Source organism: Corvus hawaiiensis, chromosome 6, assembly GCF_020740725.1.
Source record: "Corvus hawaiiensis isolate bCorHaw1 chromosome 6, bCorHaw1.pri.cur, whole genome shotgun sequence".
Lineage (NCBI taxonomy): Eukaryota > Metazoa > Chordata > Aves > Passeriformes > Corvidae > Corvus > Corvus hawaiiensis.
The window spans coordinates 22,161,547-22,304,658 of record NC_063218.1 but is presented as its reverse complement, the minus strand read 5'-3'; the positions used below and the strand labels follow the sequence as shown (position 1 = coordinate 22,304,658).

The window sequence follows — 143,112 nt, the reverse complement described above, 5'->3', positions numbered from 1 at the left end:
ATTAGTGTATGGGATCAAGACTGTAGTGGTCTGGCACACAGACACTTTTGTATGTCATTGACTGGTCAGCTAGAGCCAGACAACTCTATCCTCCAGCGTCACTCCAACACAGAAACTGAGCAAAGCCATCTCACCGTTTTCCCAACATCTAGTGTGCCGTGGTGTTGACAGATAAGGAATAAAGGACAGGGAGTCAATGGCTGCCCAAAGCCATTGATTTGTTAACAGCTCTCATGTCAAAATCGTTAGAAACTTGCATCTGGTATGTTCCCCAAATAGGGGATTTTCTTACAGACTTGTATGTGCTTCAGCTGATACAACTACTCAGAGGGTGTACTACAGAGTGAACTCATGAGCAACAAGCAGGCTAGTGTTATCAGACACAATCAGTTCAAGCCTTTGATTAATTAATACAAATTCTTCAATATCCTTTTGACAACTAGTTTCTTATTTTGAGACTTTGAATGCTAGTAGAAAGTAAAAGTAAAATGAATTGGCAGGAGACTTCAGTGATGCAGTATTTTGATTGTGATAAAGTATTTTGCTTGACATGGTTCATATTACTGCATAAGTTATTGTTGGTTGTGGTACTTCAGTACCCATTCCCAAGAAGAACCAACCTGCAAGTTCCAACTGTGGTACAAAAATGGAAGCAGAAATTAAGACTCCTTAAACTGTGACTAGATAGGCAGTAGGCTGGTCCTTCATAAATTGTGCTGAACTAGGATGTTATCTGTATGCAATTACCAAATTAAGTACTAGAAATAGCATAGTATTTTGTGTAAGTTTCCTGGAAATTTTTGCTGCTTTTATTCTTGAAGCTTTAAGGATAGCCACATGCACTTAATTGCCTAGGCTTCAAAGACTATACTCTCACAAGAGGTGCAAGCTAAGAGACTTCTTTATAGTGAAATAAAAAGCAGATGGCAAGCAGTAGTTATTTTCATTTCTTAAAAAATGCAGGCTTCTCTAGAACACGAGCACTTCTCCCACTTGGTTCTAGGCTAGGTTTAGACAGTTGCTGGAACAACAAGCAATTGCTGTCCATATATATTCAACTTTCTTGTCAGGAAAGCCCTGGCTTGGGGCTCATGAAACTGAATTGGTTATAAATGTATCTTCTGCTTTCCATATCAATGGAAAATAATGAAATGAAAAATAAATCTTCTTGCCTAGCTAATTTCAATAATTTCCATTGTTTTCAGCTCACTCTCAGACAGCAGACCCGTAGAAGACGCAGTCAAAGAAAGAATCAAAGTGCATGAGTGGTGGAAGGAGGCTTTATTTCACTAAATGTAAAGAAACTAAAATAAAGATTACCGAGAAACTATGAATGAGTACTTGTTTTAAAACAGAATCCAGCTGTTTCCCCTCCCTTGTTCAAAAAAACTGTATAGCCGCACTAAAACACTGAATCATAAACACCCCAGCATCTGTTACAGCATAAGACGATCATTATATACAGCAGGAAAGCTTTTAACAGATCAAGTCAAAGCTTTAGCTACCTACAAAAACTAAAGCTGTAGGAAGGGGGCTACATTGTTACCCTGAGATGCTGGGCAATGGGGAAATCAGCAAAGTCAGAGAACTTGCTAAAGAATCATGAATTCCCTTATGAAATGTTTCAGAGTGGTCTCCTTTCTCCTTGGGTAGCAGTCCTATGTAGAAGAATTAGTGTGTGTATATATCCACACGGCCAGAGTTGTGAACTGCTGTGTTACAACGCCATCCTCCTGTACACCCACTATTAAAAATCCTTTTGCGTGAAGTCCAAGCTTGCAGTCCATTTCCCTACCTCTCAAGGAGAAGAGGCATTCAGTCCTTCCTCCTCTTCTTGCTCTCATGCTCATGTTCTTTAGGGCGGCTGCTGTCTGATGGCCGTTTAGAACCACCGTGTTGCTTAGCTTCTTCCAGAAACTTGTCCAAACCAAATGGATCCTCCTCAAATTGAACTGGTCCATCTCTGCCCCTGCCTCTTGTGTTACGATCCGAGTTAGAAAACTCTTTGTCAGGAACAAACCTGCAGGAGAAGATGATTCTCAGTTGACTAACTTCAGAGTACTAATTAAGAATATTTCTTAAATTTTTTTCCTTACCTGTTGGTCTTTATTCGAGCCTCTAGATCATCACCATACACGTCCTTATCCACATTTTTACTTGGTCTGTAGATGTTTTGGGCCATATCCTTGCCACTTCTCCAAGGCTGGTCATAAACATTATAAATTTCATCCTCTCCTCCAGCAAAGCCACTGTCCATACCCTGTGAAGAACAGCACAAGTGAATCTGTAAAACGTCAGCTAACTTAATTTAAGCTGACTGATCCAAATCACACTTATAGAGAGGCTTATATAAACTGTGAAAGTAGAAGTGTCTGCTTGTTAATTTTTGGTTCATCAGCTTTCCGTTCTTGCCTGCAAGTCTTTCACTGGAGACATGAAAAAGAATGATTGACAAACTGCAGGTCTATTGAGGGATTTGCTGAAGCCTAATATATTCTGTCATCTCTGAATAGTATAAAAATCAGAGAAAATAAATGTTGCTGTCAAGTGTTTATATCTTCAGAAGTATTATTAACACAAGCAGTAATGGGAATAGAAAGTATTTACTTCTCTCTGAAAGCAGATTTCCCTGTTCGGTCAGTACATTTGTACAAGAGAAGAAAATGAGGTCACTGCAGCTTGAAGGCAAAATAGTTTTTCTCCCCACTCCCCAGTGAGAAAAATCACAACAAAAACACTTTAATTCAGCTATACACTTAGAATATTCGATTTTTTTTTTTTTTTTTTTTGCACAGGCTCTGGATAAAGGAAATCAACAGTTCCCTAATCAGTTATGTAAAGACTTCTTTCTGAGTGCATCCACACCAACCATGAGAACAGGCTCCCTTTAGTATTCTAGCCATACCCACTAAGGAAGGATGAACATGTTCTCATAGAAAGCTACACAGCTGTGAAAAGGTATTTTACCTTGCTCTGGTTGAACAGCCTCTGGTCATACTGGATTTCATTGGATGGCCTGGGGTTGGGTACCCCCAGGGCAATAACTTCACTGATATCTCTGTTCTCATTTCTTTGCAGCTTTGACCTGAATTAAAAATTTAAAAGTTTTATGAGGTCAGTAAACCATAGTTGTTGACATGTTCAATTGCAACTGGATCCTGTATTAGATGCTAACAATTTGCCGCAGGAGCCAGATTTTGACTGTTGTTCTTCCTTACTAGGTAACATTTAAAATTTGTCTCCTGGCAAAGGAAACATTTGGAAAAGTTATGTTCAGCTGGGCATGACATTTAAATTTGCTTTCCACTATCTGCAATTCACATCAAGGTGACTTGGTCTAAAATGTCATATTTATTTTTGCAAGAATCAGTGTAGTTATATTCTGGGAAGGCCAAGCAATCCAATTTTAACATATTAGAGATTTTAAGCCTCCAGAAACCATTTGCACTCAGAAATCTCAGTGGCTTCAGCTAGTAAGATATTTCAGCCTACCTTCATAAATCTAAGCTTACTTTAAACGAGCAGCTTCAAGAAGCAAAGCCACTATTGATAACTCTGGTCTCACCAAAATTAGAGGATTCAGGTTTCAATCTTTGCTGTCAACATGTTAATTAAACCGGAATATACTGAAGTTCTGCTAAAGAAAAACCCACACAAAACCAACACAGCACACCCCTCTCTCCCATGCATGTGGAAAATTCTACATTTTGAAGAGAATATTGCAATGTTTTCACACAGTAATACCTTTTCATACAATGAACTGTGCTTCGTACCAGTGACTATCTCCACAAGATAAAATTCAGGCACTCACATCAAGAAAAGGAAAGCCCAGCAACAGGTTCCCTGGTGGGGAAGCCAGTGCCAGTACAAGAATAAACCAGGCTTTTTTTGTGACTCACCTTTTATCAGGGGCTGCCCGGGAAAGATTTCTGTCATGCTGTCTCTCTTTGCGCCGGTCATGTCTGATTTCGTCTCTTTCTCTAGCTTCTCCATCCTCTGAACAAATACAAGATTGCTCATTATAGACAAATATTTGAAGTTTGAATTAATTATGCCAGACATTGGCACAGTAATTCAATTCAGTATTCTTTTACAGAAGAGTAGTGACCCTTAGTGCTATTGAAAATGTTACACTTTATTTAAAGTGAACACACGGAACACCACAGCTTTCTTATGCCCCAAGCAACTGACTGTCCTTGATAAGAGTCAAAGCAGACATACCCTAACAACTATGTTCTTCCAACTTTCAAGAGCTTCGAATACTTGTCTGTCTAGGAATGCAATATCAGAAAATCACTCAGGTTGAAAGGGAGTCTAATTCACAACCTCCTGCTATCAATGCTGAATTCAAACCAGGTTGGTCAGGGCTTTCCCCACTCAGGTGAGGAAAACCTGCAAGGATAGAGACTGCCAGACTTCCTAGGCAACCTGTTCCACTGCTGTTTGTCCTCATGGTGAAAATTTTTCTCTTAACATATAGTTGAAACCTTCTGCTTCAACTCTCGACCACTGTCTCATTCTTCCACCATGCAACTTGGTGAAGAGCTCTGACAATCATTTAGGAATCATTATGGGATGATCTTGTGGGTAAGTTCCCATTATTTGGCCCCAATGGCACATCATCTCCTAGCAGAACAAGCTTTATTCTCTCAGCATCACCTGAACAGGCAGTTACTTGAGCCTGTGACCATTCTGATGGCCTTCCACTGAACTGACTCCTATTTATCAATGTCCGTCTTGTACCTGGAGGCCCATAACTGCACAAAGTATCCCAGATGCAGTCTAACAGGTCACCAATAAAAGGAAATTATTACTTCCCTTGACCTACTGGTTACAATCCTGCGGATCCAGCTTTGTATGCCCTTAGCATTACTGTTGCCAGGGCACACTGCTGGCTCATATTCAGCATATTGTCCACTACAACTCCTGGGTCCTTTCCAACAGAGTGGCTGTCCAGCTGGCCAGCCCCCAGCCTGTTGGTAAGAGGTTAGTACATCCCAGCTGCAGGATCTGGCTTTGTATGACCATATCCCTCCGCCTTCTAGATAGATCGTAACTGCTCTGTAAGTTCATCATCTTGATCTTTGAAATGTGATTTCAATCAGAACGTAAGACTTATCACAATGATGACAATTTAGTTAGGTTGGCAGCAGGGATTTTAGAGCCTGCTGGCCAACAAAACTACAGCTCTGCAAGACCAGTTACAACAGTGCAAGAGACAGAATATTGTGTTTTACCAGCTTTGAAAACTTAAAAGATGGTTTAGTTCTTCTAAACAAAGTTGCCCTTCGTCTGCAACATGCTGCTTCTAAAAACATTAGTTTAGAACTGTCCATGAAAGCCACCACTCGCACTGATGCATTATTAACTCCAAAATTCTCAGTGTCCTAAACCTGTATACACCAACATACCGATATGAGGTTCAAACCTGCATCCCATCAAACCAGCCAGTGACTTAACCAATAGAGTGAAGAGACGAACTGATGTAATGCTTAGAAATTTCAGCTGGTATTTGGATATTGTAAGTTCTCAGGTTATTGCTCCACATTTCAGTGTTAAAAAGAGCCATAGCATCTTAATAACAAAGAAATGTACCTTTTTCAACATGTGTTTTGATCCCTGCTCTTCTCTCCCTGGCTTTTTGAGCCATTTCTCGGAGCTTTTCCTCATGTTTCTCCTTTTCTTTCTGAGCCATCTTCCTCTCCACCTGGGCACGCATCTCTACTGCCTCACGAGCCTGCACAAATAAGACACAGGTAAAAATACAGAAAGCCTACCACCTGGGATACAAGCAGATCTGTCAAGGAGTTAGCTAGTAAACAGGAACAGAAATGAAGCCAAAATTAGGAAGCTTAAAGCCCATCAGCCACAGCAGTTAGCGCTGAGAGACAAGACCCATGACTTCCGATAACTTAACCCACGCTGAGCCAATGATTCCAAGATAGTGGGGATAAGACCTTAAGTCTTACATTAGCAAAGAAGCAGAACAAATCAAAAAGCTATAGCCTATTCACAGCTGATTTTCTGAAGGAAATTAGCATACAAAGATAGTAAAACTATATGGAACAAAACAGTTTAAAGAACTACCTGACCTTTCTGTCAGCAATATAGAGCGCCTCAGCAAGTTTGGCAAAGTTTTCATTAATATGAACAGTCTGCAATCCTCTGCCATCTGCAGCCAGACGCTTATCTAATGGAATGGTGTAACCCTACAGTGGAAACAGAGAGGCAGTTAATCACAGAAACAGTATTTGTAATAACAAGCATTATTATATTTATTGTGTAAGAAAAAAAAAAACCACATACAAAACTCATAGCCCATCATTATTATGCCTCAATGGATCTCCTTTTCATACGTACTTCAAATTCTTACCAGGTAATACTAAGCTTCACTCCAATTCCACCCTCCCACCAAATCTGAATCACAGCTTTCCTTCAAGTTTCATCTTAGGACAAAAGAAAGTTTTCAATTGATAAGGTCCACTTTTTGCTTTGTCTTAAAAAATCTACAGATAATAGCTTCTCCAGTATCTCAGCTGTTTTACCTAAATGGTTTCCCTACCTGTTAAGAGGTTAGCTGATTCAAAATAAGAAAGTAAGGGGCAAGGCAGCCAGCAAGACACACTAAATACCAGTTTTGTTTTCCAAAGCTGAAACTCAAAATTATTAATAGATGATATTTTAAGATTTTTTTAGTGAGCTCTACAAAATTTCTGCTTTGGTTTTAGCATCTGCAACCTAAAAATTGATCTCCTAATTAGCATCGGTCCCAGTCAGACAGCTGTGTTGGGGTACACAAGAAAAAAGTAACCTCCAAACATGCAGCTTTTCCTTCCTCCATTTGAAGGGGCTGTCTCAGGACAACAGCTTAGTATGTTTCAGAATGATTAAACCAGTTACTGCAGCGAATAAATTCTCCCCTGTCTTGGAACATAAACTTAACAGCTGATAAAAATCAATGGGACAGGACCTACTCAAACAAGGAACAAAAATAGCTAGCTGACCAGTGGTAAAAATTAATTAATGAAAGAATGCAACAAGGAAAACTTTCCAGAAATATGGACTGGAGTATTAAAAAGAAACATGCTTGGGTCTCTGATAGTCTGGTCTTTTTCAGTTTAGATGGCTTTACTTTGTGACCTCGAGAGGTTTTGAGTTTCGACTGCGCTATTATGGGGATGTTAATTAATATAATTTTTTCCTCTCAAAATCTATAATCTCTGCCATGAAGTAACATATTTTCCCTCAGTTCTATACTCTCAATTGGACAACCCTTATATGCCAAACTGAAGAAAAATGAGCTGTATGATCATATGCTCTTCATGCTAGAAGCAGCCAGTTTACCTAACTCTAGAGGTTGAAAATCAGTATTATTCAAGCTTAAATCATGCACAGAAGTTTCCCATCAGGGTGCAACATTAGAAAAATAAATTTATGACAACTTAATTACCTTTGCATTTTTCCAGTTTGAAATGCATGGAGGAATTTTCCACTCTTGCTGCTCTTTCACAGTCATCTGATTTAAGAGAAGAAGCAAAGTCATCTTCAGAATCATAGTAAAAGGAAATACTGTTTTCTTTCTCAAAAGCAACTATGAAACTATTGAAATAAGTCAGAGTAGAAAGTTCAGGACTCCACTACAAAACCCCAACTCTTCTTAGGAGCAATAAGATTACAGAATCAAGGAATGGTTTGATTGGAAGGGACCTTAAAGATCAGCTGGTTCCAAACTCTCTGCCATGGGATTTATTTTTGTACTGTATCTTTGCCAACACTGAATAAAGTCCCGACAGCTCTTCAGCCATCCTCTTAAGCTTTTGTCACACAGGCTGTAACTCTCAGCCAGCTTGTTAACATCTGCACACTTAGCAGCCGTTGAAGTTGAACCAAACTGATGAACCACCACTACACTCATTTCTCAGAAGGAGCTAATCCTTAATGACACAACTTAGTGTTATGGAAGATTATTTTAACAGTGTTGTCTAAAAGCAACATAAGGGTACCCAGGCTAAAGCCTTGGTCAACTCATTCATGCCATGAACTAATTTAGCAATGCAGCCCTGCATAAAATACATGAGACATCTACTCAACCTTTGACAAGATAGATAAAAAGACAGCAACTTACAGAACTGCCCAAATGAAAACAAACAAAAACACTGCACCAGGCACCAAGTTTATCACTTAACATCACATCAAAAGATCAGTAAGGAGAAAGTACACAGAAATGAACTAGATCAAAGAAGAATTTGTGACCCATCTAAGCATTCAAAACTGAGAACAGCTATGGTGTTTCATACCTTTCTACTAGGAGAGTGCATTACAGGTGCCGGAGGAGATGGTGGTCCTCGCGGAATCTTCTTGTTAATTCTGAGCAATTACGAAAACAATTACAATCATCATGTTGCACAGAAATACACTTCAGAATCTTCTACTTGCCTTGAACAAGCTGTGAACACTTACTTGAATCTTGGAGGCTCCATAGGGTCCTTCTGCATTTCCACCATCCGAATAACTCTCTGTTTTGCTCCAGAGTTGAATGCAACTCCTTGCTGAGATGGTGTGTACCTGAATAAAACAGAGTGCTCAGTTTTCTGCACACAGCTAGATATTCCTTTCCCACCTCCATTTTTACTCAGTTCACTGCTCTAGCTGTGGTTTCATGTTATCCACAACAGTTTAAGACTATTCCACTATGAATGACAGCAGCAGGTAACTGCCTAGATGATACTGCACTGAGTGCAGACTCAGTTACACCAGACAGAATGTAACTTCTCTTCAGGGCTATATTCTCCTGTTTCGACCTAGATTCTGAAATAGAAGAAAAACAAGTACAATACACACAGCTTGTCACAATACTCTCCTCCACCTATGTCTGTGAAGCCCTGGTGACTTCTTACTGTTCAATACCAATCTCTTCACGTACTTTTTTTTCAGAATTAACCTCAAGCCAAGTGTAACCCTGCCATGAAATTTTTCTGTGTTTGAAACAGAAAATCATCATAAATGAGTATCAGCCTCCTCATCATTCCAATTCTTTCCAATTGCTCATTTTCTATGGAGGAAGAACTTTGTTACATGTCTTGTTGTGGCTTGAAACTTGCAGTAAATACTTTCCTTTCAGGGCAGCATCATTAATAGTGATCCCTAGCAAATCTGTGTTTTGTTGCTAAAACAATAACCCCACCAAAATGCCACAACTCATGACATGTTAATGACGTATTTCTACACACTTCAAACTAGGTGATCATTAGTGGTTTAATTCAAAATACATAAGCCAGTTTCATATTCCTTACAGAAGAACAGAATTCAAGAGGAATTTCTGTTCTCAGAAATTAAACAAATATGCCAATTTTAATCCATTTTGTCTATCACAACATCTTGCACAAACACCAGCACTACATACCGAATGTACTGTGCAGGAGCTAGTTTGTCAGCAGCTCGAACTGGCATGGCTGCTGCAACTTTCTGAGAGACTGATTTCTCCAAGGCTGCTCTTGTCTTCTCTGTTATCTGAAGAAAAAATACCACAGTGTGCATCTCATCCCATATGCAAGACATAAAGCATACCACTGCTTACTAGGCACATTAGTGCATACAATACCTCTCTAATTGCCTCCTCATCTGGTCTTTGCAGTTCAGGATCATCTACATTCATGACCTCTTTTGGCACAAGATCTGTGTACTTGCTGTAAATAACCTGGAAGACATTAGATTTTACTTGTGCTGATGAACAGGAATAAATGTACATATGTCAAAGGAAATCTTTCAGGCTTAGACTATCCTTTGGGTACTAATTAAAATTAATATACAACTATAAATGCACTACAATTACATATCATTCAATTACTCCCATAGAAGACCTGGTTACATATATACTCTGGACCCCATTTTACAGATGGAGTGATCGAAGAAACAAAGCAATCTGATTAAATATAATTGTATAAACTGCTCTCAGAACTGGCATTAGACAGCAGTTTTCTGTTTCCCATTCCTAGTATTTTCCTTTTTAGGGACCTCAAGACAGACAAAACCCCACAAATTTTTACTTTGTTTTCAAGGATTACTCAAGAATTTCATGCAAGTATTTTCCAGCATCTGGATTTTTTCACATCATTAGGTTTACTATTTTCTTGAAAAAATAAATACTTGAGAAATCTGGTCTTGACACTTTCCCTTATATAGGTACTTGAGTTTTCACACAACATGCAGCTAGCTGCTGGCAGCTTCCAGTCCCGGTTTAAAATATTGGGAAAGAACACTATTAGATGGCTTCAGGGAAAAATGTATTGTATTACATTAATGCTTCACAAGTATCCAACAAAACAGCAAGTTTTAGTTCCAAGGGTTAAAAGTCAAGAACTATTATTTCAAGTTCATTACGCAGTACATGTCCAACTACAAAATTAACCTTTAGCCTCAGCATTAATTAATCACATGAGAGGATTTTCTGCTTCTCAGCCTTCACTCCTAAAATTTTAATCCTTTGAATTAGTATCAGTAATATTCTAGCGTCTCAGATGCTGAATGAAGGACATCTGAAGAGCAGAGTTCCTCTAAGGTAATTAACTCTTAAGTCCAAGTGTCTTGCTGCATGAAGAACAAAGTATGCTGAAGGAGCTTTAGAGCATCCCAAAAGACAAAAGAAGAAAATAAAAGAAGGTGCTCCTTGTGGTGGTCCAAGAGCACTCTAAAAACTACTTTACAGTGAGGTACAAATGATCTATATGAACTATTTAAACTTTGAAGTATTGCATGCAAATGGCAAGATGCTTTATTATGGAAGAAATACATAATATAGATTAAACTATCCTGAAAATACAAATACTTCTGCTGCCATCAAAAACTTGATATTCTTGTTTTCATTGTAGTCCTTTTTTGAAGTGATACAAAGAGGCAGATAAAGAAGTTACATTTCTTTTTGTTGTTTTTCGAGACATTTATCTTGTTTTAGGAGTAATGTTGAGACATTTCATTAATCTAAGATAAAGAGGAGACTGGGATTGATTGACATTGTACTGTGCCCATCCACTACCATTTTTCAGTCTGTAAAATTTGAAATGAAGCATCAGCCTGTGTTTTAGATATTTCATTCTGATTGCTACTGAAAAGCAGAATCTCCTTCTAGACACAAAGAAAAAGCTCAAGTTTTTGGTACAGCCATGCGATTCTCTGGCTGGGGCAGCCTTAACAGGCAGTGATTAGAAATCTGCATGCCACTGCAAGCAGAAAGAGAATAATATTACTTAACTAGCTAAGATACTGTACCATGGCAGGATTTAGACATCAATCACATTCAGAGTCTCACAAGGCACTTGACAGGTTCAAGTGTCTTGATAGAAATTTCTTAATTTGCTACAAGAAATCCTGTCCTCGACGTATTTTGTTCTATATATTCCAACCAGCCCTGTACAGTGCTCATCAATCCTATCTGTACATCAAGAAGTTACTATCAAGCAATGCAGAATGAATTCCTTCCTTGTCAAAGAATGGTTTCTCCATATGAAGCATATAACATTTTAGAAATCATTAAAATTACCTGGTTGTAAGCCTGGTACACACACCAGATAAAGAAATGGTAACAAACTCTCAAACCAAGCTCTGACACAAAGGCAAATAGGTTGCAAGTAAGTAACACTTTTGATTATTTGAGTTATATTCATGTTCTTTTGACCTGTTCCATAGCTGTGACAGGACTTCAACAATGGAACTACTCTCTTGTAAATGTTTCAATTGAATTGACAATCTTCGGGAAAAAAAAGATGTAAATAAGCTTTGTGATTTTTTTCTCCTTTAACAACTAAGCCACAGCCTTGGGCCATGAAGAAGAAATCCAACTCCAACATAAAAAGTTATTCTTGCTGGAAAAAAGTAAGGTACCTAACAGTTCCATTCCTTGATTTCACTCTTTCTTCTGTCTTCATAAAAACACAGGATGCAATTACATGTTTTTCTTTTCCTAATAAGGGGACAGCATCAGTCTCGCCAAAATATATCACTATTGATGCGTTATTTTAGCCTGGCTTTTAGTAACGTAAGTAGAGAAAGTGCTGAAAGAATTTACAGCAGCACAAGAGCTAACCACACAGCTAGGCTAGAAATCCATCTCAACAATCAGACGGAAGGAACCCCATCTTCAGATCCATAAGGTCATGCATCCAGGTCTGTTAATGTTAGCCAGCATTTCATGTCTAGCAGATTTTCTGCCAAACCCAAACAGGAGGCTTGTCAGACTATCACATTTGTGTCAGTATTTTTCAGGGAAAATTCTCTGAAGCAACTGTTTTTTAAATATGTAAGGGAACAGATGCAAGAGAGATGAACCACTGCAATAGTAGAAACTGCTGACAAGTCATCTAGATATAGGGGCTGGGTGATGGAACTGCTGCCTCTACAGGAAGGCAGAATACTAAATTCAACTTTGAAAAATCCATAAACTGTAGCGAAAGCAAAATTTTCTTCCTAACTCAGACCAAAGAAGTAGCTCCTAGAATAGGTTAATAAACTCCATCTAATTTCTGTCAGGCTGCTAAGTATCTGTTTCTTTTAGCTTTAAGTATTAAGATTGAAGAAATATTGAATTATGGCTGCAGCTCTCTGGAAAATGAAACTTCTGTATCTAATTCTACTGACACTGTACTATCAGAAGGTCTTAAGAGAAAATATTCCACATTATTCAATTCAACGCAGATCACTGAAGAACTGGTCCCTATGACATCTCTGCCAATATTTTCTCCTGCAAAGCAAATCAAATCAAGCAATAGTAGTTCTGCTGCTTCCAGTGAAATTGTTTCAAATATCTGTTGCAGCACAAAGAGCCAATTGTATCCTGAGCTACATCAAAAGCAGTGTGGCCAGCAGATCGAGGGAGGTGATTCCGCCCCTCTACTTTGCTCTGCCGACACCTGAGCTGGCATGCTGCATCCAGCTCTGAGGCCCCAAACACAATGTTGACCTGTTGAAATGAGTCCAAATGAGGCCACTAAATTGACCACAGGGCTATAGCACATCTTCTATGAAGACAGGCTGAGAGAGTTGGTGGTGTTCAGCCCAAAGAGAAGGCTCCAGGGACACCTTACTGCAGCTTTCCAGTTACCTAAAGGGAGCCTACAAGCTGGAGAGGGACTTTTTACAAGGGCATGTAGTGACAGGACAAGGGAGAAGGGCTTTAAGATGAAGGAAAGTAGGTTTAGATCAGGATTAGGAATAAATTCTTTACTGTGAGGGTGGTGAGGCACTGGAACAGGTTGCCCAGAGAAGTTGTGGATATCCCATCCCTGAAAAGTGTTCAAGGCCAGAATGGGTGAGGCTCTGAGCAAACTGATCCGGCAGAGGGTGTCCCAACCCAAACCATTCTATGAATCTGTGATCTAATTTTCCTCTCAGTTTGACTCCCCTTTGAATCACAATACTTAAATCTTTAATCTCAGCATTTACATCCAGCTGGATGCAACCAGGATCAAGCTGACACAGAAGGCAGAGCTCAGGGTTAGAAAACCCTAACTCTACAGTTCTATAGAGCCTGGTTTTGGAAAAGCCCCACATCTCTTCCATCTTGGTGAATGAGAACAAGAATATTACTGCCTTCATTATAGATGCTGTATGGAAAGTTAATGAAAGTACAGATCTTCATGAATCAAATATGACAAACATTAGTGGCTTAAATTAACTCTAATTTAACCTGTTAAGAAGTATTTTCCTAACTCTGAACCAAGTAAGAGTCAGTGAAAGATTACAGTCACTTTTGCCTCAAGCCTACTATCATATCTAGTTATTTTTCAAACGTACTAAGATTCCAATCTGAACAGTTCTATTACATGCAAATTACAAATAATCCTACAAGTAAGTAAAGATGTACTTGACAAGTTGTAAAAATGAGGGTTTAACTACACTAATTTTTTTCTTATTATTTGGCCTGCAGCTTCCCCAAAATTGGTATGATTATTACTTCTTGTCTAATTATCTGCTTGAAATTATTTTGTATGCTTTCGACAAAGCAACATTTCTATTTAGCATGAAGTATCAAATATTTAGTAAAAAATTTCTTCAAATAAAATTAATATTTTAACACCTTCCTCTTGAAAAATAATTCCAGACATTAGATAAAGTCTGGTGGAACTCCAAGGAAAGTCTCCTCAATAAAAATATTGCCACTGCTGTTTTTTTCTGTTTAGTCTAACTACTTTCTTCCACATGACAGCATGGAGACCAATTTGCACTCATCTTTTTCAAAGGTACTGCAGTAACATATGAGGCATAGGATGAGGATATGCAAGATGTGATGCTTTTTTGACACTCAGAGTATTAATTAAATATAAAATCCTACTGGCAGTAGAGTCTATTTAAAACAATAAATTTATCTGTTAAAAGTATTTTCCCTGATATTCTTAGAATGCCCATCCCAGCTTTTTGCTGGAGAGGTAAAGTTTATATTTTGGTTTCCTCCCTTCCTCAAATGCAGTAAAATATGGGGCGTATTACATAACCATAAGCTTTTCAAGGCACCCTAAATTAAAGCCCAAGAAGTCAAATTATTTTGAAAACAACTATTCATATCTACTAGTTAAAACACTCTGTGTAGTTAACACTTTGTTTACGCTCTCTTTGTGTTACCCTATTCTTTACAGAAGATGCTTGCTGGAAGAAACAGCTGGTCATACACTTGATCATGCCTGAGCAGTTTTCCAGCCCCCAACACCTGCTTAAGAGAATTAAAGTCCATGTAGCCCACTTGGTAACACTTGAAAAGGCAGATGTAAATACTCCTTAAAGTAGACTTAGCAGACCCAAGTATCTGACCTCAAAACTAGTTAGGATCTCAAGTGTCATCTCTTGGTATTAGAAAGGCTACTGGATACAGGAAGTTGAAGTTCCCCCCTAAAAAACTCCATGAGAATCTTGCCATCTCTGCACTCAGCACAAAACTTATGGAGTATAACCACTGGCAATACTTTCTGCTGCAATTAAACAACAACAGCAAACACAGAGCACACAACAACACTGAAAACAACCAGAAGTGCCAAATGTTACATCAGTAAGACACAAAGTGCGGTATTCTGAAGGCTGACCTGTGTTTTCTGTCCGGTTTTTTGTCCCCTCTCTCTACATACTGAAATGAGGCCACAGAACTGTTTCCAGTTTCTTGTCTTCATTGGAAAATGAAAACTGCTAAGCCATCAAGTAAGTTCTGTGTAGAGATTCTCGCCATTTTTGCCTTACCTCTTACATTACAGAGAGGACCACAATTTCTGTCTGACATTATTTTAGTTCTTACATAAGAAAAGAGGACGCAATCCATGTGGCTAATGCCAGACCAATGAGTTCAATTATATGCAATGTGTATGTACAACTCTTCCAAGTATATATGCCAGCTGACATACTGGAAGAAGTATTACCTTGTCTTTTGACTGTCCTTGTCGAGCAATTGCGTCGTATTTTATTTTTCCTTCTGCATCCACCTGAACAGCCAAAGCATTGGACATTTTCTTCTTGCGGCCCATATCCAATGGATATTGGGCCACATGAATTTCTGGGAAAGCACCCCCATCTCCAAAATCCTACAGAAAAGAAAATAGTAGTGAATGTCCAAAAGACAAAAAAATGCAAAATGGAATGAGAGAGCAGATTGATTTCAACAAAAACTAACTTGGCAAGAATGCTCCAGTAACTTTATTATTTTCACTGGAAAGAGAGCAGTTAATGAGAGAACTTGCAGTTATTAAAAGACACTGAAATGGAGAGCCATCTTGCAGTAATTATTCCCTGCACAAAGTAGGAACAGGTATTACTGACTAGAATGTGCAGGCAATACTATGCTACAGACAATAAAAAAATTAAGTATTTAATTCTCATGTGAGTTATTAATTAGAACTTCAAAAATTGACCTTCCGCTATAAAGCAACTGTGGATACTAAAATTACAAGAGCAGCATTTTTATGAAGACTTCTACTGGTTATTTGTTGCTTTTCACACCATAATGAAGTGAAAAAGATAAAAAAACATTCCATTCCTTTCAAAGCCTGTAGCTCATAGCTTTACAATGCTGTGTCAAGCATTTCCTTACTTTGACGTGTAAATACACTGAAAACTGGCCCAGCATGCAACAGCCCAATATTCTTACAGTTTATTTCCTCTCTCCTACAATGTGTTGGTGTAAAAAGATTTAATAAATATCTAACCAAAAGACTTCTTAAAGCAGATAATCCTGGCTCAGTAACACAGAGGACCCAGTGGTACCACTCACAAAACAACTTCAGGCTACGGTTTCAAATGCAATGCTTTGGAGGAAGCATTTGCTTAAAGCAGCATGAGCATCTATCCCGCTCTCTGTTGCAACGGCATGGCTTATATGGAGTCTGGTAGCGAAACACATCAAAAAATAAGAATGGGTGTCTTGAGCAGATCTGTCTCCCTTCATGCTCACCATGTGACCAAGTAGTTACCACTATGGGGATGGAGTGGACTGAGACAGGAAATGACCAAGCAGAACACTTCCAAACAGGGATGGTGTGCTCATGCCATCTGCAAATGCTCCTTGAAACATAGTTTCAGTTATTTGAAGGTTTCCACTGGATGTCCCACATTCAACAATTTGTTGTTAAGTATTAGCCTGCCAAATTCAGTCATTCTTCCTTTGTTTTTTTTTTTTTTTTTTTGCATAACTCATAATGTATTAAGAACAGGTTTTGCTTTTTCCAACAATGGCATTCCAGGATCACTGGACAAAGATTACGCTTTGGAAGCATTTGCTGCTTTTGAATTTGCACTTGTTTATGAATCAGAAAGGAGCCCTTAACAGGCCTTTTTGGGTATGTATTAATTTGTGGCCAAGTGGTGCAGGAAACTCTTTGCAAACCTTCAGCACCTGACTTCTTAAAAAATTTCTTTATTAACATTTAGAAAGAACAAGCACTGAAACATTAACTTAAGTACTCAACAGTGTAGGAAGGAAAGCCTACACTGGATATAATGAAAGTATAATTTTTAACATCACCCACATAAGAATGTTTTCTTTCAGTGAACCACTGGAACTACTATTTGAAGTACATGGATCACCACAGAACAGTGTTGGATTTACAAAAATGGCACTCAAACATAAATGAGGGTAACGTTGTTACAAGCTGATGAAATTATGGTATTTGGAAACAACGTAGGATCATACATTAAGTACTGTAATAAAACCTCAACAGCATGCTTGGTCCCAAGAGCACTGGCTTGTGACTCACCAGAAAAGGTCTCAAAAGTTATTGTCAAGGATCATTTCAAACTGCAAGGTTTTTCCAGCTCACAGTGAGACTGTTCCAAACCAGTTTTGTAATCAGAGCTACCCATCTGTATTTTCTTTCTACTTTTAGCAGTTCCAGTTCAAATTACATTAAACTGGCAAGGGTTACAACTAATGACACACAACATTGTCCAAAACCCTTTTGCTAGTAACATACTTAACAAATATCTGACTAATTTTTAAGTTTTCTTCCAACTGTAATTTTGTCCCCCAATAGCAGCTATCTTTTTGAACAGAACATCTGCGTGTTCTCTTCTCTGATACACACACGTTCACTTACTTCACCTATAATCTGGAACGTGTATTTAACAGTGACAGAGGAACAATATGGACGTCTTTCTCGGAGGACCCTTGCGTTCACAGACTGTAAAGCCAAAGGACCACAGATGTATTTCGGTAATACAGCACAACAATCTCTGAAGAGAGGTAGACTTAGACCATCCTGTTTACCATCAAATGTTTTAAGAAATCCAGTGGATTAGAACCTCTTCCAAAACAAGAATATATCAAGCAGTCTGGATGATGCAGCTTGTAAGGCTTTGCACAATTCTCAGCTACATTCACAGTGCTCAGAGTTTATTTCTACTCCAGATTTTTTTTTCCTCCTTTAGCAGACACACTACTACTTGTATGAATTTAAATATTTACCTCCAGCACCCGTGGTATCCATCCTTTCCGGTAACCGTATGGTGGAGGTTCCCTTCGTGATGAGACCAGAGCAGTCTGCCTGGATCTCTGAGCTCTTGCTCTTTCTTCTAGTTCTAGCTGATCTTGGGACAGCTGAGTTGGAGCTGGCAAAAAACTGGACATCCATGGACAGCCACCAAAAGAGAATGACATAAAAAGTTCATTGTGGTAACTTTACTCACTGATACTCAACTATGCTTGAGTCAACTTCATTCTAAGTTACTACTTTCTCTACAATCACTCTCTACAGATTAAGAAACAATTTATGAAACTTGAGCATTGCACTCATAAATGTGAGAACAACTTCTGAGATTCAGTAACTTCCGAGATTAGAATGGCAAAGGCAATGTGTGCTTTCTCAACATTGTATAAGATTCCTAAAAAAACCTAATACTAAACTCATCCACGTTCACATACTGTTTGAACAGAAGTGTGACAATGCCCTTTTTCCAACAGGAATGCCACATACTACTGGGTATTCTTTCCACTGCTATGGATAAGAAAAAAATATTATGTTCCTGTGTCTCTAGTCCCAATGACTCGCTCTTCCTTTCTCTCAAGGCAAACACCCACAAACAGATCTGTCAACAAGCTCCCCTCTTCAACACCTGACACCTCCCTGCCACGGGCAAGTTGAACCCAAATTTCTTCACTTCCTCTTTTTCAGCTCTTCTTATCTACAGAACCCTTTTGTGCGTTTACTAAGAAAATACCCAGAGAAACACGGGATTCCGGGGCGGCCACTAGACCTGCAGTCCCAAGTCCAGCGAGAGACACTCCAACACGCAACAAAGACCGCTCGCCCTCTCTGACGGTGAGGGAACCTCGACAGAACCCCACGGACCCAACCGAGGCAAAGGAGATCCTTCCTCCCGCAGGGAACACGCGAAGGAAGCAGGACCATGAACCACGGGCCAAACACCCGCTCCCGCCAGGGCTCCTCCAGGCCCGACCGACCCTCGCTGCGCTCCCTGAGGCCGCGGCCCCGTCGGCGGGCCCATTGCCCAGGAGAGGCCGCGGCCCCTCGGCAAGCTCCCCAAGCGCGGCCGCTCCCGTCGGCGTAGGCCCGCAGCGCGGCGGGGAAGCCGCGGGCCGGCCGAGAGCCGCAGCGCCATCACGGCCCGACCGGGCCCGCCAGACCCACCTGGTGAGCGCCATCTTGACCGCCTCCGCCGTCCGCTCGGCAGCCGGGCCGCCGAGGAGGGGGAAGGTGGCGGCACCTGCGCATGCGCCCGGCCCGCAGCGTGGCCTGGGAGTTGTAGTCTGGGTAACGCCACTCGCGGCGCGGTGGCGCACGCGGTAGGCCGCAAGGCGTCCTGGAAGGTGTAGTTTTACAGTCTCCCCGTTTATCTCTTCAGCCATCCTGTTCCGCTCCCCTGTGCTATTCACGCGGTCTCCAACAAGTTCAATAACTTCACAGTTCATCCAGCTGAAAATGTCCAAGTAAAAAGCAGAAAATATAGAGCAAATGCATTGGAATAAAATTTATTCTGATACCTGCTGCTAAGAAATCATTGAACTGGGACATGGGAGTGAAGGGAAGAAGAGAGACTGAAAGTGGTGTCAAAATAGTGATTTAAAATAAAAAAACTTCTGCATTAAAAACAAGGAGTTGTGCTGTCTATGTTAAATGGCCGTCCATATGTTACACAGGAGTTCTTTAAATCAAATCAAGAGATGCACTCTTTAGAGTATAATTAAAATTTGGAATATGGAAAAATACTTCTCAGGGAGTTGTAATACATGGGAACTAGGTGGAGCTTTACATAGGCAAGTCACTATTTGTGTTAAAGTGGCAACATATAGCACCATATAAAACCAGTTATTAATTAGCAGTTACTACTGTTACGTAGCATCTAGTGAATCAAAGGGAGAAGAGTCTCACTGGGCCAGGCATAGTTCATCTAGAAGAGAAACAGAAGCCAGACAGAGAAGAAAAGGGTAGAATGGCTAAAGAAACAAACATGGTCTGCCAGAAATTCAAAAAATCATACCATGAGAGGCAGGAATATGATATGACAGAGTAACTGTCTTGCAATCTTCTAGTCATTTTGTCTGTCTTATCATCTCGCGGTGATAAGGGCGAACTACTCCTGCAGGCTAAATTAATCTCCTGCAACTTCTAGGACAGGGAGATTTGGAGGAAGGTAAGGGCAATCCTGTGCAGTCTGTCTATGCCCAAACTCATCATCTCCAGGGGGAATCTGCTTTTGGTTTAGCATTGTGGTGACAACAGCTCTGTCACCATCTCTATGAATGACAGATACTTCCCCTTCTCTCTGAGATAGTTGGTGTCTTATGAGCACTGTAGACAAAGCTAAAGATACAAGACTTTGTCACATGCCATTTATCAATAATTTTCCTAAGCAAAACTTATCTGTCATCCCTTCTACCCATTTCTGTCACTAATTTAGTAACAGTATCATATCTGGCGATATTGCCACCTGACTCAGGAGCCTCCTTTCCCCCTTAGAAGTTGCCAAGGATTCTGTGCCCAGCTGTTTACTAGTCTCAGTGAAAAAATTATGTTTTATCCCTCCAACTTTGACATTTCTCCTTCTTCCTTTGCTGTGGAGTATTATTTAATGCTGTATGGAAAATATACACCTTTGTGAGCTATTTTGCAACACAGTTTATATGACAGCCACAATACAAGTTTGCTGTTTAGAAGGTAAAACTGTACATGAGCAATCTGCTTCAGCTCCTGCACTAAGATGCTCCTTTCATTTCCTCAGTCTCACAGCTTGCTCTGAGAACTGTGCAGGTCATTTCTCACTGCAAACAGTGAGCTCTCAGTGCTCGCAGATGTTTATAGTTGTCTGACTATAAGCAACACTGGTTCTTTTGAATATTTTCTTTCCCTTGAACCTCTGGTTTTTTTTGTGGTTTATTTTTGATGTCTGACTTGGCTAATTTTGAGTTTGCCAATATGGAAGGTCCTTAGTCCAGGGTAGAGAGGACCACATGATACAAAGGGGCTGTACAAGCTTATTCAAAACCATATGGCTCAGTAAACTCATCACAGTCTTTATTTTATGCAACTGCTGCAAATCAAGGTGTGAATAATTTCTTGTCCCTGCTCTGCATTACCTACCATGTTTCAAATATAAATGCTTGTATATATGGTTTAACTGGTGAAAAATGTTTACTAGGAAAAAAAATTCTGAGAAGTTATGCACTTTAAAACTGTGTGAAGTTTGGAAACTTCAGTTCCTGGGAGCAGACAGTGTTTCTGATAAGCTCAAAAGGAGCTGAGCCCAGGTGCTGCTGGTCAAGGCTGAAGCCTAATGAGCACTTCTCAGAGCCCAGTGTGGCCTGAAAAGGTGGGGGGGGGGAATACACCACCACACCATTACTTCTATCTTCTGCTTCTGATGATGTTTTGATTAAAAAATTAGCACTGTGAAACACCTGAAGAAGTGTGCCACTGGGGTTGGGAAGTGGCTAGCATTTTGAAATACAAAGGAATAATCAGCAGTGGATCAATGCTGCACAAGGTACTTCTGAGGAAGTTACAGAGGAAGGGAGACTCTGACTTATACTAGCCACCATTTTCATCAGCTTGCAATCAATATGAAATTGCTATTCATAAAGTCTGTATGTTTCAAAATGAGTGGTAAAATGTTCAGGGACACTGGGAGAGGAGTCATACAGTGTGAGCTAGATGACTTGGTAAGTAGAATCCATTTGAATGAGCTGTGTTTCAACATCACATTGTGCAAACATATATCTGTAAGTAAGAAATGTGGGATTAAGTACAGGCTGTGCTGGGAACCAGCGACTCTGAAGAGGATCCATGACGGTTCTGAGAGACAAGCAGCTTAGCACAAATTTTGTGTGCTATGAAGTAAAAAAAGTCTCATGCAGGCCATGGATGTAGAAGTAGGGACGTGGTGAACTCTAGAGGGACTCTTGTCCTGGACTTCAAGTTTCTAAAACAACACTGGAATGTAGAAGAGTGTTAAAAGTCTACAAAGGTATTATAAGGCTAGCATTAATTGGAAGTGTAGGGAAAATACAATAAGTAAATTTGTTTTGTGGTGAAGTTTAAGAGGTAAACGTTAATATTGCCAGATTAGAATGAGGTTAACTCAATTTATCTGTCCTTTGACAATAACATCACATGAAAAATTACCTGACTGAGCAAATTAAAACACTTAGTATATTTTGTTCATTACAAAAAATTGAGAGGAGATTTGACCATCTTGTATATGTACCCATACAAATTCGAAATGCAAGATATTAAGCCACTCCTTAATCACGCAGAGGAAGGCAAAACAAGAACCAGTGACTGGAAGTAGAAATTAGGGAAATTCAAAAGAGAAGTTAGGTTGAAATATTTAACAATGAGAGTGATTAACCTTTGAAAAACTGTGGGAGGTGCTCACTTTTCTATCCCTTGTTATCTTCGAATTAAAACTGAAATCTCCTGGGAAGAGACAGTTTCATTATTACCAGATCTGCTTTGGACAAGCCTAAGCAACCAGGGCCCATACAGGAACAGTCAGGTGAAACTTAATGTCCCACAATCACAACATTGGACAAGAAAAGTTAATATTCCCTTCTGAATTGACGATCTCTGTGGATTTTCATGTATCTCCTTGGTCTGGACTTCCTCTGAACCAGATCAAATTGTTCATTGTTCAAATGGCAGAGCTGTACTCTGCTTTGCTGTGAACTGGTGCGGCCTCACCTTGAGTCGTATGTGATATTTTTGTCACCTCAATATAAGAAGGACATAAAGCTATTAAAGAACATCCAAAGAAGGGCTAAAAGGATGGCGAAGGGCCTTGAGGGGAAGCCGTATGAGGAGTGACTGAGGTCCCTCAATCTGTTCAACCTGGAGAAGAGGAGACTGAGGGGAGACCACATTGCAGTTACAACTTCCTCAGGAGGGGAAGCAGAGGGGCAGGCACTGATCTCTTATCTCTTCAGTCTGGTGACCAGTGACAGGACCTGAGGGAACGACATGAAGTTGTGTCAGGGGAGGTTTAGGCTGGATATTAGAAAAAGGTTCTTCACCCAGAGGGTGGTTGGGCACTGGAACAGGCTCCCAGGGAAGTGCTCACAGCACCAAGCCTGACAGAGTTCAAGAGGCATCAGGACTATTTTCACAGGCACATGGTGTGATTCTCAGGGTGTCCTGTGCAGAGCCAGGCATTGGACTCGATGATCCTTGTGTGTCCCTTCCAACTTAGCTTATTTTGTGCTTCTCTGAAAAGAAGCATTAGGCAAGGAATGGTTCCGAGAATCTGAAACTTATTTTCCCCAAATATAAATCTCTCTGTAAGACAAAAAGGATTAATTCCTTTCTGGTTTTATCATGATATTTTTTTGACAGTATCTTTCTGGACAATAATGATATCAGGTTTCCACACGCATCTCTATTCCCAAAATGGTCCTGGGTATGGTGAGTAAGGAGTTCAGGCTTTGTGGAGGTCTTGGGATGGCTGGGAGCAGGGATGTTTTTAGTTTGATGAAAATATCACAGCTGGTTTTAAGAACATATTTCTGAGGCATTCTGAGGAGTCTTTTGGGGTACATTTATGCTGTTAAATCCTCTGCACCTTTTTTATCTACCTCAGCACTTTTCACATTTGCAAATCCAGAATTAAATGGTTCATGAAATATCTTGTAACAAATGAAGATGATGATACCAAGTAATGGAATAAGCTATTGTTAATATCAGATATCTGTATGCCTACCAGTTGCTGCACACAGTCGGATAAAAATGATCAAAATAAACGACTCTTCTTAACTCGGGGGATAAATTACGCCACAGGTAGGATGCTAAACAGTGAAAAAGAAGAGATTTACCTAAATTGAAAGGCTCAACCACATCTGCAACCCCTGTACTTCACACTTCCTAAGGGGTTACAGGGAGCACTCAGGAGGAATAATTATAGCTGGGGGGAAAAGATCACAAGGTTTACTAGTGCTTTTGTAAAAAAACCTTTAAATTCTTCAAGCCATGTCTGTGTTCTCTGGAATGACTGAAATGAAGGCTGTTTTAATTTCTGTTATTTGTTGCATATTGTAGAAAATTAAACTTTGTCAGACAAAAATGTTCTCATGTACTTCTGTAAAAACCACAGACTCTGAGGGTGTTTTGTGAAGGTGATACACACTTCCAGGTGATAAGATCATTTCACACAGGACATGTTGGCTCACTGACACTTCCCAACAACCTGCAAGAAGTGGAGTGCCCTTTAGGCACCAACAACTTTAGCAAATAGAGTAAGGGGGATATTTTTTGCCAACAGAAATTATGAGAGAAGTATGGAGGTGGCATGCAATTGTCTAAACTGATACCACAACATCAACAAGGTTGAGCAAAGGCCTTGAAGGAACAAAATACTGGTAGAAGGGGATTTTGCTGCTCATCTAGAGCCCCTCTCTCCAAAGAGCATATCACTTTCTATTGTCACATTCAGACTTTGGTTACTACGGAGTCACAGGGACTGAATGACCTTGGGCAATGAGCATGTTTGTGTTGAGAGATGTTTTATCCAAATATTGGCTCTGTGCAGTATGATTGGTAAGAAGATGCTATTCTAAAATTTTATGGCTTACAGAGTCAGCTCTGAACTTTCTGTTGCTGATATGAAGGCAAAACCTGCCAACCTCTATTTAAGCTGGACCAAGAATGGAGTGGGTTTGGCCTATCAGAAGACCTGTGTGAGTATGTTATCTTCTAGAATTACCTCCAGGTAGGAGGTTGCTGTATTTCCTATCCTCCATGTTTATTTTCACATCTGTCAACCATTATACAGAGATATTTGTAATATTTCATCTGGTGACCTGAACTAATCAGGCCTGAACTAATCAGAAAAGAACCAGAAAATATTTGAGAAGTACACAACTCTAGCAGCAGAGATCCCACTGGCCACATCTTTAACTTGTATGAACTGGCATTGCTACTGTGATTTCTAGAGTTGAACTTGTTTATAGCTGCAGAAGATAGATTTGCCTCAATATTTGTGTTGCTGACCATCCACAGGAAGGAGATCAGAAGAGTGAAGGGTCAAGGTGTTCTGGTAGCAATTTCTCACCACACCTTTCCATATCTCCTCTAAGCTACTCCTCTGGGTTCATAAAATCATAGGATCACCTGCTTTCTGGGATGGTTTAGTTCTCTTTTCCCATGCCTCCTCTCCGTATATAAGGAGAGCCTTTGCGGATATCTTGTCACGTTCTTCATCAAAGTGAATCTAAACAACGCATTGATTCTCAGTCGTGAGGGCTGATGCTGACCTTCTGTCCTCTCTTTAGGCTGTCTGGCTGCTCTTGCTGCTCCGGTGCTTGAGACAGAGAGGCCAAGTCTTTGGGTTTGCATCTGCATTTCATGAGATTCACACCTGGGATGCAAATGTCTTCAACAGGAATGAAAAGGAAACGCTTTTCACAGTTTATCTTTCACAGCAATTTGGGGTAATCTGAGATTTAATTTATTCACCAGTTGAAAAGGAAAGGGAAATCAAGCCAGCATCTTTCTTTCAAGCCAAGGTTTTTCTTGCATAGCCCCGTGCAGGCGCACACAAAAGAGCTCTGATCACTCTAACTAGGTGCTTGTTCTAATTATAGAAAGATTTAGCGTTTGTTACATAATTGCCCACTGCACATCAGCACACAGCATTGTTATGCTACAAAATCCTCTTTTTATTCCCCTCTCTGCAGCAGACCCAGTGTCAGCCTGTTTAACTGAAAGCTGCAAGGAACAAAATAATTCTGAAGAAACCTCCCATAGATTTTCCAGGAGAGGCCAGCAAAAATCAGATGCTGACCTGCTCCCTGTGCTGGGAGCATTGCCAGCATGTGGGATCTCGCCGTTAAAGCAGGGGATTGATAGCCCGGGCGGCAGCCTTTTAAGCATCCCGGGCAGAAGCAGTGGGCTGTGGTCAGGAACCAGTGGCTGTGCTGAGTTTAGAGTCGCTATTTTTGATTTTTATATGCAATAGCACAGTAGCTTTAAATGGACACCCCACTATCACGCCCGCTATCAGCCTGAGCCATGGAGGTTGTGAATTTGCAAACACAAAAATCTATCGCAAAACTTACACATGCTTTAGTAGACGCCAAGAACAGTAGACCTTTTCCCTGTATTTTTCAGCCTTTTTAATTATGTGATTCAGAGTTGTTACTTCACATTCAATCTGTACTAATTTTTCTCATTTCCTCAGCAGCACATCAGGCGTACATCTCCCTGACTTTTTATTTTCTTCCTCTTTTCCCTCCAAACCATGAAGCTTCCTTCCAATAAAGTCTTTCCTACACAATTTGTAATGGTCCAAGACTAAGCTGCGATGCTTCACTGCCCCCCATCAGTTCAAAAGCTCCCATCTGTCCTAGAAGGGAAAGAAACTTATGGGATTGCAGCCAGTTTAGCCATCATATGGCTGATGCAGCAACTGGCCATGTGGGCCCTGTATCCTCAGTGTGCTGGCAGGGTAATCACCTTAACTCTGCCCTTCATAATTTGTAGCTGCTTTGTTTCTTAGAGGCAATATTTAGCAGGAAGCCCACACTGTGCAGGCATTGACATTAAGGTCTGCCACAGCATACAAGTGGGGAAAACGAAAATGAAGTGAAGCCAGATGGAAACAAAAGGGGTACTGTGGCAGGTTGACCCTACCTGGATGGGAATTACCAACCAAAGCTGCTCTCTCACTCCCCTCCTCAGCTGGACAGGGAGAGAAAATAACAAAAGCTTTATGGGTTGAGATAAAGACAGGGAGAGATCACTCACTAATTACTGTCATGGGCAAAACATGGGGAGTGGGGGAGATGAAATGAATTTATTTTGAATTTATTAGCAATCAGATCAGAGTAGGATAGTGAGAAATAGCCTCAAATTAAAAAAAAAAACCTTCCCCAACTCTCCCTTCTTCCTGGGCTCAACTTCACTCCCAATTTTCTCTACTTACCCTCCACCAGAAGAGCACGGTGACAGGGAATGGGGATTATAGTCAGTTCATCACACATGAATGTATGTTGCTGCTCCTTCTTTCAAATGCTAGAACTCTTCACACTCTTCCCCTGCTCCATTATGGGGTCCCCTCCCATGGAGAGCTCTCCACAAACTTCTCCAATGTGAGTCCTTCTCATGACCTACAGTTCCTCATGAACTTCTCCAGCATGGCCCCTCCACAGGGTCACAAGTCCTGCTAACAAACGTGCTCCAGTGTGGGCTCCCCTTTACATAGGTCCACAGGTCCTGACAGGTCCTGTTCTAGGGGGTCACAGGGTCACAGCCTCCTTTGGGCATTCACTTGCTGCAGTGTGGGGTCCTCCACAAGCTGAAGGTGGATATCTGATACACCATGGTCCTCCATGGGCTGCAGGGGTCTTCACCACAGGTTGCAGGGGAATCTCAGCTCTGGCACCTGGAGTATTATGACCCTGAGATTAGCTCAGCTGGCTAGAGCATGGTGCTAATAACACCAAGGCTATGGGATTGATCCCCCTGTGGGCCATTCACTGAAGAGTTGGACTTGATGTTCCTTCTGGGTGCCTTAGGATATTCTGTGATCTGGAAATAGCCACCTCCTCCTCCCTCTCCTTGTTCATGGACCTTGGTGTCTGCAGAGCTGTTTCTCTCACATATTCCCACTCCTTTCTTCTCTGGCTGCAATTACGTCTGCACAATAACTTTTTTTCTCTTCTTAACTATGCTATCGCAGAGGTGCTACCACTGTCACTGACGGCCTTGGCCTTGGCCAGCAGCGGGCCTGTCTTGGAGCCATCTGGTGTTCGCCCTGTCAGACATGGGGGACGCTTTTATCAGCTTTTCACAAAAATCATCCCTGTAGCCCCCTCCACTACCAAAACCTTGCCACACAAATCCAATACAAGAACCCATCAAATGTTTCCAATATTATGTTGATCTTTTAGGAAAGTATTTAACGCACCATTGTCTCACAGCCAGGAAGAAGGTAGATAAATTACCTTTACAGCACTTTTCCACAGAGGTTTGGATGAAAAACCTATTTATCCAGGAAAAAAGACTTGTCATCAGGATGTTTTCTTGAGTACAATGTCCTGGTTTATTACTCTTAGAAGCTGAGATCTTTTGCTTCAAACATTTCCATCCTTTTGGGTGCAACTGCATTCCTGCAAGTATGAATGGAAATGCTGCACAGTGATGCTTTCCTTGCTTTGTTTCAGTGTTTCCAGAATCCTGATGGGAACAATAACTCCCAAAGAATTATTAGGAACCTTTTGGTCTCATTTGGTTATGGTCTCTGACATCCTTCTAAAGTATTAAGGATTAATTTTGGTAGCTGTAAAATACTGGTATTTGGTAGCTGTCCCAAATACTTCTACCGTGGGTTCCCAGGTATTATTGAATTGCAGGTTCTCTTTCTCAGAAAGATATTGACTGGAAACAACACTGAGTTTCCTTCTTTTCACAATGGGAGAAAAATTCAATCAGAAATGCCAAGTTTCAAGTGGGTGACTATCAAGATAGGTATTTGCTCCAGATAATATGAATATTTTACATTACTTTTGATGATTCAGCAGCATTTTTTCATTTACTGCTTTGTTCTTTCTCTCTTTTATTGTAATCTTTATTGCAAGAAGGCTTTAGTGGAGAGATTGGTTTTGCATTGAACCTTGAATATGATCATTTTATAAAATAATTTTCATTTCTTATAGTAAGGAGGTGAAGATTAGCTGTAGAGAAAGCTGGTTTTTTTTCCATTCTGCAATTATTTTCCTAGTCGCCAACAGTTCTTTTATTCTTGATGAACACAGTTGTTTTACTGGCTCATTCTTGTGAATGGAGAACAGCAGGTTTTGGGATATTTATGATGCACATCTCTTTGGAATATCCTTAAATACAAGCTAATATTAGACAGCCATGTGTGCATTTCACTGAATGATCAATGCTAAGTATAGCTGCACAGGTTAGGTTATCAATTTACACTGCTTGAGGATCTGACCACATGATAGACAACATTTGGTTCACCTCCAGCAGGAGCAGGACAAGTGTTGCAACTCTTGCCATTGCAATCCCACTGGTGAGAGCACAAGAGCACCCCTCAGCACCAGGGGCAGATGTGCTGCCAGCCCACATGCTACATGGCTGTGTAGGTGACTGCTCACACCCAACCCTGATGTGTTGCAATACCCAGACTCACAAAATAAAATATTCTTAGTGCCCAGGTCAAACCCATACCCTTCACTAAAGAACAGGTTTGATTTCTAGTTGATAAAAACATCAGTGCCCCTTCAGCGTCTCTCACAGACGTGGAAAAGGAGGGCTCTGAGTTTGTAATTTCTACCTTCTCTCATGATTTCTGATATATGTTTGTATATGCCCATACATGCATGCAAGCTTTCTCCCTGCTGCAGAGCTTTTGGTGAGAAAACACTGAAAACCAAATGAAAAGGATAATAAAGATATTTTTATAAATACATTAATAGCAAAATGAGGGGCAAGGAAAACCTCCATACTTTACTGGATGTGGGGGGGAATATAGTTACCAAAGGTGAGGAAAAGGCAGAGGTACTTAACACCTTCTTTGCCTCCATTTTCAAAAATAAGACATGTTGTCCTCAGGACAAATGGTCTTCTGAGCTAGTAGATGGGGACAGGGAGCAGAATAGCACCCCCTGTAATCCAGGGGGAAGCAGTTAGCGACCTGCTGAGCCACTTGGATGCTCACAAGTCTATGGGACCAGATGGGATCCATCCTAGGATGATGATGGAGCTGGCAGATGAGCTTGTGAAGCTGTTCTCCATCATTTACCATCAGTCCCAGCTCCCCGGGGAGGTCCCAGATGACCCAAGGTTAGCCAGCATGAACCCATCCATAAGAAGGACCAAAAGGAGGATCTGGGAAACTACAGGCCGGTCAGCCTGACCTCGGTGCCCAGCAAGTTTATGGAACACAACATCTTGAGCACAATCACACTACACCTACAGGATGCCAGCATGGATTTTGGAGGGGCAGGTCCTGCCTGACCAACCTTACTTGCTTTAAGGACCAGGGGACCTCCCTGGTATATGAGGGGAAGGCTGTGGATGTTGTCTGCCTGGACTAGTGAAGGCTCTGGAGCACAAGTCCTATGAGGAGTGGCTGAGGGAGCTGGGGTTGTTTAGCCTGGAGAGAAGAGGCTCAGGGGAGACCTTATCACTCTCTGCAGCTGCCTGAAAGGAGGTTGTAGCCAGGTGAGGGCTGGCACCTTCTCCCAGGCAACCAGCAATAGGACAAGAGGACACAGGCTGTGCAAGGTGAGGTTTAGGCTGGACATTAGGAAGAAGTTCTTCACTGAAAGGGTGATTAGACACTGGAACGGGCTGCCCAGAGAGGCAGTAGAGTCACTATCCCTCGAGGAGTTTAAGAAAAGACTGGATGTGGCACTTAGTGCCATGGCCTAATTGACAAGGTGGTGTTAGGTCATAGGTTGGACTCGATGATCTTAAAGGTCTTTTCCAACCTAGTTGATTCTCTGAAATATCCTTAAACGTGAAATTTTTTAAGAGTGCAGAAGATGGGTTTTCTGAGAGCCCCACTGATAAAGTGGGATTGCGTTACCTGCAGTTACCGAACTGGAGGAGGTAACAATCCTGCAATCCGGGGTTGTTACGGGGCTGTCAGCGCATCCCGGGCGCTGTGGAAGCGCAGAAGCTCCCTCCACTCCCCCCGCTGCTCCCCCGTGGGCTCGCCCAAGGGCCGCCCCTTGCAGTCCCGCCGCGCCCCCCGCCCCTCCGAGCGGCCGCGGCCGGAGACTACGTTTCCCGGCGTGCCGCGCGGGACCGGGCCGTACCGTGTGCGAGGTGGAGGGGGAGCGGCGTGGGGCGCGCGCGGGTTGAAGTGCTGGCGAGGCGGTCGGTAAGTGCCGCTCTGAGCGCCGGCGGAGCGCTCGGGCCCTCCCGCCCTCGCGGTGGCCTCGGCCCGTGCCGGGGACTCCGGGCCAAGGCGGCGAATGCTGCCCGCAGCTGCGGCCCCGGTGGCGGAGACCCGGTTGCCGCACGGCTTGGCGAGGCCAGGGTTGTTCGTGGAGGCGGGAGCGGCGCGGGGCGCGGGTGCTGCTCCGGGAGACCCGGCCCCGCCTGAAGGAGAACCGAGAGCAGGCAGCGCCGGCCCCTTGTGTCCTTCCCGGGCAGTTCTCGGGCGCGGCGGCGGACGCGGGCTCGGGGGCCGGAGCGGCCTGGCCGGGGCTTTGAGCGGCCCTGGGTCTCGAATGCCCTCGAGGCGGTCAGCGATCGCCGCCGCTCCCGGTCTGGACAAGTGGCGATGGGGTCACCTTCGGGGCTCCGACTGGGAACCGGCACCGTCCCGGCTGCCTCTGGTGGGAACAGAAGTCCAGCTGTAACGCGAGGGACCTTTACGTGAGCGAAGTTGTGTGAAAGTCAAAGAAACCATCTCACCTAGGTGAAAAAAGAGCTGGAGGTGATCCATCAACGCAGGGCTTAATAACGAGAGGCAGTGACATCCCAAGGCTTGTTTCACAGCTGACAGGGCCTTTAAGATATCCTTAGGGGTGTCGTAATGGCTCATTTACATGGAAAAGGCTCCCCTATACCTTATGCAAAACTTTGAAATACAATTTATTCCAGAAAATTCTATTTCTGTACCTTATATTGGCGGGGTTTTAATTATTTCCTTTTTATTGCTACAACATGTTAAGCATGAAAGCAGGAACTTTTTTGCTGAAGAATTCAGCTTCTCTGCCTGTTTATTTGCTACCTAAAGTTCCCATCTTCTGTTCGTGTAGAGCTGGCGGGTATGGCAATAGATGTGATGTAACAAACTGCAGATTATAGCTTCAGGTAGGAATACAATGCAAGAACAGATGGACCTGCATTCTGCTTTCAATAAAATGTTCTGTTAGCAATTGAGAAAGTGAAGGAAAAAGGAAAAAAATAATGAAAAAGAGAGGCATATTTTCTGTTAAGAAAATGTCACTGCACCTTTTACTTTTCAATAAATGAAATGTCCAAGGAGCACAAATGGTTTAATTAAAACACTTTGCAAAAAATGACTTTTGAAGGTGACAGAGGATACAAGAGATCTCTGTACAAAAAAAAGATCGGTCCTGCTGGAAGAACCCCCAAAATTTCTAGAATTCCAGTGAGGCAGGGGAAGGAGGGCAACTTTTTTTTTTGTAAAGTGCGTGTTCGTTTGGCTGCAGTCAAGAGCCCAGGTTTATTTTTTGTTGAGTTTTGATCATAGATTCAAAGGAACCCTGGTCAGCCAGCTACCCATTCTGACAGGAGAAAGAGCTGGGGTGCTGCAGGCAATTCTTACAGGCACTGACAGAGTATGTCTCAGCTTTTCTGCCTCACAATTACCTAGGGCATGTAAGGAAATAAAAGGAAATAATAAAGTTTAGCTAAGGTTCAGGTACAAAGGTCTCTTGTGTTATATTAGCTTATTTTGCTGATTGTGTTCTTGTGAACTGTTTTTGAAAGACGTGACCTGTGTCACTGCATGTGTTTTTTGGTTACAAGGCTTCCAAGAGAAAAGGCACAAGCCAGACTGACCCTGCTAAAGGTTCATAATGAGAAGTAGGAAAGTTTCTCAGTCAAGCCTAGGAGTGGGAGGATTAGTAGACTCCATCTTGGTGGGGTGAGAGCCTGCACTGTGTCGAGGGTGCTCCTGAGAGCTTGCAGAGTAGGTGACCATACCTTTTGATTTGTGATAGAAGCAGAAGGAATAGTGAATCATATTTTCTGCCCAATACCAGCCATAGGGAAAGGAACGAAAAATGTACCTAATTTGTTATTTTCTTTCAGGTCTGAGTCCTCTAAGATGACATAAGGAAATGGAAAATATGTATATTAATGTGTAAAGAGTTACATGTTTATGCTACTTTATATACTGCAAACAGTGAATGTAGTGATCCAAAGTGCTTAGTGTGGGAAATGTGTTCATTCCCCGCCCTTGTCTCACAGAAAACATGTGGTTGAGAAGTGTCTCACCCCAGGCCTGTATTGGGCCTGTGACAGAGCTAGGAATAGGCTGTAGATTCCTGCAGATGAGTGTTCTGCCAGTACAGTTCCTGTCTGGCACTAGAATGGGATGGTGATAATGAGAAAACAAATCTCACTTGGTCACTCTGATCAGGTCGCCCATCCCCTGCATTCTCTCTGGTTGTCTGGCACTGACTGCTGGAGTGGCATACAACATCCTGGGATGCATTGCCTCTTCCTAGACCACTCATCATCAGTGTGGAACTTTTAGAACTAGCCTGGTAGAGTTTCTAAAAAGCTTTGGGTGCTGTTGATATTGCAAGTCCTCTTTTGAAACCCTGTTTTTTTATATCTTCTGTTGTTCCCCTTATAATCTGCCTATGCTGTGATATCTTCAAAAATTTGTGTTGAAGAAATACCTGTTGCTAGGATCAGAATTGACTTCTGGTGATCTCATGTCCACCTGTTGTGCCTCCTTGAAAAGCCTTTAGGATCCTGAACAAATGTTTTGTTGCACATATGCAAGGTCTAGCAGTGAGTTACTTCTGGATTTGTGGCCCATAGACACTGTTGAGTTAGGAATAGCAATGAGCAACTTACCCGCAGTTGCTGGGTGATTGCATGAGCTCTTGGCTGGGGGCAGTGGTAGCAATGTGTCATTAGGAAAGGAGCAATTAAAACTTGGATTGTCAGGTCCTCTGGGGCTGTAGGCATCAGATCACTAAGTCCTTATCAGATGTTACAGTTGCTGTTTTGTGTCTTGGCAGGGTTCATCAGTCATGGCACTAAGGGCATTGAAATTTGCCTCATTGACAGCAGCTGCTTCTGGCATCTATCTGTATGGAAACAAGTTCCTGGATCCTAATGATTTTGGAGTTGTTCGTGTGGGCCGAGCCATTGCCACAGTAAGTTCTACCATAGTAATGTGCAGGAAGATTCCTAGATGGGTAAGGGAATTGAAGTTCACAAGAACTTGTGATTTTCTGCATTCCCTGTCTGCATTTTCATTTGGCAGCTGGCTCAGGAAATCAGAAGATCTGTGGGGAGCTCTTCAAGTTCTTGACACAATGGGGAGAAAGGGGGTGAAAGGATATAAGGAATACAGCTGTTGTTTGCACATTTTGGAAAGAGAAAAATGGAGATACCGAGCTGCAGAGAGCTGTCTCTGCTTTCCTAGATAGGGTGAAACCTTCAGAGCAAGGGCTCACTTTGGGCCCACATTTTCATCAGCCGCCCTTCAAGGTCAGTCACCCAGGTGTGGTGTCTGGGTGCCTTTTAAGAGTGACTTAGTTCAAACCCTCTTCTCTGCATATGCTATTTCTACATTTTGTTATAAGGATCCTGGTTGTATTGATAAACTAGGGTAGCCATTGCCCTATGACCCTTGGTATGAGGTTTGGGGAGAGAAGGACTGGTGTTTTGAGGATCATTCTCAAAGCAAGAGTAAAGTGAGTACGGGTGATTACATACTTCTGAGATTGGAGTGGTTTCCAGATTTGTAAAATAAATGCTGTATGTGCCTAGCATCATTGATATTTCTCAGAAAACTGGGAATGGAGACTGCTGCCTTCTCCTTGAGGACGCTCACTTATGAATCCATGAGCAGCCAGGAACATGGAAAGCAGAGACTCTAGAGGGGGTATCAGTCTCCTTGTACCTCACTTGTATTATACATCTGTCACTTCAGGCCACAATCTCCATCATTTATGGACCCCCAGTGGTAAGCAGCTGTCTGTCTGCATTTTCTGTGACTTTTAAGCGCTTCATTAATGAGTTTTACAGGGAGTCAGCTCCTGAGGGCAGATGCAATAAGAAACAAGCTCTGTGGGTTGGCTCAGGTGCCATGTGCGTGCAGCATCATAAACTGTTGAGAAAAATGAATGCTTATTTTGAAAGGGTGAAGGTAGAAATACAAACTGTAATCTTTCCTTCTTACTTAATAAGTGCTAAGCTTCATCCTCTGTCCCTGACCATAAGGTAGCAGCTCTTTCCATTTTAAAGCACAGGAAATTGAAGCATGGAGAGGGAATGCACCTTCTTGTGGCTGGAGGGGAATCTGTTATTCAGGGTGTTTGGGTTCTCCAATCTGCCCTTGAGTTCTGCCTGCTTGACCAGTGTTTCTCAGTCTTTCTTAAGCCACTGTTTTTCTGGTAATCTACTGTTTAAGACAGAAGTAAGTGAGAAGTTCCAGTGATGAGGCTGTGCAGTTGGTCTGTGTTTTGAGTGATGGTGAGAGATTACTTTCCTGAAGAACAGGATGTAGGAGAAAAGAAGTATTCTTTGCTTTAGATGCTGGCAAATCACAGACATGCTTGACTTTCATGTTCTTTGCCTTCAGGGAGGTCACAAGTCATTGGCTGTAAAGCGCTTCACTGGTCCTGCTCTTAAATGCATTAGAGGGTTCTGCACCCATAGCTGCAAGCAGTGACCCCCAAAACCAAGTTACCAGTGCTCAGTCTTCTGTAGGTGATGGCAGCATGTGTTTAAATCTGTGTATATACTTTTATAAAAGAATGTTCTGTCTCTTTCTGAATTCTGTTTCCTCTGGTATATATGACTGCATGTATTTGAGTTGTTTCTGAGAGATTCTTTAGTCTTGCTGCTCCAGTGACCTCTACCTTCCCTGCTCCTTGTTGGACAGTCAGAAGTCAGCTCTCGTCTGAGCACAGGCAGCCTGAACTGCTGTCATTCCTTAGCTGTGGACCAGGTGAAGCCAGTAGAGCAGACATTCACTTCTAAGAAGCTCAGCTTTGGGATTGTTCTTTTTGTAAATCAAAGATAAGTCTCTAGCAAACAAGTGATTTTGGATATTGGATATTGGTGACATCTACATGTACCTAAAGTATCTGTCCTTCAATCTAGCCGTGCCCAGGCTTCTTACCTGGATGCTTGATTCCATCATTGAGCCATAGCCAAGGAAAATTCTAATGAAGAGACTGCAATTCTTAAGAGCTAATAAGTTCAGCAACAGCAGACACAAAAATTTAAGACAAGTTATGGTGGGGCAAACAAAAGAGAAGCCTGGAGAAAGGAACACATGAGGATCAAGGAACCTGACGTACAACTATGAGACTCTGGACAGATTTAATCTGAGTTTGATTAGAGAGATTTGAATCTGGTTGTATTTTAAGTATGTTACTTCAATAGTTCTTTGCAGACTCTGTAAGAAGCCTGATGAAGCTCACTAGTAGAAAAATTTTTTTTAAGCCTCTGTTTAGGGAATTGGCTCTTGCTTGTATATCGGTAGACAGCTATTCAGGGGGAACATTGTCCCATGACTTGGTAAGATCTGAGGATAGGTTTAGGAGCAGTAGAAGAGTGTACAGTGTTGAGAATTCATTGATACCAAAGTGGGACATTTAACACTGGACAGGATGCAAACTCAGTGAAAGTAATCTGGCATTTGTAAAGGGAGAGACTTGTATATCTTTTTATAATTCCGAGCTTCAGTCTCACACTGTAACATGAATCACAGCACTAGTCTTGGATGAGAACAAAGTCAGTGGCGTGGGCAGCTTCACGCTGCAGAGAGTTTCTGTGTTCTGGTAAAATTAGAAACCTGGCAGAGCCATTGTGCATTTGCCATATTCTTTTGAGAGTATACCAGTTGTTTTGGTTATGTGGAAGGAACATTCTGTGCAGTAGCTAGACACGGGGAGGGATTTGGCAATGTCAGAGTTGCCTATCAGGATCATCATAATATTAATTTAGTGTTTAAGATTACAGTGTAATTAGCAACCGCTTAATTAATTCCCTCTTCCTCTGTAATACAGGCCAATCTGTTAGCTGCTTCTTTTTGAGTTGGAGGTGATAATTACCCTCATGGACCAAAGATAAAATAAGAACCAACTCAAGCCTTCATGCAAGACTGATTTGAACCTTTGAAGTTGTGAAGATGCTTTGAAAATTTTTTCTTCTGAGTGGTCTCTGTAGCTGTGCAGCTCCTGAGTTCATCAGGGGTAAGAAAGCCTGAAATGCCAGAAAAAAAAATTTGCTGTGCTCAGTTTACAATTTGAAAAACAGGAAACATGAGAAACCTAACCTCCACAAGGAGGGACTGTGTCTGTTACTGATTCCCAGCTTGGTCCACTCTTGGATGCATTTCTGAGCTTTTGAGTCTTTCCCTCTTGTCTGTTCCGCTGCCTTTGTCTCAAACCAGGTTTGATTCCCTTGCCTCCCTGGTTTTCATGATAAGTCGACCGTACTTTGTACCCTTCCTGGGCATGTTTATGGTGAAAGGTGGGGCTAGTATCCTGTGCCAGATACTCCCTTCAGTAGGGAGATTTTAGGAAAACTGACTTTGATGGAAGTTACACAAAAGGTTCTTCATGGCAATGATCTTGAAGTTCAAATTAGTTAGTGGACAGGCTCCCCTAGGTGTATATCCCCTTTTCTCCCTCCAAACATGACCTGTATGTTTCTCTTCCATTCACTGATGTTCTGACTGTGGAAAGAGAGGAACTTTAGTGATAGGAATTGTGAAATACCCTAGATCTGTTTTCAGAAATCATTAAGGCACTTAAGAATATAATTCCATTGTCCATGGCAATGTCTAACAGGCTTTGGCTGGATCCCATATCCTGGTTTTGTAATTGGGTTTTCGACCCTTTGGCCCCATAGTCCTTTGTGCAGTTGAATATCCCCAAAAGTACTGCTGCTTGTGCTAATCTATGAGTTTGTCTTCAGTCACTCTGTTCCCTCCTGAGCTTCTACCCAGAGCAAGCAAGTTAGGCAGTTTGGAGGTGTGAAGTGTGGGATAACTGATGGGGTGCAAACGGAGTCTGGATGGCCTCTGTTACTACCAGCAGACCCTACTGTGGAAGCTCCAGATGGCTGACCGAAGATGGGAGTCTGCTGTGCAAGGTGCTGTACAGAGATTAGGAAAATGCTTTGAGCGTCTCAAATAGAAGATGGTATAGGAATGCCAAGTGTTGCTTATTTTTAATAGCTACATATCAATCAGGCCCCTGCACTTCTTTTTGTAAGTGTTCATTGAAATGAAAATATTTTCATTTAATTTATTAATGAGTCTGTTGCTATAGGCTTCACTGTGAAGCCTAAACTTTGAAGCCTAAGGTACATACATTCTCTTTAACAGAAGTCTTTTTTTTTTTTATAACTGCAGAGCTTGCTCAGCATTTTTGGTTTCATTTGCAGACAGCAGTTATCACCTATGACTACCTCACCTCTCTTCGGAGTGTCCCATATGGATCAGAGGAGTATGAATTCCTCAAATCACAGGTAGGTAATAGCACTGAACTGCATTCCTTGGAAACTGCAAGGCACAGGTGTGTTGCCGAAACCATTTCTGTAATGCTGTCAGCTTAATAATTCAATATGCTTTCTACCTGATTGTTAACAGCAATATTAGATAACAGCCCCATATTAGATAAGCATCTTGCAGGACTTGCATTGCCCAGTGGAGGAGGTCCGGTCCTTTGTCAAAAGTAGCCATATGCATCCAGTGCTCACTTAAGTCCAGTAGAGACTCAAGTTCTTGGTGTATGTATTTGGGCTCTGTTACCACATCTCTGCTGCCCAGACTGGTTGTGTGGAGATCAGCTGCTGAGAGTGGCCTGGCAGTGCTTTCTTATTCTGCTTATTGTTTGGTAATGGCCATAACATGAAGGCTGAGGGATTTAAGTAAACAGAGTGTGGCGAAAAGGAAATAATAGAGGTGAATCAGACTTGCAGATCTCTGAGGAAATGACAATTGTGCAAAGAAGTGTATATCTCATTGTGAAACACTCTGTTGTGTTTTGATGTCAGTAATTAACAATAATAACAAAAGCATTTCTAGTGAGAAGGAAGACAAGCACCCCCACTGCTCCTCTCAAGTCTTGTGCTGCACTGTTCATTCCAGCCTATTGCCCTATAGTTCATTGAGCTGTGAATGACACCTGGTTTTAGTTGATCGCTTGTGATGTATGTTAGCCTGGGTTTCTCTGCTATTCTAGTTCAAGGCCTCTTTGGAGTGGGAAGTACAGCTTGTGCCAAATTAGGCCAGTCTGCATAGCATGTTTGAAGTAAGGTCTTTAACCTCTTTTCTCTTCCTGGTGCATGTAGGATTTAGGCCACTGATGGGGTTATAATGCATGGAGTGGTGCTCTCCAGGGATTCTGAGACTGGGGGGAATGTAAGGCTGGAAACAGCCTTGAGTAAGGTAGAAATCAGTTACGTTGGACTCCAGCATGCTTTGGTATTCCTCTGGCAGAAAATCCACATCTGGAATGGTTTGCAGAACGGCTTCCTTAGGCTTGTTGTCATCCTCTCCTGTTTAAAGATGCTAAGCTGTTCTGATGTAGCTCCCCATCCCAGGTGAGTGGCACTGATGCCCTGGCATAAACCGGAGATAGGTGTGTTGGGGTCTGGAGCTTCACTTCCATCTGCCCGTGTCTCTGCCCTGTACCTTTGAAGTCTGGTTTGCAGAAGGGCTGCCTGTAGCTTCCTTGAGCGACACCCAAGTTGTGGAGTTATCAGTGCTGTGGACAGCTTATTGCTTGGCAGAATTTGCAGCAGCTGTTGCAAATTCCTCACCTTTTGCCATGTATCTCCATGGTTTCATTAACCTCTGTCATGCAGGTTGTGATGATTTGTCAATCCATGCCCCAAGCAGCCAGAAAGGGCCCTGTTTACTAGCATTGCACAGAGCTGTGGCCTCCCTGCTTGGCAGCCAAGACTAGCTGAGTCAGCCCCTGCATGGGGCAGAGCCAGTGGCAAGTACAGCATGCCAGCATGGCCAGCACTAGCCTTTGGCTGCATAGAGGGGCATGAGCTAGGAGACAGAAGGAAGTTGGCACAGGCATAGCATGAGTTGGCGAAACTCCTGTCCTGCTGTTGACAGGTGTTATGGAGTGCCACCACTGAGTCTGGCAGGAACACCACTTACGGGTTCCTCCGCAACATCCCTGTAGAGTTTGTGCCAGTGAAGCATCAGTTTGGCATGGGAGATACTTTGGACCTGGGCAATTGCACACCAAACTGTTAATCTCAGTGCAGTTTTAAGTGGATGGCAACCAAGTCTTTACCACCTTGCAGCTCTTTTAACTCTCTGTGGCGGCTGATTCTGTTGGTGTTGTACTAGCTCAGAATGACTTGTAAGAAGTTGCCCCATTGGAGTTGGTACTTAAGATTAGTCAGTGGATGGGGCCAAGAGGATGTGAATGCCCCTCCCAAATTAGTGTTGTGTTTTAACAATACTTAGCCAGATGTTGCTTCTACTAGCTTCTGTCCTGGATAGATCTCTGGTACTCTCAGCCCTTCATCTTACTCTGTTTCTGTCCTTCTAGTGAGGCCAGCTTAACCTCCTCTTGATATACTGAGAGTTTGGAATTTCTTTTAAGTGTGTGTATAAATTGGCTGCTGATTTCCAGATGCAGTTTTGGTACTGTGCCTAGAAGAGAGATTCTGTGAGGGAGAGTGTATCTATATGTGTGTATGTGAGATCTGGGGACCATGCTGATAGTGCCAAAAGGTCTGAATGCAGTTGTTGTGCCTCTCTCCAGTGTGGGGTGCAGCTGCATATGTCTGTGAGGTGCTTGCAGCTCGGAGTGGAAAAACAGTTTTCTGTGTGGATCTCCTCCTGGATAGAGCATACTGGTGATGCTACTCCAGTGCAAATAATGCTTAACTTGTTCTCCGTGGATTTCCAGTGAAACATTAAACTGGAGTCTCTAAATTAAATGGCCTTGAATGAGAGATGGGAAGCTTCAGTGGCAGCACCAGTCCCGTGAGCCTATTGGGGCCAAACAGGGACAGAGTCATTAGGAAACAATTAAATGCAAAGCAGATTAAGAAGGAAATGGGTTCCCCTGGGACTTTTAGTCAGGTTCCTGCTTAGCTCCAAGGAATTATCGTCAATTTTACTGTATATTTCTGTCCCTTGTGGACCACTTTTGATGCTAATAATCTAAGCCCCTCAGTTTTCAGCACTTTTTTATCACCAGCAGATTGGGGGTATTCTACTACTTTCCATGAGGCAGCAAGCAGTAGATGGGAATTCACTGTGTGTCCTGAGGTTAGTCTGCCTCTCCATGGATCTCCTGTCAGCTAGGAGATACGAGAATCCACTTTCCAGATGGCGCCCATAGCTGTTCCTCAGCAACAACCACTTTTCATTCCTGCCCCTGCCTGTAGCAGAGATGAACCTGCTTATGTGCTCAGGCTTTATGTCCTTCCCAGTGGTTGCTTCATCTCACCACTGGTGGCTCGACCACATTGGCAGCTTGATCTTTCTCCTGAGTTAGGGGTCCTTTCCTGGTGTGTGGGCCCTTTTCCTGCGTATGATGCCAGTGTAATGCCAGTGTACTGATGTCAAGGCCAGTGGTAGCCATGGCTGGCTCCAAGACATCGTATGTCTGTAGGTCTACTGTCAGGAATATTAGGGGAGTTATGACCATTCTTTCACTTCATATCTGTTTCATTAAATGATTCTGGACATCTCTGCACATATAAGTTTGGGCATTTCTTTTCATTTCTGCTCCTGCTTGCACTGGGCCAGAGGAAGATGGAGGGCAGCCTGCTCGGTGCCATTCCTTACCTTTTGTTTTCAAAACAATTTTATTCTGTAGGAGGCTACATTTCTCTGACATTCTTCTGCCTCCTGGAGTGTTGGCCCTTCACAGTGTTTGTCTCCTCAGTATCAAGTCAGCCTACCATGTGACATTTCCAGTGGTTTGCTCTCAATGTAGCACCTGGATGTCTTGGCTGACACTTCCTACATTGCTGGCGTCAATTTCTGTTGATCCTGCTGTCAGTCAGGAGGTGTGTCACAACATGCAGTTTGTTTAAGGGCTGGTATCAATGGAATTCTGAGTTGTCAGTGTAGTAAGAGGATTGCAATGGGTCAGTTGTCTTGCAGATTTTGGCACAAGTGGCCACAGTTGAAAATCTTGAGCAGGACATCTTTTTGTTGTTTTCCTCTGTAAGACAAAAGGTTACTGCTGTGAATTTTGGTTTTTTTTTGTAATAAGGAGGAGACTGCAAGGAGAAAAAGGATCTGTGGTCAAGGTATCTCAGAAGACAGTGGGAATCCATTCTTGAATTAACTTTGTTGGCTATAAAATTGCTTTGTCAGGGAAAAGCCATTTGGGGAGGTTAATTAAATCTCCTCCTTTTGAGAGCAGAATGAGGATGTTCTCCTCATTCAAACTTATGGTTATTGGACTGTCAGTACCTGGGCAAATATTTGGAAACTGTAACCTTGTGCCATCATTATACAGAATACGATTTCTTGCTCCTTGGAGGCTCTTCCTGTCTTTGCTATGTTTGCTTTTCACAGTGAAGTGGGTGTTCTCAAAATGAATTTTGTCTCACAGTGAAGTTGTCCAACTGAAGGATCTTGGAAAGAGCAGGAATGAATGTGTGTGTGTGTGTGTTTTCAAAAATAATCTATAGTTTCTGGATAGTTCAAACCAATGAAATAGCCTGTGTCTTTGGACTTCCCTTGTGATTCAGTAACACCATGTGCCTTAAATATTAAGTGATGTCCTAAAACAGTTTCTTCCTGATGGAGGTGGACTGCATCTGTAGAGAGAAGTCCTCAGGAACTCTCCACGGCATTCCTTCAAAAAGGCAACTGTGAATGGAGACTGTGGGCTGTTCTACACTACAGACAGTGTGTGCAGTGGTGGGTCTACTTGTGCTTCAGCCTCTGGTGAACTGAGGTGAGAAGCAAATGAACTTCCCTATGAGACACGAAATAACCATTAGGTGGCAGTGACTTTCTGTCACCAAACTAAATGGGAACCAGTAATAGAGAGGTGAAGAGCTTCAGAGTCATCCACAGTCCCTGAGCTGATCATGTTTGGTTGCCCTATTACCTGCTCCCCAGGATATCTCTTCATCTAAAAGGCATGGTCGACACTAATGCAGTCTAGAAAAGCTACTGTCAGGGCCAGCTGGTGGCTTGATGACTCTACATTTGAGCACTGCTGTCTAGCAAACTTCCTGCTAACGCATAAAGCATGAAAGCTTTGCACTGAAATCACATAACAAGCTGTAAAAGAAATCTTCTAATTGCAAGACACTTCCTTTTCCTCCTTGTGCTTTCTGGAGTGGTGTCAGCTGAATGCTCTGGCCATAGCATCTCTAGGTTTTAATTTTGTAGCATTAGGAAGGTCCATTTTTGGGGGGATCTGTGCCTATGAAACTAGATGTTCTTCAGTCATCTGTGGTGATTTATTCAGAGAAGTGGACCATCTACTGTGACATTTTTGAAGGAGCAAGAAGGAGATAAGTGAGGGGAAGGAGGCAGTGCCTCGTTTATTGCATCTTTTTTCCTGGCTGTGCACACTTGTCCCTGAAGTGCTTTGCTCCAGGAGCATGACTGTGAGTTGTCAGGTGCTCGACTTTCCTGAGTGTCTGTCTCAGCTTCCCAGCAGGAGTGACAGTGTGCCTGGGGAGCATTTAGCTGTCTCTCCTCCAGGTGGGGCTATCCCTTTTCATTTGAGTCCCTGAGGCCCTTACCACGTTGCTTTCTTGGAGCTGCTGGAGAGGTACATAGAAGCCAGACTAGTATCTGAAGAACATCTCATCTGGTAGAGTGAGGAAACCGTTAAGAAGCCCTGGGAGGATGCAGGCTGCAAGGAGCTTGCATCTTAAGAAACATTATAAAAGGAACAAATGAGAAGTGGAGAAATAATCATGCTTTACTTAGTGTTTGGACTATGCCTTGAGTCCCAGTGTGAAATGAATGCTAAGCAGTGCAAAGTCGAGGTATGGCAGGAGATGGTATCTTCTCTGAAGAGCTCATGGGCGTGGTTGATTTGCCTAGATTTCCACCCTAGATGTGAGTGATGCAAATAGATGTGAACATGGAATTTTTCAGAGGCTGAAGGTCTGTGTAAACAGGGAAGGAGGCAAAAAGCAGAAATTACGTAGGATGCTACTGTAAGTGACTTAACACTGATCCCATTGACATTGGATCAGGCCCTGATTAGGGATGTTTTCTTAATGAAGGACTGTGTAGCCGTGAACTACTGACCAGTTTATATGGTTTACAGAACACAGAATCACAGGATATTCTGAGTTGGAAGGGACCCACAAGGATCACTGAGTCCAGCTTTTAAGGGAACGGCCCATATGGTTGTTGGAGGCCACCTGTAAAATCCGTAGAGCTGACAGGTAGCCAGTACTTAACCTATTTTAAGAACAGGAAGACAGCTGTCTTGAGAGTACAATGATCTTATCTGAGACTAGGAAAAATAGATAACCTAAAAGTTTCGTTTGGGGATAGTGACATATAGTTGCAATGTCAAAGTGGATTTCTGAAGTGTTTTGTTTGCTCTGTGAGTCCTTGGCAAGACCCATATTGTGGATTCTATTCCTTTTTCTAAGGTTCTTGTAGTTAGCTTGCAGTGAAACACTATCTTGAAAGACTCCAAATTAGGAGTACAAATTAGATATAAAACCAGGGGTGAAGAGAATTGGTGGCATGCAGAGGATATTTAATGTATCAGGCCAGGTTGGAATTTCAGAGCAGGACTGGATATTGTAGATTTGCTCTGCTAAACCAGTGACCTTCTCACATTCTCCGCAAAGTGGATCTGATAAAAGAATGTGCTGGAAGGCAGCTCAAAATTACCTGACCTGTCAAGCAAGTGTCTTCATTTAGTCAGTTAAGTCAGTGGTGAGGGAATTGCTGTGGTGGGTGGTGTCTTGCAAACACTCATCTGGACTTGTTTGCAGTGTGGGAGGCATCTTAGTGGGTTCCAGGCAAATCCTTTGAACGTATGTGGGGGCTACACTGTTTGCATACTTGAGGGAAAGGTCTCTCTGAAAGATACTGCTGTATTCTTCTATCTGGTGCCCCAGGGCCAGGCAGGACTCTGTAAGGCCTGAGGAAGCCCTGCAGACTAGGAAAAAAGGAAGCTAAGTTTCTCTTGAACTGGAGTTGTTGATGATTTAGTTCTAGGAATAAACCAAAAAGTATTGTTCAATGTCAGGTTTTAAAGCTATCCCTTGCTTTATTTGCTAGAATGTTCAGGTGCCCTGCCTAGAAATGTGCATTTTTGTACATCTGGACGGACTCATCTGTTTGCCTTAGACACGTGCCAGTTTGTTCAGGTGGGAGTGCTTATAGTGAAGTAGCCACTTTTGAACAGAGGCAAAGGTTCAAAGATGGCTTTGGAAGAGTCAATCCACGATGGTAATCACATTCACTGCCACACTAGTTAAGCCTACTTTTGGTCCTACGGAACTGGCTTGGGGTGCCTTTATTTTTATTGGGTGTTTTGTTTACTTGTATCTTTTTTGGCTTGAGAGTTCTGTCTCAGTGGCTACAAGTTCTGCTGGCTACAAGTTCTGCTGATGGTGCACCATTCAGAGCAGCTTGCTGCTCCTTCCTCTGCAGTAGCATCATTTTGGCAGGTCTGACACCAGTAACAACTTGTTCCTGTCAGTGTACTGAGCCAATGTGACACAGAAGAGGGCCACAGCCAGCAGATAAACAAGGGTCATCTTTATAAAACCTCCACTCTGTTCTGAGCTCCACTTTAAAAAGGAATTTGCATGTGAGCTTGCACATGTATGAACCTATCCAGTATTTTATGAAATGCCTTCTGCCAAGCCTGGATCCATTTACTATGTTGCTAGTTTTGCTGAATTTAGAGGTAAATTCACTGAAAAGGTCACTACCAGAATTGCTTTTCAAAAAAACCCCATGTCTTAAAATGTCTTTACTGCCTGTGCAGTCTTTGTTTGAAAATATACTCATTTTGAGTTGCCTGTGAACTCTGTAACTGTGCAGCCTGTTTGTTATTGTATCTGAACACAAGTTGTTTTTTACAGAACTGTTGAAGGGCAGCAGGCTTTGTTTATTGTAGGATGGGTGTGTGAAGAGAAGTAGGGAAGATACTCTTTTCTCCCTCGGGCCCTTTCCTTGGCATTCACAGTCAGGCAGCACAGCTGGGCATTTCCAGAGCCTGGTAGGAGCTGTTTTATCTCTGCAATGCCCTGGCATCACCTGTTCTGTCTCTCTTTTTCCTCTCCAGGACAACTTCCCTGCTTCTATTTCTTGCAGTAAGCTGAGGTTTTGCTGTGGCAGTCTGAATTGGGAGTTATTCTGTGCCAATATACAGCGTGCTGATCCGTGACTGGGGAATGTTAAATTGGAATGATGGCTCCTGATGAGGAGATGAGATCATCTCTCTGATGGAGATTGAGAAACATCAAGGCTAATTATTAGCTGGAACTGCACTTTCCTCACTCTGAGCTGGTGCTAGTTCAGGACTGTGTGCTTGAAGACAAGAGGTGACTGCAATCTGATGCATGAGAGGGGCTCCCAAGAGCAATACGAGCTCCTGCCGCCCTGACTGGCAGGGTATATCCTCTGCAGCTTCCCTGACTTCCACTCTTCCCACAGTGGACTGAATCTGTACCAGAAGTGGTGTTTGATTCTTTTAAATCTATGTTTTGATTTTAGGGTAGCAAGTGTTCAGTAATCTGGTTAAGTACTGAGCAAAATGCATGCAGAAGCAGCTTCACGCATGCACCTCTCCTGGCGTATCCCCATCTGAATGCATGCAGCTTCCCACACTGGCCCTGCACAGCTGAGCTCTCTGTTCACTTGTACTACCATCCTGTACCAGGCCTGAATCAGCATCCTGCCTGCTCCATCTCTGTCCTTACCTCTGCCCACTGATGTCTCAGCCCAGGCTGCCACCTCCCTGGCCCCTGTGCTTTTGGCGGATTGGATGCAGGCTTACCCCACTTGGCCTCACATTTCTTGGTAACTCATGTGGGAAAGATTTGCCACAATCTTAATTTTCTGAGAACTGAGACCCAGGTGCTGGGAGGATACACTGCCAAACCTAGGCAGGACAGCTGCTGGCTACAGTTTTTCACACTTGTGTCAATGGCAGCCAGACCAGCAGGTTTCCCCTTCCCAGTCCCTCTCTGCAGTCGGATTCCCAGCTCTGGCACAGCTTGGTCCTCATCTGAGAAGACGAGCTCTACGTTGTGTGTGCCCTAGTTTCATTCCTGTAAATCTCACTTCAGAGACAATCAGATGTCAGGTTCCACAACATGTTGAAATCCAATGAGCTCACGGCCCGAGGAACTCTTCCATTTACAAACAGCCTAGCAACCCACTATATTTCCTATGAGTATGGATAGAGTGAAGCCACTAATGCAGACATGAATTTTATTTGAAGGATACTAAATTTAAATAAAGTAACAATAAAGAGATCAAGCTCTGTCCTTTTGCAAAATCTTTGAAATGGTGGGATGTATGTGTAGCTAATAAAGGAAAGTTCCTTTGTAAACAGTGTTCGCTGCTTATAATTGTTGGACATATGTGTAGTAAATTAAGGAAGAAGCAATGTATTGGTAAGACCATTTACCCACATCGCATCCCAATGACAGATGCCCCTCCTTCCACCTGCATTGCTCAACAAATTTCTTCTCAAGAGGGGAAATGAATTCTCAATAGCAACATGCCTAGTAATTAACCGCACTGTAATTCTGATGTGCAATGCTGTCACCCACCATCAGATGGGAGTGGAAAAGGCACTGCATTTTGTTGATGGTGGAACATTTGTTTTCCTCATCATTTTGACACCAGAGGTAATTGCCATTCCTGAAATATTCTCTTGCTACTATTACAAAGCAACTGTTAGGGACAAACTAATTATGAAGAATCTCGTTATGACAGATTAATAGGCCAAGAGAGGGGATTTCTTTTTTTTTCTTTAAGGCAACTGAATAGTAAAATCTAACAGCTCCCATATAACTGCTAGAAACACATGCTTCTCTGTAAGCCAGCATATTTTTTCTTAGAGGTGAGGGATTTGAAAAACTAGGACTAGAGTATAGAATGGGTTTCCAAGCTTGCTTTTATTAAGTTTTCGGTTTCCCAACATTATATGCCAAAATGAGCTAGAGTCTGGGTGTTGCCATATGGAGGGGAGGTCTTCATGGTTGGTATTAGACCAGCATCTTCTATCTGGGTCATGGTTGAGCAGCATCATGAAGGCTTGAAGTGAAGAATGCTGGACTTGTGATTTTTACGGATTTTAGAACAAGACACGAAGTCATTATCTGGGCTGCTTTATTGCCTCTAAGGGTTTTCTGTGTCAGGGAGGCCAAACTAATATGCTGGTTGAGTTCCAATGGCTGGTATGCTTGTGTCCCCCTGGAAGTTGCAGACTACCTGCTCCAAATTATTCTTATGGGGTGCTCTCTGGGAGCTGTTGCAATGTGGCTCAAACATGTCTGCTTTCCCGTAGTAGAGGGGATTGAGGCACCTTGCCTCCCTGTGACTGAACCAGTCTGTCAATGCTCAGAGGAGGAGGACTTCGAAATACCTGTACTTCTCACTGCTGTGTTTAAAAGCTCACGCAGTGTATGAGTAGTCTGGACAGCCATCCATGTAGACTTGGTAACTGTGCTTTCAAAGAGGCAGTTAGGTATGTAACTCATGGCTGACTGGCTACTATGCGGTGCTAGTGAATGCCAGGTTCATTAAGGGGGAGCCAATTATAGGCTTTGAAATAGAAATAATGTACAATTAAAGCTCCTGAATGAGGTCTGTTCATGTTCTCAGCTTTGCCTTGATGTCTCCCTCAAGTTGTCAGGAAACTACAGGCAACTACAGATCAAAGGATCTCTGTAGTTGGGACTGAGTCCCCTCTTACTATCTCCAGCCAGGTGTTTGTCCCTGAAGCACTCTATCCAAAAAAGGAGCAAATCTTCAGAGGTAATCAATGCACAGCCCCCATTCATGCCATGATCTCCTTAATGAGAGAACAGGAAAGCTCCATTCTTTTCCAGAGACCGAATCAAGACCATGTTTATGTCATTTTCTATCTTCTCCTGCCTGCTGACATCAACTCCCAGTTTCACTGTAACTTCATTCTTCTTTATGGGATCTCTGTGTGGAGTATGTAAATGCTTTAATATTAAATATTTGAGGCTAGAAGTCATAGATAGTATTAATTTTTGATTACTAGCATGTGCTTTAATTTCTTTGCTTCATGTCCATCTTGTGTTGTGCAAATTCTTTATGGTCATTTTTTTGCCGTGCAAATATTGTCTTTGGGAACATACACAGTGATTTTACTTGGCCAGTAAGATCTGATTCTTTGGAGGATCTTTGTCAGTATTATTGTTCTGTCAGGTTTTGCACCAATACCTTTTGTCTTGAGTTCACTATTTGCCTTCTAGCCAAGGTTAGACATTAGCTATCTTCAACTAGCCTGTTGATGGAGAAATATTGAATATGTAATTTTATATAAAGATGATCTCAGTTTTATTCCCTTCACAACCCTGGTGAGCCACAGCTAAGTGCAGGGGAGGCATGTACCATATTGTTCGTTGTGATACCTGCTGCAGTAAAGGCAATTGCCTCGGGTACTGCTGGAGGTAATTCCTTCTGCTTATTGTGGGAGCAAAAGCAGTCTACTCTGGATAACATGTGGCCTCACCTGGGCTCTCCTTTTGTTCATCTCAGTTTGGTGCCATGTCAGATATTCATGTTTTACTTCATTAAATTGCTATCTCATGCTCTTTTAAAGCGGCACTCTCATAGCCAATACAGGTTCTCTCTCTTCCTTGTGTTCCTAGCAGCCATAAGGATTCAGTAGACCAAATGCTACCTTCGCTGGCACACACACAAGCCAGTTTTTTCCAAATTCTGCTTCCACTGACACCTGCAGAAACCTATTGTTTTCAGTGAGAAAGCATAGGAGTGGCTGCAAGGAAGGGTTGGACCTTCTAATTGCAGTTTAAGAAGTCTATTGTGTATGAGTCAGAACAGACACCTGCTCAGTCTCCCATACTGGTGACATTGATGGGATGCTAATAGACACCAGCTGCCTTTCTTGGTGTGGAGCTGTGTGGTGTCAACTAGATGAAAAAACTGGAGTTATTTATATATTTTTTTTTTCACTGAAGTCAGCAACTCTGATGGATATCCAGAAGGGAGCAGACCTTCTGAGTAACAAAGGGACATTCCTTGTTTGTTTTTTTTTTTTTTGACACAGGCACTTTTTAAAACACAGAACTGCACTTTGCCATTGGTGATGACTTATCGGCACTGCAGCCACTCTCTGTTGGATGTGGTGCTATGACAGTCACTGCAGTTTTTTGGAATTGACAGCGTAATCCCATGGTTGTTATCTTTCCTGACTTCCTCGTCAATCCAATTTAATCACTTCTAGTTATTTCATGTTTTACTGTCTCTTTCCTTTTCAGGCATCCTGTTCCTGTGGGAAGAGGTCTGTACTTTAAAGGTCAGAGCTGCTCAGATTAAAGAAGGGGGAAGGAATCCGCCTCTGTCAGTTTGGTAATGGGCTGTACTCTCTTTAGAGACACTGCAATAGAAACCCTTCTTTCTGGAGTCTGTCACCCAGCTGAATGCTGGTGTGTGTCTGCATGGCTGTAAGAGAGGGAGCTGGCTTGCTCTGCTCCCCTGGCTGTTGGAGTGACCTGCCAGGAGAGAAGTTACATATGTACAAGGAGGAGAAGCTGCTGTTGCACGATTTAATTGCCTGATGTTGACTCAGATGGGTCCTGACTGGAGGTCAGCTGTGACGTGCAGCTGGTAGGCTGGGATTCAACTGTTGGGAAGAGAAAAATGCCAGCCCAGATTCTTCAGCGTTGATGAAGTGGATGTGACGATTTCTCCCCTCCAGCTGCAACGGCTGCCTCTGTGCTTCCTAGTTTTCTGCACATCCACAGTAGGAGAGCAGACTGTGAAGCTACCCTGTCTGGACCCTCAGCTGCTGAACTAGATGAGACTTAGCTGAGCTTTCTCAATGGTGCTTGGGCCATCCATCCTCATAAAACTCACCTTTCAGTGTGCCTTTCAGTCTGTCTTCTGCATGTTGGGGCTTCCTGCAGAGTCCATGGCTTTTCCAGCTCCGTTTTATTGCAGGATGGAGTGTGAGAACTAAGGGAAGAGGCTGTCAGATCTCCAGCTTCATTCCTCCTGCTAGGATTCTTCACTTAGCTTTGAAAATGTGGCCAAATCTGTATGAGCTTCTGTGACAGCTAATTCCTACTGTGGCCTTGTTTGAGTTCTTCCCCCCACCCTCCTCATGGCCCAAGACCAGCCCTCACTTCCCATGCCTACTGCCTTTCCACGGTCTTCTTACATGGAAATAGCTGTCTGGGGAGTGTTCTCCTTTCAGGTCATTTTTACTGCACAACATCATCGTCTCTTGCTATTCTGTCAATAGTATGTGGTTTCTGCAGGGCGTGTGAGCAGCTCCTGTTTAGGGAACACTCCTGTGTGTAATACACAACTTGGTTGATACTGTTCCTTCCAGCAACTGAAAATATCAAATGAAACAGGGCTTAGCAGGACTGATGAGAGGATGTGAGTGCCCCCTGCCCCCCAGCTAAATACAATGCTAAATAAGATGGTGTCTTTACAGTACTCAGCTTGTTTTCACTGGCATCCCATGTGGTTTGATCCAAGCTGAACTGAATTAATTTTGTTAGCCAGATTTTGAGAGATGCTGTGTCAAATTTATTATCATTTCGCCTGCCTCCGTAACTGGAGCTGCAGGCTCTGTGATCAGTGGATCAAGACATGTGCCTCATTTCATTGTGGCTTCTGTAAATGTCTCTGTGCCTTCTGCAGACATGCTGTTGAATTACTTCCTATCCTCCTTGGGTTCTCTGCAATGAAGCACAGGACAGATCTATTTGTATACCAGCTATCAGGACAACAAGGCACTGAATGCACTTTTCTGAACCTGCTGCCTTTGCAAGTACTAAGTGTCTGTGTATACATGGGTCTGATTCTTCTGTCTTGGGCGAATCTGATCTGATCTTATCCTCATGTGTAACTAACCATTCATGATAATGTATGTGCCCCATGAGAGAGCCTGTGTGAAGGACCTCTTGAACAGTCACAGGGTAAAATAGCCTCAAGAGCAGAACCTTGTTCACCAGAGGTAAAGTCTGGGTGTAGGGAACTCAGCTTGACTCTCAGATTCCTGCTATAGGCACAGGAGTTCTACGGCCCAGTTATTTTAGCATGTTATTTTCCCTTTGTCTCTGACCAGCCCATCCCTGTGCTCCTTGTTTTCCTGGCTCAGGAGACTTACACAGAACAGTGCATTGTATCACAGAGGTGTCTAGAGGGGAAACAGCTGCTCTCTTCTGATTTTTATCCCGAACTGCCCAACAGCTAACTAATTGCAGCTCAGTTGCTTCTATTAGCTATTTACCTAAAATTGAGCTGGCTAATGAAAATGTTTCTAATTAATACGAGGCAGATTAAAACTCATTACAGCAAGGTCGTCAGTAATGAGAGATAATCAGAGCACAAATGACCGAGCTTGGAGAAAAATGAAGATGGAACACAAACAGGTGATCAGTGCTGGTTGTGCATGCGCCGGCCAGCAAGGGCAGGGTTCAGCAAGGTGACTGCTGGTGCTCTGCCCTGCAGTTGAGAAACACTGTATCCTCCTCTCCAGAGCATCTTGGGGAGTGACTGGCCAAAGAGGTGGACCTCAGCCTAGTGTAAAAATGTTTCTTGAACCAAGTGACATCTCACACTAGCAGTTTGTTGGAGGGGTTTTCAGCCACTGGGAGCTGGCAGAAGGGGGTTTTACCCCTCATGTGCTGACACAAAGAAGCCCGGAGGTCAACGCTGAAACCCCTCTGGAAGGCGGCACTCAGTGCCCAGCACATAATGAAAACGGGGTAGAGCTCCTCACCCAAAAGGGGCTGTATCCTTCTGTCGCTGTTAAGCAGGCACACAGGCGAAGGCAAAGAAGTAAAGAGAGGGGACTCTCCGTATGTGTTCCACACAGGTTTATTCCCATGAAAAGACAGGGACGAAGAGACCAATTGGTGGGAGGGTCCAGGGATCTTAAACTGGGTACAGACTAGGTGGGGAAGGGGATCTCAGCCAATGGGATAGAGACAAGCAGGTGGGATTGACAGGAAGGGAACCAATGGGAACAACACATTGGAGGGACTCAGGGAAGGATCCAATGGGGTGTCGAGGAACAAAGAGCTTTCTAGAACTAATACATATTAAAGAACAAAAATGAACATACATAACTTCATACATAAAACAAGGAGACAAAATATTCAATCAGGGGAAAACATGCGAAAGGCAAAACAAGGGAATCATGGGTTCTCACCATGACTGAAAAGTTACTTGCTAAACTTGGGTTGCTAACCACCACAGCTGGTTGTCTGAGTTCTCCTCAGGAGAAAGAGTAGCTACAGCCACCTGCACTGCTACAGTTTGTTGCTAGGCCAGCCTTTAGTCACCTATATGAACTAAGTTTTGAATAGGGGTTTTAGCTGGAAGACTTCAGAGTATGTGTGGCACAGGTGGGATGTCAGCATCTGTGAGCGCTTGTATGTGGAAATTCAGAGTCCTGATGGCTCGAGCGTGTGAGCTTATCTGTTCAGCGTAAAATGTTGGCCTAGGTTTGGAAAAGTCCCTTGTGATCTCCAGGGAAGTTTTGCACGAATCATGAAATGTGTTTGCTTTAATTTCAGCTACCTGCTGCATTGCTGATACAAGGCCACAGCACCAACACCAGACTTCAGCTGTCTGATGCAGGCTTACTGTCTACATTCCATTAGTACAGCGTTTACTGGCCATCCTGCTAGTTGTGTGACTCCTTGTTTTCTGTGTTTGTGGAACTGAGAAGCTTAAGAAGATGTCACTTTAGTCTGGGGGATCATCTCCATCCTTAATCCTTTCCAAGCTATAAAGTTCTCTTTCTCACTTCCTTTCTGTCCCACTGGCAACCAACTGTTGTGCCAGAATTTCTGAAGGATCTTATTAAGTTATACATAACTTATACAAATAACAAATTATTAGGTAGTGAGGTACATTGCACCAGGACTTATTCCAATTCCAGAGGTGTGGATCTATCCATCATTGGCAGTATGATCAGTTAGTATTGGTATAAGGAAGCATTTGAATGGGAAATAGCTAGTGTGCTTAGGAATGAGCTTTTGTAAAAGGTAAGTAGGAAAGATAATACAAAAAGCAGACAATAACTATTACATTTAGAGTTGTGTGTCTTCCTGCAGCATCCTTGCTGACAGTCAGTTTGATTACCAGGCTGCTAGTGTTAGTGAAGGCTGTAGTAGTTTATATTTACTGTATGCTTATTCTGATTAGTTGGAAGAGGAGATAACAGCCCCTTAGACAGAACTACACTGTCACTGAAACTGGTTCTACGTTTTGTACTGCTGTTTTTAAAGTACCCTATTCACATCACCAGTAGACGTATCCTCCCTAAACATCTTTTGGCATGGCCACCGATTTCAGTTTCTCACTGTGTTAAATTGAGGTGGACATCTTTTCACTTCTCTCTGGTTTGTGCTGTCCTGGGTCATCTAAAGCTCCTTCTGCAGTTTTACTAGTCCTGTGCATATGGCTCTGTCATCATCAGGGGTGGAAGAGAAACGACTATGACCAGATTCCTTTCCTGTATTCTCTGACATGTCTTTTCTTCCTACCCAACTTACTGTGTTTTGGGGATACCAACCACAGAGGTGATGATGACATCCTCTTTTCCCTCTGTAGGGAGTCCAAAGGACAGCCTGGCTCTTCCAGTCAGTCTCCTGCTGCAGGCATTTCTGGAAGAATGTTCTTGTCCGGGATGGCTCACAGCATATATGCTTGGGATGCTCCCACCTACTGTGTGCCACACAGAAGTTTCTTCCCAGCCTCTCAAAGGCTTAATATGAAAGACCATAAGCAGCAGTTCTGTTGTTCTGTGGAAAGAAAGCAAGAGTTCATCACCAATGTCAGAACTCCTTCAAATGGCAGGTAATTCAGTGAATATGGAAGACCCTTGGAAACAGGTTGACTTCAGCAGAAGATTTAACTGGAATTTGGGAGTTGGATACACCAAATAGATTCTTTGAAGATTTCAATAATGCACCCTGTTTGCATTTTCTCACTGTGGCCAGACAATAGGGTAATTTTTGTCTTGATGCCTTGAGCAATAGTGTTCAAAGCCCTTTAGACATTTTATTACCTGTAATGTTCTTATGAGTCTGTAAAATGGGGAATAGTGATCCTGAGTTTTGTAAAGAGGTTTGTAAAAGCACTTTTAGAGATGAAAAGCTCCATATAAAATCAGGTATGGTTGTTTTATCATAAATATCTAAAGCCTTTCTGAATTCCATTAAGCTCTTGGTTTCTTTCTCCTCTGAAAGTGAGTGCCACTGGTTAATGTTGTATTGTGCAAAATGGGATGTAAAAAAAAAACAACTTAAAAACGGTTGTTGCTTTGTGGAATGTGCCATTGTTTGTGGGTTTATGAGAGTTGGAAATAGGAATGGGAGCTTTTTTTTCCTTTCGTTATTTTATCCAACTTTTCTCTCTTATGCATCAACTCTCTGTAATCTAAACAGTCTCCAAACATTTCAAATCTCTTTTTTAACAGACTCTTTTATATTACATGGTCATATTTCCCCTGTCTTTCTCTGTCCTTTTTTATTTATCTACCTCTTTTTTTGTGAGGGGATGTCCTAGAATCCAGGGTGGGGTTGTGCATTGAATTTATACAATAGCGTTTTGATATTTTAAACATTTTAATCTTTTTTATCACAGTCAAACAGCTTTTTTGGGTTTTCCTGACTCCTGCTGTGCATTGAGCATGCTGAGCAGTCCACAAAAATGTGATGCAAGTGTTGGATGGTTCCAGTTAATTGAGAACCCAGCAGTGTCTGCGGGGAGGACGAACTGCACCTCCCAATATGTATAACCTTGCAGCCATCTATGCTGAGGGTGATCTCCTGGTGTATTGATTTTTCACCTGTCTTTGGTAGGGAGTTGGCAGGGCTTATTTTTCCACAGTGGTGAATAATATCTGTTGCATCTCATGGAATTGTTGTCACTGCACTGTTCTCTCCTTTGCCAGATCAGTAGCAGGAAAATGAAACCTTGGTGTAAGAACAGGTGTTTGTTTTTGACAGTGATGCAGGTCAATCATTTTGTAGTAGAGAGCTCCTTCTGCCTTCTGGGCGCTACCTGGACCTCTTCCCCTTTTCATCATATTTCTCAGTGTTTCCAGTGCTAGTTCATCTTCCCTGCAAGTAAAAATGAATGCAGGTCCTAAGATAGACAAGGCTTCTGCAGGATCATCTGGTCTAAAAATGCTCAGAGGAGGTTGCAAAGAAACTGTGGTGAGAACAGCACTAAATGTTGCAGCCTTGTCCTAACTGGAGAGTCTCCCATTGCTGCTTTCTGTAGTGCTGGGTTTCTGAGCTGGGAATAGGATAAAATGAGTAAGTGATGTTCTTGTATCTCCAATAATTGCTGAGTTTTCCTTTCACTCTTTGTGAGGATATTTGTTGAAAGCCACTTGAGAGCCCCAGTAAATACCTCTTTTCTAATGCCTCTTTTCTATTGGCCATTGTATTAACACACAGTATTTTAGTGGACTGGTGAAGAATAGTTTTTCCCCCCTCAAAATCACTATTGGCTTTTTATCAGTTGTATCACATTTAGCTAGATGATTTTTAGTACTCTCTGTAATTATTGTCTCAACTAATTTAGTTGATACAGAATTAAAGCTTGCAGGACTATAGTTTCCCAGATTAGTCTGGATTTTTCTTGAAAATAGGGCAACATTTTTTCCCTTTTAGTCCTCTGGAAGTTAGCAGTTTTAATATAAGATTTTCTTTTTTTATGATTATTAGCATCTCAGCTACTTCTTGAATTAATCTCTAATTTTTATGTGATTGAAGTCTTCCAGGTGTTTTCTGGAGACGGCTTTCTTGAAATACTGTCTTGGAGAGTGTATCTCCATTGTAAGCAGTGATGGGCAGGCTGTTCTCTTTGCATTCCTAATCCTCATTTCACATTTTGTCAGCTAAGAGTATGGCCTGCAGAGTTGGGTTGACTTTTTCTGAGGGATTTCCTATGAGGGGTTGCTTCCACCACTTACTTTACTGTCTTTAGTGGCCTTTCTGAGCATTTTTGCCACCAGGTCTGTCACCAGATATCAAATACTGAAGTTCTCACTAGTATATTTTAGCTTGAGCATTTATTTTCTTCTAAATTAATTCCTTTATTTTAAAGACCAGGTTAGCACCTATCAGTTTATGACATCTGCACATTTGATGTTCTGACGAGCAGTTCTTTGCCAATAATCTGTGTCAGTAAAGGCTCCTTCAAAAGCACCCAAATTACTTGAGAAGCCAGGTCTGCTTGTACATCAAGCATAATTCAAAAAACATCCCTTTGCAGCTCTGCTTGCTGAGCATGTGCTACATCCCAGAGTTGCCTCCTCTCCATGCTTGAGAGTTGTTACTTTCACAGCTTTAATAATCAGTGTTAATCCCAGTCTAACCAGGGTTTAGGTAAAGCAGAAGAGTCTGATAGCCGTGTGGGCCAATGTAGAATTTGTCCTGCTGAAGGGATTTGAGACAGAAAAAGATTCCCATGTGGACTGAGGAAAGAGCCATGTACAGAGTCAGACAGGATTTGTGATCTGAAGGGTTTTCTGACGGAAGCTTATTCTTGATATTCCTTGGTACATGAAATGCTTCCTTTCTTTTTGTAGTGTGCTCCTAGGGGTGATGCATACAAGTATGTCTGTGTAAAATTAGCTGTTGTTGCCAGCTCTTTCCTCTGATAAAAACAGTCTTGAAGAATTGCTTTTGCAACAAACAGCAGTATCTTGAAGAAAAATTCTGAGCCATTCTGGAGATTTCCGTTTACCTTGTGTTTTCTTCAAGGTAGAACAGAAGCATGGGCCACCACTACTGGACACTGTGGTAGGAATGTGATGCTCTTATTTTGTCTATGATTAGGGGAATGTAGTCTGTCAGAGAAACAAGTGCTGCATCTGGACTGTGACCTATCTTGGGGAGATCCAAGAAAATAATAGAGATCATTAGGAAAGTTTTCTGCTAAAAAACTTCATCTGGTTGATAAGAAAAGAGTCCTTGGAAGCTGCATTCACAGTCCTGCTTCATGCTCGCTGTACTTCTGCCTCTAATGCAGACTGGAATTTTGTAAGATGTAGGGTTACAGATTTACTTCTTCTGAGACAAGTTGCTTGGTCATGTTGTCTCTCTAGAGGTGCAGGAGCTGGAATTCCCTGGTCCAGCCAGCCAGTCAGGGCATCTATCTCTTAAAAGTTTAAGCCAAGCCAGTTGTGAAAGCACTGTGGAGAATGCTGTGCATGGGGGTTTTGTTCTGTTTTGTTCCTGGAGCCCTCTGTAACCATCCTCCTTGTCTCTCTTGGCTAGGACTCCTGCATCCATGAGGCCAACCAGCTTCTCAACAGTATGGATAAATTTGTGAGGGCCAAAATTTCCTCTCAGCCTTGTGCTAGAGGAAAGAGGGGCTATTTCCACCTCTTTCTCAGCAGTAACCAATACGAAGATAAACCCTGTATGCAAGTGTGTCTACTGTCAGTTGTATTTTTAGCTACATGAGTTTTCCATCCTGTTTTTTCCATCTCCCTTGGCAATCCATGTGGTGGGGGTAATGCACTGGAGCCAGCACCTCTATCCTGAGCTGGCTGCTTGGCCTGACACCCAGCACTGCATTACAGCCCTGGGCTGCTGCTGCTCTGTCCTGAGTCATGCTGCAGCCTGGAGTCATTTGATGGGCTCCTGCTGTGCATGGGAGATCGTAGGGCCCTGTACTGGCCTGAGCTCAATGCTAGGAGCTCAGTGCTGGGTTTTCTGGGACATACCTGTATAGAGCCTTGCCCCTGTTTCCTGCCAGTGCCTTTGGCTATGGCTGCCCAACACCTTGAGGGGTGTGGCTGGCCACCACTCTCCTTCACTGCTGGCAAGGGTTTTCCTCCACAGCTGGAGGCCGTGGGTAGAGGGTGACTATTGGAGCTGCAAAAAAGCCGCTTCCCTGTAATGGACTCCTGGTGTTGTGACAAACAAACCAGCTGCTCTAGCTCCCTCTCTCCCTTTCTCTTTCATCCCATTACTCCCTCCCTGGTTTTCTTGCTGTCTCATCTTTTATCACAACTTCCTTTCCTTGTTCCCTTTTGGCCTCCTTTTGTCCTTGCTGCACACAGGGAAGGAGAGCAGGGAAAGAGCCAGGGCAGAGGCTTGTTACAGCAGGAGCTTCGAAGCTGTTGTGTAAAATGCAGGAGAATGATGTGGGAGACTTGAGGCATGCTCATGGGTGTTATTTGCTGCCTATATATGTGGGAGTGTTCTTGAGCTGGCAATATGCTGGGGGAAGCTCATTAACCCAGCACGAGTTACACTTGCCCATATGTGCCCACCTAGGAAAATGTGTGTGTGTGTGTGAGCACGTGTGCATCAAACTGTCAAGTCTCACACTGAAGGCAAGACTTGCACATTAGGCTTTCTCCTCACACTCCCCTAGGCCTATGTTTCATGCACTTGCAGCTCAGCACTCAGTCTGCCCCCGACATGTTCCCAAATGCGAGACACTCAGCCTGTCCCATGATGTGACAGGGCACCACTTTGCGCAGAGAGCAAAGATAGCTGCTGAATGGCATGGGTGTATGTGCTGTTCATGAATGTTTGTGGTATTGTTCCTTTTGTCACGTACTTCAAGGCTTTTGGTGGAGTCCATCACCACAGGATCTTGGGCAGATGAGGGCTGCAAACACAGGATTTGACCTTCAATGACTTCTGACACAGAAGCCAGAGGAATTAGGAGGCTTCATGTCGCTGTTGTACCAGGGATGGCAAGAAAAGCGGCATAGACTTCGGTCCAAAGGAAGGGAATTTTTTTGTTAATTTCCAAACTCATTTATATAACCTGGTTCGCTTGAATGGCATAAGGTTATTGGTCCTTTGACCATCCAGCTCTTAGAATGATTGGTTAAACCCTACAACACCCATTTCAAAATATTTCTCCAGTCAGTAACATAACAAACTGCATAACTAACTTGCAGCTGCAAGATAAAAGATTGGTTTACAAAAACCTCTCACTGTTCCCAGCCAGCATGCATGTGAAAGCAAGACTCTCACACAGATGCTGGCAGAAAGCTGGAAAACTTCCCTGTGATCAAGCTTTCAGGATCCATAGCTTCATGCAGATAGGTGTCAGGCATTTACAGGAGATGGGTGCACAGTTATTTTTTGTTATTGATTTGCTTAGATTTTATTAATGTACTAGGGTAAACTTATATAATATAAGTTCATTAAATATTATTCAATGTAGCTGTGTCCTTGGTAGGAGCCTTTTCTAGTGAGAGTAATAAAGGCAGAAAAAATCATTGTCACTGAAGGATGTGGTGGCTGTTCTATTCTTGAGGAGCAGAATGAACCTTAAGAGCTGAAATGCAGACCAGACAAGTGTTTGGCAATGGGTTTTTGATTTGGTAGTTGCGTTTTGGCCACTGTGAGCACAGCTGGCAAGTCTTCTAACACTTGGTTGCTCAAACCACTGTCACTGCAGACTTTGTTGGCAAAGACCTGGCTGGACTGGAGGGATGTAATTTCCCCTTGTGCGTGTCAGAGTGAGGTGAGGAAGATGAAGGATTGCCCACATACTGTCCTTCTCACTCCCAAATAGATGTCTGTAATTTTGATTTTTAACAGACTCTAAGTTCCTGGAAGTTTCTGGGATGGTTTCTGTGGTTTTCTTCTCATTTTAATTCACTGCACTCACACTAAGAGTCTGATATAATGATTGTGGTTGTGATTTTTGTCTTTTGACAAGGGGTTCCCAAACTATGCATCACAGTGGTGAATCACAGTGACAAACCAATGCTGCCCTATGGCCAGACTTTTTTTTCTGTGCAAGGATGAGCCAAAAACTAATGTGCTGTTACTGATCATGGTGCCTGTACAAACAAGTGTTGAAGCCCTTTATATTCTGGGGCATCTTGTGCTGGTCTGGTTCAGACCCTTTAAATCCAGACAGAGTCCTAATACTGAACTGACGCGTTAGATGATGATGCCCAGAATCAAGAAAGGAAATCCTTGGTCTGCTTAAATACTGGACAAAAAAAGATACATATGTGGACATGTGCATGTAACAGACAGCAAAAGGGCTTGAATAACGTTCTGGTCTCTTCACAGGTGCACCTGCGCTCTGCTGAGCGCCTCCGGGAGTTGTGCTGCTCCAACCGAGGCACCTTCATCAAGGTGGGACAGCACCTGGGAGCGCTGGACTACCTCCTGCCTGAGGAGTACACCCGCACCCTCAAGGTGCTGCACAGCCAGGCCCCGCAGAGCACCAGGCAGGAGATTGAGCAAGTTATCCGTGAGGATCTAGGCAAAGAGGTAGGGGCAACCGTAGCCTGTGGTGGCTTCTCAGGCCTCAGCAGGCCCTGGACAGCTAGAGGAAGGAAAACTGCTGTTTCTCAGTTATAAGAGATACCAAGGGAAGATAGCTCTTCCTTGCCTCTGGGAGAATGCCATGTGAGTTTTCCCTATCCATCAATGGGCATTATTGGCAAAGCTTTGGTAAGGAGAAGATAACAGAGGAGTAAGGGTGTGAAAGGTGCCAGATGGAAATGGCAGGACTCAGCAGAGCAGCGTACTCTATATGATAAGACTAACAGGGTTGTGGGAGGTCAGGATGGAGGGCTGTCTGCTACACTGAGGGGTGGGAGCTGGAGGTATTGATGTTCAGGACGAAGATATATTGGCAGAGCTCTGTGAGGGATGACTGCTCTCCCCTGGCTGTACTAGACCAATTCCAGCTAGCACTGACAGCCCTTTACTTTTTCGAGCCCCTAATTAACCCCCAAAGAAAATAATAGCATAAATCACTTTTGGTGCTGCAGTCAGGTAACGCAGTAGCTCAGGAGTTGGTGCCATCATTAACCCTCAGCAGCCCACAGCACTGAGATCAGTAGGTAGGTGACTGTGTTCATTAGATATGAGGGGAGTAAGCACAGTAAATTACAGAGGGTGTTCTGCTACTTTGCATCTTGCTCTTTACAAGATGTCCCCTCACACTCTAGCCCAGGTTGAGGAGAGGCATTTCAAGGATCACAACTGACAAGGGAAGAGGGAGGCAGGGCGCAACAGTGTACAATGGTGATGCTAGGGAAAGTGTGTGTGAGGGGGAGGAAGACAGAAGGCTGAAGAAGGGAAGCAGTATGTATATCTGTTGGTTCTCATATTTTGGGTTTTTGGAGCTGTTCTGGTTGTTCTGGCTTGTCTGACTGCATGGTAAGGAGGTAGGGGGGAAACACAAGGTAAGTGAAATATTTGCACCTAGAGGGTGCATTACGGGCAGATTTGGATGGGGTGAGTCTGCCTAGGTGTAGTTTAAGGGTCTACATATTGTGTGGTCAGGAATAACCGTTAATATTTCCCTACAGTTTAATGGCAGGGTTAAGGTCAGCCCCCAACCTGCAACATGCTCCCTCTGTCAGCACTCCGTCCTTGTAGCATGGCTGGTACCAGCTGTGTTTCATAGCTCAGTGGATAGATGGAGCAAGGCAGGCTGGCTGCTCCCTGCAGGCCTCTGCCTCCATGGGCTTCCATGTAGCAATCTCCCTTCCACAGGAGCTGTGGAAAGCCACCCCAAGGTTAGCCCACACTGAATTACCACACCACCCAACTCTGGCACAGTTTGTGTGGTGTCTCTTAAAGGCTGAAGTAGGTGCTCAGAGGTGGGACCTTTTCTCTCAAGTGTGTGTTTGTCTAGCTGCCACTGATAATCCCTGGTTTCTTTATGCTTCTTGGGAGCTAGATGAATGCTCCATGCCTCACTGATTCCCAGTGAAGCAGTTCAGATACAGTCTCCACAGCTGCATTACGTCATAGCATTAACTTCCTTCACATGGGCAGTGCTGGGCAATATTTAATTTTTGAGACAGAGGGAGGGCAAAAAAGGTAGAAATGGGAAGAAAGTGATGGAGAGGAAATGGTAACAAGAGAAAGACAGCAACGATAAAAGAGATAAATGAAGAGAATAACATGTATAAAAATAAAGGACTGTGTAAAACTGGGCAGTATTAAAAGCTGATGTAAATGCCTGTGTTAATAGTTACAAGGTACCAAATCAAAGTATTTAAAACCAGAAAGGATTTGAGAACCTAATGCACCAAAGCTGTCCTATCTGGAGCCTAGAGGTTTTAACAGGGTTGCTTCAGGAACAAATTTAATTCCAGTGTAGCTAGATCCTCAGTATATTTTAAATATGGTATACTTAGCTGAAATATAGGTGGCAGAGGGGCATGGTGGAGTGTCAGGGCAGAGAAGAGCGCAGAGAGGGATCCTGAAATTTTCCCTCCTGGGGCCAGCATCGCACCTGGGAACTTGCAGATGAATTCAAATAGAAGAAAAAATGACAGTGAGGGAACCTTCCCAGGGTGCCTAAGCCTAGTCCTGCTGCTCAGGAATTCAGTGGTAAGACTTCCAGTTCTCCCATCAGGCCCAAGAGCAGGGCTCTTCAGATGAATCTTAAGTGTAGGCAAGAAGTAATTACATACAGCTTGGATCACTGCAGAACAAATGGGAGAAAGAGCAACTGGAAATACAGAGATACCTAGGGAGGTATGTGACAAGCTAACAAATTAGGCAAGAGCTTGCAAAAGGGCAGGAAGATCAAAAAAAGCCAATTTCATGTATAGAAGCATTATATTTTCAGTCAATTAGAAATAGTCTACCTTCTAATGTGACCTACTCCTGTGAATCTTATCAAGGGATTGGATGTTTGACAAATTTTGTGGGAAAACTGGCTTAAATGGAGACCATGCCAGTGGGACTGATGTTTGAGCAAAGACAGAGCATTTGTGATGTGGATTTATGGCAGTTCAACATGACTCTGTTGTCCCCACACAGACTTGTTTGACACCCTGCTGATGGGGGATCTCCCATTCTAGGCCAGCATCATGGCTGGGGACTGGGAGCTGCAGCATGTAGCCCTGATGTAAAGGTGAATGGCATGTGTGCTGATTTGACACAGAAGGAGAAGCATCATATATGCTGACTAGTGGGTGGTCCTGTCCAACCTGGTTTAAGTCCAGGGCCAGTTTGTGTACCTATTAGGATCACTGGGATAAAAATAATCAGTAGTGAGCAGATGCTGGCTTTCTAATCTCAGCCACAGTGGTTTGGATGAGTGATGGTGGGAGGTGATGATGCTCTCGGGTGTTACATGCAAGAGGTTGAGGTGGGCGGGGTGGGATTCGCAGAGTAACACAAGTAGTAGCAGTGGGAGAGGCTGCACAAAGAAATCTTTGCAGTAACTCCTGGAAACAATCACCAGTGAGATCACAGAGCAAGAATCTTTTGGGGAGACAGTGGAGATACCACAGGTTAGGCTTGTTCTGGGTATATTCCTTGGAGCAGTTGGGAAAAGCTGTGTTCATAAGAATGGGTGGTAAGATATGAATGAAAGACTCTCTCCTACCTCTATTTTTATCTTCCTTGCTTGAACAAGGTTCTGAAAGTGAAAAGGTGTCAAGCATGGAAAATGAAGGCAAACGGAATATGTTCTTTCTCTGCAGAGCTATTAATGACACAGGGAGAGAGAGCTGGTTCAGCTAAGTGCTCTCTTAACCAAGTGTATGCAGGGCAGAGCCAGGCAACTTCTGTTGAAATGTGTACACCACACATTTAGGGAGGAAGACTGATGAGGAGCTCTGGAAAATAAATCTTTCAGTGTGTGTACCTTAAAGCACAAAATCTTTGTGCTTAGAAACTAGAAAAGGTGGAAGAAATTTTGACAGCATTGGGATTAGGGGCATTTCCTCCCTCTGGTAGGTTGTTGGAAAGGACTGTCATGTGGCTGTGGGATACAGGCATATTGGGGAGGTAATGCCACTCTGTTCTGATCAAGTGCATTTCACAGCATCCCTTGTCATGTGATGGAGTGGTTGCAGAAGGACTTGGCAGCTTTTACAACCCTGGTCTTCCAAATATCCTTTGTGCCTTTCTGTTGCCTGGCTCCACTACTGTCCAGTGCATTCCCTAATACTGGTCTCACTTCTCTGCTGCCGCACAATAAGGAGTTTAGATACTGGGTCATCTCCTTGCTTCACTGTGTACTCTTGTCTACGCCAACACACACTTTTACCTGTTTCTAGTCCCAAAGTACCTCCTCATATTGCACATTCCAGTAGGCCACAGCATAGCTCTACCCACTCAGCACCAGTTATTACTTCTGTGTACAGCAAGATGTCCCTTTTCATAGCCAATTCTCATCAGCTTCCAGCCCATCCTTACACATTGGCATTTTTTAATCAACTTATTGACCTTTTCCCTAAGACTTCTTATTCTCCCTCTTGATGTTTGTATACTCCATACTCTACCTAGGCCTTAACTCATGTTGGAGGTAATTTTCCTTGGTGGGAGACACTCCCTTCCTCCCCATCTGTCACTCTGTCCGTTCAGAAATATCCCAGTTCCCGCTCCTTTCTGGCAGGTTCCTAGGGAACAGGTTCTCCAGTCATTGCTCCTGTGTCTGGTTGGATGTTGTGTGGTTGGGGATGAGGGCAAGGACAAAGTTAGCACCCCCGCAACTGAGGGCAGTGGGGTCCCAAGCAGGGTCTTTGCCATGTTGATGGGGCGCTTGTGTAGCGCGGCTGCCCAGGTGCTCTGTGTCCAGGCTGTCATTGCTTGGGGCATGACATGCTGGTGTAAGGCATGTGACTAGCCATGGGAGTGAGTGTCTCTCCTTGTCTCTTGACTTACCTTCACATCTAACAGTTGCTGAAACTGTTGCAGAGATGAGTAGAAATGGTTGAAGATGAGCAAATGAGGGATCCCAAGAAATCCTGACTGCAGATATCCATATCTGCATTCATGCTTATGCCATTGCTGGTGAGTTTGCTGTGCTCCAGGAAGGCTGAGACAAGACAGGCTCCCTACTGAGAACACACCAGTGATTGAAAGTTCTGCTTACAATGCTTCCTTTGTTCAAAGCTGGGAGTAAGGGCTGGGAGAGCTCAGAGGTCAAGGCTTGTCTCTGCTGAAGCCAAATCATATAAAGGGCTTAAACAGATGGAAACATTGTCATTTGGAAGGATGTCATTCTGGCTCTGCTTTGTGGAAATGCAGGTAGTGGGAAGTAGTTTTTAATTGCTTGATTACCCAGCACCTCCAAGGAGACTATCCTTTCCATCTGTAGTTAATTGCAGCTTTTACAGGTTGTTCAAGCACTATTTTGCCATTTGCAAGAAACCACCTGCAGCCATACAGTAAAGGAACTTGTTGATTGAGCAGGGCAGGATACATCAATGGTTTGACTGTGATTTATAAACAAAGCACATGTGGTAGAGGAACCTCCTGTGCTGTGATTTGTGAAGTAGGATGCATTTCCACAGTGATGTTTGGAGGATTCGGCCTTGGATTCCTGCTGTTGTACCTGGCAGAGCACCAGTGCTGTGCAAGTAAGAAACAGATACTCCTTGTCTGAGAAGTCACTGGCTTTGCAGCAAAACCATGGCTAAGAAGGATACTGCCTTTTTCAAATGTAAGTGGTAGAGACTAGACAATATAGAATTTTTGTCAAGTCTCTAAAGGGGAAAATGATGCCTAAAGATTTTTAGCTTTTTGTATATTTTTCATAGATTTGTAGCCTTGTAGATTACTAATGCATGGCTGTAGCTCCTAGTACTTTTCCTACCCTTTTCCCCTACATGTTAGAACAATAAGCTAACCTTCTAACACATTCCTGAAATACTGTTTAGTCTTACTTAAGAAGAGCACCACCTACAAGGACGTTTTGTTTTCCAACTGGAAACTTAGGAGACACAACAAGAAGTGGGATAGAGAAGCCTCTGGACCAATTCCAATGGGGCAGTACCCAGGGAAAAATTACCTAACCAACTGTTCTTCTAATTGGATGATATTTGATGGGTATACTAATCAACTAACCTTATAAAAAAATCATAGAATTACTGTACCATGTGCGTTTTTCATCATATTGTGTACCTGAAGGCTTTCAAGTAAAGGTTTGCTTTTATATTATTCTAACGTTGTCTGGGAAGGTTTGTTCTATTTCCAGGCAACACTTTAAATTGCTTCCTATCTTTTTAGGAATGGTATTCTCCAATTTAGTACTCCAGCTAAAACCAACTGGAGGCACAAAAGGCAAAGATCACAGGTCGAGATAAGAACAATTTACTGGAAACAGCAATGAGATAAGAAAACAAACGATAACAGCAACAATATTAATAATGAAAGGTATAAGGCAGAGAAACAATTTACGTGAAAAGCCCCTGACAATAAACAATACCTGACTGTTCTGTCCACCACTTTAACTCCATTGGAAGGAACTCCTTTTCCTTGGAAGAGAAAGAGAGTCCCTTTCCCCTGCCTCTGGCAATGTCATGAGGTGGTATCAAGTAACTTTAGGGGCCACACCCCCTCCTGGCTACTGCAAAAAATTAACCCTGTCCTGGCTGGAGCCAGGGCACTTCTAAAGTTCCCAAAGTGTTTTTTGGGTTGGGTACATGAAATATTATTCATCTGTTGTTGAAACATGCCCATATATACCTGGGAGTATGGTCACTGCAATCATCTGCAGTGATGCTGCATGGCCCTTTGATGGGGAGGGACAAAAATTGTATGCCCATGTGTACTGCCATGGGAAAGATAGAGAATGGGACCACAGCAAGGTGCTAATCCCCAGTGCAAGAGACTGCCCTGTCCTCATACTGTTATGAGAGTATGAGAAATAGAAGGAAGAGAAAAGACTCTTTTTAATCCTATTTCTGCGTGAATTCTTGGTATAGTATGGGAGCCTTTGCCGTGCCAGTGAGAGGGAGAAGGATGGACTTGATTCCCGACCTTCTGGAATTTGTTGATTAGCATTTTAAGCTCTGGCAACACATATGCTTATTTCTGATTTGCAGAATGATTCAAGCAATGCTCAGCCCTGTGGGAGAGGAGCTAGGCCTTCAATAGGCTGTTGGGTATTACGCTGCATGTCCTACAGCATCCAAGTTATTCCCAAGGTAGTATGAGCCACTTTCTGTAGCTGGCTCCATATGGTGTTCTAGAGAAGATTCATTTACTGTGCTAGATCACAAGGTCTTCGTATCATAATGAAGGTTGCTGCAGGTTCTGTTATGGCTCCAGAAAGCCTCTTCCCAGGCTGGCAGTGTTGTCTAACCCACCCAGGATGCCAGGACAGAGCCTGCTTCCTCCAGTGTTGCGCAGCCTTGTGGTTGAATGCTCTGCCCAAAAGCACTGATGTGTGGCACAGTGCACAGTCCCTCTTGTGATTGCTTGGGGCTGTGGACTGACACAGAATGGCTTTGCTGAGCACCCAGGTCTCCTGTAGTTTGTGAACCTGGTTCTGTCCTAAAATACCATCTCCAGCAGTGCTGTGCCGGGGTGGTCAGTGAAATCCATCACTGTGCATACATCACTAATGGGCTTGGGGCAACCAGATCTAGGTCAGCAAGAGCCTCTTTTGCCTGCTATGGGTATTGTTGGTCAGAGGTCCTCATTCTGCATGATGTTACCCACCCTTCTTTACCGACCAAAGTGGAAGCTGAGCTGTGGTGGCCATTGCTCTGACAGTGTGAGGAGCTGGAAAGTGGGATGGGAGGATAAGGCCCTTCTCCCACCACTCTGAGTCTCTCTCAGCACACCCGGCAGGGCTTCCAAGCAGGCATCAATAAAAACCACATTTTTATTAAAACTGTAATGAGGAATAAAAAACCTTCACATTTCTTTCAATAACTTGGGATATAAAAAAGAGATTTTTATCAATTATGAAAAGGATTTTGGCCATAAAAAGGTAATTTAAAGAGTCTGAGATGGATGGCGAATAGCATTAATGTCACCCAGAACAAATGGTCCTGCATTACTCAACGGAAAGGCACAAGTGGCTGCCTGTGCAGTCCCGCTGCTGCTGCAGACTCTGCTGTGCTTGCCCTGCCCTGTCTCTGGTAAGAGGCCCCAGTCACTGGCAGATCCCAATGTGGCTGCCTCTACACTGAGCCCTTGTGTGAGCAGCAGCTGTCCAGAACTGCTGCTCCAAGGGCAGATGGGGAAAGCAAACAGAGAGCTTTATGTGGCTCAGGTAGTGAACCTTACTTTGTTTCTTGTGTCCCTGCTCACTCTTTATGCAAGCTTCAGTGTTACTGACCCTTACTGTCGTGCCAAGGACAACCTGCTGTTCTGACTGAGAGGGGAGCTTTGGAAGAGGGTACTGCCACTTTCTATGGATTTTCTCTCCACTCAGAGCTCCTGGGAGAGGATGGCTGGGTCCTGCTCATGGCAGCTTCTTCCTGCGTACTCTAGGCCCCATTGTCTAAGAGAGAGAAGGTTTTGAGTATAGATCAGAGGATAATCTCCTTTGACTTCTTTCAAATTAGTAAGATTTACAATATAGGAAGTTGGACAGTTGATTTTCTGAAGGATTGTTTGGAGGGCCTTCTGCAAGGAAGAGAAAAACTTCAGATCAGAAAATGCAATGAGGAATGGCCTGGTAAGGAATAGTTCTGAACTGGATGCTTAGTGACATTTTTTTCCTTCAATTTACGAATTCTTTAGGTGCCTGGGGGTTAGTGTATGACATACCTGCGTGGAATTTGTTGGCTCAGTGTCTGTGCAGATGGTAAGCTGTGTTACAGTACAGTTTTCTCAGAGTTTTGATTGCACCAGAAGTGTTGCTTTGATGCAAATACACCTTGGCTGGCAGTGCACAAAACAGCTGTGTCAGGCTGTATTCAGTATCCGCATCCTGCAGACGTGGTGGATATGCTGCACAGCAATGCTCAAGCCATTGACAGAAAACACTTCTCAGCATGTGGGCAACCCTTCCAATTCCAAACAATCACTGGAAATTGGAGTCTGTATCTGGGATTAATAGTCCTTATTCTTGCATATGGAGACTTCCTTTTTTCAAATGTGTATCTCCTTTGCTCAGCAATCTCCAGGCATTTCTAACACAGCAGGATCTGTGTAGGGGCAGAAACATTGAGCTGCTGTGTGGAGGGACTGGCTTCTGTTTCAAAGCCCACTGCTGATATACTCTGAAATATTCTTCATGTTCTGATCTTTACACAGGCCGGGTTTACTATGCCTGATTTTTCTCTTGAGGGAGCAGAGAATCCCATCATCTGCCTGCCCACTGATCTTTTAATATCCTACTTGGTGCTGACTAGTTATTGTCTCCTGATTTCTTTCAGAATTTTACATCTGCACAGTTACTTGGCTCTTGACCCATCAGAAACATGAAAACATGATGCAGTGAGTCAGGCAACTTTTGGCAATAGGTTATTTGTAGATGAAACAAATGACATAAGATGAAGTAAGGAGTTACAGGGCCTGACCTTGACATATCTGCATTTTTCTAACATACAGAATAGACACATATAATTTTTATGAATTTTTAAGATGTATGGTGATCTAATAAGCTTTGTTTTATGGCACTTCTGGGATCTGTCTGACAGGCAGCTCTTGCTTCTATGGAAGGATGCTGAGCCATAAAAAACGCTTCAACTCTGCCTGCAAGTTTTCTTCCCTGTGAAAAAACTGCTAGGAGCATTGGAAATTCTCCTTATGAGAAGCCACACACTCAACATGCTTTTATATTTTGAGAATTGAGGCAAAAATTGGGATCTAAGGGGTCTCAAAGTTCTTTAGACCATTAGTGAGCAAAATCTGTTTGTTCCTAGTAGGCAGACTAGCCTGAGGAAGTTTTCTCATGTTATGTTTGTGAACATTAAGAATATTTTGCACTTATCTTCTGTAAGCTTTGCAGTATTTAGTTTTACAGAATGTGAGGTTCAGAGCCAAACCTCTGAAGCTGTCTGTGACAACTGAAGAAGTAAACTCACGTGAGCTATTGCTTGTGCCAGGAGAGCTCAGCTGAAGCGAACCTATGAGTTTCTCACTTACAAAGCTCACATAACCACTGCATCTCAAATTGGCAAGTTCTTGGAAAAGGCTGTTCAGCACCAATCCTTTCAAATTTCAAATTATTAGTAGAAAATTTACATTAGTTAGCTCATTTTGGATAATGAATGAAACTGAGGTGGTATGAGTTGTGTGTGGAGAACAAAGCTAGTTTTTTCAAGCACCTTATTGAGTGTAGCTGATTGGTTCAGGTCTATTAGCTGCTATTCCCATTTATCAAGAAAGGCTAGAAGGAGGCTAGAGCAATTAAAATTACCAGGGCTTATTAAGAGGGGTTATAGTAAAGAAGTCTCCCCGTGTAACTTTTCCTGCCTTGCCCTTTGTAAACTGCTAATGTCTTTACCCTGGCTGCCAAAAAGACCTATAAGCCAATGCCTCCTCTCCCAGTCTGTCTTTTGTCCTTTGGACTATAACCTAATCTCTTCCTCTTCTATTTTTTTTCCTTTTTGTTTGAAAGAGGTGTGAGGCTGGTTCTTAATGGGATATCCTGGCCAAGGCCTTTGCCAGTCCCTTGCAGTCACTAAAACCAGCTCAGGAATTACAGGTTGGCTCTCCAACGTAAACATTTGAGACACTGGGTGGTTCTCAGTGAGTGAGCAGGAGGGAATGGAAAGATATGGACCAGACTGGTTCTGTGGTCCTTATCTCTCTAATGACTACATAGCCATAGCACACTGATCACAGTGTGTTGGAGCGAGCATCTCCAGTGACTTAGTATCGTGTACCTGATGAGGGAGAAAGTGCAGCCTGACCGCTCCAGGATACTCTCTCCTGGCTTTGCTCTCCACAGGACACGTCTGAAGTCAGTGTCAGTACTTGGCCTCTCTTCGGTGAGGTGAATCCTGGGTTGTAATGAGGTGATTTTTGAGATGGTTAGAATAGATGGAATCCACCAAGTTGCTTTTCTTCATCCACAGAAGCCCAAATATTTTGAACTATAGGAAACAGAGCTACGTACCAGTTAATATTTTGAGGCTTCCTGTCCTGCTCCTATTCCAGAGGCTGACTTTGTTGCTCTATTTTTGAGCTGCATCAGCCCTAGGGAAGGAAGAAAGGCAGTTGGATTCTCACTTTAGAATAATGGGTTGCTAGATTGCATGGAAATGCATGTGAATTAATCAAAATTACCCCCCTATCTTTGTTTCCGTAGCCTACTCTTCTCCTGGTAAGAACCTCTAGCAGTACACACTGGGGATGCCAGAGGAGAACTTAGGTTCACACTGTTTCCCACTGCACCCTGGACTGTCAGCCCTTCTCTTTGCAGTACTTGTCACCCTGCAGTGGCAGCAGCAATGCTAGGCCTGTAAGTGTAGTTGATTTATGTTAACCGTCGAAACGATAATGTTTAATCTGTAAAGTGCTAATCTATTTTTTATGTTGATTATGAATAGGCCAGCTGTGCCTACTTTCCTATTCATAGAGTTTAGTGAACAAGCCCGCTTCACAGGCTGGGTTTGGAGGGTAATTTACATGAGAGCAGACATTTTAAGGAAAGTAAATCAGCTGAGTTATACCAGTGAAGCAGAGATTTGGCAGCCCTACACGAAGATATGGAGGCAAGGAAAAATACATGGGAGGAAGAGGAGGAAGAGACAGATAATAAGTGAACTGTAGAAGGAACAGATAGATCAGAGCAGACATGTGAAAAGTAGGGGAAATATGGTCAGGAGAAGAAAGGAAAAGTTGATACTCAGAGGAGAGATTGACAAGAAGAAAACAGGACAGGATGTGGCTGGCTTAGTATAGGACTTTTCTCTTGGCGTCAGTGCAGAGAGCTCAGGGCTCCATGGTTTGTATGACTGGTCATTAGGGATGTACTAATGCATAGTGCCAGTGACACTATTGGCAAAGTCAGTTGTGGATTTAATTTGTCGTGCAGTTGTCTCTTTTGAGGGACTTCTGTTGATCTCTGTACATTTTTTTCTGAGACTTGGCTGTAAAGGATACAAACTCCAGAGCCCCATCCAGACCTCTTTGTAAGTTTTTCTACTGCAGCTTCTCTTTAGTCCCTGTTCTTTGGTCTCTGTGGTGTGCACTGCACAATAGCTGTGTCTTTTGCATTGACTTGTCTGCCAGGTGTGCTGGTGTTTCCATATCCCATCAAGGCACTGTTAGCACCAGTAACTGGCTTATGAGCTTTACATCTTTGGCAGAGCTTTACTACCTTTTAAGCATTATTCTTCTAAAGTAGTGACCTTATTATATCCCTTTCTTGATACCAGTTCAATTCAGGCAGGGCTGCCCACATCTGCCAGACTGCATGTACTTCCAGGTCCATCTCAGATCCCTACTGCTACTTCCCTGTTCTCTTCATCTGGGGCAGTGTTGTGTCTCAGTAAGACTTCAGGCCTGCTTGTATCTATGTAATTATAACCAAAACCAGAGGAAAGGATATAACTGGGCAGAATCTGTCTGGGATTGGGCTTTGCCCGCTGCATGTTATCATTGTACTGTGCCTCTGTCCACCCTGGTGACAGGCTGCTGGATTGTGCAATGCTGCTTCTGTCATTACTGCTCTTTGTCCCATGTGATGAAGATCATCAGAGGGCTGGAACATCTCTCCTGTGAACACAGGATGAGAGAGTTGAGGTTGTTCAGCCTGGAGAAGAGGAGGACTGGGGGAGACATCATAGCAACTTCCAGTACCTAAAGGGGACTTGAAAGAGAGCTGGAGAGGGACTTTTTACAAGGGCATGGTAGTGATAGGACAAGGGGGAATTACTTCAAACTGAAAGATGGTAGGTTTAAGTTAGATATTAGGAAAAAATTCTTTCCTGTGAAGGTGGTTCTGGAACAGAACTGCCCAGAGAAGTTGTGACTGCCCTGTTCCGAGAAGTGTTTAAAGCCAGGATGGATGGGGCTTTGAGCAACCTGGTTTAGTGGAAGGTCTCCCTGCCCATGGCAGAGAGGTTGGAACTTGATGATCTTTAAGGTTGCTTCCAACCCAAACCATTCTATGATTCTATGAAGCAAAATGCAGTGCTGTTCTGCACACTCACTGCAGGAACCCTCCACTCCTCCTGCACACCCTGTCTCTGCACACACACAAACACCATCCTGATCCTATTCTTCATTTGCCTCTCTGTGGATGGATTTTGCCTACCATTTCCCAGGTAAGCTGTGTACACAAATGCCCTGCCCCATGCTTCCTTTTTAACTCTGTGCTCAAGCCTTGGCACAGCTTCACTTCCTGACCAAATCCTTGTACCTGGCCTCTTCCAAACATCCCCTCATCACTCTCTGTATAGTCACATAAAACTGCCCATACACATCCCCCACCTTGTCTTATACACTTCTTGAAGCCCCCAGGCTTTCAAGGCTGAATCAGAGCCATTTAAGATGAGGCACAGGTGATGTGTGTTCCTGAAGGTCCTCATATATCCTCAGGCTCTGTCAGCTGGTTATTTCTCACAGGACTGCTGCTGTTGTGCAGGCTTACTGCTGATAGGGCACTTGGGGCATCTCTGCAGTCCTCTCTGAGCCTCCCTCTGCCTGGCTGTGACTAACAGGGAGCTTGTTGTGGCTCCTTGACCCTTTCCTACACAGGTTTCAGCCAGTGAGTGGTGGGGATGTGTTTATACCTGGAGTCAAAATGGTCTTGGAAGTTCATTCGCTTCTGGGTGTTTTCTTAAATCTAACCTTCTTGCTTATGTGCCAACTGGCCCCATCTCTGTGGCATTTTGAGAGAGGCTTCATCTTGATACAGGTCAGAAATTTTTTACATTGAGAACTACCAATCACAGCAACAACTTCCCCAGGAATGTGGTAGAGACCCCATCTAGAGGTTTTCAAAACGTTCTAATCTCTTCTAGGCCTCCTTTCCCAGGAAAAGTTAAGTTAGACCATCTTTTGAGGTCCCTTCCAACCATAGCTGTTCTATGATTTGATGATTCTTCACAAATATTCTGTCTTTGCACCATGCTGCTGGCATCTGTAGGGGTGTTATGTCATTTGGGACTATGCCTTCAGGAATTCAGTCAAGGGGTTCTGTGTGTTGGGGACCTCCACATATCTTACTACATGTGTGGCTCAAGAGAAATGGGAACTTTGAGGGGATGGGGGACAACAATGGGCTTGTTTTCGCCTGTCATTTATGAGCATTAGCACTTGATGTCTAGTACTAGATTCAGACCTTGAAATGAGATTTGGAGCAAGGTCACTGTTGATGACAAGGTCAGGGCTGCAGGCATGCTTGACGGAAAGTAGGTGACATTCTCTGTTGTGATGAGAAAGGAGACAGAAGGGATGGTTTGAGTGAGAAAATTAGGAACTGTGCTTTAGCTTCGTTGAATGTGAACAGAGATACGACTATCTGAGAGAAGATGACTGAGAAACAGGCTGAAATTGTAGTTTGGCTAGAAGCAGGCTGATGTGGAGTACAGAGCCAGAACTACAAGTCAGCAGAAAGGAAGTGGGAATTTTATGTGAGCTATTATCCAGATGCAGTGGTGGGGGTAGAGGTTGTGAGCAGAGCTTTGTGTAACATCTCCAGAAAGCTGGGAAAGGGATAAGCAAGCTGCTCAGGTATACTAACAGAGCCATTAAAAGAGCAGAAGGCTGAGGAAACTCTTCCCTTCCTTAGGAGCTACTGGGATGTTCCTGCTATGTTAGCACTTTCAGCTCTGTTGCTTGGGAGCTGAAGAGCTGCAGAGAACACAGAAAGCCTTGAAGATCTTAATAGAATGGGGCAACTACTGCTCTACCGCAACCATGGAATAAGAATCCGTTTGGGCAGATGGGATGCAGCAAGGAGTTGTCTTCTGCTGTGCTTCCACTGTGCACTGGTGTAATAAATGAGACCCTCCTTTGTAGCGGGGGAGGAAAGAGAAAGAATGTTTTCAATTAAAATACAAAAGATGGCTGGGAGTGGAGGCATTGTGTGCTCTTGAAGGACTGTGATCCAGTCTGTCGGAACAACTGACAAGTGTGGCTCCATCCTCACAGACAGGAGAGATGCAGAGGAAGTAGTATTTCCCCAAACAGTCAGAGAGAAAAGAGTGGATTTAATGAGCATTGCTGAACTGGGAGAAAGATTAAAGAGCAAATTAAACAGAGCATTTGTATGTGCAAGGGAAGAGCAGGGAGGCATCTGCCCCATAGCCTGCACTGCTGGAGTGAATAAGTAGCTCACAAGTCACTATTTTCTTTTTCAGCATGATGGAATGGAAAGCAAGCAGGATTATATATGTATATACACACCTTGGCTTTGCTTTGGCGTGTGCAGTTTGCATAGGCTATAAGATACTTATGTCATGCAAAGTAGACTCCACAGTGACATTGTTTGCTGTGCACATAGAGAGACTGTCGTTTTTCATCTTCCATTTCCACACAAGCATAGTTGTTGGTGGGCTCTTGCTTGACCATTAGGATCAGGAAGCACTGGCTGCTGTTGGAGGCCAGTCACAGACAGGCTGGAGTGCGGAAGTGGTTTAGGATACCAGGAAGGTGATTAGCTGCACAAGATGTTATATTCTGAGATGGAAAGAAGTGGGATGCTGAATGGGCCAGAGGTCATTGTGCTGATTAACTGCATCTGGAAACAGAAATGAGCATTTTCTCAATGTCCACATCAGTCTTAGAGGCACTGGTTCTTTGTTATCACTCGGGGATTCTGAGGAAATAGTTGATTCAGTCATGCAAGGTCCTTCCACCTTCCATGTTCTCCACAGAGAAGTGAACTGGACTTGCAGCTTAAAATTATGACATAGCTTCCAACAGCAAAACCTTCCCCCTAGTAATGGACATTTTTGAGAAATAGATTTTCTTGGAATTTGAGTGTGAGATTAAAGACATGGGGGAAAGGTACCTATATGGAGTACTTTGACCAGGAAAAATGCTCACACACATGTGGATGGATTAGAAACTTGTTTGGACACATCCCAGCTTTGCTGTTTCCTTTCTCTGGTTTCATCTATATGATTGTGCTACCAAAGATGTTGTGCTAGCCCTGCAGATGATGTCTGGACTCTGCTTTCTTACAATTGAGCTTGATATCTGCCTTACATCAGAATTATATTGTGCAGTTCCTCTGCCTTCAGAGTGCTTTGTGAAACCAGCACTTGGACAAAGAACAGCTGAATGAAGCTAAGCATGGAAGAGACTGTGGTGAAATGCTAGAGGAAAACCTGTAGAACTCCAAACTTTTGAAAGCATGTCTGGGTGCTGAGCTAATCTGTTAATTTTAGCAGCCTGTGTCTCTGGAAGATAGTAGGACATCCAGTAGCTTAATCGGTGAAAAACATTTGTGTCCTTGTGCCAGTCAGGAGGATGTTCCTGAGCCAGTTTTGTTCCAGTCTGGCCATGACAATCCTTGCTTTTGTTAGACTAAATGTTGTTTGTTTGTGGGAGCCATGGATAAGTGGCTCCCCTTTTAGAGAGATGGGAGATGAGGTCCACCTCACACACAGGGTCTCAGGAGACATACATCAGCTCTGTCTGCTCATTGCTCATACTGCCTGTTGTAGCTGTCACCACTGAGATCCAGGTTTCGATCTGGGATGAGTGATAGTCTTAGACGGCTCTGCCTTGTCTTAAGGATCTGACTTACTCAGGAAAATAAATGAAGCTACCATGAGCGTGTCTGAGCACAGACTATTACACAGGAGTCTTCAGGGATAGAAAATAAAAGGTGCTTTTCCTCGAGGTATGCCTCTGTAATAATTAAAGGTACTATAGCAAGTAAAGTAGACTGATACTATTGCTGCACAGCTCAGTGGATGGATGTGATGAATACAAGAGTGGCTTCATGTAGGCTTTTCCATTGCTTGTCTAGCCAAGAGAGACTATGGAAAGAGGATCATAGGTGAGCAGAACAGGAAGTAGCCAGGATCCTAGGTATCAGTGAATGAGTGAGCAAACATTGGTCTCTGGCTGATGGGGATCAAGGACCCTTCCTTTAGCAGAGTTCATTTTCTGTAACAGTAATGGCTTTGTGACTGAGAAATGCTGTTGGTAGGATCCCAGAGAAGATTCTCAGGGTTTTAGCAGGTAGTGGGCTGCAGAGGACCAAAGTGGTACCAGGTAGAAATAACAGGAAAAAACGAACTTCACACCCCACCTGTGTCACAGCCCTTTCCTAGAAGAAAGGCTGATGGTTTATGGACAGCCCTGGTTTTGTGCTATTGTAATGCCACATTAGCAGTGATTAACTAAGTTAGCAGTAATTGGCATGCCAGGAACAAGTGCGTACCATTGGCACGTGAAGTGACATGTTTGTGGCTGTGTGTAATAACTGTTGTATATTTATTATACTGATAGGTTTTTAAAGGGAAAGCTAAAAATTTTGTCCTTATAAATTAGATGGATTTCTAGCTGCACAAGATGTTATATTCTGAGATGGAAAGAAGTGGGATGCTGAATGGGCCAGAGGTCATTGTGCTGATTAACTACATCTGGAAACAGAAAATGAGCATTTTCTCAATGTCCACATCAGTCTTAGAGGCACTGGTTCTTTGTTATCATCACTTGGGGATTCTAAGGAAATAGTTGATTCAGTCATGCAAGGTCCTTCCACCTTCCATGTTCTCCACAGAGGTACACACAGAACCCCTCTCCACAGAGAGGTGAAACAATGTTAGAGCTCAGCTCTTCCAAATTCTAGGCAGGCACCTTATTGCATATCACCCCCTGAAAAGAACCACGTTACTTTGCCATCCTGTGCACTGAAAGATGCAGGGATTTTGTGTAATAAGCCAAAGGTAATTGTTTCAGTGCATGAGAATACACACATACCTTTACCTGCAATCATTTGGATGCAGTGTGTACCTCTATATATGCACATGTATGTGTAAATGTAATATGAACACCAGCAAGTCTGTTGACAAGAAAACCACTATTCTGTATATATCTGCAATATTATTAAAAATACTGAATTAATAAATAGATGTTCTTGACAGATGCATTTAGGAACCATCAATTAAGCTTGGCATTCATTAGGTGGGGAGAAGTCCAATCAGATTTCACTGACTCAACAAAGCCGCCTATAAATTGTGGGCTGTTTGTTCTGACGTTTGATGAATTATTCTTCATAATCCACTGTCTACTGTGATAAATCTAATCTTTCAGTTTTTGCTGTCTTAATAATTCTCAGAGCAACACTGTGACATTTTGTTTTCATAGAGGGGATAGAAAGGCTTGGACAATGGAAAAAACCCCTCGCTTGCTGCCTGGCAAGTATATTGCTTTACACCAAGGTAACATTTTTCTCACACCTGGAACTCTGGTCTTGCAGACTTGCAGGGATCAGTGAGTCCTTGGCACCATGAGCTGTTATGTGTATCTTGTTGAAAAGATAACCAGCCTAGGATGAGGTTCACATTTCTTCAACCAGGAAAGCCATTCAGATTTCTGAGAGCAATAGTATGCTAGTGTTGATAAAGTGAATTCCAAAAGTTCTGGGAAGCGCAAACCCTAGTAATGCTGTAACAGACATAGAGCTGAATGTCTCTTCAGGTATTCTGTTCCTTGAACTAGAGGGGACATTGTACTACGTAGTGTTATGGTGGCAGCTGCAGCCCCCAGCTTTTCTTCCCAGAGCGTGATACTATGTTGATCTGTTTTCCCGCAAGCTGGTGAATCCTACTATCACACTGCCCTGCGCTGTCTTGTCTGGGAGGCTGCAGACAGTAGCTCCCAGAAAGCTCCTGCAGACTGAGCTCACCTTAGCAAATTGCCATCCATGGAGCCATGATCAAGAGGTGCTATCTCTAGTGCTATCTCTATCTTTCTGCCTCAGCAGAAAAAACAGATTGAGTCATCTTACCAAGTGAATTCCAGCTTGGAGAATCACAGCACAGAGAATGTGCAAAATTTACTTACCTTAATCAGTTTCTTGCTGTCCACTTCCTCCATGGACTTGTGTCACAGCTGTATCATTCCCTTTGTCTTGAATGGATTTATACCACCTTTTCCATGTGCGTTTTCCTGTGCTGCTACATGGCTTCAAAATGATAGGTGACTGGTCAGCTGATCCTGACCATTGGAACACAATACTCTTGGTAATGGAGCTCTGTTGTATCATGGCCTGTGGTGAGTATCCTGGAGACAAAAACAGTTCCAAATTAATCATGTGTTTCCTGGTCACTCCCTTTTAAAATAGCAGGACATCTTATAGATTAAAGTCTCCAAATACAAAATGCAAGACTCAGGAGCAATTACAGTATGCTGTGATCAGAAGAGGAGTTGAGGTTTTGTTGGTTTTGAGGAGATGAGTTGTGAAATTGTAGTTGAGGTTTTGAATGTTTTAGTTTGCACTGGTTTTGGTAATAAAGGAATAGTTTTATCCCTGCTTGGCCTCTTTTTGTGAATTATTTTGCACAGCTGTGATTGGTGAAGCTGTCAGGCACAGTGAAGTGTCTGGAGATGGCATCTGCCTGAGATGGTCTCAGCTCTTGCTGCATGTTCCCACTTGTGCCAGACTCTGGCCAAGTTCCCTAACAGAGGCATATTTACCTTTGTTCTGTCTTATTTACCATACTAAACAGAAGCAAATTTATTATTTGAAAGCTACATGACAGACCTTTCATGAAGATATACTGTTACCAAAGCTCAGGGTTTATCCTGGATACAGGGCTACTTTCATTTGTGGTTTCCCTGTACCCTTTGCACTCCCAGAAGCTTACAGGGTTTATCAGGAACTTTCTAGGCTGTCAAACAGTGACTGAGTCCCAGCTTGCCGCAGGTGGAACAGTTCCTCCAGTGTCCATCCTGCTGTCATTGAGACTGGTCAGTCTGTTGGGAGAGCTTCTGAAGAATGTAAGGATGACAGTACAGATCAGACCAAAAGCTGGAGCTCACCACTGTCTCCAGATGTAGCCATGGTTGGCTAAGAGACAGTGGGGTTCAGCAAGCTAAACAGCGCGGGACTGTTGAGATGCCTTCTGTTGTTAGTGATCCTGCATCTCACTGCACCCTAAATTTGTCCTGAACAAACTGCTGACACATGGCCAACATTCTTCACAATGGCAGAGCAGAACCACCACATCTCATGTGGAATGATGTTTTATAGTGCTGGGCTGGGAAAGGGCTCTGTGACTCAGGCTTCTGCTCCAGGGTACACTGCTAGCAGCCTTTCTGGAGAGGGAAGAGAACATACCTCTCTGTGAAGTAGGCAAGTTGAAACCAGGCAGTAATACTCCATCATTTGCTGCAGCACATGGATATAAAAAGGTTGGGATTAAGAGGCAGTATATTTCAAAAGAAATTAGCTAGCAAGACATGCACATTTAACTTTTATGGTTTAGAGATTAAGATATCAGTCTGGAACTTGGGATATCTGGGTTAAATCCCAGCTCTGTCAAAGACTTCTTTGAACATGCCAGGCAGGTCACCTAAGGCAATACTTTTGGAAGGGACGCAGGATTTGGGAACTTAAATCCAGTTGACTTCCAGTATCTTCCTAAGTGTTTAAGGACAGGATTCACAAAAAATACTGAGGCATCCTGATGCTCAACATTGTGGCATCAAGGTGGTATGTGCTGCAGACCTTGGGAAGAGCAGCTGTGCTTTGGGAAAGCACTTCAGCATGTGAGGAAGCCTGTAGCTGACATCTGGGAACTCCTGGAAGGCATGAGCTTTTGCAGGGGCCATGGTGGCTGTGCACCTCATACCATAGCACTCTGGGCTTAATGTGGTCTCTAGGTGCAACCTCAGCTCAAATACATACTAATAAGTGTCTAAGTAGATAGATCCTTTAAGAGCTTTTATATCAGTTCCCTGAGGTGTGAATACTAATACCAACAATCATGAAAAGATTTCGCATATTTAAAATTAAATGAGCTTCATTCTTTAGAATTAAGCAGTCAGGGCTGTGCTTCCAGTGAAGTACAGTGCACATTCATTTGCTGGTGGAGCATGTGCCCAGTGGGGACCTGGCTATGTAGAAGGAGTGAGGGAAACCACTGTGTGCAGGGACACCGCTCACCTGTACAGCTGTAAACCTGCAGCTGGCTGTCCTGTTCCTTTGAAAGAGCAGCCCTAAAGTTCCTTCTAAACCTTTATTAAACCTGTTGGGAAACTGCTTGTTTCATCTCCTGCCAGGATTACAGATGGTAACAGCGAGTTTGATGAGGCCATTTGAGACCAGCTGTAGCCTGGAAAAAACTAGAGAGTTCCTTAAGTTAGGTGGGCTCCAAGACTTCCCAGACCTTTGCTTGCTAATTATCCATCCTGGAAATGACAGTTTTTGTTAAGGGTGCTTGTGAGCACTAAGGGCCTGCAGCCTGTTCCAAGAACTCCCTGCTTGTATGAAACGGGTGCAGCCACCTTCCCTTGGAAGGACCCACTCCCTGGCAGGCAGTGTGGGAACCTAGCTCACCTCTTCTCTGCTTCCATGTCATACCGTCTCTTGCTTGCTTTTGCCTGTCTGGGACACACAGCCTGCAGCAGAGGCATTAGCTACCTCCAGTGAGCCAAGAAAAGACAATTCCATAACGAACAAGGGTCATTTGCTAAGTGGGGGGTCCTGGAGCCCAGCCATAATTGTGCTTCGGCTTTATCTCAGCCTCACACCTGCTCGTGTAATGGCTTGGCTGTGATCTGCTCCCTCTCCCTGTGCATGTTCTGCCCTTTTACTCCTGGGGTATCCATCAATTCTCTGTCCCTGTTGCAGTCCCTCGCCTTTCTGTCCTTGCCTGCGGCCTGTGAACGTGCACAGATTTGCCCTGGAATTGCAGTAGGGCCACTGGGCAGGCTCTACTGGACATGACTGCTAACCTGACTTTCATGTCCTAAGTAGCAAGTTTTTAAATGAAAGTCTTCTATCCAAAATAACTCCTAGATGCAGCTTTCTTCAGTTATGTTTCTTTAGAAAATTTAGTCACACGATAATGAGGTGGATATTATTCCTGCCAGAGGGAACACGTGCGGCTTTTTTTTCCCCTGCATGCATTCAGTACTGGTGAAAATGGTTGGATTGACAGTGTAGGCAATTAAGAGGTTTTGAAATCCAGAGCAGATGGAATTTTATCCAATTTATATATGATCTTACTATAAATGTACCTTAGTGGATTCAAGCCAGTGAACTCCCAATTCTGTGTTTTAACCTTTGGGGGATGTTACCCAGCCTTATGACAGCTAGACTAGTAACCACTTTGTAAAGGGTACATCCCTCTGATACGAGGATGTAGGGTAGGGAGAGAGCTGAAGAAAGTCCCAGCTTGACCTCATACGGCAAATTCTCTGCGTTTTTTTCTTCCTTATGGAATTGTGCAGCCCAGCATGCTCTTGACCACCTTAAATCTTTACCCGTAACAGATCCTCTCTTCAGGCAATAGATAAACTGCACATAAAGGTAAAAGTCCCTGTGTCTTGAACACATTTTCCCTTGAGACACAAATGTCAATAGGTTTGAATTATGGACCCTCTGTAATTAAAAACCACATAACTAGTTGTTTTTAAATGCAGTTGTTTTACTTAATTGATTTTGCCGCCAGGAGCTACGAGAATTAATTAAATAAATAAAATGCACCTTCCTAGTGAATTACTGGAGTCAGCTGAGTCTGTGTTGGTATCTAATTACTGCAAATGCTCCAGTTTGTTGCTAGCAATAGTTTTCTGTGGAAGGGGCTGGGAGAGAAGGGGTAGGGTGGTGTGGGAGGGGGCTCATTCCTTACCAGCTGCAGGAGGGAACAGGCTGCTCCTTGTAGTATTTTTCTTCCTTTTCAGCAAAAAGAGTATTCGTTTAAGGCTTTGCATGAAGACTTTGCTTAGAAGGTCTTTATTCATATTTAATTGCTAGGTTGCTGCAGCTTCCATCTTTAATTATGTATTAAAAAGCAGGTTATAAAATGCACTGACATTCTTTCTTTTTTGTTACTGCATAAATTACAGGCTTCCTAACTGCTCACTCGAAATCAGTTGAGCCCATGAGAAGGGTGGGACAGGTTCCCTTTGCTGACTTCTGGAAACTTCAGAGTTTATGTTCACCTTGTCCTACAGAGCAGGACAAAAATCCTCAACTAGCATTACATGAACTAGGCCTGAAGCCACATATCTGTGTTGGCCCTTCCTGTGAGCTGACTGACTGTGGAGGGCCCTGACTCGTCAGCCAGGCCGATACCACACTACCATGGGAGTAGTGTTTCCAGAGCCTGCACTAGCTGGTGCTGCACTCAGGGTCTCTAGCAGGGTGCTGTGTTATGCAGGGCAGTGGGCCTTTGCCCCTCTGCTATTGCCTCACCCACATCTACCTCAGGTTTTGCTTCCTGGACCTGCTCCTGGTAAATCTACTTCATCTGCAACTTTTCTTGTAGTCTAGCCCTGAATTTCTCAGCCAGAGCTTCTAATAATTTCCTCTCCTACTCACGAAGTGCTTTGCTGTCCCTGCTTGGTGCTTTTTCTGAGTTGAGAGCACTGGTTACTTTACAGAAGGTGTGACAAAGTCCATCACATTAAACATGTTTTCAGACCAAGCTGTCAAGGTTGAAACAGCAGTTTTTGTCCCCCTGCCCTGAATGCAGCCCTTAACCACTGCTCCCAGTCATGTGCTGGCTTTCACCAAGTAAGCTAGCTGCTGCTGCTGTAATGCACAGGAATACACACTGTCAGGTTTCAGAGGGTGACGGTGGGTGGTATTAAGTATCTGCAAAAGAAATATGTGCAAAGGAACAGCTGTTGGCTTCTGCACCCAGGATGCTGACCGTAATCACTCCAACCCATTTTCAGGACAGCCTGGAGAAGTTCCTCATGTACTGCCTGGCCGCTACAAGTCCAAGATAAAAGGTGCTGCTGGGGCTCTGCCACAGGTTTCCATAAGCAGAGTATCTCCAGGGCACTTGCACGTTTGGCAGGCTCTACTTGGAGGCCAAACAATGACAAGGCTAAGGGAGGGGACAGAAGAAGGATGAAAGGCCTGAGTCTGCCCAGCTTTGGCACAGGAACTCTCTGGCCTGTGGGCAGGGCTTTCCTGAGAATAGCCTCTGTTACCCCAAGCTGATGCCTCTTTCTCTTCTCTCGGCAGATAAAAGAGCTCTTCTTGAGTTTTGAGGACACTCCCTTGGGAGCAGCATCACTAGCCCAGGTACACAAAGCAGTGCTGCAGGATGGGAGAACAGTGGCGGTGAAAATCCAGCACCCCAAGGTGCAAGCTCAGAGCTCCAAGGATATTTTGCTCATGGAGGTAAAACTACCTGTTGACTACAACTTACAGAACAATTGCCATTGAACCATATGAAGACCACATTCACGCATGGTGTAAGCAGGTATAACAACACCAACCTGTAGCTTTGAAACCTCCACAGAAATCAGTGCTGTCTTGTAGGATTAACACAGAAAATTGGTGAGGATTGCAGTGCTGGTGAATGTGTGGATGGAGAGACTGAAAAACAGGGTAAGAGGGAAGGAGGGCAGAAGGAGAAGACAGGTAAAGATGAATGACATCATAGTAAGTCCATATAAGATCTAAGAACTAGAGAGTGAGTCCTGAAGTCTCTTTTCAGCCTGTGTGCCCATTAACTGGTCTCAATTCTCTTGTAGTCAGGGCTATGTGGCCAAGGAAGATCATTCCCCATGATTAGCATGTTTTTTTCGATTAAATTCTAGTGTGGATTCAACAGTGGATGAGGTTGCTATGATTCAGTTTTGTTTCTTGATGAGCTCCTTAATGCTGAACTGATTCATAGTAGAAACAAAAACACTGAAATGCAGAAAGGGTCACCTAACAGGGGAAAATACACAAATGAGGGATTTAGCTAGGAAAAGAGTTTCAATGCCTGGCTCCTGTTCCTCTCCTGAATGGTGGATACCACTCATATTTCCCAGTGCAGTGCTGTAGCTTTTCCCAAACTTCTAAGTCTAGCCATGGAAAGGAAGAAATGGAGAAAAACTGTGGCACTGTACTGCATTTTAGCAGACAAAGATGCCAGCAATATGGTATAGAACAGGAAATGGACACAGGGCTGAGGTGGAGGAGATGGGAAGGATTAGGTCTGTAAGTGGTAACACTGAAGCTTTTTGCTCTCCTAATAAAGCATGTATATCTATATGTATACATATATATGTATATATATGTGTGTGTGTGTGTCTGTATAATACAGTAAGTGCACATTAATTGGCAGACAGGTAGGTCCATGGGACTAAAGAAGGGAAGTTTAAGCTGAGGAGTTCTGATGAGTGTTTGGAGGGTGTTGCTGATGCAGTAACACAGTTCTCCATCACAGAAGATCAGAAATCAAAGATTCTGCCAGCACCCTCTCAGAGTACCACGTAACTAAAGCTTCTCTAGGCTGTTAAAATACCCTGCTTTGAGCAATCCTGGCTAGTCTGCATAGAAACACAGCTGGTTTGAGCTGGGGCAAATTAGTTTGCAGCTGAGTATTTAATTTGAACTTATAGTGAAAGAAATTTTTGGGTTCCAAAAAGATGTCCCAATAAGATAAGATCTGTCTGTTTCCGTGCTGGTTTGAGAACACAGAACTGTTTGAACTGGCTTTGGGTCCAGCTGCAGATTTGAATTTGATTCAGATCTTCTCCAGGACTCTGCAGTAGTCTGCCCAATGAATTTGCTTCTGTGAGTAATCACATGCACAGCACTTCTCAGGGGGCTTATGACATCCTTCAGTCCCTCCCAAAACAGAGTAGCAGAAAAAGAGCAGTCAAGGATTAAGGATGAGCAGGTAATGAAAGAGTGTGGGATCAGGGCAATAAGAGGATTCTGTATGAATGAACCAAAACCTGTGTCTACCTTGGGACATTTGCCCTTCCAACAGTGGATATCACAGAAAACATATCTCCTCACACCATGTTGCTGTGATTTCTGGTTATACTGGTAAGAGACATTTAAACAAATTATTTTAGAATGATTCCTGTCTTTTCTGGCTTTAAACCATTCCTCCTGGGAAACTTGAAACTAAACCAGTGTATTTTGTTTTGGTAATTTGGTACTGTCCTTCTTGTACAGACAGTCTAGTTTACCATCCTCAAGATGTGTTGTATATATGGGCAGGTAGCTCAGAACGTGACACATGCAGTTTTGTTTTTAAAAGGTCTCTTTTGGAGTATTGGCTTACATGCACCATCATATCCTTGTGTGGGACTGTTTTTGTGTAGGTTGCATAGAAAGCCAGATCACATGTGCTAATGTTCTGGTCCTTTAAGAATCAGACAGACATTGCAGCTAGGTAAGAGGTTAATTTAAATACTGATGGAGATGGTCTTATTTAGAGACTGCTGGGAAGGAATCTGAACACAGAAAGGTAGCTTGAGGTTTCATAGCATCAGTGCTGACTCTTTAAAAATCAGTACAGCATCTAATAAACCCAGAGAGAGATACCTCACTGCTCTCTCTATATCAATAATTATTTCAAGACAATATGTTAGACAGATGTCAGAAAAGGGGTAGGTGAAATACTTGTTAGTATGTCCCTGCTGATGGTCGAGTTGGCAAATTGATTGAGAAGAGCATTTGAAGAAAGGAAAAAAAATGCATGAATTTTCTCGCGTCAGGCACCAAAGAAATAATCTTGGAGGCCCTATGAAGTTTATGTTCATGTTCATGAAGATCGCTGGTTACATTTCATTTGGGTGACATAAATTTGAAAGGATTTATGCCTCTAGATATAACAGTAAAAAATACAATTCAATAGTGTCTGGAACCTGGTGATTACATTTTTAAAGGAACATTGAGTTTGCAACTGACATTTAGATAAGAGAAGTTGAGACGGGGTGGAGAACAAATGTTGTCACACAACTGAACAGGAGCAGTGATGGTTCATAAATTTATTTTTGTCATACATTTCAATGATAGCAGCTTCCTATGTGTACTTTAAATGTTCCTCTGGCAGTGCAGGAGTTCCCACCTCAGTGGTGGAGATCGAGAAAGGGAAACTGTGCAATAACACACACTTAAAAGCCTTTTTCTGTTTTCGGATAAATGTACAGAACAGGTGAAATAAAGACAGCAAAGTGCATTGTATTTTTATGTTTTTTTACTTGTTTTATGACTCAGTTAGTTAAAAAGAGCCAAAAAAATTATTTTCCTTAAGGTGTGGTCCACATTGTCAGCTTGTGTAAATTTGTGACTCTGGTGGAGAAACTGTCCCTTTCTTTGAACAGAAAGCATACTTGCCTGCTATGCAGCTTTGATTATGCCATCCGGTTGTGTAATGTTGATTCACTCACCCATTAAATGTTGCTTCAAGCAAACGTTTCAAGGAACTTTTTGGCTGGGCTTTTCAAGGTGCTGTGTTGCTGAATACCTAATCCTTTTAAGAAGAGCATTCCATGTGGTGGATATATGATACTTGGAAAATACCTCCTCAGCCTTGTGAGGATGGCTTTGTCTGATGCTGAAGAGCAACTTGCCCTCTGACTCCCACCAGAAGTGTTATTTAAAGATTTGTAACCTACTAACTGTATCCAAATTCCACTGTCTTCTTTGAACTGCCCAGAGGATTTTCTGTGCTCAACAGTGGAAGAAGTAACACAGAGGTGACAAGTCTTACTTTAGATCTTCCTCATCTGCTTTATCTGAGAGCTGTTCAAATGGTCAAAGAATGACATGTAGAATTATTGGACTCAGAAGATAATTGCTCTAGGGCAACACCCTTGGTGAGATCTGGCCATGTCATCTCTTCTCCTGAGATTTACTATCTTCTAGGCAGCAGCCAGCTGGCCTCCCATTGATGTGTATGCCATCATTTAACTCCTAGATGTGCCTTCTTCTGTGGAAGTGTAGGCCCGAATTTGTGTTACATGACCAAGGCATGACACTGTGTTGTGTTGTGATACTGCAGGAACCCTAAAAGCACTTGGTTTTTTCATCTGTAAGTTATATGGAATGATCCTATCAAAACAGCACAGTGTGTAGCTGTGTGGCTTTGGAGCCAGGATGGAACTGATTGTCTGTTTCCTTGTTCTCAGGTTCTCCTCTTGGTTGTGAAGCAGATTTTTCCAGATTTTGAGTTCATGTGGCTGGTGGAAGAAGCTAAGAAGAATCTGCCCTTGGAGCTGGATTTCCTCAATGAAGGCAGAAATGCTGAGAAGGTTGCTCATATGCTCAAAAACTTTGACTTCCTGAAGGTGAGGAAACACGTATTTCTGTATATGTATGTGCATTAATAGTCTCCCTTACTTAGTCTTAGGCTTCTCATTCACCAGGTGGAGGAACCATAAGGAGGGAGAACGGAGTTCAGCCCCTCTGTGTTGTTCATCCTAGACTGCTCTCCAAATACAGACCAGAAAATGCTCTGAGACATGCTTTCTCCTTGTTTGTTTCCTACTGAATGCACTCTGTTGGGTCGGGAGTGGTGGCTTGGGACCAGCAGTCTCTGGAGCCTGCTACTTATTTTCCCAGGTTTTCTTTCTGAATTTCATTTTCATTTTCTTTCTGAACTTGTTCAGAGACTGTGAATTTGCCATTCGTTGCTGAGCCATCTGATGGTACCTTTCCTTGGGCTCTGTCTCAACTGAGGGCAAGAAATGGACATAGAACAGAAAAGCTAGACTGAAACTGATGATGTCAAGTAGTATTGAGGACACTTTGTATCTCAGGAGGAAGGATGTTCACATGAGTCCTTCCTACTGAAAAAAGCACGTTCTTACTCTAGAATTGGATGTTCATTCTTTATACACATCTATGGCTAATGCATTCATGTTACCTTCATACAGAAACCCAATTGCACCCATGTGTGCTCTTGCCCACTGACATTTTTACCCCACCTCCCCTGCCACACACTAAGGTCACTGACAAATGTCTCAAGTAAAACCAGACATGTACACATCTCATTCTTGGAAAGACATAAGGTCACATCTTCAAAGTCACACTTTCAGAAATCTTTTGCTGACATATAAGAGGCACAAGCCTCAAGTGTGTGCTTTCTGGAAACACGCATAGTGCCATGGTTGCAGTCACTGATGTGACTGTGCCCATGGCACATACAAAATGGCAGCAAAAACATACCCTCCTGGGGACCTTCCTGCATACACACTTCTAAATGAGCTTTTCACTCCTGTTTATGCAGAAGTCCCAAGATAGAAGTGACAGAGGTCTGAAATAAGGTGAGTTTTTGTTAGACTTTACAGGCTGATACATTCATTTTTCCTTGCTTTTTCCATGCAAAGGTTGTAATTCCATATTGCCTGACTCCAGGTTTGGAGGAGTCCTTTTGGAGCCCAGTGGCAGCAGTGGCTTTCCCATAGACACAGACAGCTAAAAGCCACCAGGGCTATGGAAGGCCAAACGCGAGTGGTTTTGCTGAGTGGGCACTTACCAGAAGTGATGCACCTTAGAGAATGTATCTGTTGCAGCTGTAAGTAGCATGCTGTGAAGTAAATCCCCACAGAGACAGCCAATCACCTCCTTGCTGGGGTAAGGAGCTATCATGATATCAATATGTGTAACAATAACAAATGACTTGAGATGGCTAAATAATGGATCCTCCCGTCTGACCTGCCAATTCAGAGACGTGTTCATCACCTAAAAACAACAGAAGAATTGGGCTCCTGTATCATAAATTTTCCTGAACACGCTAGAAAGCTGAGAAGTAGATTTTTTGCTGTGAACCTGTGTGAGCTTTTAAAGCCAGAGATAAATTATTTCCACACACTAGCATTAGAGCCAAACATCTGTGAGTAATTAAAAAAATCGCTGAAGAATTTGGCTGTGATTGAGAGAGGCATCTCTGACAGCATGAATAGTGCTTTGCAAGCCCACTGACTTGCCTGTGTAAATCCTGAGACAAGAATGAGTGTTATCGGAAGTGATCTAAGGGATCAGTGAGCTAGATGGGATGGGGAACTGTTAGTTTCGGAGTTAGCAGGCTTTCTCACCAATCTAACTGCAAAGAATGGGCATCCAGATAAGCTGGGAGGGCTGCGAGTGTCTGAATCCCCCTTACTTATAGTGGATCTATGGCATCAAAGTCTAAGCAAGATTCACATGCAAAGTATACCAGGAGTGTTGAACGGTGGGACTGAGGAACACTGAAATTGCTCAGCAAAGGAGCCTTTGATCTGAAGTGGCACACACGTGGTAAAGTAGAAGTGGTCTCTCCAGGACAGGAACAGGAGGGAAGCAGATAGTGTGTAAGGGACTGAGACGTTGTCAATAGTTAAGAGCAGCAAATGCTGCTTGTTCAGGAGCAATGATGAGCATCACCTGTTTTGGTCAGTCAATGGACAATACCTCTTACCTCTTCCTGTCCTGCCCCAAGGTGCTGAGTCCATGGCTGAGTCAGGAGGGTGAGGAGAGGAGACTGCACGGCTGGCTCCCTCTCTGCATGATCCAAAATTATGATCTCTCTAGTGGGGCACAGTAATGGGAATGGGCGGAGTTCCCTTATGTCTTTGGTAAAATGTACATGTGTGGCTTCACCCATGTGCAAAAGCAGATCTGGGCAGATTGAGGGTTTGGTCAGCACAGTGACATGAGGAGTATCCAAAGGGAATTCAGTGAAATGGCTCTTGACAATAGGGACTTCAACATGGAAGAAATTTGTCTGGAGAGGGAGGCTGGGAAATGGGGAGCCAGCCTGAGCAACACTTGTGTCACTGCCTCTCTGGATGACACCAGACCTCTTCTCTGGTACCTCACTCAGCTTGATCTACCACAGCTTGGATGAAAAGTGCGTTGACATTTTACACTCGTTACTTGTGTTGTTGGCAATAAGATAGTTAAGGGTCTCCCATGGTTTCTGTGACAAGTCCCTTATTTGTGACACTCCATTTTTCTCCCAGTTCAATTGCAGATGGCCTAAGTATGCAGGGTTTGTCAGCTCAAAGGCATTCGTGTTCCAAGGGGCTCTGCGGAGATACAATTTATGACGATGGCTTGTAATTTTTAAAGCTGCGTAAGTGGGCCCTCTGCGTAGCAAACAAAATGCAGTTCCTGTCTAAAGGAGCTGAGTGGATAGTTCAGAAACTTGCAATAGGTACTAGTTAAACTGCCCAGCTAGAGGAGCTGCAGAGCAGGTAAGAAAGTTCTCAGCCATCACTGGGAATGGGAGGTGGTCAAAATCCTGTAGAGTGTGGCCAGAAATGTTGCATGAGATCAGGTTCTGCTGTGGTTAAATCAGTGTGTTATCCTTGTACACATTGCTGCTGTCCTGGGGAAGAGGCTGATAGATGGATTTACCTCTCTTGTGCTCATCAAAAAACCAAGTCCTCACTTCAGCTGCTTCCGGTTTTACTCCTTTTCTGGGATTTGTGTGATACATTCTCCTTCCCTTCCCAAGCTGTTGCTTGACCTAACCCATCTGTTCCTGTTTCAGGTCCCGAGGATCTACTGGGAGCTCTCAACAAGGCGCGTCCTTCTCATGGAGTTTATGGAAGGGGGACAGGTGAACGACAGGGCCTATATGGAGAGGAATGGCATCAACGTCAATGAGGTAGTTTCTCAGCCGTCTCTGAACTGGGCATGGTGGGCAATGCAAAACTGATGTTGACCTTGATGCAAAATGGAGGCTGACAAGACAGGATGGGATGGGGCAGAAGAATAAGCACACAGAGATGTGAACAGAGCAATCGATCTGAGAGATCTGTTCTTGTGCTCCTTTGAAAAGTACATAATCCCTTTTGGGGAACACTCTCCTGTATGCTGCAGAGCTAGGGGCATCTTCAAGGAGGCATATGCTCTTACATTAAAGACATCGTGGTTTGTTCCAAGATGGAAGTTCCTGTCACCCTAAAGGAACAACTTCAGTTTCTGATTATTTTTATCTCATGGACTTTGCTATTAAGAGAGATTTGAAAAGTTCTGTCTGTAGCAAAACATGGTCAGCTCCATTCATCTGGACAAGTCAGCTGGTCCAAAGTAAGAGAGTTGTTTCTTTGAGTGAGTTTATCTTATACTTCTGCTATAGGCAGAAGTCAAATCTATCTCACACGCTCAGATAGGAGAGTGAATACTCTTCAAGTCTTGAAATAGTCAGAAGGGCTTGTTTTGATTCATTAATGAGAGGACTCTTGAGCAATATGTACATTTAGATTTTGAGCTGCACTTCCTCACAGATCTCAGGCAGCAGATCCATTCTGGGATTGAGGTAGCTAGCATAGCGTAGCTCCCTGGGATTTTCTTTGAATTTTCTCAAACTGCTGGAGATAGCAAGGTTGTAGAGCAGCAGCTAATTTCAGTTCTTCTAACTTGCAGAAGCTTTTGCTTGTGATGGGAGCAATGTAGGCTGAAAATTTCTGCTAATTTTTTTGCTTATCCATGCCTTTGGGAAGGTTGTTTTGTGATGACTTGGCACAGTATGTTCTGTGCAGAAGTGAAATAATGTATTTTCTTGAGTCTGAGCTAGTCTCTAAATGATAGCTAAGAAGTAATTTTTAAAAAGTTGTCAACAGACTTCTACTACTGCAAAGTATAAGCCTCAGAGAGTTCTGGCCATCTGTCAGGTAGAGAATGTTACTCAGCTCAGTGGCAGGACTGAATTTTCTTTCTTCCTTTTCTCTTCTTACCCCCTGAAATTAATGATTAACTTTTACTCATTGCCAATAAAGCAAGGTAGAAAGGAGGGAATACTGAGCCTGTCAGAATCATGTGATGGGAAAAGAGGTCTGTTATTATGGCCACAGTAAGATGAGGTAGGGGCAGTGCTCACCCCAGACTTCTCCTGCAGCAAGGTGCAGCAGATGGGGACAAATATTGCCTGGGTTAATTATTGGCTGCTGCTGTCGTTGCCCTGGGTAAAGGACTGCATGGCATGGTGGGGAGATGAGCAAAAGGCAGCAGACACTGAAAGGAGCATGAGGAGGGGGTTGCAAAACCGTAACCTGGCTTATAGTATGACAGCAGTCTTGGCTTTCAAGAGATGCATGAGCTCTCTATAAATCACCCGTATCTATTTATTTTATCAATCCCTCTATCAACTTACTCCATTTTGTTTTACGGTGTGGAGGAAGAGGAGTCTTCACTAAGCAGGATTTCTCTTTTGTGACAATGCAGCCTTGAAAAGCAAGCTGAGCCTCTCTCCTCTAAATGGAAAGGATCCCTGAGGTGAAAGCTCCCTTCAAACCAGGTTACTGACATTTACTTAATACCGTCTGTAGCAGGATTATCATTAAAGCTGCCCAAAAGCACATTAATCTCTCTGGATCCGTCCAAGTGCTGGATTGTAATGGCATTTAATCAGAGAAGGCTTTGATTTCTAAAGACAAGTGCAAACACTGAAATATCTGCCTGTGGAGCAGTTACTTATTCATGTACAAGTGTAGCTGAGGAGGAACATACAACTAGGATATTGACAGTGAAAGGGAAATCTGGAGAGGAGAGTTATCAAGGATGAGCTGGCAGGAATTTTAAGGGAAGGCCAGAACATGGCAGGGCTAAGAAGGGGCTGCCTGGAAACTGGTCTCTTCCTATTTCAAAATGTAAGAACATTTGCAGTCTTGGTTGGGGAGGTATATTTGGAAGAAGTCAGTAGGGCGGGGAAGAGAGAAAAATTAGATTGAGGGGCTCTCAGGGGATTTGTAGCATACTGTATACAGGAGGAAAGTAAGGATAGCAAGCCTACTTAGAGCATGGATTTTTAAAGAAGATCCCAAATGGCACAAATGCTCCTTTTGCATCCATTCTGATTATACCTGATTAATTTAGAGAGACCTTATTTGTATACAAATCTTAACATTATCTTTGGTTTGCCACATGGCTTCTCCGTGTCCTTCCTTGTGCATTCTCTGCCTGTCTCTGCAGGGGCTGCTGTATCAGCAGGCTGTAGGACCTGTGGAGCTTCCAGATGCGGTCATGGCATGTGGTGTATTGCCTCAAACTAACCAGCCAGCTCAGGTAGCCAAGTGAAGAGTCCCCATGATCACCCTGATTTGGATTTGAGTCAAGGAAAGGAAATGATGCCATATACTTCAGCTTGCTAAGAGCCTGATCATGAGCCACGGTTGATTCAGAAGTTAGGAAAGTGTTTTGTCCAGCTGAGAATTGGAAAGCAAACAGCTAAGGTACTTAAGATGAGCTAATGTGTGCAGTTGTTTCCATCTGTTACCCCATCCTACTGTGGCATTTTGCTTCTTTCTGTTACTAAATGGGTTCTGCACTGGAACGGTATCTCTTAGCTCAGTAAAGAGCCCAGTACCTTCCTGTAGCTGACAGCTTTGCAACTTGAAATATGCTTTCAGTCTGGGATTTACCCTTCTGCCAAGAGTCAGGAGTTGTAGCCGTGTAGCTGCTAAAATTTAAGTGGGATTTCCCAGGGTGGGATCCTTTTGTCAGCAGTGGAAACCTCTCATGTCTCAAGTATTTGTGCTTCTAACACTCAAGTGTTAGATGAAGCGGAGCATGGAGAAGAGCACTCTTTCTGGGGAAAATGGCTATTCTTGCTCTTTGTACTTGCTGAGTTAGTCTGGGGAGAGGTTTCTTTGCAGATTGTCCTACGTTTCATCTTGTCTGAAGCTTAGTGAAATTCACAAGGCACTGATAAGCAAGAATAGTGACCTCCAGTATTTTCAGCTTTTGGACTGTGCACAGACACCAGGTAAAAAGAGTTAAATTACACACAAACCTGTTTCTAACTGAAAGTTGGTTGACATCAATGTCAATCAATTGCTTAAGACTCAGCAAGATGCTTTACATTAAATCCAAGGAAATACAACTGCATTTAAAGCCAAGGGAGATGATCCCCATGGTCATTTTGGGTCTGACAGAGATGCAAGAAACAATTAAAAAAACAATGACTAGTCTTCTCTAGGTGTGTCCCTTTGAGAATCTGTGCAAACTTGCAGAGTTAGTCCCTCAGTTCCCTGGGTGGATGAATCATAATGTTTCTCCCCACTTAAATGCCATGGAAGATGGAGCATTGAGCATGAAAATAATTTCCTGAGTCCCCAACAGAGAGTACAGAACTAGTGCTAGGAGTGCACTCCAGGAGTCCTAAAAACTATTCCTGTGTCTTAATGATATCAAGTGTGTTCAGACATCACCTTGCTGTGATGCTAGATGACTGTGTAGTGATAGTACTGTCTAACAGCACTTTTGATCCTCACAACTGGATCACAGAGGACAGAGTGTTAAATAAAATCTCTACTGTGACCACCCTAATCTGCTGTGGATAAGAGCCATTTTGGAGCAGAGACACAGAAGGCTTCAAATTGTGGCTATTGTCCATTCACACCCTTTGCTAATTTGACACCAGTTTAATTGGGCAGAATTGCCCTAGCAGGATTAAGCAAACCCTTAGATGATGGCTGTAATAACAACAATGAAAGCAAGCAAAAACCCAATACAGTCTTCAATCCAATTAACCTTCGATTAAGGTTCCAAAATCAATGCTATTATTTTGGCCAGAGGAGGTAATACTGAGCCCTGAGAAATGAGCTGCACAACGACCTTTACTTTTAATGAGATCAATAGAAGTTAGTGTCGCCATCTCTTAAAATAATTGGCAAATATTACAGCCAAATTAAGGCCAGAGACTAGTATCTGCTCCTGATCTAAAGAGACAGTCACAGATGGAGGTGGGACAGGAAGGGATGATGCCCTATCAGGCAGTTTCATCTAGGACTTATCAGAGGCAAGGCAGTGAGATCATCTCTACAGGACTATGACACAGTATTTTTTCCTTTGCTTTTCTTCTTTATGTCAGTTAGAGGCATGGAGCCAGAACCACTCCAGCTTGCTCACAAGTCCAGGAAAGGATCAGTGACTTTCCCCAGATAAAACCAGGCTGGTTTGTTACATTGCAGCTAACCATGAGCATGATATATGTGCTTTTTACTGTAGGAATACTCATAAGCTCAAATTTGCATGCATTCTTTCTTTTCTGAGAGATTTCTTGCGTGTTGGTGTTTTTAAAGATACTCATTTGTGATGAACTTTCTAGAGTTCTGTTACTGTCACATCGCTCTGTCAGTGGATGTGCTGATTTGTTAAGGGGAGAGTTGCATACAGGGGCAAGGGTGACAGGTTGTCTAGGCTTTCAAAACTGATGGCAGCAATATATTGTGGCTGTGTACATATACAAGAAGAAATATATCACTGCTGGTATCAAGCTGCACTACAGCTTGGGATCCTCTGAATTAGATGACAGAAATGCAGTAGGTGTACTTGTTAAAATATTTGGTACGCTGGATATGACTCCATTAACTAGAAAAAGTGGGGATTAGTAGGGAAATTGCAAAGTAGGTGAGAAACTCGTGGAGGCAATGGTGGGCAGAAATTACCATAGTGGAGTTTTGTGAGGTTTGCTCTTCAAACAGATCTTACTTAACAAATTGGTGATGACCTCAACATAAACAGAACTGTATCAAGGAGATTGTTGATGACACCAGGCTGGGAGGTCTGACATTATGGAGGAGGACCAGAGTAGCAATAGCCCTTGTTGGCCTTGAGGACTGAAGTAGTAGAAAGGGATAAAAAGGAGCAATGTTGAGTGAAAAGTCATGTGCTTGAAAACTAATGAGAAGAGTTTGTTAAATAAACTGGGAGTTTGTCAGAGAGAAGTGCCATATTAGAATTAACTTTAGGATATTGGTTGCAGTGTAAGTGTGTCTTTCTTATGCAGTGGAACTGTGCAAAAGGCAGATTGACTCCTAGGACACACCAGGTGAAGGAGCACCCTGTAGAAATGGGGCAAATTTCTGCTGTTTATTATTCTGATTATTATCTGACTGGTCGACACATTGGGGTAGTAAATACTGGAGATGAATGGAACTAGTTAAATGCTAGGATTATGCTAGCTAAAGAAATATTTAAACTGAACATGGTTAAAGTTAGGCTGGGATTTAGGGGAAAGGTTCTGACCATCTAAAGGGTAAATTTTTGGAACTGCTGACAAAGTTATACTTTCTGTCTCACATATTTCCAGTGAATTTGGCCAGTTTATAGAAAGACTGTGATGCTGTACAGTAACAAACCTTAATGTCTTCACTGCATTCTTATTTTCTTCTGTATTTGTTTGTAACTCACATAGGATGGTTTGTGACATGTAGCATCCTTGCCAGATTGATACATGAAAAGCACTTCTTGTGCTTAGGTTGGTGAAGAGTTACTCCTAGGTCGGGCTGTTATACAAGTATCTGTCACTCTGTTGTTTGATTGTTGTCAGCAATCTGTTTATTCCTCAGCTCTGTTTTTTTTCAAAATGAAAACATTGGGCTGAAAGTGTGGGGTTTCCCTGACACCGTGTCATGGTCATGTTGCATAATTTGGCAATGGCAGGTTGGTATTTGCATTGACTGGTAAGGCCACAGGCTCACTTGGTGACTGTAGTCATCATATTCTGCTGCTGCACAGACAGGCGAATTTAACTTCTTTTAGGCAATAACACACCCTCTGGCAATAGGCAAGGACATGCCTCTGGCCAGACCTAGAGCCTGATGTCATCCTGATGTATCAAGCTAAGCTCTGCTTGCTGATTAGCATAGTTTTTGTTATGCCTAAAATATGTGTTATGCCTAAATTATGCCATTCATGATTACACCCGCTTCTGCCTAGTTGTATTTCTTGTAGCACATACAGAACTACAAGTGCTTCTGTTTCCTTGCTTTTCAAACCTAACTGGTAGACTGTTCCTCCTCTGCCATTCCTTAGCCAGCTTTGGAATCTTCAGCTCTCTTTTAATCTTTTTCCCAAGTAAATGCCTCCTGCATCCTGCTCATTTATTTGCTTTCTCTGAACTCCCTCTGTGTAGTCTGCATCTCTTGTCTTAATGAGGTGTCTGGAAGTGAATGCAGAATTCCAAGAGTGATTATTATTTTTTTACAGTGTGCAGCAGAACAATGCTGAGGGACGCTGGTAATGATAAAGACCTTGTTTTGTTGGATGATAAACAGGGAAAGGACTGATGACCTCTCTGTGTCATAACAAAAAGCCTGTGTGTTAACTTTGGTCTTTGCTTCTGTAAATCATTGCAACCTTTTTTCTAATTTGTGATGCACCTTCACCCTGAGGTCTTACACAGCTGAAATGCATGCTGAATTCCTCCCTTCTCCTGAGCAAAGGTTTTCATAAGTCTGTTTTCTCATGTCACCTAGCTGTGTTCTTCCAAAGTGAATTCTGTAGATATTATTTATCCAGTGGCCTTCTCAATAAGGGTGGAATAAGGGCCCGAAGTGACAAGGCACAGTACTGAAGAATTAATGTATATAAAGGTTTCATATTTTTTTCCTAAACTTTTTCTCAAGAAATGTGAACTTCCTTTGTCTGAATTACAATGATAGGTTGTTATTCATATTACACTCTTAAGACCTAGAGTGTAAAGCTTCCTATTTTGTTTAGAATTTGGCAGTATTGTTACTTTCTATCTTAATTTATTTTGTATCCCATTTTAGAGGTATGACAACAAACAAAACTATGTGAAAATACTTTAGTGTGCACCACAGCTCCATGGTAAATTTTTTCCAAAAGTGAAGACTGTTTATATGCTTGTGTCATAAATCCCTGTAAAATATCTTTTGTATGCTAATGAAATAGTACAGAATACATTCATATGTCTTAAAGAAGCCATAAAGTTTAGTTGAAGATACTGGAGATACTCAAGGTTGCATGTTGGGGGAGAGGTAAATGTAAGTACAGCAGGGAAGAGAGAGAGGATGGGGATCTTGCAGTGAACATTGTCTTCTACCCGTGACGCAGCGTGTGGGTCTGAGCAGGGCTATAACCCCTCTGTTTTCATGGGAGGATGGGAAGACGGATCTCGAGCTGCTTTTGTGTTGCATCATGGGCTGCAAGAGGCTATGACCATAGACCTATTTAGTCACCTTTCTGCTGATGGTGACTCAGGAGGGGGGACCTTCTCTGCATCTGGAGCTTGCAGCCATATCATAAGATGCTGTTATGAGGGTGGCATGGATAACTTGGTGAGAGGCGTTTTTGTAGGATCCTAGGATATTTGGGGTTTTGAAGGGAACCTCAGGAAGGCTTCTATCAAATCTCCTTCTAAGGCAGGGTCAGTTATGAGGTCAGACCAGCTTACTCAGGGTGTTAGCTAGTCAGCTCTGTGAAACCTCTAAGGATGGAGATTGCACAACCCCTTCAGCCATGACCAATCAACCGGTTTGTGGAACTGCCAGCCCTTGTCTGGACTTCTGTTCGATGGGTATGAGGCATCATGTTGGACCCCAGATTGTCCTCAAGTCCTCATTTTCAATAATTCTGTGCTTTTCTATGCCCCTGAAGGACAAGCAGCTGAGACAGCGATGGCCAAGCATGGTTAGTCCAGTGTGTGCACCAATGTCAGGATTGATGCTGTGATCAGTCATGATGTCGGAGTCCATTCCTTCTGGTGTACAGGTCCCTGGGAGGCTTTGTGAATGAGTGACATGATGGGCTTAAAACAGACTATTTGGCACATCCTTGGACTGTCAGCAAGGGCTACTCATCTCTTCTAGGAGATCACAGCACCTGGTACTTTGGTCCTATCTAATTTTAGAGCCTGCCGATCAAGGAGACTTGTAAGGGTCACTTCATGGCTCTGGTGATCTCTGCCAGTGATTCAGAAGGGAAACATCGCTCCCCTCAGTCAGTACTTAAAATAACACCTGCATGGTGTTAGGGAAGCTGCACTACAGGAGGTCATAGGGCTGTGCTGTGCTGTCTGTGTGGGTGAATCATCTTGGAGCAGGCCAGCATTCCCTGTGATTCAGCAGTGGTTCCAGGTCCCACTTGAGGGACAGAGGATTGTTTCACCTGATCATACCGCTGTCCCTGTTGGTGTGCTGCAGGAAGGGTTCTTGTTCTTTCTCCTCATTTGTAGTTATTTGGCCACTATTCATAATGAATGCTCTTCTTAGAGGTGGCCACATTTCAGAAGTGGGTAAAGCAAGCCCTTTCTTGTCTGTCTGGTTTTCTGCAGGATGAGCTGTCATTACTATCCCTGTTACCTCTTCTACCACTTCTGCTTGTGGGGACAGCTGCCCCTTTGCTGCTTACATAGTGTGTCTGGAGATATGCTTGGAATGATTTATAATGACTGTCTTTTAATTGCTTATTCAGCACTCTGCTGTGGAGCACTGTGCCTCTCTGGGATGGCAGGGAGGGCTGGTGGTGGGATGGCAGAGCAAGGCTGCTGTGTTAGTGCGTGGCAAGGGATTGATCCCGTGCCCTGGGGATGTTTGCTTGCTCCTAGGACATTTTTAACTTTAATAACTTCTCTTGGTGATAAGGAGCAGTAGTGTGGAGGGACACAGCAGTGACAGGGTGATTTAAACAGCTTTTCTGTGCTTCTTCATCTTCACAGACATTGCAAATCAGATTAGCATGCGTCTCAGAAAAGGAAGAGGGAAAGTGGGGGACAGTGTGATGAGGGAGGGGAGAGGGAACCCATGTTCATTCTGGTGAGGAGACTGAGAGGCTGAGTGCCCCCCACCCCTTCTCCACTGTGTCCTGCTGCCATCCATGGATGGAAACACCTGAGTATTCCTCCATGCAATCTCACCCACCCCGGCAGCATATTCCATGCCTTCCCTGTGAATGTGTATCTGCCACTATCTGCTGTCCTACTTTCCTCCTCATTATCAGAAACCCCATTCCTACCCACAGGTACTATCTCTTCTTTATGCTAGACAAGTGTCCTTAAATAACCCCAGATCCCACAAACACCTTCATGGTGCTCCCTGGATGGATCCTTCCCTGAATGCCCTGAACCACCCTGCTGCCTGTAGATGCCAGCAGCCACCTTGTGCATCCATCAGTGTGAGGAGCTGCAGGAACTCTGCATGGGGACATCAGCATGTACAGACCCTTGTTCCCTGTAGGATTGTCACATGGAGGCTGCTTCCCCTCCCCGGCAGGCACCCTACTGTGGGTGGCAATCTGTGACCCTGTCTTGTCTCCTCACAGATCTCTCGCAACCTGGGGAAGCTCTACAGCGAAATGATCTTTGTGAATGGCTTTGTGCACTGTGACCCACACCCAGGCAATGTGCTAGTGAAGAAATGCCCAGCCTCTGGCAAGGCTTACATTATCCTCCTGGATCATGGGCTCTACCAGGTATGTAGGTGTGACGGGCTTCCAGGGCCTTGTGAGGCTGCCTTTGGGCATCAGGCTGAAAGAGCACACTCAGCTGGAACCTTGCCCCTCTAAGCACATATAAATACATTTTTCCTATTACTTCCATGACCCTCCAATGATATTTTTTGACTCTGGAGGACAGGGCACAGGTAAGGGGTGCAAGACTTTTCTCCCTGTTTCCTGTCCTCTGTGGGCTTCTGGGGACCATGTCTCCCTTCCCAGGTGCTGAGCGAGTCATTCCGCATGGACTACTGCCGCCTTTGGCAGGCCCTCATCAAGGCTGATATGAAGAGGGTGCAGAAGTACAGCCGACGGCTTGGGGCAGGGGATTTGTATCCTCTCTTTGCCTGCATGCTGACTGCCAGATCTTGGGAGTCTGTCAACAGGGGCATTGACCAGTCACCAGTCTCTGCCAGCGAGGTAGGTCTTGTGTGTCTTTCCCTAACATGTGCCCTTGCTTCTCCTCAGGTGCCTTTCTTTGTTAAAATCACTTGCACCACTGAGATTACAGCAGCGCTGGGCAGCCCCTGGCAGCTCTGTAGCAATTTCTGCTTTGATAACTGAGCTAGAAAAAGCCAGGACTCCTTCTGCAATGTGTTTCATAGTGGCTGAATTTAATTTCCTGGATTCACTTGTCATGGGCTGCTTAAATTTTTTATAATATTTGAATACCTAAGTGTTCACCGTTTCTGGCTGGGGAAACATTTCTAGATTGTCCTTTTCTTAAAAAATTGTTGAATGAGGCTGTGCAGGAAACCATCAAGGAGGCTAGGATAAGGTACAGGAGACATAAAGGTTTGGTGGGAAGACATGAGAAGGATAGTGCATTCTCATTATTCATGTAAATGACTATCAGCACTGATATAAACTCCTAAAAACCCCTGGAAATTACCTCCCAATCAAAAACCCTATTAACTTGGAGTCAAGGTTGCTTAACTGCAGATCCTGTCAACTCAATCACTACAAATCTGGGAAATTGCACTTACATTCTCCACCCTTTCATAGCCACACATGCTGGGATCCTTCTCACGCCTCCTCGCACACCTGATACACACATAGCCCACCTTAAGAATAGTAGCAGCCCTGCCAACTGTGCTATTTCTAGAGAGGAACTTAAAGTGATGTGCTCCAGCCAATGGACGAATGTCTGTAAATAGAAGTGTGTTGTATCCTATGGTTTGCTTTTATCTGCACATATTTATAGTAGAAAGGATGAAATTCATTTAAGTAGTGTTATAATATATTCCTATGAAGTTCTCTTCTAAAAGTTCCTTCATTTTGATGGATGTGGCAGAATTTGCTGCACTGGCTTGCTGTTATCAATAGCAATGAGTAGGTCAGATACCTTGGGTAATGGACCCCTCCCCAGCTAGTAATTTGATTGGTTTTTATCTGAGTTAATTTTCTGTACATCAGAAATAATATAATGACTATCTAACAGATCTGTGCTTATCTGGTGAGTTTTGTAGCTGGTAGCTCCAGAAAAAAATTCATAGGTGCCAAAGCAAATTGGCACAGCGTTGACTCCAATCCTACCAGGTCAGTGTTGAATCTGAGCTAGTGAGCAATGTTTATTCCCAACTTGCTTTTGAGGGTTACACCAGGGGTGTAGCTGCAGCCTCATGGTACCCTGTGTGTGCTAATGAACTTTGTCATTGAGTTGAATTGCGTGTATGGAACCAGCTCTGTTGTCTTTGCCTACATGACACAATTAATGCTGAAACTAGATAATCCTGCAGCAGATAATGGGGAGCTGAGCAGATTTGCTGTGGCATTAGGAAATGAGCTGCTGCTTGCCCTTACTTTAGAGGTGAATTTGAAAGATTTTATCAGCAGCAAGAACTGAGCGCTGTGTAGGCAGGTACCATCAGTGCAGAGCTCCAGAGAGTGTGCATGAGGATGTATCAACATGACAGCAGCCTGTGAGACAAGGAACCAACCTTCCTAAACAAAATCTTATCTGTAGTACTGTACTCAGTCTGGGGCACTGCATCTTGAGAAAGGTTTGATGAAACTGGGGAAGTCCAGTAGGAGTCTACAAGGACTAGTGGCCAAGCAGATGCAACCCTTGAGGTAAGTCTGAGCAAGTTAGGTCAGAAAAAAATCTAGAAAAGGCAGGTCAAGAAGAGTTGTAGAAGTGATTTTCAAATTTCTTGAAGAGAGCTGCAAGCAGGACAAGCAGTCATGGGTTTAAGTTTAAATTCAGCTAAACATGAGAGAAGCCAGATCTAACGGCAAAGCAGTGAAATGCTAGTGCAGATGGTCTGGGGAGGTTTCAATTTGTGTTACTGGAGAGTTTTAGGTGCAGGCTGGGCAAATGTAAGAGGATTGCCGTAGGTATAGTTGTTCCTGCCTTAAGCCAGGGCCAGGCAGCTGATCGCTCAGGGTGGCTGCTAGCCTCATCTCATCTGATTTTATGATGTCTTTTGCTGCATCCTGCAGCAGCCTCAGCAGCTGCAGCCAAGGGGCTTTTCTCAGGTCCTGTGGCATAGCTTACTTCTTCCTCTGCACACAGGCTTTGCCCTTGACAGAAAATGACAGTTCTGATGACAGATCATGTGGTTGTTTTGTGATGTGGACAAGCAGCTGGAGCTAAAAATAAAAAGAAAAGAAATAGAGAAGAAAACCTATGTGTGGAAAATAATGTAGGCTCTGCAATGATGCTGGCTGGGAAAAGGGATAAGAGATAATCAGCGAGGAATTTTCTGCCAACAAATAATGGAACAAAACAATTAACATTTAGGAGAGCTAAGCATCTTCTTGCTGAAGCCTTGTGTATCTGGTCAATGATAGAAGCAGGAGGACACAAAGATTTGTTTGTCAGTAGCAAAGCAGCCATGGTGGTGTGTGAGCTGTGTACATCTCTGACCATCATGACCTGCACACTCAGTTTGTACAGGTCTGTTCCTTTATAATAAGTTTGAAGTTCACAAAGAGTGAGTGTGAGATCCCACATCATGAAATATAGGCCATCCCTCATTCCAGAGGAGAGAAGGCTTTAGAGCTGTCATTTCCCACAAAGGAGCTCCTTCCTGTAAGAAATTATTTACTGCCCCTCTGCATGTGTCCTCCTGGATTTTGGAGATTTCAGATGTTCCAGGGACTTGTCTTTGGATTTCATGTCATGATTCATGGCATGGCCTCTGTAAGAAGAGGTAGGGACATGGTTTGCATATAGGATCAGCTCCCAGCTACACTGTGCTACATTTACTGGGATGGTGAGGGAAATCTCAGATCTAAAAACAGGCAGAAGAGGCAGAGCTGACTGTCTTGCATGCTCTGGTGGCTTGTATTTGGAGAGGAGCTCATCTTATGTGGCTCAGGCTGTAGCCTGTAAGTTATCCCTGGGTTTTTACAGTAGGCAATGTATTAGTTGGAATCTGGAGAACCAGAGAACATGAAGGATTGCCTTGGACTTAAACTCTTCCCTTAATTATCTGCTACTGGCTGCTGTAATAGAGGATATAGGTCTAGATCTGACAGATGACAATTTTTGATCTTTTGGGTTAACATGATGCTTAACTGCATAATGCTTTCTCACCTCTGCTGAATTGTGTCGAGGACAGAGGACTAAACTACGCCTTGGAAACAGCTTCACCAGTATAGCATAGAGCCATCAGTTGCATGGGGCAGGAAAGAGCAAGCAGCCTGGTTGTCTTGCAGCATGCCTCCACCTTCCTGAGCAATCCTGCTACCTGCAGCTCTGCCCCTTTTGGGGCTCATGAGGTGAGAAGTCTGCAAGGGCAGTAATGAATTCTGGTTGCTGCAGGCTGCCTAGGACCAAGAACCGAGATAACAGTGAGTGGCTGTTCTCCTGAGAGGCTATTAATACTACCAGTGAGGAGATAGGTCCTTATCTCACCAAGGGACAGATGGGATATGGCAAGAGTGATCTGTGCTGTGAGTGCTGTGCCCAGTGTCTGCAGGAAAGGAGGACAGAGCTCTTTAGCTTCTAGCCTAGTGTCATGGTTTGTAAAAACACTGTCTCTTCCTGGCAAATCTCAGCTGCATCTGGACCTGGATTTCCCATGTACTCTCACCTTCTCTCTCTTTTCTCCCTGATATGACCTGGCTGGCCACAGGACATGGAGATCCGGTCCAACGCTGCTGCTTACTTGCCCCAGATCACCCAGCTCCTCAACAATGTCCCCCGCCAGATGCTGCTTCTGCTGAAGACCAATGACTTGTTAAGGGGGATTGAGTCAGCCCTGCACACACGGGCCAGTGCCAGCTCCTTCCTCAACATGTCTCGCTGCTGCATCAGAGCTGTTTCCACGTGAGTCTCTTATCCAGGCACCAGAGGCCAGACAGGGAGCAGCAGGAGCTGACTGTCCCTGTGGTCCAGGAGATGAGGGAGATCCCAGGTACAGCAGGCCAGTCAGGGTCCAGTCCCACTGCAGCTGAGCAAGGCGAGCAGGACAGACCCTGAGATGGTGGTCAGATCCAATCAAAAGTCCTCATGATAAGGCAGCATGCTGGTGATGTGGCAGGTCTAAGAACAAACCAAAGTCAATCTGTAGATTATGTCCAGTGGTTGTCAAGCAGGTCCCTGGTGACAAGACAGGGCTGAGGTCAAGCAAAGAGGTCAGTATGTGACTTGAGGTCCAGGCCATGGGGTTTCACAGCAGGGCATGAGTTGGGGACCATTACTCTTACAGTGTAGCTCAGGCAGGAACGGAAGGTGCAGGTCTGAGATTAACTGGGGTTCCTGGGCCTATGACCAGAGGGTTGGGGGAGGTTCCAGGCTAGTCAGGGTCATTAAGGCTTTTTAGAGGCCCCCACTCAGGGGGCCTGACAAGCCTCTGACTTGACTTCTTGGCCTATTACTCTTAGCTGTGGGTCTTGTCCCCTCATTGTGGTCCTACCTCTGCTCAGTTACACATCTCAGCCTTTGTCTACGCTGTTCTCACATCCATCAGCCTCTCCAGATGACAAACCTGTCACCCTGGGGCTGGGGACAGGGATAGAGTTGGAGGCCTTAGGTTAAGGGTTTAGGATTTGTCCCCCCAGAGGAGGGGAAGGGGCTTCCTGCCCATTACAGGCATTACCACTGGGTGGTATTTGTGGGTAGGATAGATCTGCAAGTTCACTGCACCCTGATTGAGGGAATTGGGCTGACTGAAGATCAGGCTGATGTTTAAAAGCCAGGAACAGGAGTTGTGCAAGTGATTTCCATCTGTGAGTCTTATGAGTCAATGCACTTCTGCCTCAGATTCCTCCTCCTTGCAGATGAAATAACACTTATTTCTCAGGCTGATGAGGGACCTATGAATCCCAATTAGCCCCTGCTAAAGAAAGGTGGAGAAATACTTTTCCTGGAATCTGTGTGTCAGGATTGCTGGACTCTTACAAGTGTGCTACCAGGAAAAGCAATAGGAGTGTGCACCTGTCCCTGTGAGCTGAAGTGAAGCTGGGCATAGAAGCAGAGGGCTGCCATAACCCAGGATCACTATGCACAGTGGGAAGAGAACTGAGTTCACAAGGGAAGCAGGCTGTCTCTCTTGCCAGATTCATTCTAAGAAAGGCAATCCCCAGCTCCTCAGAAGCACTGCTTAGAGAAAATCCCTGCTTCCTGGGGATTCTCCAGATGGCAGATATTGCCCACCCCTGGGGAGGGTCAGTTGTACGGATGATGTAGGACAGGCCTCCTTCCTCCTGGGCTGTTTCCTGCTGGATCTAATGCAGCTGTTTCTCTCATTCTAGGTACCAGAGGAACAAGAGTCACTCGCTTTACAGGAGGGCCCAGATCTCACTCGCAGAAGCCCTAAGCCTGTGGCAGATCAACTTGTATGAACTCTTTCTGTGGCTGAAGGGGTCCCAGCTGGGGAACTGGGTCATTGCTCTCCTGAGACGGATGCACCATTTCACATACTGACATGAACTGGTGGGAGAGGCCTGGGTGCTCCCTCCCTCCTTTCTGCTCTCCATGGCACATTTGCCTTTCTCACTGTTTCTGTTTTTGGGTCTTACTCCACATCACACACTGCACTGTCCTTGTCTTTTACAGCATTAGCTTCCTCTGTGGTACAGAGAAGTTGAGTTGGTACCAGAGCCCTATTGTTTTGTGGTTTAGGAAAAGTAGGTGCATGATGCCTTGTGTCAGGAAAGACAGGAAAGTATACTTTCTTTCCTCATTTGTGCAGGTTAAATTCCACTTAGATTCTAGTGGGATCGCACCAGAAGCAAATACCTCTTTGACTCTTTCTTAAACAATCTTAAAGAATTTAATAGAATCCCAACCCTACCTAGAATGCCCCAAAACATTTCTCAGACCCTCAGAGAGAGGTGGTAAGTCCCTTTAAAATGCAATAGGGTTTATATTAGTTTGTACAATCTCCTTAGTCTGATTTCTGTTCAGGTGTGTAGAAGGTTTCTCAGACTAGTGAGGCCTTGTGGAAAGCTGTCACTAGGGTTTTCTCTTCCAGCACCAGGGAAATAGGACTCAAATGGTAAGAGTGGTAGACTGGGAGTCTGACTTTCTAAGGTTCATCTCCAGTCCTGTCAGCAGGTGCCTCTGTTTTTGGACTTCTCCTGGCCTGTTTCCTTGCAGGTGAAGTGGGGGAAGAGGACAGTGATCTTACCTCTCTTCTCAAATTCAGGGGAGGCAGTAGGAATGACAACTCAGGGCTCTGAAACTGCTGGTAATGTATGTGTACTGTACAATACTTCCACACAACAAAATAAATGAAGACCTTTGGGGGAGGGATGCTTGGCTGTGCACTAGAGTTATGTTTGGGCCTCTATCCTAAGTCCTGTTTCCACAAGTGAGTGATGCCAGGCAGTACCGGCAATTTCTTGTAAGTAAAATGTCCACTTGGTCTTTCCTCTATCCAAGAGGTTTGTACCACATCTGAGTCCTCTGGTACTGCATCAGATGTGTGTTGGGATGGAATGGAGGAGCAAGCATCTTTCTGCTGGGAGGACACCTCACACCCTGCTGCCCAGATCCATGCTGAGCCTGCGTCCTCCCTGCCTGTGGGAGTGCGCTGCAGCACATCCGTGAGATGTCACCATCCCCATGCCACACTGAGCACTTCACCTCGTCACAGCCTGTGATATTTTACTGCTCCGGCCTCAGACAAAAACCTGCCATTAGCTCAGTGGTGCAAGTGACAGGTCTGATGGCTCTGACTCTGCAGTTGTGGGACAGCTACCAGAAAGTCTAATCTAGAGGCTTGCTTTATGGGAGACATGTTTGAGGTACTGGGAGACATCTCTGCTGCTTGTAAGAATTCCTTTAGCCAGGAAGGGTGGATGGTGGTGACTGCTCACATCATCTCAGCTTTTGTCATAAACTGTCTTGGTGAAAGGGGACATGAAGGACAGGATGGGAATGTCTCTCTACTGTCAGAAAGCTTGCTAAGCTGAGGGTTACTCAGGCGCCAAGCTGTGCCTGAGAGCAAGCTACAAGAAGGCCATTCACTCTCCCAGTTCCCATACAATTTCCCAACTTGCACGGATGCGAGACCCCGCCTTGAAGTGAGTTCATTTGCTTGGGAAGGAGTGGGAAGGGAAGCAGGGCACGGAGTGCAGGTGAGTGTGTGTGTGTGAGTCCCTGGGGAACCAATCATCTTGCTGGCTGTGCAGGGAAGGGAAGGAATATAATCCAGAAAAAGTACCTGACTGCTGGTGGGCTTGGGCATGATGGGTTAGGGACTGCAGATGTACAGACAGTGGCTGTGTACACGCACAAGCATGTAGGCAGAGCTGGCTGGCTCAGGACTGCCAAGAGGTGGTGTGTGATTGGCAGAATTGTGGATAGGGTATTACTGAATGGGGGCTTGAGGTCTCTTTGTGTAGTCAATCACCTGATCCTGGCATTAACTCTGAGCCCTTCCGACTTTGGGGGCAGCAGTAGGAGTGATGTGCTCTCTGATCTTTGCTAAGAGCAAAAAAGAAACCCTGGTAAGACTGAACGTCCTTGCAAAGCTTGTTCCTGACCCATGCAATGACAGGTCGTAGATTCCCTTGACTTCTCAGTTGTATGATGGCATCAGGGAATGGAGTGGTGGTAATTGCAGGATGAGATTCCTGAGTTGACAAAGAGTCACAGGGGCCTTGGAATACTGGGCCTGCAGCCTGTACATGACTAATCTTTGCTCATCTGAGCAGTCTGGCTGAATCACTGCCTTGCTCAGGCACTTACAGCTGGTAGGCTGGCCAGTATGGGCCTGACTTGTTCTCATCACAAGTAGAGCTCCTTTCAGAATGGTGGCCTGGTGTGCCTTGTTAAAGTCCCAGAGACCCTCTAATAATGGTCACCAACTGCATATCCTCGCCTTGTAGCTGCCTCTGCAAATGCCTTTGCCTGTTCATGGCTGGATATGCTGACCAGAGCACTGTCTGGGTCTCTCATCTGTGAGTGAAAACTCATCCCATGTTTAGGCCCTCATTTCTAGAGAATCCCATGTTGTGGAGAGGCTCCCTGCAGCTGGCATTTGCACTGGCTGTCAAGCTCACAGTGTACTCTCAACTATGCATGTTCTTTCAGTCCTTAAAAATCCCACCACATGACTGCTAGTTCTGCTACCTGAGGAAGGTCCTGACTCTAAAAGTGGTAGGGAACCAGCAGCCCCTCAGACTGGTTTCTGGCAGTGTACAGCAGGCAGAGAACAGGGTATATTTGGCAGAGCTTTGTCTATTGACATTAGTTTCTGCTGGGAGGCTGTGTTGCAGTGTTAGCAGAGGGACTCCTCCATCAGTTGTGCTCAGCTCTCACCCTTCCCATAGTCAATCAACGAAGGTTTGTCTTAGGAAAGTACAAGCAAATACATGGAGTTTGACCCTTTAACATTTCTGCCTTGTCTTTTTGCTGAAAGCTCTCAAAGGTGAATGTGCTAACAGGGTTTTGAAAAGACACTTTCTCATCACAATTTGCAGTTGTCAAACATGGGTAACCTGGATCAGCTCTGTGCACTTGGCCTCTCCTTCCAACCTGCATTTATTGTTGTTTTCACCACCAGCAAACACAGCTTCTGCTGCTTTGCTTGCAGGCAGCACATGGGTTGCTGTCTGCCCAGCTTCATCTGTGAACAAAATGAAGTTTAGTGCAGACACTAAATACTGACCTTGCAGCCCATCAACTCTTTCTCAGGACTAACATGGGGGTAAGAGCTGGGACCAGAGGTGCAAAACTGATGGGTATCTTTCAGCTCCTGTAATACGAAGTACTGTGTTGTAGCCTTATGGGATCACCAATCCTAGTGGTCTCAGATGTGTTGGGAAACCAGTGGACATTTCATCTAGCACTTACATATACCATCATTACATCTGCTGGGGGTGGAAAATGGGGCAGTCAGGGAAAGTGAAGTTGCCATGCAAAACTTCAAGAATCTCAGGTATGAAGTGAACATGCTTTTGCACATCCAGCTGAAGAAAAACCAGAGAGAGCATTAGTCCAGGCGGAACAGCATAGACTTTGCCTAGCCCATCTAGTGAATGCTAATGATGATGAGTGGGTGGCATATAGATTTGCAGATCAAGGCTGCATGGTGCCCTCTGCCGTCTTGCAGGGCATACAAACCTCATGCACTTGCAGTGTAGAAGCTTTGGAATGAATCACACCCTGCTTCCCACAGCATATGTCTTTTGAACTGTGACTTGTATGCAGCTTGTCCAGCGTCAAAGTCATTCCCCTTACAATGACTCCCCCTTCCAGGGCATCACTTGGCAGGGCTCTTCCCCCACCTCCACTGTGCATCCCTGCGTCCCCCGGTACTATTCCCTCTGCCCCCATGCCCTGAGTCCAAAGGGGTATGGGCAGCCTGCTGGGTCCTGGAGCATGCAAGAAGGTGTCACACATGGCGGGCTGTGCCAAGATGCCCAGCAATCAGGTGGGAATAGAGGGAGGGTGTAACAGTGGGGAAACTGCAACACACATATCAATCAACTAGGCCTGTGGAAAAGAAATATATATGGACCAATTCCTGATAGATGTTTCAGAGATGTTTATTTCTCCAGCTGCATGGCTGAGGATCTGCCGAGGAACTGCTACAGTCACCGGACCCGAGGGTCCTTCTGCCTGCACAGGGGAACACAAAACAACCAATGGGGAACGAGGCTGAGCAGGGGCAGGGAAACCCCGTGCCTCCCCTCAGGGCCCCCCTCCCAGGACCCCATGGCAGGGGGAAGGGCCCCAACATTTCACCCATTTATTTTTAACAAAAAGAGATTTAAAACTTAACATTGAAAGCAACTGGATAAACATGAGATAACAAGGACAGTTTCAAAACAAAACAAGACACCCTCCTGAGTCTTTAAATGTCCAGACAGATTCTCTGGAACATCTTAAGGCTGACAGAAGGGAGACAGGACTCTCTGGGCATGCTTTGTGGGGAAACTGAGGCAGGAGAGGGTTTCTTCCATTTGTACCTGTTGGAACTCTAAACAACAATAGTTAATTTTTTCCCTCCCTCTTTTCATCCCCCACTCAGCATTGGAAAGGGATTTTTGAGAAAACAATTGGCAAAGGCATGGTTTTGTGAGGGAAACCATGGGTGAAAAAATGGATTGGGAATACACTGGGGGTAATAGGATATAGGGTAAAAGGGAAAGGTGGGATTAGGAAAGGGAGACTGTAGCGGGGACTTATAATGGAGATATTGTCTAACATGACTACAATTTTTAGCATATATACTGCCTTTTACAGAAACACCATCAGGCCCAGTGACCTCTGATGCTTGTAACCCTTTTCTACCTTGCACAATTTTGAACTCCACCACCTCTCCATCTGCCAAGCTTGGGATGCATTTTTCAGGGTTGTTCTTTTTAGTAGCAGTTCTATGAACGAATATGTCTTCTTGGTTCACACATCTCTCTATAAAACCATAATTTTGTTTAACATTATACCATTTTACTATTCCTAAAACCTTAGCTACAGTGATTTTTTCCTTTTTTCAAGTGGTTGTTGTTTTCTGTCTTGCTACGTTTTTGCTTTCTCTTTTGCTTTTGCTCGCTCCCATGTTGGAATTGCCAGGGTTGTCAGTGCTGCCGGTGCCATCAGGGCTGCTCGTGTCTGTGCGCTCTTCCTGGGGTCGCATTCGGGGCCGCACAGGCCGGGCCGGGCCACGCTGCTCAGCTCCCCGCACGCCGCTGCCTCTGCTCTCAGCTGCATTGCCACTGCCTGGGGTCACGCCCATGTCTTGGCTGGGCCCCCGAGTGACGACCCCCCCCGTGCCCCGCTCCAGTGCGCGTTTCGGCTCGGCGCGGCTCTGCTCCGCTGCCAGCCACCGCCTGCACGCCGCTCCTCTCACGGGGCTCGCTCCACCACGCGCTGCGTGGGGCCGGGCGGGCTCCCACCGTGCCTCGCTCTGCTGCCGACGCTGCAGCTCGTGTCACTGTGCCCGCGTGTGGGAATTGCCTCACTGCTGCTCACAGAGCGCTTGGTCCACGTGGCCTGGGTCGCACAGTCCCTGAAGCAGTTTTAACTTTGCAAGGACACATCTGACATTGTTCAACAGTCTCGGTAATTAAATAATATTAATGAAAATATTCTTCCATCGGCATATATTTTGACTCAGAAATTAACTGTGTCCAAACGGTCTTCCAAAAGTCTTTGGTAAGAATTAAATCCCAAGAAACATAGAAAAAGTTCTTAAGCAACCATGCCAGGAAGTGTTTCCGTTCCTTTTGAGCTTGAATTAAGCTAAAATTTACAAATTGTTGTTCAAGAGTCTTTTCAAGTTTAAGATAAGTGTCCATATGCGGCTCGGAGAGCCAAGAGTCTTTCCAAGTTTCATCCATAGTTTAGATAGAGAATCGCAAAACGAAACAAGAAGAGAAATCCAGAGTTTACTCACAAATCAGTCGCTGTCCTTAGGGCTCGGGGGTCGTCCTGCCCGCATTATCCACCATTTGTTACAGCAGGGAAACTGCAGCACGTGTATCAAACAAGGAGGGCCATGGAAAAGAAATATATATGGACAGATTCTTGATAGATGTTTCAGAGATGTTTATTTCTCCAGCCGCATGGCCGGAGCTCTGCCGAGGAACTGCTCAATCACGGGACCAGAGGGTGCTTGCCCGCACAGGGGAACACAAACCAACCCATGGGGAACAAGGCTGACCAGGGGCAGGGAAACCCCGTGCCTCCCCCCCAGGGCCCCTCTCCCAGGGCTCCATGGCAGGGGGAGGGCCCCAGCAAGAGGGATGCCTGGAGTGATACAGCCCTCAGGGCAGTCAGTGCCTTATTCCTTTCATCCCCCAACAACTGAATGGCTAGAAAGAGGGTATGGATATTTCTTCCTCCTTGGCTCCTCTCTAGAAGTGAGAGGCTGGGGCTGGCTTTTGCCTCTGCAGCCTGAGCTCTGTCCATGCCCTTCTCACCCAGGGATTGTGCTTGTCTCGGTGATGGCAAGAGTCTGTATTGCAGCTTTCAAATGGCTCAGAGCAAACAAACAGCACTGAGATAAGAGGGGTGCGGGCTGGGGCCATGCACTGTACTGGGAGGGGGAATTTGCTGGTGCTGCCAAGCTGAAAGATGGAAGGAATGCTTCAGAGGCTCCCAGTCCTTGGGATAAATCCAGGTCTGATTTGGGCTGCTGTTTCTCAAGTAGCTTGAATAGGTGTGCCCTAAGGTGAAGCAAGGTGTGTAGGGAAGAAGCAGTTGGCATCTTTGGCTTTGCTCATGACTTCCTTCTTGGTGTCCTCTGCAAAGCAGCAGAAGGGCTGCTCTCTGCATCAATGAGCCATCTCCTGTCTGCAGGCTGAGATGAAGGTCTTGTTTTGCTGTAGGAATGCAGTAGCTCCCAAGGAATCCTGCTTCCTCTGCTGCCCCTGCTTTGGGCTCCTGAGCCACATGGCTGCAGCTTCACACCTTGAGCAAGGCTGCAAGCAGTGCTGGAGGCCAGGACCTCCAAAGCTTCCTAGGGGCCACCCTGAGCAGTAAGGTGCCAGCAGCTGACATCTCTGGGGGCAAGCTGCTGCCGCCACTCCGTGTTCACTGCCTCCTGCTGTGCTGTGTGGAGAGAGCCTGCAAGGCCCAAAGGCTTTCTGCTCCTTCCCATGGGCAGTCCTCAGTTTTGCCAGCTGGGGGGGTGATTTCTGTCCTACCCCTGTTGATGTGAGAGGACTTGGCCCCAGCTGCTTTGCTGCAGCATGGCAGTGGCCAGTGGCTAGCATGGTGTTGGCACTCCAGCCAGGCAGCAAATTGCTCTTCACAGAGCAGTGGGAGGATGCACATGATTCTGAGTGTTTGCAGCAATTAATTTTGCTAGTGAGTCCTGGGAGTTTGGAGATGGGAGGGGAGGAGAGGTAAGGAAAGGAACGGAAAAGGGAAAGGAAAGGGCTGGTGCTCTGTCAGCCCCACTGAGGCGCCTGTGGGGTGTGGGTCATCCTCCTTCCTTCAGCATCTGGCCAGGACTGTAAAAGAGCTGGACAGTAAGAGACTGACATTTAATTAATGAATTATCTGCCTGAGGAAAATTACCCTTTCCAAGAATCATATGGGTGGTGGCGACATCACATGTTACTCTGTGAGGTATCACTAGAACTAGGAAAACCTGCTGGTTGACTAACAGCCCTGCAGGAAGGGGTTACAGGGGACCCCAGGTAAACACGAACTTACAGTGGAAATCATGTCCAGGGCTACTTGTTCTCCTCCTCTGCTTGGTGGTACTGAGTCCACATGTGAAACTGTCCTCTTTCAGTTCTCTTGGTTGAAGACGGATGTTGGAAAACTGTATTGGGTCTGGTGGAGAGCACATGACATGGTCAGGACCTATTCCTATAGCCTGTAAGGGAGATGGGCTTGTTTAGTCCTGCAAGAAAGAAGCAAAAGGATGAGGTGATAATGGCTGGAGGCTCTGAAAGGGGATTAGAGCCAATCTCCTTCTGGCAGTGCCAGATGACTAAACACAGGCTGATGGCCACAAGTCACAGTTTTCAAAGTTAGGATTGAACTTTACCAGGAGGGTGGTGCAAAGCTGGGACATGTCACCCAGAGAGGATTTCCATCCTGTCTGGCCAGCAGAGTGGCTCAGCTGGTCTTCTGTTGGCAAGAGTCTGCCTCAGAGCAGGAGAGGATTCAGATCCCCAGTGGCCCCTCCCAGCCAGCCTGTTGGCGAAGCCATACAGCCATGGCATGGGGCAGGCAGGGAGCTGGCTCACATCACCATTGAGTCAGTGCTGTGGGATGAGGTTGGATCTGGGTTTCACCTTTCCCATCTCTCCTTCTGTTTCACTGTCTGTGCTCAGACGCGAGATAACATCCCTGACTAGGTCTTGTCTTTGCTTTGAAGCCCAGGCCAGGGCTTACCAACTGTTTTTGTTTGGTTCAGTTGTGAAGCTGCGTGTGAGCCTGCCTGTGCTGGCAAATGCCAGCCTGGGTAGCTTGCCTTGCAGTTTTTATCAGCCAGGCACCTCTCGGGTCCTTCTTGGGCAAAACCTGCATGTCACAGTGCCTTCTGGAGAAGAGGCAGTGGGTGTCTCCCCAGCATCCTCTTGTGGCTAATGCAGGCTTTAAACGGGTTTTAAACTGGGAGTAAATTGTACGCAGCTCCAGCTGAAGGGTTCCTGAGTGGGCTGGAGGGATGCTCAATGATCTCTGTGTGATGGTAATCAGCCCCATCGAGACAGTTCAAAGCTTCCCTGACAGGGCATTTGGAGCTACACACGTGTCTGAGGTAGTGATCAGAGCTTCTGTCCCCTGCAGGAATCATGGCTGTGTGTTCATCCACAGCAGTGCCTGAGGGGGCCCTGGGCAGGACATTGACCACACTCTTACCCATGCACATCCCGATGACCCTGTGCAGCTCATGCTGACCTTGTCAAATGGTAACAACGTTTTTGGGTTGACTTGTGTGACCCAGAGAGCATCATTCTCTGTGTCACTCCAGATCAGCCATGATGTCAGAACTTGGAATGCTCTGCGCACAGCTTCCCCCTTGAGCTGCTGGCTGTAACCAGGTACTCATAACTTCTGGTGGTCTCTAAAGACTGTTCACCTAGACTGCATGAACAGTGGAGTAGGGAGGAGCCTTAGCATTTTACTATTATTTTATTTTGTTTTACTTTATTTCTGTTTGATTCAGAGTCTTTTTTGCTCAGGTTACTTTTCCATACTCTGATATATATGAGCATAAAAAACACTCAAAGTCTCTTCCTGTAACTGAAGCTCTGCTATGAAGGTTATGGGACTTGGGTCTGACCTATCAGGACAAGTCTGCACGTAAAATGCACATTAGCTGCTGGTGGTTTGCAGGCTTGCAGCTCCAGGCTCAGCATTGATGTACACAAGCTGCCCCGTGAGCCCTTGCTCTCCTCTCAACTCTCAGCCCAACAGTGCATCTAGCTTTAATAAAGCAAAGATGGAAGAGGTTACTAAATGGTAGCTAATAAACCAAGTGACATGCATGAAGCCTGGTAATACCATATTGCTCTTAAAGAAAATATGAAAAAAAAATCATGGACATTGTTATTGCTGTCTTGTACTTCACCAAGGCTAAACTATCCATCATGCTGATAAGGCTGAAAGGATAACTTGGAAAAATAAGATGCATACATCACAGGGCAGTGAGTCCTATGGCTGCCTGTGCTGCACCCAGTCTGCGCTGGGACTGCAGTTGCTCCTCTGCATCACTGGATAAACTGGAGCAGGGCTAGCCTGTCACCGTAGTCTCTGGGAGCAAAAGGTCAGTGGGAAAATAGCTGTTCTGAAACAGCCAGTTTGGAGACCTAAGCAATGAGGTGATGCAGACTGAGGATTTACTTTGGGGTACCAATGAGCCTAAAACACATTGATGTGAACTGGAGGGAGCACCAGAGGAAGACAAAGGGAAGAAAGCAGACTGATGTGGTTTGGGAATCAGCTAAGTGTGGTACTGCTGATAACTTTGCACAACAGGCTGAAGAATCAATTTTATGGGAGAAGAGTCTTGCCCTGGAGAAACCTTACTTGGCTGTTCAATTGTGTTCCCAGGAAATGAGAGTTCCTGAAGCCAGTGAATGTGATGGAGAGCTGCACAGGCTGTGTAAGGTTGCCCTTACAGCCCTTGCTGGCCGAAGGCTGTTCCCTGCAGTTTGCTCTTTCAGGTTATGTGGTTAATGGAACTTCTTCATTTTTGAGACTGCCCTATGGTCTTACTCAAGGGAGCTGTGTCCAAGGTCTTCTTCCCATGCTTTCCTTTGGTTGCTGCATTTGCTCTCTCTGCCAAGCAGTGGCTGCACAAGAAACAGATCCCGTAGGAGTCTCTGTGGGAGGGTACAGGATTGCAAAGCTGCTTGGGTGTTCCTGTGCCATGTGCAGTGTCCTTGGCACCACCCAGATTTTGCTATGGGAGCAGGTGCTCCTGTGGCCCCTACCCTGGAGCCTTCTGCCAAGTCTGGGCTGGGGAGTCCCACCCTGATGATGTGGATGGCTCTGGGTGCACTGCATAAGCTCTCTCCACAGCCTGTCTTTGCTGGGAATGGGGAAGGATTATTTGCCATACTGTGCTAAGGGAAAAAAACCCCACAAGTACACATGGTAGCAGGCAGGCGGCAGAGCACAGAGCAGGCTGTTATCATTGGTAGTTACATTCTTCTTGCTCAGGGGCCTACAGATGTTAGAGCATGGCTGCTGAAATGAAATGCTCTTAAACCTGGGACATAAATCATGGGCAGGACACAACACTGCATGAAGGCTGCCCCTGGCATTTAGCTTGGCCTTGTCACATCAACACCATAGCAGGGATGGTCTTCTGCACAGGGATCCTGCTGGGCTGGGTCATGATCTGTGTCCATGCAAGTGCATCCTGTGGCTGTGGCAGCTCACCAGAGCCAGACACGGCTCTCTGCCTCTTTCCTTTCCTTGTTGCTTTCCCTCTGGGCTGGGCTCCCATGCTGTCTTGCCATAGCTGCAGTCAGCCCCATCTCTGGCCATTGGGGGAGGTTTCAGGAGAAGATGGAGTACCCCCTGGGAGAGAGGTGCTTTGTACTGCAGTGGCACACCTTAGTAGAGCACAAGGAAGATGTAAAGAAAAGCCTTGGCAATAGCCCAAAGCAAACTGCTCTCAGGCAGTGGCACAGTGGTGTTATGTGATGCCTGGGTCATCCCCAATTTACACCAGGATGATTACCAGGCCCCTCCAGGACGTTGCCAGGGCATGAGTGTTGGCAGGGAGCACAATATGACCGAGTTGTCTTCTGACCTCTCAATTGAGGCATGGGAATGGGGTGGCAGAGGTAGGGGAATAGGGAGAGAGGCTGGCCAAACTGCCCAGCTCTGGAAATCAGCAATACGTTTGTCTCCTTCAGAGCTGCTGGTCATGAAAACTAACTATGTGACATATGCCAAGGGCTGGGGCTGTCACTGGACAGTTGGAGTGGTTTGGTTGTTGTCATGCTAACCCATGACAACAGTTCAGGCCATGCTGTTTACTCACACTCCCCACCACTCACACATCTCTATATCCCCCTGTCTTGTCTTGCTCCTATTCTTATAAGCTCCCATCGGGCCAATGGAGCCTTGGGCCCCTTGCAGGTACCTGCCAGGACGGGATGCACTGTGACCCACTGGAGCCAGCTTCATGGATGTAGGTCTCCACCAGCTGCCATCAGCCAGTCCAGGACATGCCCCTCTTCCCCATACAGCAGGGTTTTGGCACTGGCTGCCACTGGGGACACCCAGCTGCTCCCTCTCAGGTAGTGACAAAGGCAATTACCTCACTGCTGAGCTCCCCGGCTGGCTACTGAGACACTTACCTGAAATTAGCTGTGGCCAGTGCATCGCAGAGGTGAATGCAGTTGTGATTATGAATGCACTTCTTGTTTGTCTTTTCAGTGCCGAAATCCTGTCAGCGAGGAGACGCGATAATAACATGCTATTAAGTTCTTTCTGGATAATGTAATTCAGGAGTCAGGAGGCAGTTTGGTCATTTATGCCTTTGAAAAGCTCAGAATAATTTTCGGTGTCATTATCTTCCATTTTAAAGAGGCTGTTTCAAACATCAATACCAAGAGCCCCTCTCCTCACCGCCTCCCCTCTGCTTATGTGGTTTTCTTCCACTTTTTGTTCCTGTTTTCTCTGTGCTTTCAGGGATCTGGGGTTTGTTTCCAGTCATTCACTCCCCCTGAAACATACCACACTGAACCCTTTCTTTCACCCTTTCTCTTTTTATATTGGTTTTGGAACTCACTGCTATTTTATTCAGCATCTTTCAGTTGTGGTTGGTGAAACATCCCTTTGCGAGGCGGGGGAGCACTGCTCGGGCCATGGTGGCAGTGAGAGGAGGGTGGGTGTGATGTTGATTCAGGTCTGCAGGACTGCAAGGGTTTGAAGCAGTGTGTGTCTGTCCCCCGGGGGCCAGCGAGCAGGTGGGCAGAGCTGCCATGAGTGTCTGGCTGTCCTTGGGAACAGTAGCTCTCTGGTGGCACTGCACATGCTGGAGGTTTTGGTTGCATTGGGATGCCCCAGGAGCAAGTCCTGCTGCCAAGGCCATGGCACAGGCATGGTGCTGGGGAGCCCATGCATCCTGGCCACCCTGCTCCTGACCACTCCCTCGCCATCTCTCCAGGCATGGCTGTAGTCAATGACTTATATGTGGAGCTCGAGTCTTATGTTTTTTGCTCATGCTTTTGTTAAATGTGTGCTTCAGAGTAAGCAGTTAATGGATGGGGAGCTGAGAGGCTTCTTAGCAGATGCAACTTCAACACCAGCTTACACTGCAGGCATGAAAACAGACAGATGTCTCTGAGTGAATGCAGCAAAAATTATTATCCAGAACTAGGACAGAAAAACAATCCAGCTCCTCTCCAGCATGCACAGAGCATGGCTGAAGAAGAGAATTTTATTCATTAAGTTAACTGGCAATGGTCCCTGAAATGTCAGCCTTGGCCTTAAGTTTGTCTCTAGGCTTGGAAAGCATCCTAGCCCTTCTGTTTTTGAAAGAGGAAGGTATATGGCTCCTTCCATTTTTTATGTGCTGGCTCTGCCGAAGTTTCAATGCAAATAGGAGGGATAATGCCCTTCCATTTGCCGCCTATTTCCTTCAGAGGGGAAATGGGATCTCCCAAGCAGAGTACAGAAAATCCGCAGGGAGCATGCAAGAGTCACATCCATCATTAAGCCTGGTTCATATTGTTCAGCAGCTTCTGAAGGAGCTGTCGGGCACTCATGTGCCAGCAGTCAGCAGTGGAGTCAGGCTGTGACCTGGCATGAGCTTATTTGCGGAGAGGGTGTGGGAAGACTTGTGCAGAGAGCAGGCTCATTGGCCTTCCTCTGCATAGAGGATGCGGGAGCATTAGCGGCACAGTGTGGCTTATTTAAAAAGCTGGCCCAGCATCGTTAGTGTAGAGGATACAGTCTCCTTGGGACAGATGTAAAGAGGGACGAGAATGCTCTTTCTTTTGTGAGAGATGGAAAGGCCTTTTAAACACTTTTGGCAGTCCCAGACATGAATGCACAGTTCAGTGCTGGCCAGGGATGCCAGGAAGGGAACCCACATGATAGACTGGGTGCAATGGATGCATCTGCTCCCAGATGCTGTCTCTACTGTCTGCAGAGAGGCTGCAGAAGCAGAGGCCTGCTGGTGATCCAGCCGTTATGGGCTGATCCAGCCATTACGGGCTGATCCAGCCATTATGGGCTGTGCCTGCCTCCATTGCCTGCTGATTCCCTGCTCCATGTCCAGCTGCAAGTGCCCGTCTGAGTGTGGAGGCAGACTAAATGTGTTTCCTATGGCCTGTGGTAGTTATGGGATTTCTTCCACAAAGGTTTTCTGGTGCTTGGTATTTTAGCTCGCACTGCAGTCTCTCACAGTGGGGACGCTCAGAGAGTCCTCTCTCTGCTCTCCACCTACCTATTTTCATTAGATCTAAAAGACTTTAATTTTCTCTGGGGTCTGTATGCCTCTCTTGGTTGAAACTGGAGAAGGATTTGAATAGAAGCTTGTCAGTAGGAAACTGGTAAAGGTTCAGACAGCCCAGTCCCTCCTCTCAGGGCAGCTTGATGGGATAAGCTGTCTGCCCTTAAAAAATGGACTAATAAGGGAAACATAAAGGGAAAAAGAGAAAGAAAAGATGGTGAAAAGTAGAGGAAAATGGATTTCTTAAATGGCTTGTTATATCAGCCAGATATCCATTCACTCTGCCAGCACCCTGGCCAGCTTAGTCCCACTCCCATCAAGAAGCTTGTGTCTTGCACTTTGCCTCTCTTCTTGCATGTTTGTTCCACTTGCAGCTGGTTTTCTGAGCCTGATTTCTCTCCAGTTTCTGCTGCACTGAAAGCCTGTGTACCATCACTTCATGGCACTGCTGGCTGGTGCTATGGGCAGAGCAAACAAGGCACAGGGAGGGACTGACAACTAGCATGGGGCACAGCTTCTGTTCGATCCCTGCTTTAGCCACAAGGCAGATGTTGCTCCATCTTGGCTGCATGAAGCTGGTAGGGCTGTGCCCACCTGCCCAAAGCAGTCTGCATGGTACACCCATGTGCCGAGTCATTTCCCTGTTTCTTTTCTTGCTGCACCCTTCCTTCTCAGTCCACTCTGCAGTGATGTTTCTCTCATGCTTGATTTGCCTTTCCAGGCTGAAGGAGACCTGGCTGTGGTTTGGGCCATATTGTAAAGATGCTGATGTTGCTTTTCAATAGTCCTTGTTGTGGAGGGATGTTGGGTGTGGTTTAGATCACTCCAAAGACCAATAGTTTAGTCTTCAATAGTGGTGTAACTCAGATCTCGGCTCAGCCTGGGCAGTTGGGACAGGCACAGCAGTCAGGCTGGAGGCATTTTGGCAAGGCTATGAGGAAAGCCAAGTCTGCAATGGCATCACCAGGCCAGGAGATTGTCAACCATCCCATAGAACCACCAGCTCTGGCAGGGAACTCTTAGAGCATTGCAAGAACAGGGCTCAGGGAACCCTGTGTGCTCACAGGATGTGGGCTCAGCATGGGCATGATGTTCAGCTCCAGCTCACTTTAATATTTGCTTTAGATAATAACACTACTCAGGTTCCATAAGTCATCTGAAAACTCTGCCTGGGTCTTAGCAAGGAGAGTTCCCCCTCCTGATGTAATGGAGGTCACTGCAGTGTGAGAGCAGGCAAGTCATCTCCTGACAGCTAATTCATTCCTGTGCTGCTCTTCCAGCCATCTCCTGGGATTTGAGGCTGTGGAGCTGCTAGTATGAGTGTGCATATATGTGCTCATTTTTATGTGTGCACATGCTGGCTGAAACACTGAACTCCAGCCTGTGCTGGTTTTGCTCCCGGTGCGCTGCCTTCTCCACGCTCTGCTGGTTGTGCAGTCAGAGACCTTCTAGCACTAGTGCCAAAGGACTGCGACAGACTCCTGGGTGGCAGCAGGCCATTTGGTTGATGGATTATCCACTCCAAACATGAGACAGTAATCTTCAGAGGAACAGGCCCAGAGAAAGGGGCAGAGTTAATCACTTTGAGCATGGACAACAGTTGGAGAAGGAGGGGGTGGGCAGTTCTAAGAGAAAACAGTGTGGTTTGGAGGGGAAGAGAAAGCAAAACATACAGCAAAAAGTCAAGGGCTCTTGCTTGGCCAGGAGAGACAGAAGATGACTGGGTTTTTTATAGCAGGATGGGACTCAGCCTCCACCAGCACCCTCATTTTGTTATTGATTTCTCACATGTTCAATGGAAAACTGCTGCCCACTGATCTCTCCACAGTGGGACACTGCAGCCTCTCCCCATAAATACACACACGCTGCACGGTTACAAATGGGAGAGGTAGGGGAGCAGAGTGCTGTTTAATCTCTGACCTCATTGTCTGTATTGGGATGGCAATGAGAAGTGCTCAGGCAGGTATTTTATGCCTTATGGATTCAAACAACAGATTCTGCTTGAGACTATATTAAGAAGTGGGGAATTTAGATTACAAAGGCATCTCTGTGTTACTACAATATTCACATAAAGATGTTTTTGAACTCCATACCGCATTACTCCAGGAAAGCCATTCTGGGCTTCATACCAAACCAGCTGTATGTTGGGCAGAGGGTTTTGTCAGTTTTCTGACCTGCAGCTGGGTCAGTGAGTATATTAGTCACTATTTCCAAATCTTAACGGGTTATCTCTAGGCTCCTAGCAGCCTACACAGCATCTCATTTCACGGAAGGGCTTTGATATATAGGGGTTGAAAGCATTGCAAGTCCTGAGTATTAATGCCTGAGTTAAAAATTCAATAACTAGTGTCAAGAGACAGGATACGTTTATATTGTTATTGCATGTGCCAGTGGATGATCCCACTATACACAGTCTTTCAATTTATTTTTATTGTCTTTGGTCATGGAAGGATGTGATATGACGCAGAGATTTTGCAAGGTTTAGGACAGAGTCAGGAGACCTGAAGTGAGAGCCTTGTAAGCACCTCTGTTCTGCTTTGGGCTTTTATCAATGTCAGTTCAAGGGGAAATCCACACCAGTCCTGGGCTGAGGTCCCTGAGAGCACTTGCATGCTCTTCACCACCTGTGCTCCAGGGCTGCATGTATAAAGCAAATGTGTACACTATTCCCAGGCACAAATCTTCTAGTTTTCTTTTGCTGGAAGGACAAACCACATACTGTAAACATCTGGTATTACACAGACTAAAGGACAGTGGATGGAAAAAAGTAATTGAAAATATTAGCACTGGTTACAATTAAAAACCACAATTTCTAACATAAGACTGAAATCTTAATGACCAGATTAGACCAATGCTCCACCTAGTCCATCCTGCAGCCTCTAAAAGTAGTTCTTCCTGGCTGGTCCAGAGGGCGGTGGAAAAGACACACAAATGGACAACACCTAAAACTTGTCAAGTGGAGCAGTTTCTTCCTACTTTATACTTCTGTTTATAACAGGTCTAAACTTTTAATAAGAAAGTTTATATCTCTTAACATTTATAAATATATATGTACGTATTTAGATATAGTGCAGCTGTGCCCGCTTTCAGTAATTACTGAGTACCTTAAAACCATTATAACCAATGCAGGGCACAGTGACAAACCAATTGACTGGGTCTTTCTGGGCCCAGCCATTCCTTGTGATACAACAGTGGCAAAGACTGAATCAAAGTGGTCACCGAGGTGTCCTGTCCAAGCCTTCCTAGTCATATGAATCACTTGGCTCCATCACATCACCAGCTCATCTTAGGCACTTGTGTGGGCTGAAGTTGAATCACCAAGACCATATGAGGCATCTCAGTTCCCAAGATCAGTTCAGTTGCTCCAGTTAACTGCAGGTAAATTCCAGAGCGTCTTTAAAAATACAGTAAAGATATTGTAGAAGCCCAGAAGATAAGAGGCTAATATGTATGTCTCAAACACCAATATCCAGATAGCCATGGAGCCAAGGACTGCTGGTAAGATCATGCTGTGCAAATGACCAAGAAAGAACATGATGTGACTGGAGAAAGGGGCCATATGGAGGTAGGGCAGTGCCTTTCTTGGACAAATATCCTTGTTCTGGCTCCTGGTGATAAGCACAACACAGTACAGTGCAAGTGCAGGAATGAGGTCAAGAAGTAGCCATGGACTGTTGAGCAAAGGTCAGTCCTGTAGCGGAGGATGAAGACACCAAAGACCCCCAAAAACTTCTGACCCATTTTCAGAAAGAAATGAACTGTGCATTATAACTAATTTGCATAGAAAGATAAACTCAGCTCCAGGGTGGAGAAAACTTATGTATACAAAGGTACCCCCACAAAGCCCAGGTGTGTAGCCCCAGCACCCTGGACACCATCAGCTGGATCAATGCTGGAGCCAACACTGACTGATGGACTTCCTTTCCTTCCTTTCCTTCCTTCCTTTCCTTTCCTTCCTTTCCTTCCTTCCTTCCCCCTTCCCTTTAATCTCTCTCTCTCTCACCCTACCCCTTTTTCAAAGTCCGCCTGTGTGTATTTATAAGGGACTAACTTAAACCAAGTGCATTGCTTGTGTTATAATTTGGGCTTGGAGAACCACTCCTGTCCCCTCCCACTCATTGGCCTGGTGTTTGGAATGTTGGGGACCCAGAGGAAAGATGTTGCTGGTCCCTGTGGAAGAAGGAATCACTTGATGAGAGGAACTTCTGTCTGTCATGGCTTTTGGAGAGAAAGTCAAGAGAACAGGCTGCAAGGGTATGTGTCTGTAGAATTTGGAGGAGGAGGAGTAGAGGGCCTTGAATTAGAGACAATGGGCAGGAGATTAAGGTAGAGGACTCTTCATGTATAAAGTCTCAGATGTTATATTTGGGGTGGAGAGGGGCTGGCCTCTGTTGATCGCCACTGCCTGGTGGGCCTGCAGTGCTGGGGAAATGTGGAGGCTGTGGAGAGACAGGGTCTTGTGGGGACATCTGTAGTTCCAAGCTGAAAGAAGACAAGAAAACTCGATGTGATTCAGAGAACAGCCTTGCAGATGCACCACAGCCCACCCTGCAGGGATCTCCCTTGGGATGACGGAACATTTGCTGTCATGGCCTCTCTGGCTCCTCCTGAAGCTGCCAGCAAGGAAGATATCTGGGGAAAGTATGATAGCACCTGAGCTGCATTTCAGCCTTGGGAGTCCCCAGCCCTGTGGTTACCATGCAGTATTGAGTGCATGCTTTTTTGTAAATACTTATTTTGCAGTCTTCCTCTGCAAGTGGAATCACTCAACAGTACTCAATGCTTCAGCTGGACAATTTTTAATAGATACAATATAAGGGAAAAAGAGCATCTTGGTTCCAAGCACTTGATAAAGGGTCTTAAAACCCCCAACCACAACACATTCTCTGGTGCAACATGACTCAGTGTCTTTGGCTGACGTCTTTGGTGACATTGCTGATGACTAAAGGTTTTTCCCAAGCAGCAGAAGGTTTAACCCTGATTTGCAGCAAGGACTGATATATTAACACCAGCAGTATTTCTCTTTGCTGTTTCAGGATGTGGCACAGAAGGGGAAGAGTGAGTATACCCCTTCCTGCTGGGCTGAGGGTAAGAGATACATGCAGTATACGAGAAGCTGTCCTGAAGTTATGGCTGGGACAAAAGACAAGGCCAGCCAGATTCCACTCATAATAATCAGGAGATCGCTAAAGATTCTAATCAGGCAGAAATATTTTCCCATCAACTCATTACAAATTATAAGGAGGTTGCGGCTCTGCATTCTGGCTGCCTTTTCACTTGCTGAAGTTAACGAGTGCCTCTGCTGAAGGCTTTGGTGGCTCATTTGGTGTGACACATGGGCAGTGTGAAGAAGAAAGGGAAGAAGGGGCAGGGGAAAGAGCCCAGAGCAGGGAGGGTGTCCCAAGGAGCGGGGTTGTTTTTGTCTGGTGACCTGGAGAAAGGCGAGCATTTGCCTGCTTCTTTTTCTGGGAAAAAAACAAGGGAAGGGTGGCTAGTGGAAGTGCTGCTCCTGCAGATGGTGGTGGCTTTTGAATATGATCTCTTCTTGAACTTCTTTGTGAGCCTGACAATGAGTACCTGAGGAGACCTTCATCCTGTCTGGTATATTGGTTGTGGGCCTGGGGTGGTGTGTGATAGCAGCTGAGAACAAATGTGAGAAAGTGTGAGAAAAGCGAAGCAGTGCAGAGACTTGGAGGGAGCTGTGTTTTGTGGAGGTCTCTGCTGGCCTGTGTTCCTCCTCACCCCTTGTCACTGAGGAGAATTTTGATTGAGTGCACCAATGCATTGCTTACACAGACACAAAACGTTGCTGCCTGTTGGCTCACCAGCACCTCTGTTTTCCTCCCTGGTCTTCTAAAGAATTTGGCCATGTGAGGAGAAGCTTGCAGTAGAAACATCTCTGGGAGACTCAAAACATAAACTAAGTTTTATTAAGCAGCATCTGACTTTTGCTGAGACTAGTGCTAGGTCTTATTGACTGACCAAAGCTACCACGCCTATTGATCCTGAGAGGCTGCTCTTAAATATGGAGGTCCATGGCAGGCTGTATTTGTTATGAAGATAACCCATACTCTTGTTAATTCCCCTTGTGTCAGCTACTCAATAACCTACCTCACAGATTCCTCTGTATCTGTGAAACCATTTGTCAGCTGAGACAAACGTCCTCCTCTCCTACCATCAGGGGCAAAGGTCATCAAGGTGGAAGCAAAGAGCTTCTGTGAAGTGATAGGAATCTGTGGCAAAATAGGTTTTGGATGTATAGTTCTGCTAATTCACCACCTACTTTGATGTCAAGATGCTAAATAACAAATTTTGGTTCTGCAGACCCTACAAAGCAATCTTGACTTTTTCATCTCTTTATCTTAGCCACAAGGACTATCTGGAAACTTGAGGAATGAACAATGTCAGAGGAGCAATATCCAAGATGGAAGGAATATAAGCAAGGCTCAGAGGCTGCTGTCCAAGAAGAGTTTGTAAATAGACAGGAATTTTTGAAGGTAAGCTACAAATACACCCTTGGGCTCAATGGCTGGCTTTCTCTTCTTGCAGAGTCAGGAAATGAACCTGAGAAGCATCTATTGGATGCTGTTAACATGTTGTGGTGCATCTCTTTGGACTCTGTTACCGTCCCAATAGCCTTTGTTGAAGGGTGGGTAGCTATATCTAGTTGATAGACATGACTGAAGGCCCATTCTTTACTTGTTACACAATTTACTGTCTTCACTACATGAAGGCAAAAGCCACATAGGAGTTAAAATTGTACTGTTCCTTGTGTGGTATCTAGGTACTGGCTAGCAGGAAATGCTCTCAAGGAAAAAGATGCTTGGAGTCTGTGTGGGGGCATTAAATTAGATGTACTTTAATTTTGACAGAAGAATGTTAAGTACAAAAATTAAAACACAAGTAATTAGCATCTGTGGTTGCAGGAAGCAATTCATTTGGTAATTCCACTGTGAGCTTGCTGGGCTTAAGATTCTGGGGTGTGTTCTTAGTTTTTTGCCCCTGGCACTCTTTCAGCTGCTATCTCTATACTACATTGCTTCACACCTGGATTGACCTGCCTTTATAATGTGTCCTTGACATCCAGTCAAGGTGGTTTTGAAGCAGAAACAGTCCTATTAAAATGCTGGTGAGAAATCTGAGGCTCCTTCTCTAGTACTATTAATAGTGGGTTTGTATCCTCCTCTAATGTGGCTGTGCTTTCATGCTCCCATCTGAGCCCCTCCAAGGATCTCCGGATGTGCCTGCCAGAGATCCTTGTTCACAATACTGGGTGTATGTCTTGGAGCAAATGCAGGGAAGGGCCACTAACAGGGCTGCTGCCCAGTCCGAATGTGGCGAAGTACCTGAAGACTAAGGACCAAACCAGACTTTGTGGTAGCACTCCTGCTGCTTGCCCTCTTTCTCTGGCTAGAGATCCCTGTGAATGGTGCCGTATCTCCACAAGAGTGCAAGGAAGCAGTGAGCTTGGTGTGGTGACTATGAAGGCCTTGTGCACATGACGGGATTTAGTCAGGAAACTTTCAGATACTTGTGTGAATTCCTCTCTGCCTGATCTGGATGGTATCCAAGGCGTCACATGACCAAGCCATGCTGAAGTGGCTACGCAGTACAGCAATTGACAAGTGGTGTCCCTTGGGAGTCTGTATTGTGACCAGTGTTATTTAATATCTTTATTAATTACATAGATGAAGGAATCAAGGGCACCCTCAGCAAATTTGCAGGTGACAGCAAGCTGAGTGGTGTAGTTAGCACACCTGAAGGATGGGATGGCATCCAGAGGGATCTGGATAAGCTTGATAAGTGGGGCACGGGAACTCATGAGGTTTAACAAGGTCAAGTACAAGGTGCTGTACCTGAGTTGGGGCAACATCCGATATCAACACAGGCTGGGGGTGAAAAGACTGGGAGCAGCCCTGCTGAGAAGGACTTGGGGGTGCTGGTGGATGAGAGGCTGGACATGAGCCAGCAATGTGCGCTCACAGCCCAGAGAGCCAATTGTATCCTGGGCTGCATCCAAAGCAGTGTAGGCAGCAGGGTGAGGAAGGGGATTCTGCCCCTCTGCTCTGCTCTGGTGAGACCCCACCTGCAGTGCTGTGTACAGCTCTGGGGTCCCCAGCACAGGAAGGACATGGACCTGTTGGAGTACATCCAGTGCAGGGCTGTCGCTGTTGTCCGTAGGGATGGCGAGAAATCACAACATGGAAGTCCAGGATAAAATGGCATTATTTAATTAATTACAGACTCATTTATATAGCATTATTCGCAAAAGTGGTATATATAACATTATTGGGTGCTTGACCATACACCTCCCAGAGTGATTGGCTGAATGCTACGATGCCTGTTTCAAAATATTTTCTTCAGTGTGGAAAACAAGACTGTGCATAACAAGTTTGCACCTGTGAGATAAAGTCTTGATTTACAAAACACTCTACACTGTTTTCAGCTAGCTAGTGTGAGAAAGGAGACTTTCCAAGCAGCTGTAAAAAATAGGAAAATTTCTCTGCCAGCCTTTTCAGCATCTACAAAGGGCCACCAAGTTCTTTGTAGGGATGGAGTACCTTCCCTATGAGGAAAGGCTGAGAGAACTGTGTTTGTTCAGCCTGGAGAAGAAAAGGCATCAGGGTGACCAAATTGCAGCCTTCCAATACATAAAGGGAGCCTACAAGAAAGATGGGGAGGGACTTTTGACAAGATCCATGCAGTGACAGGATAAGGGGGAATGGCTTCAAACTGAAAGAGAGTAGGTTTAGATATCAGGAAAAAATTCATTACTGTGAGGGTGGTGAGACACTGGAATAGGTTGCCCAGAGAAGTTGTGGATGCCCCATCCCTGGAGTGTTCAAGGCCAAGTTGGATGAGGCTCTGAGCAATCTGCTCTAATGGAAGGTGTCCCTGTCCATGGCAGGGGAGTTGGAACTAGATGATCTTTAGGGTTCTTTCCAGTCCAAACCATTCTGTGATTCTATGAATTCCAACAGGGAACCTGTGCAGGCTGTGGAAAGGAGCATGATGAGCAATTATGCACTGTGTTGCAACATAGCTACACAGGGAGGTTTAAATGCCTCTTTCCAGCTATTGCTTGATTGCTGCTGTGTTAATAGGAGCAAGGATGCTCTCTCTTTTGGCATTAAAACCCTGCATGTGCAGTACAACATTTGTAGCAGGGACTTCAGCTTTCAACTAGTTTTGCTGCTACTTTTGCAATCTTCTACCTTCACTGTCATCTCCAGCCTTCTTTTCTAAAACTGTCATGCCTGCTATCCATCCATCACAGCTCCTTGCCACCTGCTTCAGGATTTTAACATCCATTGGGGTGTTAAAAACCAAACACATTGCTTGGCATGTACAGTTTTTGTAGCAACAGATAGAGCAAGTGAAAGCCCTAGAAAAGGCATATTGGTTAAGTTTTATTAATGCACTTGGCTTTAGGGAAGACAAGACCTACCTTGAAGCAAAGGGCCTAAATCAAATGCTTCAAATGCATAAAGATCTTCAGACGTAGAACTTTGGAACAGCTACAACTGCGGATTTTTTTTTTAGTTTGTTGTTGTTTTGTTGGGTTTTTTTCTGTATGCTTTAGGATGCTAACCAAAAGGGACTTGAAGAAAAAAGTAGGGCTTCACTTTGGACTATAACTGTCTCCCACCAATATACTTAGTGTTTCCTTTTACTTCTGTACCAGCTGGGAAAAGTGGGGGGGAAATGGAGCAAGTTGGTAAGATAGCTTGGCTTGGTTTCTCCACCAAGATCTTCTGTTTCCTGATGTATTACAGTCACCTCTTCCAGCGTAAGTCACTGACTTAGGGCAGTGCATGTCCACCAAATAACTGTGAGTGGCTGCCCATCTCAATGTCCTCGCCAATCAGCTGAGCTGCCCACCCAGCCTTTGCTTCAGATGTAGATTCTGTAGAGGGGACGAGTAACCTAGAACTGACCTGCTCACTGGGTTCTAGGGCCCAGATCTGGAAAGAAAGACCAGATTAATATTACAAAAAGTGAAAGAACAGCCACTGAACAGTTAGCATAGAGCCTGGAGTTTGGCGCTGGGCTAGGAAGACGGAGGCAGGGAAGAATTGGTGCAGTTTTGAACATGGAAAACCCATCTTAACACAAGTCTAAGAAAGTGAAGTTGGGTCGGGATTTTTTTCTTGTGAACTAATGGTGAGTGCTAAGCCTTGGAGAGGGCCAAGATCATATGGTGTTCAGGTAAACACCTATTTTTGTTACAAAAAGTTTGAACTGTTCATCCCAGCCTTCTAGTCTCCTGGCAACAGTGAAGAACAGACCATGCTGGGACCACTATTTTAATCAACCTAATTGTAGATCCTCTGTCTCCTCCCCCAGCAATCAGCCTCCTGGGAGAGAGAAAACCCTTTTGAGCACGTCACCTAAAGGACTTGGAGACTCTTTAGTTTGCCCTGGTGCAGTTACATGTTTTGCAGTGCAGTATTCATTTCATATTTCTTGCCTGGAAACAAGGCATAACTTTGGGGGGTTTGCATTTTCCTGTCTGTTACATTAAAAAAAAATTGTTGCTTTCACTTCACCAAAAAATTAACTGCAAATAGAAATGCTCTGCAGTTCCAACATGTTTCCCCGACTACCTCTCTTCCTGCCCATGATGTTCAAAAGGCCTTTCTACCTCCTGCTCCTGTCCAGAGAAGTGCTCTCTTGCCAATGCAGATATGCAAAACAATAAATATTTTGTGTACAAAGCATACAGTGATAAGAAACATTTACTCTGATAATGAGAAACACCAACTATTTTCAGTCTTCTTAAATACTTCTAGTACTTTATCAGGGAATTGGTTTATCCTAACCTTCTTAGCCTCCTGGACTTCTGCAGCCCCTGGGCTGCTTTTCCAGCATGGTCAATAAGAGAGAGAAGCCCTGGTGCTGAAGTGTCATCACACAGTGGGAAATTCTGGCGTCTGGGATGATACTGTGAACAAGCTCAGAAGTGTGTGGCTACACAGAAGGAGTGGTGTAATCCTGGTGTGAAAATGCTTCAGTGCAGTGTAATTGAACTGCTGCACTTAGTGCAAAGGAACCAGGCTGTCCCTTTGCCTCTCACTCTCTTTCACTGTCTCTATCTATTGGCAGTAAAAGGCAAAAATAACAGTTTTGTATTTTTCTCCTCAAAACTGTGTATACAGTACTGGGTGACAAAACCCATCTGCTCTCCTTTGCTGCCTGGCAGCAATGTAACACTGGTCCCAGTGTCATCTGGCAGGGCACATCACAGCTTCCTCTTCTTGCTTTCTCTTCTTCTTCAGAGCCCCTGAAAACAAATAGGAAGCCATTTCTGCCCATTTTTTTTCTGGTTACACTCTTTCCCCTCTGTGTTCAAAGGATTGGCCTCAAATCTATCCTTATCAGACAAGTGACCTGAAGTGCATACTTCTAGCCATGGCCCTTCTGGGGATTTCTGTTTCCACAGCTGATCCTGCAGCACCCCTTGTCCACATAAAACCTGCCCAAGAAATGGGTAGGACCCGCACCAAGCTGAGCGGTTGCTGGGGGTTCATGGTGCCTGTGCCCATGGGGGCATCCTGCTGTGCTGGGAACACTGGATGCCCAGGAAGCTCTCCTGCCTCTCCGCAAGTGAGCTCTCAAGCACCAGGAAGTATCTTGAGGCAATTTAGCAGGCACTGGGGGAGGCTGATGCAATTGTTTCTTTGTCCCCCACTCTGTTCTAGCAAAGGCCTGTCTATCAGAACTGGGAGCAGCATGCAGCCCTCACGGGGGCACTAAATAAAACCTTTGGTGCTGCTCAATGGCGCCTCAATTTCTGTTATATTGTTGCAGGAATCATACTTTCTTTTTTCATTTGTATCCTTGCTCTCCCTACCCCTTTTTCTTTTGAAAAAATTCACGGAGTGATTAGATTTGCAAATGAATGGGCAGGGAAGTGACAACAGAAGTGAGCCGGAGCTGAGGAGCACAGGTATAATTACTGTAATTAACTCAAGCAGCAGGGGCATAGCCAGTGTTGGGAGCATCGCTGGGAGTTGCCGTGGGCGAGAGATGGGAGAGGAAGAATGGCCAGCTGCAGAGATAGTCCTCTGCCCCACGGGCCCCCGTTCCCTCCTTGAGTGCCTTGATAAGAAAAGCGTAGTTGTGCCCTGTCCCTGTGGCACGTCCACTTAGGCTGCAGGGACCCACATCTCCCCAGATGAGGTGCAGAGGAGCTCATTCTGTTTTGTACCAAAATTACTCCATGTCCTGCTTGGGCAGCCGCTAAGATGCCCTCGTTTCCTGTAAGTCCCCAGGAGGTGGGGGCACCCAGTGTGCAACAGCAGTAGCTCCCTGCCAGGCAGACAGAGCCAGAGTGCAGGGAAGCAAAACCCCTCAGCCACAGCTGAGCCCTCGCAGGAGGAGCTGGGACAACTGGGGACAGCTTGCCTCAGAAGCTCTTCAGCATCAAAATATGTTACCCATTGACTTTGCTAGGTGCTGGTCTGTGACTTTATGGTTGATCTAAGAAATGGCCTTAATGATCTTCATTGCTGGCAGACTGAATAGGAAGCATGACCTTCTCAATTTGGAGCGAATAGCCATGTGTCCATATGGAGACACATGTATGGCATGGGAGGCAGTGTTTCGTGCACTCCTGATCATAACACCAGGAAAGTTTTATGATCACTAAAGAAGGAAGCAGTACGTCTTTGTCTGCCCTAATTCCACTAGTTACAGTGCTGCCGTCACTTTTCTCCTCTTGGTAGTATACACTTCCATAACCCGTGCCATGCTCCTCTGGCAGCACTGCTGGGCATGATGCTCCCAGCACATGCTCCCTGCCCATTTCCATGAGCACGCTCTGCCCTCCAGCAGAACACTGTGACACGGCTGCCTGCACCACAGGTCCTGCAACAGCTCTAGCTCTTGGCAGAAGGACTTCTCCTCTTTTTGTAAAGAGATGGGGGGGGCTGATTTCAAATACAGGTGTTAAAAACATTAATTGCCATTGGTCCTATTCTTGGAGTCTGAGACTGACACTGATTTTAGGGTTTTATAATCTTTCTAGAATGTGATTGTAATTTGTTGGGTGGGTGCATTAGATTTAGTGTATGAGAAGTTCCCACAGGAAGACATAAACAAAACAACCCCCCAAAACTCTCTATTTTTGGAACTGCATGGACCAGTGAGCCTGGGATGTAAACAGTTTTCCTAGCTGGGGCTATAGGGCGAGGGAGGCATGTGCAGGCAGCCACAGGGGTCTGAGGCTCTGTAGTCACCCCTAGGAACAGTTACACAGGTTTGTTGGAAGAGCACTGTGGTTTTGTTGCTGAAAGATTAATGTTCAAGGCTCTGCTCCACATAGTGTTGAGAGCACATAAATGTGTGTCTGGTGTATTTAGAAAAGAGATTTGCTGAAGCTGGGTAGGGAATGGTGTATGTGTTTTGCTGTACTGTAAAAACTTCAAAACTCTCCCTTTTCATTGTGGAAAATACCTGATGTGAGGGATGGGGAATGCAGAGTTCTGTGAACATCTTCGGTTTAGACTTGCTACTGCTGATCAAAAAAGCTATAGGAAACAGGATTGGAAGGGGCTTTGAGAGATCATCTAGTCTGTCTCCTTGCCCAAGGCATGTCCAGCTGCACCTCCTTTGCCTTTGTCAATATTTTGACTGAGCTCTGGGCAATTTATTCCAGCGCTTCGCTATTCTTAACAGATTAGCCCAAATCTTCCATGCTGAAGTTGAATTTATTGCCTGTTATTCACCATGGGCATGGAAAACTGATTACTTTTTTCCTTGTAGCAGCTGTTCAGATATTTGAAAACTGTTACAGTGTGCTTCCCTTGTCATCATTTCTTTATCTGGACATCCTCTGTCTGTTCTGTGTACCCTCGTTTGCCACAGATCCTAAATGTTTGACTATTCCCCTTCTTTCCTGGGCTCTCTCCAATGGGCCTCTGTCTCAGAGTGGGACACCCAACACTGGACATAACACTTCAGGGAAAAATCTACATCACAGGTCTGTCAGACTAACGTTAGCATCCCAATATGATACTTGTTTGTCCTGTGGTGGTGAGGCGTGCTTTTTACTGCTTTTCAGACTGTGGTGTGCAGGAACTTCCAGAATTTTTGTAGAATTGCCACCTAGACAGCTGTTCCTTTTTCTGTATTTATGAAGTTGATTATTCCTGCTTAAGTCTAATTACATCAATATGTCCTGGTTGAATTTTATCTTGTGTTCTCAGATCATTTGTCCAATTTAGTGTGATTGTCTTGTAGTCTATTTCTGTCCTCTAGTGTATTCAGTCCCTCCCAGCTTGATGTCATCTGCAGATTTAATAAGTATACTCTTTATTCCATTATTCAAGTCATTAATGGAAATACTGACTAGTGCTGGACCTTCCAATGAATACCTCTAGGATCCACTCAATACACCTTTCATTTGGCAATGAAATAATGATAACTATTTTAAAGAAATGTTTTTCTAACCAAATGTTATTATGTCACAGTAGGTTCAGCTAGACATTCTTCTCTTGAATATCTTGAGTCACACGTCAAAATGTCAAGACATTGCACTTGCTGCCTCCCAAGCCCTGTTACTCTGTTGGAAGGGGAGACTAGATCACTGTGACTAGAGATGCTCTTGTAAATCCCTATTGGTCGTTATGCTGCTCTTTAGGAATAATTTCTACTTTAGGTTCAAGGCTCTCCTGTTTAAAGGATAGAGCTCAGTGCTTTAAACCAATAGCTCTGAGTAGCTTCCTGTGTACTCATAAAATCCACTTCGTGCTTGGAGGAAGTTACTTACTACTAGTGGTATTTATACTGAAGGGAAGGCTGAGTCCCAGAAAACTCTGATGATTGGTCACACAATGAAGGTTGAAGCTCAGAACCAACCCAAGGAAACTTGCCCCTAGATCCTGGTCCAAAAAGGTAACTCAGGTAAGCCAGGTTGCAATGGGCAGCACAATTCTGCAACAGCATCAGCAGCTTTCCTCAGAGATGCAGGCACCAAGCAGGGCTGGCTATGACAACCAAGCCCCCTCAGGCCGAGGATGCTCACAGCTTGGATCTTCAGCTGTGCTGGGCACTGGGCTGCCTAACATGCAGGGGCAGTGCTTAAAAGAAACAGAGTAAGCATAGTCCCACATTCCCTAAAGAAATAACTTGCATCCTAATCCAGGAATGAGGATAGGTTGTGCATCCCAGTTGCTCAGAGATGTCCTGGAATGAGAGTTTGGGCAGGCACCTTGCTCCAGGCATGTCCCCTCTCCTTGTGCACATCCTGCTGCTGTCTTTGGTGGCTCGTGGCCCCATTCACTCTGCCTCAGGTGAGGAGTGGCACTGATATCCTGCCTGCTGGCACTCTGGGCTGAGCCTTGGCACAGCTGGGTGTGCTGCCAAACACTTCAGCCATGCACTAACTGGACTCTGTTCCTTGACATGTTCTGTAAACGGGCATTTAAATGCTCTGTGTTCAGCAGACAACTGTCAGGGAATATCAAATTGCAATTGTCTGCCTCTCTTGTTGCTTGGATAATTGGATGGTAAAAAGCAGAATACCGATTCTTCCACCACACCAATAAGTACATGTAGGTATTTTTAGCAAACAAATGTGCCAAAATTTAGAAGCTACTAAATATAGAAAGTCTCAGCACTTTTTTCCTTTTTTTTTTTTTTTGGTCTTTTCTTATTGACAAGAACTCTCTCTCTTGTACTTTGGAAAGAAATGAAGCAATCAACAGCAATATATACTTTTTTCCAGTGTGGGGATATTTTTTTGTTCTGACCCATTAATTCCCAGCTATAATTCCAACATCACACTGCATGGTGTTAACATGACTGAAGGGACTCTTTCTAAAATTAAGGTTTTTAGTTTCTCAGCTCTGCCAAGGAAAGACTCACCTTCCACTGCACCATACTGTGAATGGGTGAGAACTGGATGAAAAACTTGGCAGAAAGGGAAGAAAAACAGTAAAAAATCACAGCAACCAACATGTTGAATGCTCTCTTAGTCATGCTGGGGTTTGCTTCCTTTCTGCCTGTTCCTTGTCATATCTAAAGCCCTGACGCTGAAGTCAAGTCTACATGTATATGTGTAGGATCAAGGGGCACAGATTGGAGCTTTTCAGCTGCTTGAAAAACTCATATTACACTTTTATAAATAATTTTAAAAATAAGGGCTGATCCAAATTTGTAATAAAATGGTGTGACTCATCAAAATGTCATCAAATTACATTAAAAATTGCTTCTTAAAGTGACTTTAGCCCAGTAAATATACTGTAAGTTGTGGTGCTACTGGAGCAAGTAAGAGTGTCAGCAGAATTGGGATGAATGTTTGCTGGTACAATAGGTCAGGTGACCAGAGTGGATCTAGTTTTCTTGTGGCTTATGCTTTTAGAAGTTGAGAGTACTTGCAAAGTAGAAAATGGGTGTTCTGCTATAAAAAGGAGAGCATCTGGCCATGGATACCAAAGACTGGCTTCCACATGACTTACACTTTTTTTCTCGGATGTTTCTGATGTTGGCATGTTGCTTACTTTAGCCAGAGCCTGCCCTTAAGGCAAGGCTGGGGAATGGTATTTGAAAAGCATAAAGGTTGCTCTTTTTGGAGTTACCTGCATGTAGAAAAGGAATGTCTAGAGGTGCTTAAACAGAACATGCTTTCCCAGCTTTCTAGAGAAGTGGGAGCTGGATCAAGCCTTGTTTTCCTTTTGTCCTGAAAACCTCTTCCCAGATGGGAATAGGCCTAACAGCAGAAATCAGGAGATGACACTGGGAAAAGTGGAAAGCAGTAGAGCCTTCTCTTCCCTCTCTGGTGTGCAGCACCCTGGCCACACACAATCTCTTGGGCCATACCTCTCCCACAATTTCTTGGTGCAATCCAAGTCAGTGCAGTAAAGGTGCTGCTGCCTGGGGGGATCTCCACAGCTCTCTGTAGAGAACTTCTGTAGGATGTAGCCATTCTCTGGCAGCGTGTGTGGGGGCTCAGAGTTGCAGGGCAGGGAGAGTTCCTTTAAAGATTATTGCTGAGCACTTGGGTTTACACTTCCTCTCAGCAGGTTCACCTCGCTGCCATCTCTGATGTACGCCTCAGAGAAGGGGACATCTCTAGGCCATGAGCTCAAACAAAATTAGAAGGTGAGCAGGTATCAGCATAGAGCAGAGCATGGGGATACAGCTTACTCAAACTGGGGTTTTGCACAATTGCTGGCTGAAAAATTATTTTTCAGAGAGTTGGAGTTTGAACTTCGTGACACGTTCATTGAAGCACTCTCCTGTATGGGTTCTCTGCTGGTGTTGAATTCACATTTCACATCTCTTCATAGAAACTTGATTTCTCTTCTATTGTTGGTTTGCCTGTTTCCATGAAACTTCTCAGATAGATATGTGCCTGTGTCATAGATTTAGCTGAAATTTGCCCACAAATTAAAAAGCTCTGAAGAGGTGGGGGAGGCAGGAGGAATGGCATGCTGCTGCAGGTGCATACAGTATGTGCCTATGAGCCACCTTCCCTACAAGCGGGCTGGTGCATTTAGCAGCAAGTCCCAGTCAGGCTCTTCCTCGCTCTTGCTGTTAGTACACAGCACGTTCTTACTGACTGCATGCTTGGGAGACCTTGGAGATGGGATCTTCTTCCTTTCATGCAACTCTTGCAGGAACTCCTGTCTCGACATACTTCCATGGCCTCCACATACCCCTTTCCTTAGCCAGAGTCCCCTTCCCTTCCCTGCAGTGCTTTCTTCTCTCTTTTCAACAACTCCTTGTTCTTCTTTCCCTCTCTGCCCTCTCTTGCCACTCTTCTACCCCTCTTACAAAACACTGGCTTGGAGAGCAGCAGAGAGGGTTAAACCTGCAAGGTCTCATGGCTGGAGAAGTGTTGGTGGCCTCATGCATGGTGAAGTGCCTTTTTGGCATGCAGAGCTGTGAGCAACCACCCTCTCCCTCTTCCCCTCCTCGGGCTCTGTGCCAGCGGGCAAGCATTTGCAAAGCAAAATTACAGAGCTCTCTGGGTAATGATCTGCCCATTCGTTCTGTACAGCAGGTGGCTGGAGGCTGAATCCACGCCACTCCCTCTCAGCTCAATTCCCATGCACATCAGGAAGAGATGGCTATTCCTCCCTTACAGCTGCTTTCAGGGAAGAGAGGCCAGGGGAGTCACCCTCCCAGCAGAAGCATGCCGTGGGGGTGAATCTCTTCCTGCAGAGAGCTGCAGTGGGCTCCGACCAGAAGGGCCAGATTCAAATGCCAGCCACATGCATGGGCAGAGAGGGGATGACATCTTCACTGAGACTCATGCAATGTGGCTGTGCAAGACAGCAGCACCATTTCCCCACCTGCCAATTCTCCTCGGGGCATCAGGGTCAGAGAGTTGGGATGCATCAGGCATGTCCCTTCTAAAACCTCTGTTCCTCTGTCTAAAACCTCTGATCCTGTGAGTCATAGACTGGCTGCAGGGACCCCCCCAAACTGCTAACATTACTGGGGAGGAGTTGGGAGGCTGTTTTGACTTTCCGGCAAAGCTCCGGGACAGCCCACAGTGCTCACTTCTGATCCTAACTGTTTACCCTCTTGCATTAAGCCAGGTTGGATAAGGCCTTGAGCAACCTGGTCTAGTGGGAGGTGTCCCTGCCCATGGCAGGGGGATGTTGGGACTAGATGATCTTTAAGGTCCATTCCATCCCCTCAACATTCTATGATTTATCTGTATTTCTCCTCTACTATTTGCTTACTCAAAGAAAGGCTGAGCAGGTGTGTACGGAGTCTGCAAGGCCACCAGCGAACAGGCTAATCCTGGCTGTGGTACATCCATGTGATTTTCCCCTCTTCCCTTCCCCTCATACTGCTGCTGAAGGCTTCCTATACCAGCACCATCCTGCTTTCCCCTCCTGCCCTGCCAAATCCTCCTTGGAGCCATCAGCCTGTAGGATTTCCTTTCACTGTGTTGGGAAGCACAGTCCTTTTACATCAGTAGGAGGGAAGGAGTGTCAGACCACAGACAAAGAGGAGCAAAAGGCCCCTAAGCATGTCACATCCACTTTCTTTTGGTTGCTGGAGAATAAATTCTGAGAATTAGGAAGATGAAACTTTATCTTTTACACTGTTAAAAAGGATGGGTGGTGTATCCTGTTCTGGATAAGAACTCAACCTGTATCTCTGTACCCATTTTATTCTCTTTGACTCTTAGCGCTCTCTTCTCCCAGAAGGATCCTGTTAGGAGTCTCTTATCTGCATTTATCTTGCAAAATAAATATTTTATAAACAAAGGCAAATACTGTTAAAGGGCATTCTGAGACATTAACTTATTCCCCGAAGCAATAGAACAAACAAAGCAACTTCATTAGCCATAATATAGCGTAATGCCCAAGTGTCTCGCTTTGGGTGGAAGAGCTGGGCTTGCTCAGGTAAGCCAGGATCTCTGGGGACTGGGATGCACCAAATTACATGCACAAGGATGGAGGCTCTTCCATGACACAAAAGTGAAGCTCTCCTTTTTGGGGAGTTCAGCTTGATCCAGCAGTAAAGCCTGTGTGGTCACAGAAGTGACATACAAAGCTCGGAGAGTCACAGATTCCTAGTCCTGTTGCAACTCCTGAAGGCAGTCAGAGCATCCAGAGGAAAACAAGTGAATGCTGCCATCCTGGTGTGGTTGCCTCTGGGGCCCCATGTTATTTCTTATGCTTTTTGGCTTCTGCGTGAAAACAAAACCCAGTGAGCAATAACTTCACAACAGCAAACAGAGGAAGACAGGGTGAAATGGGGGATAACAGAAATGTGGATTGTAGTGAAAAAGGAAGTGGAGGGGAAAAAAGACCATATGGAGAGGATGAGTCCAGGGGACAGAAATCTGAATTATGACCTCTTCCTAGCCCTCTAGAAGTTTAGTTCTTTTCAATGCAGTGTGGGTCCTGTAAAAAATCGTGTATGATAGAGCACATCTTTATATATAGAGATTGATACTTGAAGTACTTTAAAATGTGTTATAATCTGATAAAATGTTATATGTATTGCAATATTTTTCCCATCTGTTGTATCTTCTCCCTTGTGATCTTAAAGCACATTGCAAGTTTTCCATTCATTAAGTTTCCCAGCATCTTTTTAGGGCAGGCTTATCTCTGGACTACAGATAGGAAAATTTAAACTGAGAGTTCAAACTGCTAAGCTGAGAAAATGACCCAGCATCCCAGGCCCCAGCAATGCTGGTTAATTTGAAGCCTGTCCATCAAGACAGTCACCCATACAGCTGCACAGGAGGGGCAGTGACTTGTGCAGAGCCCATGGAAGAGCTGAGGAAGAGGAGGCTCTGCTACCTTGTATTTGTGCTGGCACCCTATGGGAAAGCTTCATTCACTGGCATGGGGCTGACTCCAGCACAGATCCAGCCATGTGAGCAGTCCCCAGAGGGAGTTGTTAAGTGCTTAGGACAGAGCCACTTTGGGCTTTGAAATCTGTGGCTGTGCTCAGGGCAGGTCCCTCATCACCAGGGCCGCCCAAACTAGCTCTGGCTCCTCCAGCCCTTCTCCAGTCCATTTCTTCCTGTCATCTCTGCATCACTCAGCCCAGAAATGCTGCTGCCAGGGATTGGGAACCTACATACATTGCCTTGTCGGTGGCAGCCCTGGCCAGTGCTCATTTTGCTTTTAGCATTATCAGCCTGTGGAGAAAATATTGCAGCTCTGGTGTGGAGAGGTCTGTCTCCCTCGACACGTGATGTACCTCCAGCAGATGAAAATTTGGTACTTTCAACACAAGAAAAGGCAAAGCTGGGGATGGGCAATTCAGTGTCTTTAGATCGCTCCCCATCTGTATTTCTTTTTCAAGAGTGGTGGCTTCTCTGCCTCTCTTTGCTGCTGGACAGCCCTGTCACAGCCTGTTAAGTCAGCGGCCTCTCAGCATTACCCTGGTGCTCCCTCCTGCCAGCAGCCTGTGTGCGTGTACACTGGAAAAGGACTGAGGGTACTCATGCCTGTCCTGGGCATGAGTACCCTCCTGACTAGCTTGGCCAGGCTGGGCCAACAGTGGTGGTTTGGTGGTGACCCTCGTGGGCATTGAGTGGGTTGTTGCAGTCCTGTTCCTGGGACACTTCATCTCAGAGATTGCCACCTACAGGAACACAACCTCTTGCCTGAACTATTCCCTTCATTGCTAAGCTATTAGTAGAGAGCAACGAAGTGGGGTTTGCTGCAACATTGCTCCAGTTCTCCTCCCAGGCAGGTCCTACTGCTGACTCGGAGCTTGGATCATTTCTGTGCCCAAAGAGAGAAGACAGGATTGGATTTAGATCTTGGATGCAGCTGCAGCAAGCGAGAAACATTGGTCTTTGGTAAACCAGAGCTGGCACAGGCCCTTAGGGCTATCAAAGCGATGCAATTTTACCAATATTGAATCCTCCTGAAAACTAAACCTGTTCCCACCCCCTGTGAGGATCCACTGTGGAGTGAAGTAAGTCTGGCTTGGAAATGTGTACTCAGTTTGGATCTCACTCCTCTCCTCTGACTGCTCTGCAGCACATGCTCCTGAAAGTGATTCCGTTGCACTTGTGCCACTGCATAAGGAACAGGAGATGCTTCCAGAGTTCACACTGAGTGCCACAGGGATCTAAAATAAATACTGCCATGTAATAGATTTTTATCCACTGCTTTGCCGTAATCCCCATCTGAATCCCTTCCAAATTGCAGTCGGGCAGCTGTTTGTACAAGTCAAACATTGATTCAGCTGCTCTCAAAAGGGATTCAGGAGGTACAGGCTGGAGGGAGTGCTAGCCAGGGTGCTGGAACAGTGGGATTTGTTATGAGCTGAAGGGTTAAACTCTTCCCACAGCACCCAGCACCAGAGTATCTCCCCTTTCTGC

The 143,112-nt window shown here is 44.5% G+C and overlaps 3 protein-coding genes and 1 long non-coding RNA gene across 8 annotated transcripts in view; 2 read left to right on the top strand and 2 right to left on the bottom strand.

The window, feature by feature from the left end:
- Window positions 1-1,266: 1,266 nt before the first annotated feature.
- On the bottom strand, window positions 1,267-19,192 carry SNW1 (SNW domain containing 1). Its single transcript, XM_048305565.1, has 14 exons — window positions 19,113-19,192; window positions 17,930-18,083; window positions 15,393-15,554; window positions 9,602-9,697; window positions 9,404-9,510; window positions 8,461-8,565; window positions 8,298-8,367; window positions 7,451-7,516; window positions 6,093-6,209; window positions 5,596-5,737; window positions 3,900-3,996; window positions 2,968-3,085; window positions 2,097-2,260; window positions 1,267-2,020 (listed from the first exon to the last, which is right to left on the bottom strand). The coding sequence occupies exons 1-14, from the start codon at window positions 19,124-19,126 to the stop codon at window positions 1,816-1,818; spliced, it is 1,617 nt and encodes a 538-aa protein (XP_048161522.1). The 5' UTR covers window positions 19,127-19,192; the 3' UTR covers window positions 1,267-1,815.
- Window positions 16,012-19,576, top strand: LOC125326918 (splicing factor, proline- and glutamine-rich-like). The gene is made up of 2 exons (XM_048305567.1): window positions 16,012-16,805; window positions 18,636-19,576. The coding sequence occupies exons 1-2, from the start codon at window positions 16,698-16,700 to the stop codon at window positions 19,269-19,271; spliced, it is 744 nt and encodes a 247-aa protein (XP_048161524.1). The 5' UTR covers window positions 16,012-16,697; the 3' UTR covers window positions 19,272-19,576.
- Window positions 19,577-30,707: 11,131 nt separating this feature from the next.
- ADCK1 (aarF domain containing kinase 1) lies at window positions 30,708-108,221 on the top strand. 5 transcript variants are annotated; one of them, XM_048307422.1, is made up of 11 exons: window positions 30,708-30,807; window positions 33,659-33,796; window positions 38,049-38,132; window positions 60,864-61,067; window positions 84,580-84,738; window positions 88,479-88,637; window positions 91,826-91,942; window positions 101,344-101,493; window positions 101,737-101,934; window positions 105,597-105,790; window positions 107,218-108,221. In XM_048307422.1, exons 2-11 carry the CDS (start codon window positions 33,671-33,673, stop codon window positions 107,387-107,389), a joined length of 1,563 nt encoding a protein of 520 aa, XP_048163379.1. In that variant the 5' UTR covers window positions 30,708-30,807; window positions 33,659-33,670; the 3' UTR covers window positions 107,390-108,221. The 5 variants fall into 5 exon arrangements, with proteins under 5 accessions (XP_048163379.1, XP_048163377.1, XP_048163378.1 ...); XM_048307418.1 differs by lacking the exon at window positions 30,708-30,807 and adding an exon at window positions 30,887-31,350; XM_048307419.1 differs by lacking the exon at window positions 30,708-30,807 and adding an exon at window positions 30,887-31,368.
- Window positions 108,222-142,236: 34,015 nt separating this feature from the next.
- LOC125328124 overlaps window positions 142,237-143,112 on the bottom strand; it is a 4,238-nt gene continuing 3,362 nt past the window's right edge. Inside the window, exon 3 of the long non-coding RNA XR_007204550.1 lies at window positions 142,237-142,250. This is a non-coding gene — a long non-coding RNA (uncharacterized LOC125328124). The remainder of the gene's footprint in view (window positions 142,251-143,112) is intronic.

What these genes read in the sequence shown, in the direction of transcription:
- LOC125326918 (XM_048305567.1), top strand. Translation starts at nt 16,698, where the DNA reads ATGGCATTCCAGGATCACTGGACAAAGATTACGCTTTGGAAGCATTTG. An exon ending in CCCTTAACAGGCCTTTTTGG is followed by an intron (nt 16,806 to 18,635) that starts GTATGTATTAAT and finishes CCTCTTTTTCAG; the next exon opens with CTCTTCTTATCTACAGAACC.
- ADCK1 (XM_048307422.1), top strand. Translation starts at nt 33,671, where the DNA reads ATGGCACTAAGGGCATTGAAATTTGCCTCATTGACAGCAGCTGCTTCT. An exon ending in TGGGCCGAGCCATTGCCACA is followed by an intron (nt 33,797 to 38,048) that starts GTAAGTTCTACC and finishes TTTCATTTGCAG; the next exon opens with ACAGCAGTTATCACCTATGA. An exon ending in ATGGCATCAACGTCAATGAG is followed by an intron (nt 91,943 to 101,343) that starts GTAGTTTCTCAG and finishes GTCTCCTCACAG; the next exon opens with ATCTCTCGCAACCTGGGGAA.
- SNW1 (XM_048305565.1), bottom strand. An exon ending in TCTATATTGCTGACAGAAAG is followed by an intron (nt 5,738 to 6,092) that starts GTCAGGTAGTTC and finishes TTATTTGTGCAG; the next exon opens with GCTCGTGAGGCAGTAGAGAT. An exon ending in GCTCGAATAAAGACCAACAG is followed by an intron (nt 2,021 to 2,096) that starts GTAAGGAAAAAA and finishes CTTCTCCTGCAG; the next exon opens with GTTTGTTCCTGACAAAGAGT.